Source organism: Hylobates moloch, unplaced genomic scaffold (assembly GCF_009828535.3).
Source record: "Hylobates moloch isolate HMO894 unplaced genomic scaffold, HMol_V3 SCAFFOLD_22, whole genome shotgun sequence".
NCBI classification, from domain to species: Eukaryota; Metazoa; Chordata; class Mammalia; order Primates; family Hylobatidae; genus Hylobates; species Hylobates moloch.
In genome coordinates, this window is record NW_026652297.1 from 12,426,659 (window position 1) to 12,570,536 (window position 143,878).

The 143,878-nt window shown below is 43.5% G+C and overlaps 3 protein-coding genes and 1 pseudogene across 4 annotated transcripts; 3 read left to right on the forward strand and 1 right to left on the reverse strand.

Moving 5' to 3' along the window:
• The first annotated feature begins 4,498 nt into the window (after window positions 1–4,498).
• A4GNT (alpha-1,4-N-acetylglucosaminyltransferase) lies at window positions 4,499–13,172 on the forward strand. The gene is made up of 3 exons (XM_032144051.2): window positions 4,499–4,677; window positions 5,601–6,034; window positions 12,007–13,172. The coding sequence occupies exons 2-3, from the start codon at window positions 5,627–5,629 to the stop codon at window positions 12,619–12,621; spliced, it is 1,023 nt and encodes a 340-aa protein (XP_031999942.1). The 5' UTR covers window positions 4,499–4,677; window positions 5,601–5,626; the 3' UTR covers window positions 12,622–13,172.
• An 8,122-nt stretch (window positions 13,173–21,294) lies between these two features.
• On the forward strand, window positions 21,295–76,620 carry DZIP1L (DAZ interacting zinc finger protein 1 like). The gene is made up of 16 exons (XM_032143882.2): window positions 21,295–21,575; window positions 32,929–33,510; window positions 39,170–39,254; window positions 42,075–42,196; window positions 46,892–47,053; window positions 50,934–51,062; window positions 52,409–52,471; window positions 53,708–53,845; window positions 56,191–56,221; window positions 57,316–57,369; window positions 60,625–60,758; window positions 66,455–66,647; window positions 69,919–70,135; window positions 70,585–70,754; window positions 73,524–73,663; window positions 75,310–76,620. The coding sequence occupies exons 2-16, from the start codon at window positions 33,010–33,012 to the stop codon at window positions 75,469–75,471; spliced, it is 2,301 nt and encodes a 766-aa protein (XP_031999773.1). The 5' UTR covers window positions 21,295–21,575; window positions 32,929–33,009; the 3' UTR covers window positions 75,472–76,620.
• LOC116461885 (keratin, type II cytoskeletal 8-like) lies at window positions 34,518–35,461 on the forward strand (annotated as a pseudogene).
• A 27,969-nt stretch (window positions 76,621–104,589) lies between the features above and the next one.
• Window positions 104,590–139,618, reverse strand: CLDN18 (claudin 18). Of its 2 annotated transcripts, none has more exons than XM_032143512.2 (5): window positions 139,346–139,618; window positions 114,514–114,678; window positions 113,611–113,728; window positions 108,331–108,441; window positions 104,590–107,267 (listed from the first exon to the last, which is right to left on the reverse strand). In XM_032143512.2, the coding sequence occupies exons 1-5, from the start codon at window positions 139,563–139,565 to the stop codon at window positions 107,096–107,098; spliced, it is 786 nt and encodes a 261-aa protein (XP_031999403.1). In that variant the 5' UTR covers window positions 139,566–139,618; the 3' UTR covers window positions 104,590–107,095. The 2 variants fall into 2 exon arrangements, with proteins under 2 accessions (XP_031999403.1, XP_031999402.1); XM_032143511.2 differs by lacking the exon at window positions 139,346–139,618 and adding an exon at window positions 127,988–128,268.
• Window positions 139,619–143,878: the final 4,260 nt, after the last annotated feature.

Consider the following 143,878-nt stretch of genomic DNA (forward strand, 5'->3'; position numbering starts at 1 on the left):
TGTTGCAGATGAAGTTACTCTTTCCCCACTAAAGCCTGGTCCCAATTCTGTAAATCTTAAGAGCAGCTCTCACTTCACTCATGGCTCAAAAACAGATTCTCATAAAAACATGTGTAAGGGGATTGGACAGAAGAAAGCTACCCTGGGTTTCTGTCTTAGCTTGGGCTGCTATAACAAAATACCACAGTTTGGGTGGCTTAAACAACAGACATTTATTGTAGCCACCTTCTGTCTATGTTGCTCACATAGCCTTTCCATGGTATATATGAAGAGAGAGAAAGAGAGATCTATCGTCCCCTTCTTCTCAGGGACCTATTCTAAACCTACTTACCTCCAAAGGCCCTGCCTCCAAACACCATCACATTGTGGGTTAGGGCTTCAACATAGAGAGGGGCACAAACATTCAATCCATAACAGTTTCTTTCAGCCATATTGGAAAGTGCTCATTCTCAGACTCTCAGGCTTTATAAAGTCCTGTGCCATGTGGACACTTAGCATAGATGACCCTAAGCTGATTTCAGTTCCTTACAGGAAAAAGGAACTAAACTCTTGCCTACAGAACTTAGCAAGGTCTCTTCAAATAGCCCCTCGCTGTCAGAAAGGTGCCACTCTTTTCTATAGGCTTCTTGCAGACCCTGTTCTTCAGTCTTTGAAAGTGGTGTCTGGGGCACAACTGGTTTATAGGGAATATTTATTAACTTTTTCCCCCTTATCTCCCTGAACTTATCCCCCACCTACTCTTTTATCTGCAAGTAAATTTAAAAAAGGGGGGGAAACTACATGTGTGAACACAATAATTTCCAGAACAAACCCGGAAATCAATTATTGATAGCTATGTAAAGTGTTGCAAACAGCGGCATGTTTGACTGCTGTGGCTGAGTGGAGAACAAAGAGCATTATCACCAGATACACAAGGCTAGATTCATTTCCTTGGAAATGCAGAACAGTTTAAAATATTGCTAAGGGACAAAGAGATTTTACTCTGGTGCTAACTCATTGATTTTTAGTGAGAAATACTTTTTAACAATTATTTTTTTCAGGATTTAATGTTGATAATGTCAGTCCTTAATGCAAGTCAATCATTTTATTATTCCTCTATGGGTTTCCTAGTGTTATGCTATGGATTGTTCTTAGTCTGCAGTGAAATGCCTCTGTCCAGCCATCTCCTCTCCATTCATATAAACCCAGCATTCCAGTCTTTGTTCCAACTTCAGAACAGTGGTGAAGGGAATTGGCATTGTTGATAAGATATCACTTTGTGTACTGGTTTTTCCCTGTTAATAACTGAATGCTTTAACAAGTTTATCAGCCCCGCTTGCTTAACAAATATGTTAAAACCGGAACTGTGGTTCCAAAGGCTCCAAAGTAAAGAGGACAAATAGGCTGGGTTGAAAGTTTCCTTCTTGCAATAAATCTGAGTTCAAAGAAGCTATAGAATTAAGCATTGTGCTTTTCATGTGAAATTCAATTCGACAAACATTTATTGTTAAAAAAACTTATTTTAACTTCCCCTTCTTAATACAGCGGATCCTGTAGAAGCAGGAAGTTTAGTGCCAAACACTGAACTATTTTCAGCTGAGTTTATCAGAGGTCATCCATAGGGCTGAAGAGTTGGGGAAATGTCTCCTTTTCTCCTCCAGTTCAGTGGTTTTTCTCCCTGGTCTGCCCTTTTTTTTTTTTAACGCTAGTTCCAAACATCCAAGTATAATAGAAAAACGCTGAATTCAGAGGTTTTGTCTTATCCTGTTAATTTATTTGGGGCCACATCAATTCACATTTCCTAAGTTCTCATCAGTCAGCAACAATTGCCCAGGCTCCGTAGTCTGTTGGATTGACCAAGTCCGGCTTACATTATAATGGAGGAAGCAAGAACTCTCTCTCACGACTCAGAGATTCCTGGGAAAGTAGACAACACCTGAATGCATATGTGATTGCCATCGGTGTATTCAGACACATCCATTGCTCAAAGACAAGTAGTTCTTTGTACATCTCTACTCAGATATCTACATTGGGGTTCCTAGGGGTTGCTTGGCTAGTTGGAGAAGACCTGAGATTGTGTAGTGAAGAAATCCAGAAGAACTTTGAGCAGAGTTAGTGTCAAGGAGGGTCAGGGAGCAGGGACTTTTCTTAGGGAAGGTGTATGTAGGAGAAGGTATGGACAAGTGACATCCTGGGTTAAGGTACTGATGTAAAATATGGCGCCAGGGTTCAGGGTCTCCTGAAGCCCATCCTTGGAGCTTCTAGGGATCTGTAAAGTCCAGGTTAAGAGCTGCTGCTGTGACACCTGCCTGAACAGACAGAAGTTAGTGTGGTATAGGCCAGGAAAGGCAGAAAGGGGCGCAGAAGGAAGGGAAAGTAGTTCTGTTTCTCAAACCAAAGGGAACGCTGAAGGATGGATGTGGGGGGCCCTGAGAAGTTCCAGGTGGAGTGGCTCAGATGACAGGAGGCCTTCTCAAAAGGACACAGGAAGGACTTTGGGCTATGAACCTACAGAGGCTCCAAGTACCAGTGACCTGGCTTCTGAACACATCTCATCAACTCTTATACAGGGTTGAAGATTTCCCTCTTAAAAGTTCACTGGGGACCAGGCGCGGTGGCTCATGCCTGTAATCCCAGCACTTTGGGAGGCCAAAGTGGGTGGATCACTTGAGGTCAGGAGTTCGAGACCAGCCTGGCCAATATGGTGAAACCCTGTCTCTACTAAAAATACAAAGATTATCCAGGAATGGTGGCACATGCCTGTAGTCCCAGCTACTTGGGAGGCCGAGGCAGGAGAATCACTTGAACCAGGGAGGCAGAGGTTGCAGTGAGCCAAGATCACGCCACTGCACTCCAGCCTGGGTGACAGAGGGAGACTCTGTCTCAAAAAAAAAAAAAGCAAAAAAAAAAAAACAAAAACAAGGTTAGAATAGGGAATAGATTTCACTCATCCGAACAAAACAAAACAACTTAATGTTTGTTATCAGGGAGTACAAACACCATTCATATTGATATAATTCTATTTTTCTCTTCTATTTTCCTTAGTAGAAAGTGACAATAACTTCTTTGGTTTAAAGAGACCTTTCATTCTCCCAGTGAGCCTGAGGTCAGTCATTTTCTGCACTTTTCAAGGGAGTTGAGGCTCTGGGCAGTTTAGGGGCTTGTCTATGCCTTCAGCCTGTGGTGGCTGGAGGCATAACTCCAAGCTCAGTGCTACTTCCATCACACTTTCTACTTGGTTCTTGGTCAGATAGGTCCTACTTTTGTGCTTGGGATTTCACTGCATTGCTGATGCTCACATCCATCCTCACCTGACAAAGGCCATTAACTACATTACTGATCTCTGTCTTGACCACTTGTTCAATAGTTTTAGCCACTGGGCTAGCAGTTGGGAGGCACTAAGATATGTGACCCACCTGAGGCCCAGGAATGCGTTATCACTCCCACAGATGGGGTCCTCTAGTTACCCCTGGGCAAGGAGCAGGAGCACTAATCTCCACTCCCCTTCATAGGAAAGAACAACCAATCTGTCCAATTACAGAGAACTTTGGAAAGATGCCAAGGCACTCTGAGCCCAGAATTGAAGAAGTCCAGAGAAGAAATTCAGCTCCAAAAGGAAGAGGTTTGTGGAGACCCACAAGCTGTTTCTGGGGTCCTTGGACACATAGAAAACCAGAAGCCATCAACGAATGGGGCAGCTTTAACTCCCTTCATGTAGGACCTGCTATGTTAGAATCCAAAGTCTGCTCAGGAGCAAGCCTACCTGCTCACACTAGAGCATCCAGGGGGAACTGTGGATATCTGCTCACGGCCAAGACAGGTGACTCTCAGCAGAGGATGGCTCCAAAGAAGATTGCTAAGAGCTCATTTCAGGGGCAGTGGGGAATAGGCCACAGGTGAGTGCTAACACCTTGGGAAATGTGGGGACTGCCACATCAGTGGAGGACAACAAAGCTGGCTTCTTGAGACTGGGAGGAGGCTCATACCCCATAAGGGGGACCTTGGGGAAAAAGGAGCCTTCCTGCAGCCACTGTGACTGACACTGAGGAATCACTTCTCATTCTAGATCACTGGGCCTTTGGACTGCAGGGCTTTGTTCATTGCTTATTTGTGGTGATGGGCTTTCTTTCCTTTTAATCAAACTTTGTGCTTGCAAAGGGGAGTTTGTACCACCTTATAGGGTCTCTGTCCATACTTTTGTTTCAAGCTAAACTGATCAAGTGCAGGATATGTTGGCTCCAAGGTTATGCCAGGATACAGTTTTCTCCAGGTGAAATAATCCCTTTATAACCCCCATAATAGATCCACAAACAGGCAGGATTAGTGTGTGGGTCACCTTAAAAATCTGGTAAACCCCTCTTGTTCCCAAGTGTCTGTGTTTGGGGGAACTTAGTAAAGGGAGGAGCTTCCTGGGAACTTTTTGTGTTTAGTCTCAATCTGCCAATGATTTACTTACTCCTGTGTTGTTGAATTGGAAGATTGGGTGGCAATTTATCAGAAAGTGTAGCAGGAAGAACTTGTCGTTTCTAAGACCTCAAATACTGGTTAACTGCATTTGCAGCTAGAAGGTAGGCTCTGATTCACTGTTTTGTATTTTCTAAAAGGGTTATATGTAATTTGAAAGATAGACCCGCCAAGACTTGAGATCTGTGTTCTCCTTGGTTAGAGCTAACATTTATGGTGAGAAAAGCACTGCAGGTAACAGTTCAGAGCCTGGACTTCGGTGGCAGGTGGATGCAAGTTACGGTCACGGCTCTGCTACTTGCTAATTGTGTGATCTTGGCAATTTATTTAACTCTTTAGCCTTCAATTTACTTCCTTTGTTAATTTTTTTCTTAGTTTTATTAGTTTTTCAATTATGTTTTCTGAACCTAGAGATACTTTTGCCTCTTTTAATATTCATAGTAGAAATTCCTTTCTCTTGTTTTATTGCATTGGTTACAATTATCAGATTGTAACCAATGATGTCAGTGACAATGACAATGGACATTCATATCATATTCCTGATCTTAATGGGATGTTTCAAATGTTTCATATTCAGTATGATAATCGCTATATGTTCTGGTAGACATTGTTTAAAATCAGCTTAAGAAAGTTTCCTTGTACTTTAAAAAAATTGTGAATGGATCTTAAAGTTAGTCACATTCTTGGCATCCCTTGAGCCAAAATGATTATATGGCTTTTCTTCTTTAGTCTGTTAAGATAATGCATTTTATCAATAGCTTTCCCTATTAACTAATTATTTTTAATGTCAAATCATTTTAAAATCAAGATAAATCCTGATTGGTTATGATGCATTTTTCTTTCTCACACATTTCTTGTCTTTTTCTTTTTCTTTTAAATTGTTGTGATGATTTTCACTATGCTGCCCAAGCTAGTCTTGAACTCTTGGACTCAGGGGATCCTCCTGCCTCAGCCTCCCTAGTAGTTGGGACTACAGGCATGTGCCACCATGCCTGGCTGCATTTTTCTTTTTAATATTGCTGGACTTGATTTCATCATATTTTATTTAGGATATTTAAAATTTAAGTTTTTAAATGATATTCATGTATCATTTTCTTGTGTGCTATCTGTATCAGGTTTTGCAGCTGTGATTTTTAATTAGTTGTGTTGATTTAAAGGAGCAGGCTGGCACAGAGAAGAGGACATGCGGAAGGAGCTCCAGCTCTCCCTGTCAGTCACCTTGCTGCTTGTCTGTGGCTTCCTCTACCAGTTCACCCTGAAGTCCAGCTGCCTCTTCTGCTTGCCTTCTTTCAAGTCCCACCAGGGGCTGGAAGCCCTCCTGAGCCACAGACGTGGCATTGTGTTTCTAGAGACCTCAGAGAGAATGGAGCCGCCCCACTTGGTCTCCTGTTCTGTAGAGTCTGCTGCCAAGATTTATCCTGAGTGGGCTGTGGTGTTCTTTATGAAGGGTCTTACCGATTCCACACCGATGCCTTCAAACTCCACATACCCAGCTTTTTCCTTCCTCTCAGCAATAGACAACGTTTTCCTCTTCCCTTTGGATATGAAAAGGCTGTTTGAAGACACACCATTGTTTTCATGGTACAATCAAGTAAGTGTTTAGGGAAACTTAAACTGTCAACGAATTGTATATATGGGTAAACTGAGGGTAAGGACTCAGGTCGGAGATGAGACTAGAACCCACATTTGGGTTGACTCTCATTTGGCCTTCTTTTTACTATGTTGAGAACTGATTCAAATAAACAGGGGAGACTTATGTTAGGTGCATCTTTATTCTGGTGTCTTTTGCTTCTAGCCTTGTTTCTTTTAGGATCTTGGTTACTCTGGAGACTATTCTTAACTGAATGAGTTTTTATATCTTTTCTAGGTGTATAGGACACTTATTTTTCACTACAGTTTTAAATCCACTTATGTTAAACTTTTTTATTTGCACTTAAAGTGGAAACCAGGCAATATTTAACATGAAAATGATGTAAATAGAAAATTCATGAAGGATCGGTGAAATGCTGAGATATGAGATTGGGTTGTATTAAGATATGATTGAGAAACTCCTGGAGCTCAGAGGAATTTTGTAATCCCCAAGTTTGTAGCAAACCATAATAAGGGAATAATATGCCAATCTAATATTTCTCTTATAGAGGAGCTGAAATCAGGTTGCTTAAAGAAATTTTAGTACAACCACTCAATGATTCCATTATGTAGGCTTTAACTATGATTTTTTAAAACTGACATCCTATGAAGACTATAACACAATATGGAATTAAAACCTTCTTATGTCATAATGTAATTATATATAATGTAATTATAATAGTTATAACGATTTAAGTTATGCAAAAACCCACACACATCTATTGAAAAAGAAAAGACCTGAAAGAACTATACAACACACAATAATAGTACGTGTTTTAGTATAATTGGATTAGGAGTGCATTTAGTGATGACAATGTGTTGATCTTACAAATGAAATTATTTTAGAAAACAAAAAGTAATTTAAAAATTGACATAAAAATAATACTATTCACATTGGGTGTGCTGGCATGCACCTGTAGTCTCAGCTACTCCAGAGGCCAAGGCAGGAGGATCGCTGGAGCCCAGGAGTTCAAAGGCCAGCCTGGGCAACATAGCGAGACTCTGTCTCAAACAAACACACAGGCAAAAATGATACTATTTGCTTGCCACATAAAGTTCTGTCTAAATTCTAATCATAGGCTGTAGCAAATATTAGCAAACTTTTTTTTCTGCATAGGGCCAGATAGTAAATATTTTCGGCCTTGTGGGCTAAGGTGGTAAAATTGAGGATATTATGAAGGTACTTGTGGTAGTTTCCTCCGTCTGCTATAACAAATTACCACCAACCTGGTGGCATAAAACGACAGAAATTCATTCTCTCACAGTTCTGGAGGCCAGAAGTCCCAGATTATTTTCACTGGGCCAATATCAAACTGCTGGCAGGGCTACATTTCCTCCTGAGTTCCTAGGGAAGGATGATCCCTTGCCTCTGACAAGCTTCTGTGGCTGCTGGCATTCCTTGGCCAATAGCCCCTCACTCCAGTCTCTGTCTCCATTTTCAAATCTCTTTTCCTCTGTTTGTGTAAAATCTCCCTCTGTCTCTCCCTTTAAATGACACCTGTGATTGCATTTAGGGCCCATCCGGGATACTCTCCCCATCTTAAGTTTCCTAATGACATCTGCAAAGATACTTTTCCCATATGAGGTAACATTAACAGGTTCCAGGAATTAGGACCTGAGGTCTTTGGGTAGCCATTATTTAGCCTACTCCCTGCCCCACCTCATTTGCCTGGGAAGTGGGTGGACTGTCCTGGGTGGAGGGCATGCTTGTACCTAGTTGCTGTCAGCTGGAGACATTTTTTGGACTAAGTGACAGACATGATGGGGAGGGATCTGGTGGGCCAGAAAGGTAGGGGCTGGGGCTGGGAATGGCTCCTGGGGTCAGTTTATTCTTGGCCCCAGTGACTTCTAGATCCCAAAGTGAGTATCTCTCCTTCTGAAGATCCTTGAAGTCCTCAAACTGGGACCCATCAGGAGGAGGTGGGGCAGTTCATGGATTGAGTTTCCACTGTGTTGGCAGCTGCCAACAGCAGAGCTCCCAACAAGCAGGTGGCACTGCCCTGCACAGTGGCAGGGCGGGCAGAGGGGTAGGGAGGCAGTTTCTGGGAGTGGAGGGGACACCCCAGCTTGGTCTTTGTGGCTTTCAGTGCTAACTTGTTAGAGGGTGCTCTGGGACTCTACAAGTTTCCTGATGCCTGGGCTAGACTAACACTACCTGATACAGTTTAAATATATGTCCTCACCGAATCTCATGTGGAATTGTAATTCTACTGTTGGAGGTGGGGCCTGGTAGGAGGTAATTGGGTCATGGGGGTGGATCACTCACGACTTGGTGCTGTCCTCAGGATAGTGAGTGGGTTCTTGTGAGATCTGGTTGTTTAAAAGTGTGTGGTACCTACCCCCCCACCCCCACTCTCTCTCTTGCTCCTGCTCTCGCCATGTGATGCGCCTACTCCTGCTTCACCTTCAGCTGTGAGTAAAAGCTCCCTGAGGCCTCCCCAGAAGCCAAGCAAATGCTGTTGCTTTGCTTCCTGTACAGCCTGCAGAACCGTGAGCCAATCAAACCTCTTTTCTTTATAAATTACCCAGTCTCAGGTATTTCCTTATAGGAATGCAACAACGGCCTAACACACTGTCTAAATTGTATTTTGCTCCTTGAAAAAAATCTGTAATTAAATGATTTTGGGAGAAGCTGCATACCACATCCTTTTCTTACAGATGAATCACACACATGAGGATATTAAAGCCTCTTTATCGTTCTGAACTAAAGAAATTTAACTGGATTCAACCCATCTCTTCCTAAACTTATTTGAGCATGGAACCCTCTTTCAGTGTGACACATAAATAATCTCTTGGCACTGATGTTCCATGGAACACAATTTAGATTGCTCTGAGCTGCAACTTAATTTTACTACATTGGATTTTAGGAGGAAGATGGACTCTGAGCTAGAGAGCTCCTAAGTGTTTGCTCTGTCTGAGCCTGCAGGATACTACAGTAGGCTGTAATCTACAGGGATCACACCACAATACCCTAGGGGTACTGAGCTGTGGCATGTGCTTCCCCAGTTAGGCCACCACAGGATAGCTGGGAACCACCTGTTAGGAAAGACCCAAGGTGCCATCACTTCCTTGTGACCACTGGGTTTTCTGCACTGATCTGGGCTATTGTAGCCCTTGATGATGCCCAGGAATGAGAACTATGGGCATAGGGTGGGGATAGGCAACTGTTCTCTGAGCAGCTAGAACCTTAAACCTCTTTCCGCTGGTCATCCTTATTGGAGTGCTTATGTTGTTTTTTGTTTTGTTGTTGTTGTTTTTTTTTTTTTGAGACAGTCTTGCTCTGTCACACAGGCTGCAGTGCAGTGGCGCGATCTCGGCTCACTATAACCTCCACTTCCCGGGTTTGGGTGATTCTCCTGCCTCAGCCTCCCAAGTAGCCGGGACTACAAGCATGCGCCACCATGCCCAGCTAATTTTTGTATTTTTAGTAGAGATGTGGTTTCACCACGTTGGCCAGGATGGTCTCGATCTCTTGACCTCGTGATCTGCCCACCTCAGTCTCCCAAAGTGCTGGGATTACAGGTGTAAGCCACCGTGCCCCGCCCCGGTCATAATTTTTAATTTAAAAAATAGGAGTGATCATAGTACCTATTTTTGAGGACTTGTGTAGATTAAAAAGAGCTTAGAACAATTATTGATAAATGTTAGCTGTTATTATTAGGTTTTTAGTAATTGTATACAATGTCACAATTTTTTTTTTTTTGAGATGGAATCTCTCTCGCCAGTGGTGCAATCTCAGCTCACTGCATCCTCTGCCTCCCAGGTTCAAGTGATTCTCCTGCCTCAGCCTCTGGAGTAGCTGGGATTACACCATGCCTGGCTATATATATATATTTTTTTTTTTTGTATTTTTAGTAGAGATAGGGTTTCACTATGTTGGCCAGGCTGGTCTCCAACTCCCGACCTCGTGATCTGCTCTCCTCGGCCTCCCAAAGTGCTGGGACTACAGGCATGAGCCACTCGTACCCAGCCTTTTTTTTTTTTTTTTTTGAGATGGAGTTTTACTCTTGTTGCCCAGCTGGAGTGCAATGGCACAATCTTGGCTCACTGCAACCTCCACCTCCCAGGTTCAAATGATTCTCCTGTCTCAGCCTCCCTAGTAGCTGGGATTACAGGCGCCTGTCACCACGCCTGGCTAATTTTTGTATTTTTAGTGGAGACGGGGCTTCACCACATTGGCCAGGCTGGTCTCGAGCTCCTGACTTCAGGTGATCCACCCACTTCAGCCTCCCAAAGTGCTGGGATTACAGGTGTGAGCCACCACGCCTAGCACAATGTGACAATTTTTAACAACTTGTGAAGATTTCGTCAAAGTTTTAGTTGACCTGCTTTCATTTGACTTGATAGCAGAATTTTAAAGACTGTTTATTTTGTCAAAAGCCAGGGGTGGTTGTTTAACCTTTTATTCAATGTATTTAAAATTAAAAAACAAACAAAACATTTTGCTTTCTATTTCTCCTCAAAATCTTAGCATTCCATTTGAGAACATTGACATTTATGCTGATTTATTTTTATTCTTTTTAAAGTCATTTTCTGTTTTACCCACATTTTAGCCTTTGCAGTCATCTGTGACTCCTCTCTCTCCCACCCACATCCAGCCCATCAGCAAATCCTGACCAGCTTCATCTTCATTATGTGCCCTTCCCTCACCCCCACTATTAGCACCATCATCTCTTGTCTGGATTATGTCAACCAACTCCTAATTTGCCTTTGCTTCTGCCCTTGCCATCTACCAACCCTACCCCAGATTGATTTCTACACAGCAGCCAGAGTGACCCTTTGAAGAGTAATTGAGATCACTTCCCTCCTTTCTTCTAAACTTTCCAAATAACTTCAGTCTTGGCCCCAGCCTACATGATCTGGCCTCGCTCCCCACCCCTCTCCAATTCTGATCTCATTGCCTACCCCACTCCTTTCTCAGCTCTGCTTTAGCCCACTGCCTCCTCCTTGTTCCCAGACATGGCACGTGTGCTTTTGCCTCAGGACCCTTGTATTCACTGGGATACAGACCTGAGCTTCAGTGACTTTTATGTCCTGCATTTGTGGAACTATATGAACCAGGAAGGGAGGTCTGTGGTTAGAGGGAGCAACACACTGGTGAACAATCTCTACTGCAAGAGAAGAGAGTTCTAGGAGTTCCCTCCTCCTGGAACTCTCTTTTCTCAGCTATGGGCATGGTTCACCCACCCACTTCATTCCAGTTTCTGGGGGAACTAATGTAATACAGCGCTCCACCCTGGCCCCTTCACAGTCCCTTCACCCAGCTTTTTTTCTTCATAGTTGTTGTCAACATCTGACACAGAATGTTTATTTATTATCTGTCTCCTCCCAGTAGGGATTTCTGTTTGTTTGTTCACTGCTGTATCCGTAGCAGTTTTAATAGAATTCAGCACATAGTAAATAAGCCCTCAATAAATTAATTCCTTTAATAATAAAGGAATTAATACATGAGCAAAGGTATGCATTTTAAGATTGTTTTTACCAATTTTTCAAATAGCAGACATACTGATTTTTTTCATTGTCAGTTGTTAGCATTTTAAGGGCTTTATTTGGTTCTTCCTCTACAGTTTCATATTTGTAGTTTATGTACACCCACATTGAAGAATGACTCATACAGTGCATTGTGAAATCTTTTCTGGATTTCTTCTTTATCTTTCCAATGCTTTAATGTTTTTAAAAAAACCACTTCATGAAATCTTTAAAAGCTGCTAAAACCTTCCCATTGATACTGATTGCTGCAAACTTTTTACTTAAATGAAAAACTTTAGAGTGAGGTAAGTTTGGTAAATTTGCAAAATTGGGCTTGTGGCAAACAGGATTTTGGGAAGCTGGCTTCTTTAACCCCTCCCCAGCCTCTCTGGGCCTGGCCTCCTGCTGTGATGCCCCTCCCTCTTCCCCTGGCTACTTGGGGCTGATTTGCACCTGCTCCTGCAGATCAACGCCAGCGCAGAGAGAAACTGGCTCCACGTCAGCTCGGATGCATCCCGCCTGGCCATCATCTGGAAATACGGTGGCATCTACATGGACACCGATGTCGTCTCCATCAGGCCCATCCCTGAGGAGAACTTTTTGGCTGCGCAGGCTTCTCGGTACTCTAGTAATGGAGTATTTGGGTTCCTCCCCCACCACCCTTTTTTGTGGGAATGCATGGAAAACTTTGTTGAACACTATAATTCAGACATTTGGGGCAACCAAGGCCCTGAGTTGATGACAAGGATGTTGAGGGTATGGTGTAAACTTGAAGACTTCCAGGAGGTGAGCGACCTCAGGTGTCTGAACATATCCTTCTTACACCCCCAAAGATTTTACCCCATCTCCTATCCAGAGTGGAGGCGCTACTATGAAGTGTGGGAAACAGACCCAAGCTTCAATGACTCTTATGCCCTGCATTTGTGGAACCACATGAACCAAGAGGGGCGGGCTGTGATTAGAGGAAGCAATACACTGGTGGAAAATCTCTATCGCAAGCACTGTCCTAGGACTTACAGGGACCTGATTCAAGGCCCAGAGGGGTCAGTGACTGGGGAGCTGGGTCCAGGTAACAAATAGAGCTAACACTTGTTTGCTGCTGCTGCAGTGTGGAAATGGACATTTCCTGGAGTGCCACATTTTCACTTGATCTCCACTGTCTCTTGGGGGGGTGGGCAGAGGGTTACCTCTCAAATGTCAGTTAGGATTAGCTTTCTCTGTCTATAATAGAACAATCCCAAATGATACTGGCTATAAAACACACACCCATGGTCCACGTGACTGCTTGACCTCCAACCCACCATGTTTGCATTTCAGGCAGTAGGATGAAGAAAAGAGGAAAGGTGCACTTGCTTTATTTTGTAAAGACTTCTTGCAAGTACTGTATAACACTTTCTCTTACATTGCACTGACTGACATGTAGCTGCAAGAGAGGCTGGCAAGTTTAAGGAGGAAGAAAAAATGGGTACTGGGATAGGCAGCTAACAGTTTTGCTACATGTTCTATTTAATACAGTAAGATTAATTCCAGGACCTATTAGAGCATTGACTGAGGTAAAACAGGACTTGATTTCTAGTCCTGATTTTGACATTCATTAATGCATTCAGTCAATAAATATTAACTGAGACTGGTCTATGTGCCAAGCATTGATTTAGATGCTGCAGATACAGCTGGATCAAGCAGATGAGGTCCTCAGCACTTATATCCTAATCCCTGGCCTCATGATCCTGTGACAGTCTCCTCCACTCCCCAGGGTGTCTGCTGTTCTCTACCCTACCTCTTTCCAATATACACATTAACCCTGTCATAATTGGCCCATAGAAGCAACTTACAAACTCAGACTATCTAAAACTGCTGCCCTTTTTAGATTCACATAAAAATTTACCTCCTGCATTTCAAAATGTCATGTTCAAAGCACCATAAATATATACAATTTTTATTTGTCAATTACAAATAAATAAATATATAATTTATGATTTCTTTTCAGGAGGTATGAGAATTAATATTTCTTCAGCAAACACTTATCAGCCAAGATTTTCTAGAACTTTCCTTTTGATAGTTTGCTTTATGGAAAAAGGTTTATATTTGCCCTCAAATATAAAATTATGATACCCTTTCAAACTATATCCATCTATCCCTCTTTTATTCTAATATTTCCCCCTTTAGGAATCACTGCTGGCCAGGCACAGTGGTTCACACCTGTAATCCTGGCACTTTGGGAGGCTGAGGCAGGTGGATTGCTTGAGCCCAGGAGTTCAAGACCAGCCTGGGCAAGATGGTGAGACCCTGTCTCTACAAAAAATACAAGAATTAGCCGGGTGTGGTGATGCGTGCCTGTAGTCCAAGCTAGCTGGGAGACTGAGTTGGGAGGATCACCTGAACGTGGGAGGTTGAGGGTACAGTGAGCCAAGATCGTGCCACTGCACTCAGTCTGGGTGACAAAGCCAGATTAAAAAAAAAAAAAAACAAAACACTGCTTTGACAATCTTATTAAAAAATATTTACAAGTCATGTCTCGTGCCCCAGCTTTATTTATTCACAGCTACTTGCTTTGGACTTGTAGATGTCTGATACCATCGTCAGGCTCTGAGGCCTGCTGCCATACTCCATGGCTGTCTTTTGGGTTGTGTCCTAGGAACCACTACTGGTTTTCAGCTCTCCTGACTGTCTCCACAGGTGAGGATTTCTAGGGCTAGCTGTCTTAGAGACAAGCAGGGACACATACATTGTTTCTCACTTCTACATCTGGAGAATGCATGACAAATGGTTCTTCAACTATTCCTGACCAACAGGGTTTTAAGGGGTTTGATTACAAATATTTTCGATATTTCAAAAATATGTGAATTGCCCATGCACATTGGCTCATGCCTATAATACCAGCACTTTGGGAGGCCACGGTGGGAGAACTGCTTGAGCCTAGGAGTTTGAGATCAGACTGGGCAACACAGCAAGACCCTGTCCCTACAAAAAACAAATAGCCAGGCAAGGTGGCTCACCTGTAGTGCTAGCTACTTGGGAGGCTAAGGAAGGAGGATCACTTGAGCCCATGGGTTCTAGGTTATGGTGAACTATGATCATACCACTGCACTCCAGCCTGGGCAAGACAGTGAGACCCTATCTCAAATAAATAAATAAGTAAATAAATGTACACACACACACACACACACACGCACACACATACACAAATTCATTTTGACATTAATGATAATTTGATGTTTATAGGGAGCTTTACCTGGCAGTAAATTACGTTTTTGATTAATAAAAAATGTAGCAAATAAAATAATAATGTATTACTTAATGAATCCAGTTTGCTTAGTGAAAAAGAACATTTCAAAACATGGTGGTGGTGATGATGGCAAGAGTAGTAAGTGGTAAGAAATGTGAGGTTCCTGGGACCCCAGATAACCCTGGATTCCTTCTGGCCTTTTGTGAATCTATGCCATGAATTTATATCAGGCTACATTTTGCAAATAGGCTCATGCTGGTGTTTTTCCCTGTATTAATTTTTTTTCAAATCCTACTCATTCTTAGAATTTCAAAGGGGGAGGGTTGTGTGGGGCAAAAAGTGAAAGTGCGTGTTGTGTACTACTGTCATGTTTGTAGGTACCTCTCACTCTTTCTCTGCATATATATTCATGCTTATTGGTAAGAAGTCTCTTCCAAGTACCCTGCACTGCCACCTTGTCTGCCCTTGCTTTTTCCCCAGGACTCCCACCCACAATTCAACAGGGCTGTCTCTTTCCTTCTCTAGGGTAAGGGCCAGCATCAGTGCTGATTGGTTGGTATCTGTGCCAGACTCGTTAAATATTTTGAATACCATTCCTGAGTTTCTCACATAAATAGTTAAAAAAAATACAAATGGAATCATAAGCTACATGTTATGGCCAGCCGTGGTGGCCTATGCCTATAATCCCAGCACTTTGGGAGGCTGAGTGGGGCAGATCACTTGAGGTCAGGAGTTCGAGACCACCAGCCTGGCCAACATGATGAAACTCCGTCTCTACTAAAAATACAAAAATTAGCCAGGCGTGAAGGCGGGTACCCATAATCCCAGCTACTTGGGAGGCTGAGGCAGGAGAATTGCTTCAACCTGGGAGGTGGAGGTTGCAGTGAGCTGAGACTGTACCACTGCACTCCAGCCTGGACAACAAGAGCCAAATTCTGTCTTTAAAAAAAAAAAAGATACATGTTATTTGTATGTTGTTTCTCACTTTAAAAATGTGTATGTCGTGGGTACCTTTTTTCATCAGCACACCAAGATATAATATACTTTTTTCTTTATAATGGTTGCATAGTGTTTCATTGTAGGATACATGATACATAATCTACTCAATCATTATTCAATTGGTGCATATTTAGGTTATTCTAATTTTAATAGCACATATAATACTATAGCAAAAAATCCTGATTACTGCATTTTTGAGGACTTTAAATTTTGATAATTATTTTTCAAGAAGGCTGTTTGAAACTGCCCATTTTCCCCCTTTTCACCAATTTAAAACATGTATTTAATTTTGGCCAGTATAGTAGTTTAAAACATGTAATTTTTATGTTCATTTTGGTAAGGTTGTTTACTTGTTTAACTGGCAATTGTTTTTATTCTATGAATCATCTCATCTTTTGTCCACTCTTCTTTTGAGTTGTTCTATTTCTTGTTGATTTGTAAGCACTCTTTACAAATTAATGCCACTAATACGTATCATTACATTGCATTTTTTTAGTTCTTTGTTTTTTAACCTCATTTAGGATGTTTTCACCATATATGTTTCAAGATTTTTACGTAATCCAACCTGTCCTTTTTTTGTTTTTTTTTTTTTTGGTTTCATGCCATGCTTCCCTACCCTTCTGTCACCCTGCTCCCCTTCAAGAAATAAAGGCAGAGCTCTCTCACCCAAGGAAATTGTCAGGACCCTGAATCTCAGATGTATCTTCTAAACTAAGTTACAAGGTTAATGCACTCTCCTTGATGGTATTGGGGCAGGGATTCTTAATTTAGGGGGCTGTGAAGAGATTTTGGGGGTCTGGGAACTTACTCTTTATTTTTACTAGCTGTTAATCAAAATGTATCATTTCTTTCAATTATGAGTGTAGGCCACAAACCACAGTAGTATTAGTAGAACCTGTGACTTTGTCATTAAATATTAGTTTTTTCCTATCACGTTAAAGTTATTACGGATATCTTGAAATAATTGTTTACACTCTTACTACTTTTAGGTCAGATGCTAGATCTTGCCATTTAATGCATTAATAAACAAAAATTCTATTATTTTACACATTTTCTTAGCTATATTTTGTAGCTATATTTTCAATATTGATGTCCTCTGTAATTCTATGTTTTGCTTGGTACATTTAAAACCATTCTTAGGCCGGGCGTGGTGGCTCACACCTGTAATCTCAGCACTTTGGGAGGCTGAGGCGGGCGGATCACAAGGTCAAGAGATTGATACCATCCTAACCAACATGGTGGAACTCCGTTTCTACTAAAAATACAAAAATTAGCTGGGCGTGGTGGCAGGCGCCTGTAGTCCCAGCTACTTGGGAGACTGAGGCAGGAGAATCGCTTGAACCCGGGAGGCGGAGGTTGCAGTGAGCCGAGATCATGCCACTGCACTCCAGCCTGGAGACAGAGAGAGACTCTGTCTCAAAAAATAAATAAATAAATAAAAAATAAAAATAAAAACCATTCTGAGGAAAGGGTATGGGCTTCTTCAAACTACCAAAGAGGAATCCCTCCTCCAAAAAGCAAAAGCTCAGGCAGGAGGCAGCTGGGGCAGCTCCTTCTAGATCCACCTGCCCATCACTGCCAGCCAGTGAGGGGCCATATCACAACCACGCCTTAGGCCAGGCTTATCCAGCTCTGCGTTTTCATTTTTGCAGAAGGGACGTTTTCCTGAGAAAGGAGGTCTTTTCGGTAAGTGCTCAGACTTCCTTCAAAGTGATCTTTTCAGGGATTGAGCTGGAATGTACGATATGCCTAAGAAAGAGTTTCCTCTCAGATTCTGCCAGTTCTGGACATGTGAGTGCAGGCCTTTCTTTTGTTGCTAGATTCTTAGATTTTTCGGGAACCAGCAAACTAGATTTTATGTAAAATCCCCCTCTGACTGTATGCCTGCCTATCTATACATCAACACAGAAAACCCAACAATACACGTTTGACTTAAAATCACCTCAGGGCTCATTAGTGGCCGGCATCCCAGCGCGGGGAGACCTGTCCCATACACCTCAGATACATTTCCCTTCAGGAGAGTGGGATCCAGAGCAGGTTTCTAAGGTGTGATGCCAGCATTTGGCAGCAGAGGGCACTCCTATTACAGGCTGCCTAGGCTGTGTCCTATTTCCTGAGGTGTAGGAGGGACACTGTCTGTGAAAGGGGCTGAGCTGGGTCAGAGGGCGGGTGCCTAGTACTGGGCTGAAGAGGGAGTGACGGGCCATTGGGGTATTCAAAATCCATCCTCCTGTCCTCCCACCCAGCAGTTATGGGCCAGCTGCTCGGGGTGACAGGAATGTCTCCTGGACTAGCCAGCTAGGGCCAGTCTCCCTTGGTCTATGCACCTGTCCCCACGGCTGATGCCAGAGCTTGTGTGTGCTGCAGTAGAGGTGGGCAGCAGAAATGACGGCTTTCCAGTGCCAAGTGATCTAGTCCTCTAGAGGCTGTTGGTATCCTTGGGACTAATCAAATAACTTAGCACATGATAGGCACTCAGTAACTCTTCCCTGTCTTGAGTGTTGAACTAAGGCCCAGTAAGGGAAGATTGTGAGGGTTCCATGCACGAGGTCTTAGTCAGCTCAAGATTCAGGATTTGGTTTTTGGCTAAGGTAGATCTGGGTGCATGTCAAGTCTACTTTCTTACACCAGCCCTGCAAAGGAGGGCACTCTATTTACACAAGGGGAAATTGAGGCTGGTGGAAATAACATGCACAAAGGTATCTTCAGAACTACTTTCTGCAAATTTCAGGGATACAGTGGGAAGAGAGTTGAAAAGCAAATGTCCTAGGCGATTTCACAGTGTCAAGTCAGGAGGGCACACCACTGACTTGTAGGCCCAGGGCAGAGCCTACATATAATTTAGCTAATTTGGTTCTAACAACTCTTCTAGGTAGAGTTTACTTTTCTCATTTTACGGAGGAGAAAAATGAAGGTCAGAGAGGCTACGTGACTTTCCCAGGGTTATGTAGCTTGGGAATGTGGAATGTAGATGTGTCTTTGACTCCCAAGGCCTGGACTTTTCTCTTTGCTTTTGTGGGTGGCAGAAAATCCTGGGGTGAAAAAAGTGCCCTGACTAGGAGAAGACGGCAGGAACAAGATTCCCCATCCGAATAGATGGTGCACAGATATCCCAACTTAGTCCTGGTCCCTGCTCCATCCTCTATTTTTTTTTAATGTTTAAAAAATTGTGATAAACTATACATAATGTAAAATTTGCCATTGTAACCATTTTCAAATGTACAATTCAGTGGCATTAAGTACATTCACATTATTGTGCAACCATCACTACCATTTATCTCTGGAACTTTTTCATCATTCCCAAACTGAGATTCTGTACTCATGAATCAATAACTACTCATGCCCCCTCCTCCAGCCACTGGTAACCACTATTCTACTTTCTGTCTCTGTGAATCGACTATTCTAGGTACAAGTGGAATCATACAATATTTCTAGGTATAAGTGGAATAATACAATATTTGTCCTTTTGTGTCCAGCTTATTTCATTTAGCATAATGTTTTTGCCTTGATCTGAATGTTTGTGTCCCTGCAAAATGGGGTTGAAATCCTGACCCCCAAGGTGATGCTATCAGGAGGTGGGGCCTTCAGGGGGTGGTTAGGTCATGAAAGTAGAGTCCTTATAATTGGGATTAGTGCCCTTATGAAAGAAACCCCAGAGAGTTAGCTAGCCCCCTTCTACTAAGTGAGGGTGCAGTGAGAAGATGACAGCCTATCAACCAGGAAACAGGCCCTCACCAGGCACCGAATCTGCCAATGTCTCGATTTTGGACTTCCCAGCCTCCAGAACTGTGAGAAACAAACTTCTATTGTTTATATGCTACCCACTCAACGGTATTTTGTTATAGCAGCCTGAATAGACTAAGACAGTTTTCAAGGTTCATTCATGTGTCAGAATTTCCTTCCCTTTTAAAGTTAATATTACATTGTATGGATATACCACATTTTGTTTATCCATTAATCTGTCGACAGACATTTGAATTGTTTCCACTTTTTGGCTATTGTGAATAATGCTATTATGAACATGAGTATACAAATATCTGTTTGAACCCCTGCTTTCAGTTCTTTGGGGTATATACCCAGAAATGGAATTGTTGGATCTTTTGGCAATTTGTGTTTAATTTGTTGAGGAACTACCATTCTGTATCCACAGTAATGGTACCATTTTATATTCCCACCAGCAATGCACAGGAGTTCCAGTTTCCCTGCAAGTCTTTGACAACGCTTGTTCCCATACACATTTGCTTTGGCTGCCTCAAAATGTAGAGCTTGGCAGATTGAGATTCTGGTGGGAAGAAAGCCTTTGAAATGGAAAAAAGAGAAAGAGAGTTGTGGGGTGGAGAGAGAGAGAGTGTGTGTGAAAAGGAGCTTTTTTTCCTACTCTTCCCTGACCCTCATGGGGGCTGCAGCAACTCCTAGAACCTTCGAGCAGCAAGACAGAGGTCCCCTCCACCAAGCGCAGAGCTCTCCTTACACCTGGCCTCCTATTCCCAGCAACTTTAAGGAGATATTTTTAAGTGGCCATGGTTTTATCAAATGCCTATTAAGTTTTTGCCACAAAAGGATTTTATTTAAAATAAAAATAGGGGTAGGTATTTGACTGATGTTCCTTGTGAGTGCTGTAGAGAAGAGGAATGAATACTGACATGTTCTATCTTCCCAGATGCAGAATTGTAAACAAACAAACATAATTGATTTTCACATGTAAAAGAAAACCGGCTTAGAACATACTAGCGTTTTCTTTGCCATAAAGGAGTTCACCTTCAGTGACTCAGCCAGAACTACTGGAGTTGCCAGACCTAGGGACAGGAGACATTTCGAGTGCTTAGCCAGGCTGGCCAGGACTGACCATCTCTGCAAGGAGTCCACAAGAAGCCTCAGGGCAGCCTTTCCCTGCTCCTATCAATTTGAGTTGAGCAACAAACATTTTGACCAAATATCAGCTCCATGGCACAACTCACAGTTACGGTGCCCACAAAACAGAGTCTCAGCAAAGCAACTACTGGCTATGGGAAGAGATCAGGGACGAACATCAGGAGAAAAAATAAGTTTTTCAGTCCTGGGTTTCCAAGTTGGCATGCCCAGGGCAAACCAGCAGGTTGGGAGGATAGGTGGTGGCGGGTGGGGGCTGCGGAGGGAAGGTGGCTGCCGTCTGTCTGATCGGACCTGGGGCACACCCAAAGAACTCTCCTAGCTTGGGATCCGGTCAGGAAGAAACCAGGACAGTCCCTTTAGGAGGGTGGGCAGGGCTATCTGCCCGGGGGGCTGCGGCCGCCCCTACACAGCAGGCCATCGATTGTACCAGAGACAGGGTGTGGGGAAACTGGGGCAAATCCAGCCTCTCAGCAAGGCCAGGAAGCCATTCGCTTGGATCCTGGATTTTACTAACGGATTAAACGTGGCATTCCCTCCTTCCCCCATCCGTTACAGACCTAAAAATAGCTCGTTCCAGAGGGGCCGGGAGAGGCTCCACCTCTTCTTTAGGTGGGGCGGGGCCGGCTGTAGTAGGAGCTGGAGGCACCAGAGACCCCAAGCCACGAGCTGACCGGTGCACCGAGGAGCTCTCTGTCCGCGGCCCCGCAGGTTGGCGCCACTGGAGTGGGCCGGGCAGGCTCTGCCTCCGCCGCAGAGAGCGCCCGGGCTGCGGGGGGCTGGGGAAGCATCCCGGGAACGGCGGGCGGTGAGCATTCCGGGAACCATCTCTGGGCTGTCTGGGGCGGTGGAGCAAGTCTGGAGGCGGGACGTGGGGCGAGTAGGGGAGCCGCCACCTCGAGACGTCTTCCCGCCGCCCCCAGCTCCAGGAGACCCCACGGTGAGCGGGCCGCGCGGGAAAACTATGCCAGGAATTCGTCCCGGGAGCGGGGCGGGTGGGTAGCTTGGCTGCAGTCCGAGGGATCAGCGATTCGGGAGGTTAAACATTAGCGGGGGCGAACTCCCTGCCGGAGTGCAGCGGGGGCGCGGGAGGAGCCGGCTGCGTGCGTCCGCGCTGCCCAGGGCGCGCCCTTCTGGCCCGGCGCCTCCCTGCACCCCGGCCCCCTCGGCCTGCTCCGAACCGCGGCGCCCCGGGAGGGAAGGACCCGCGCGCGGGGGCGAATGACGGGATGCCCCAAGACTCGGCTTCACTGGGAAGACGGCCTTGGGTTTTTACTTTTTGAAAAAAGAAAAGTGATTTGGGAGGGCTTGATGATCTGAGTGCCGTAGGTAAAGGAGGATTCTTTTAGTAACGAGGTGATTTAAAAACAATCGCATTGGCATCTTTCGTTCCCCTTCTTCCTTTCCTGGGCTGGACCTCAGCAGGAGGCAGGCGTGGTTATTTTCATCCTGAGGTGGCTGCGCATAAAGTCCACCGAAGACCTGCTCAGTGCAGGACAGGGATCAGGAGGCAGGGCAGAGGAGGGGGTCCGAGGCTGCCTGGGCAGGGCCTAGTTCACGGAGCACTTCCTAGGGGCCCGGGGCCTAGGCTGCCCCTGCCTGGTCTCCTGGAATTCGATTTCTAACAGGACTTTGGAGAGAGGCCTGGGAAGTATGGGGTGTTCTGACTTGGCTTCTCACACCCTCATCTGCAGATAGGGTGGGTGATCTCTCCCTTCTCAGTTGCAGCCCCTAGCACCTCTCCCACCCCTCCCGAACGTGAGGACTGGCCAGTGAGAACAATCCTGCTTAGGGAAGGCTGATCCTCCAGTCAAGGGGCTGATAAGGGGCCTTTTGTCTGTCTTGGTCAGACACCTCCCTCATCTGGAAATATTTTTTGATACTATCTAGCTTGATAAAATGCCTCATGAAGTTGTATGCTTCAGGTTGGGAACAGAAACCTGAATTCATGTGGGCACCATAACTGTGGGTTGTGCCATGGAGCTGATATTTGGTCAAAGGTTTTTTGCTCAATTCAAATTGATAGGGGCAGGGAAGGGCTGCCCTGAGGCTTCTTGTGGATTCCTCGCAGAGATGGTCAGTCCTGGTCAGCCTGGCTAAGCACTCGAAATGTCTCCTGTCCCTAGGTCTGGCAACTCCAGTAGTTCTGGCTTAGTCACTGAAGGTGAACTCCTTCATGGCAAAGAAAACGCTAGTATGTTCTAAGCCAGTTTTCTTTTACATGTGAAAATCAATTATGTTTGTTTGTTTTACAATTCTGCATCTGGGAAGATAGGACATGTCAGTATTCATTCCTCTTCTCTACAGCACTCACAAGGGATGTCAGTCAAATACCTACCCCTGTTTTTATTTTAAATAAAATCCTTTTGTGGCAAAAACTTAATAGGCATTTGATAAAACCATGGCCACTTAAAAATATCTCCTTAAAGTTGCTGGGAATAGGAGGCCAGGTGTAAGGAGAGCTCTGCGCCTGGTGGAGGGGACCTCTGTCTTGCTGCTCGAAGGTTCTAGGAGTTGCTGCAGCCCCCATGAGGGTCAGGGAAGAGTGGAAAAGGAGAACACAATGGAATCTGAGAATAAGGCTAAGCTCTGCAGTGGTAGTACTTCAGGAGGGCCCCCAGGTCCCTGTCATCTCTGTTGAGGTCTCTGGAGCTCCCTTGCATACTGTGTGTGCATAGCCTGTTTGCAAACTTTGTGAAGGTTTCCTTGGCAGCCACAACAATTAGCATTAATGACACGCCCGAGCTCCCCCAGTGGGCACCGCTGAAGTTAGCTTGGGAGCCAGGGCAGGTTTGTAAATGATTGCCTGGCAGCCACCTTGGAAACTTGGCTCCCTCAAGTTCTCCTCTTGACTGCATTCTTGAGGAAGCAGAAGAGACAATAAGGTGGTGATGTTGTTGTTGTCTAACTGTCAGTTTATGTTAAAAAAATAAGGTGTTTGGCCAATTTTGAGGAAGTTATTTTTGACAGATTATTGGTGGGCCCGTTTTAGAAGAACCATAAAGTCTCCAAGGATTTTTTCACAGTGGGATGGCAGCCTTGTGAGGTGGTGAACAACTTGTCACTGGGAGTGTGCAAAGCAAGGGTGGTAGATGGGTTTTCTATATTCTAGATGGGTGTGGGATTGTCCCAGGCAGAAACCAACTCTTAACAATGAAGCAAGTTTGAATGTCAGCGCAAATATTCTTTTGGGTCCCTTATTCATAATATTGGTCTAGGATTGGGAAGTTTCCCAAAACCCTGTCGATATATCTAAAGGTGATTAAACAGCTTCAGTTTTCCTAATGACAGTGAGTCATTTCTTCTCTCTCTTTTTTTTTTGAGACGAAGTCTCTCTGTCGCCCAGGTTGGAGTGCAATGGCGCGATCTTGGCTCACTGCAACCTCTGCCTCCCAGGTTGAAGTGATTCTCCTGCCTCAGCCCCCGAGTAGCTGGGACTACAGGCATGCGCCACCACACCCAGCTAATTTTTGTATTTTTATTAGAGACAGGGTTTCGCCATGTTGGCCAGGCTGATTTTGAACTCCTGACCTCAGGCGATCTGCCCGCCTTGGCCTCCCAAAGTGCTGGGATTACAGGCATGAGCCACTGCGCCTGGTTGACAGTGAGTCATTTCTTCCTTGTGTTTCTATTCCCAGATGTGGGAAAAGCAGTCTGCTCACCATTCAGTCTGGAGAAAGCACGATGTCCTTGCCCCTGGGGTGTATGGTTTCCAGGTAACATGCAACACTCTCATTCGGCTTTTTGTCTGCCTATCCTAATCAGGATGCAAGCTGTGGAGCTGAGTCGGGTTCAGACAAGCCCTGCTGAAATACAGGGAGAATTTAGAATCCCCAACACTAACCCTGTCTTGATTTGCTGTAAACTCTGTCAGTGCTTGCACTTTGGTCAAGAAAACTCAGGTATTGTAATTTCCATAATGGAAAATAATTTGTATGTCATCATTATAATTATCATAATTATTAAGAGTTTGGCATAATTCAAAAGCTCTGGAATCAGATAGAACTTAGTTTGAATCTTGGCTTCATTATTTAGTAGCTGAGTGAGCAGGGCCCTTAGCTTCTCTGAGCCTCAGTTTCTACATCTGTGAGATGAGACGAACCATAGCCATCTACAAGGCTATATGAGTTTAGAATTAGTACTTTTAAAGGCTGGCACAGTGCCTGACATATAGATGTTTGATAAATGTTACCTATTATACTATCATCTTATCTTCATAATCATCTTCAAGTTCCACAGCTCTGCTCCATCTTTTTTTTTTTTTTGAGACAGAATTTCATTCTTGTTGCCCACGCTGGAGTACAATGGCACAGTCTCTGTTTACGGCTCACTGCAACCTCCACCTCCCGGGTTCAAGCAATTCTCCTGCCTCAGCCTTCCAAGTAGCTGGGATTACAGGCGCCCACCACCATGCCCAGTTAATTTTTGTATTTTTAGTAGAGACGGGGTTTCACCATGTTGGCCAGGCTGGTCTTGAACTCCTGACCTCAGGTGATCCACCTGCCTCAGCCTCCCAAAGTGCTGGGATTACAGGTTTGAGCCACCACGCCTGACCCTGCTCCATCTTATAATGCCAGAGCTCTAGGACATCTAAGAATTGGACCCTTAGGCTTCTAGAAAAAGACATGAGTAATACTTTTGAGGTGCATTAAAACCTCATGAACTCGGACCCCTAATTCTGTGTAGCTGGGAGTGGGGCTGCCACCTTCTCTGTGTTTATACTCTGCTCAGAGTGTAAGTACGAAGGTTTCAGGGCTGCTCAGGAAGCAAGCTCCAACACTGAGGCGGTATCTTGACAGTCAGCGTGAGCACTGCGACTTCTCATTGATATGCCTGGTTCCACCTGCCAGGACTCCTGCACTCTCAGCTCTTCTTAGCCCATGGGATTAAGCTCTGGATGCAGATGGTCAACAAATCAAGCATTTACTAAGTCTGAATGGCATTTCCCTCCAAAGAGTCCGAATGAGGGATTCCTAACTCAGCTTTTACTCTTTATCCTAATTCTTGGCAGTCCATAGCCCCATTTCTTCAAGACCCTAAGAATAATAGAATTTTAAGTCAGATGTTCTGAGATTTCAACAATTTTGCTCCGTTCAGTAGCAATCTGGGTGCCAGGTGATGGGCTGGGGACTGGGATACAGCAGATACGAATAAGCCATGGTCTCATCCCCTGTAAAGTTCATAGCCAGGGGAGTGGGGGAGGAAGGAGACAGAAGTGTCCTGGTATGTCCCCTCCTTGGTGTTCCCAGAGAACACTTTCCCAGCTCCTGTCTTGGCACTTGCCACTCTGTGGGTTAATTTCTGTGTATTTTTCTGTCTCTCTGGGGAAGAAAACTTTGGAGCCAGACACTATCACTTACTAGTTGTGTGAGACACTATCACTTACTAGTTGTGTGACTGTGGGAAAGTCATTTCCCCTGTTTGTTTCCTCTCTTTGTTCACTCTCTGTTTCTTTATCTGCATAATAGGTTGTTGTGAGAATTAAGTAGGATAATACATGTAAAACCTTAGCACCGTGTATGGAAAATAATAGAATTCCAGAAATGTGAACTATTTTTATTAACAATGGCAGGGATAGTTGCCCAGGTCATCATTGATCCTGAGTGCCAGTCATGATGCCTGGCACTTAGTAGGGCCTCAGGAATCATTTGTTGTTGGGATGGAGATATGAATGTTGCAGAGACACCCTAACAGACGAAGTGTACGCCCTGCGCTGTGGAAGCCCGGGGGAGGGGCAGAGAACTTTGACTGTGAGCCTAGCAGGGATTTATGGTGATAATCATTTATTTATTTATTTATTTATTTATTTTATTGTGGGAAGTTTTTTTTATTGTTATACTTTAAGTTCTAGGGTATATGTGCACAACGTGCAGGTTTGTTACGTTATGTATACATGTGCCATGTTGGTTTGCTGCACCCATTAACTCGTCATTTACATTAGGTATTTCTCCTAATGCTATCCCTCCCCCAGCCCTCCATCCCCCAACAAGCCCCGGTGTGTGATGTTCCCCTTCCTGTGTCCAAGTGTTCTCATTGTTCATTTCCCACCTATGAGTGAGAACAGGCGGTGTTTGGTTTTCTGTCCTTGTGATAGTTTGCTCAGAATGATGGTTTCCAGCAAGGACTTCATGACTAAAATACCAAAAGCAATGGTAACAAAAGCCAAAATAGACAAATGGGATCTATTTATTTTATTTTTAATTCTACTTTTAAGTTCTGGGATACATGTGCAGAACGTGCAGGTTTGTTACATAGGTATACATGCATGGTGTTTTGCTGCACCTATGACCCCGTCATCTAGGTTTTAAGCCCTGAGAGCTGGGATATCAGGAAGCCCGGTGTGTGATGTTCCCCTCCCTGTGTCTGTCTGTTCTCATTGTTCAACTCCCACTTATGAGTGAGAACATGCCGTGTGTGGTTTTCTGTTCCTGTGTTAATTTGCTGAGCATGATGGTTTCCAGCTTCATCCATGTCTCGGCAAAGTACATGAACTCATTATTTTTTATGGCTGCAGAGTATTCCACGGTGTATATGTGCCACATTTTCCTTATCCAGTCTATCATTAATGGGCATTTGGGTTGGTTCCAAGTCTTGGCTATTGTAAATAGTGCTGCAGTAAATATATGTGTACATGTATCTTTATAGTAGAATGATTTATAATCCTTTGGGTGCATACACAGTAATGGGATTGCTGGGTCAATTTGTATTTCTGGTTCTAGATCCTTGAGGAATCGCCACACTGTCTTCCATAATGGTTGAACTAATTTACACTCCCATATGGTGGTAATCATTTATAAGCAGGGCCTTGAAACATGGGTCAACCTTTAGCTGGAACAAAAAAAGGTGGCAAAGGACCATCTATACCAAGAGGCAGCATAGAATAGAGGCTAGGAGCCCAGACTGAAGCCAGGCTGCCTGGGTGTGAATCTTGCCTCTGGATCTTGGGCAAGCTTCTTTATTTCTCTGTGGCTTAGATGATAATAGTACTTCCTCAAGGGCTTGTCCTGAGAAATATATGAGTGCTTCTTTGTAAAGCATTTAAAAACAGTGTCTATACATAAAATAAACAGCCCAGAGGTATGGAAGTGTGGAAGGCAAGTAATATGGTAAATGGGAGATGCAGCTAGAAAGGTACTTTTGGAAATAGTTCATCAAAGTCTTTGAATATCACTCAGTGTATTTGGAATTAGCCAGTAAGGAACACAAAATCCATTCCCCTGTGGCTCAATAGTGGTTTCCCACTTTAAACAGGGCCTGCACTCTCAGGTTTGCCACAATCCCTAATGTTTTCTAGCCCAGCACTCCACAGATTTAGTGGTTCTAAATCATTAAGTCTGGGGATCTGCATTTCTAACAAATTCCCAGGTGATGCTGATGCTGCTGGTCCAGAGATCACACTTTGAGAACCACTGCCTTATTGTATCTTGGACACTAAGGTGGAGAATGAGTTGCCATTTATCATCACACATGTACTGTGGTTTCTTTCATATCTGCTACATTTTGTGCATTTAATGTTACTTTTCTGGCCCTGGTGGAACTTGGTTTTGCAATTCCTGGCATAATCAGTATGGAATGGTTGGGTATAAGATCACAAGAGACCGAGGGGCTAGAGAGAGATTTGGAGGTGACTGAGGCTCAGCCTAGAGCAAGCCTATAGTAGCTGAAGCTGTGAGCTCATTCCTAGGGATAGCGTGCAGGGAGAAATGGGTTGCAGGTGGATAGCAGAATATCAAGGGGGTACTGGCACACCCTGTCATAAAAGAAAGGGGAAAGAATAGTCACTGTTTAAGGAAGAGCATTCAAAGAGGTAGGAGGAGAGATGAGAGAGAGAGTGGCTGATGGAGAGTTCTTGACTTTATTATTAGAGAGAGGACTGTTGGCAAACATCTGAGGCCAAAGCTTAAATAGTTAAACAGTACGGTTCTCAGGTGAGCTCACCTGAGAGCTGGGACATCAGGAAGCAGGTGTCTTGTTACCCTTGCCCACAGTATGCCTGGTAACCTGCTGTTGCTCCGAGGCACAGCTTGTTGTGAGCAGTCGTCTCTGAGGCTCTGGTGGCACAGTTGCAGCTTTGGAGCTAAGCATGGTGAGTATCATGTTACCCATCTCTACTCAAAATACAAAAAATTAGCCAGGCGCGGTGGCGGGCGCCTGTAGTCCCAGCTACTTGGGAGGCTGAGGCAGGAGAATGGCGTGAACCTGGGAGCCAGAGCTTGCAGTGAGCCGAGATCGCGCCACTGCACTCCCTCATAACATGGCAGAAATGTGCTAGTCTTCTCGTGACCATGGTGGGGGTGCTTATGTTTGGCTGGTTTTCTTTTTGGAGTACTTGTTGGGAAAGAGTATCTGAGAAAGGGAAGGAAGGAGCTGAAACTGAAAAGGTGGGCCAGTGGCATCCTGTAGGCAGTCTCAAGACCAGGCTAAGAGGTTTGCGTTTGGTACAGTGGGAATAGGGAGCCATGCTGAGCTCCAGAGTGGGGAGCAGCTGTGTGTTAACATGAATCCATAGCCCAGGACCTGAGCTTGGGCTGGGCCCACATAGGCATACTATAAATGAGGAGTGAGTAAGTGGATGAATTGGAGGTTTAAGGGATAAAGGATGATAATCTGATCAAAGCAAAATTTTAGGAGGAATAGCCCCAAGAATCAATGTTGAGTGGTTCAAAGTCCATAAGCTTTGGTGCCAGATGAACCTACAATTACACTTCAAATCTGGTCTCCTGTTTTCATCCATTTTGTACTGCTGCAACAGAATGACACAGACTGGGTAATTTATAAAGAAAAGAAATGTATTTCTCACAGTTCTGGAAGCTTGAAGTCCAATATCAAGTCCAGTATCAAGTCCAATATCAAGCTTGAAGTCCAATATTGGGCAAGGGCCTTCCTGCTGCATCATCTCTTGGTGGAGAGTGGAAGGTCAAGAATGCATAAGAGCAAGAGGGAAGGAGACTGAATTCCTCCTTTCATCAGGAACCTACTCCTGTGATAACTAACCCACTCCTACAATAATGACATTCATCCATTCATGAGGGCAGAGTCTTCGTGACTTAATCACCTCTTAAAGGTCCCATCTCTCAACACTGCTGCATTGGGGATTGAGTTTTCAACATATGACCTTTGGGGGATGCCACTGAACCGCTCCAGAAACCAGTTTCCTTATTTGTAAAATGAGAATAATAATACCTGTTTGTAGGTTTGTATTAGGAGTTTGTATCTAGCATAGAGGGTGGCACTCCCTGCAGAGTTGCCATTGTTATCACTGAGCACCTTCCCCTTGCATCTTCTCCAAGTCTCATAGCACCCTGTGAGGTAGGCAGGGCTGGCCTGTCACTGCCTTTCACAGAAGACAGAAGAAGACAGTGGCTCAGTGCGGTCAGGGGCTGTTCCTGGAGGCCCTTCTCTCTCTCTCTTTTTTTTTTTTGGCCAACCTAGTCCTACCACTTTTTTTTGAGACGGAGTCTCGCTCTGTCACCCAGGCTGGAGTGCAGTGGCGCGATCTCGGCTCACTGCAAGCTCCACCTCCCAGGTTCACACCATTCTCCTGCCTCAGCCTCCCGAGTAGCTGGGACTACAGGTGCACGCCACCACGCCTGGCTAATTTTTCTATTTTTAGTAGAGACAGGGTTTCACCATGTTGGCCAGGATGGTCTCAATCTCTTGACCTCGTGATCCACCCACCTCGGCCTCCCAAAGTGCTGGGATTACAGGCGAGGGCCACTGCGCCCAGCCTGGTCCTACCATTTTTTAAAGGCCTTCTTCCTTCTGAAGCTGATGACTTCTTTGACTTCCTATTGCACTTTTTTAAGTGCACTTTCTATTGCACTTTTTAAAGTCTGAATCATGGGCCGGGTGCGGTGGCTCATGCCTGTAGTCCCAGCTCTTTGGGAGGCTGAGGCGGGTGGATCACAAGGTCAGGAGTTTGAGACCAGTCTGGCCAACATAGTGAAACCCTATGTCTACTAAAAATACAAAAAATTAGCCAGGTGTGGTGGAGTGTGCCTGTAATCCCGGCTACTCTGGAGGCTGAGTCAGGACAATTGCCTGAATCCGGGAGGTAGAGGTTGCAGTAGGCCGAGATCGCGCCATTGTGTTTCAGCCCGGGCGACAGTGCGAGACATTGTCTCAAAAAAAAAAAAAAAAAAAAAAAACAGAAAGAAGACTGAATCATGTAATCTCGAAAGACTTGATTAAATAGGGTAAAATGTACCTCTTGTTGCCTTAGTCAGATTCTCACTTCTGCAAGAACTGAAATTCTATGTTTTCTTTTAAAAAATAATAAAAGTGATAGAAGATGATGATAAGAACTTTGAATAGTGCAGAGAGGTAGAAAGTGAAAAATAAAAGTCCTCTAATCTCCATTTTCACTTCCCAGAGGCAGCCATTGCTAATAGCTTCTTGTCTATCTTTCCAGAAACAGTCTATGCTTATGAAATAATATACATAAGTGAATCATATATATGAATTATAAATGAGCATATTTTATTCATTATAAAACTAATTATAACAAATATGAGTCTTTCATATGTATGTGTGTGTATGGATGTATATATATTTTGACTCTCCATATCTGTGGATTGTGCGTCCGCAGATTCAACAAATTGCGGATCAAAAATATTTGGAAAAAAAAGGATAGTTTCTTCTGTACTGAACATGTACAGACTTTTTTTCTTGTCATTTTTCCTAAATAATTAAGTATAACAGCTATTTTTATAGCATTTACATTGTATTAGGTATTATAAATAATCTAGAGATGATTTAAAGTGTGTGGGAGAATGTGTATAGGTTATATGCAAATACTACACCATTTTATATAAGCAATTTGACCATCTGTAGATTTTGGTGTCTGAGGAGGGTCCTGGAACCAATCTCTCATGGACGCTGACAGACGACTGAATATGTGTGTGTATGTATATATATGTGTGTGTGTGTGTGTGTGTATGTATATATGTATATATGTGTGTGTATATATATATATATATATATATAGATCATCATTGGTCTGTGAAGGCCTATTTATGTGTCTATCTGACAATCACCACCCACACACCATCCATCTATTCATTTATTTATCCCCATTCCACACTCCCATTTCCCTCCCTCCTCTCGTAAACAACCATTCTAATATGATATATACCTTTCACTTTGGTGAGTTATTAAATATGATTATATTAATATGTCATTAAAACAGAAATAGAGGTATATATGCCTATTTTGTGTGTGTTTACATATACATATATTGGAGATTATCATTTCATATCAGTACATGTAAGTCTGCTTTATACCAATCAATAGCTGCATAACATTCCATTGCATAGAGATACATCGTACTTTGCTTTCTTCTACTTTTTCTTTTACTTTGCTTTTATAGAAGATGCTACAATGACAATTTTTTCACAAGTACCTTTGTACATATGAGTTTGTAGCATAATTATAATTTTTAGTAGTGGAATGTTCAAAATTCCCATTGATATTGTCAAATTACTCTTCAGAGAGAACAGTTCATATGCTCACCAAGAGTTTAGAGAGTAGAATCTGAGTCTTGGCAAAGAAGCTGGAGATCTTTTTACTTAACTGTTAAGTTAAAAAAAAAGCCCATGATGGATTGAGCACCGTGTGGCAGAGACTCCGTGACTCTCTTAAGCCCCTCCTGACAGGGGTGGACATCATTTCACTCACATTCCAGGAGAGAGAACTTAGTCATATGATCACACGTTATTGCTGGAGAAGCTGGGAAAGGTAGTTCACTCGTGTTCCACTAGAATCCTGTAGTTATAGGAGAAAGAGAAGACAGGGTAGACATTAGGAACCTTGGTCATTCACAGCAAGTTGTTGGACTTTATCCTGAGATAAAAATAGGATTGCAGTAGGACCCATTTCTAAATTTGATAGCCACCTGCTGACAAAGGCCTTTGCCAGGCACTCCTGCAGTGGAGGTGGGATTTGCAGAGGGGGCTCACTGAGGACCTGCTGTGTGCCAGGCACTAGGCTGGGTGCTTCACTTGCCTCATTCCTCACCACAGGCCTGCACAGTGGGCCCCATGTTCCTCCTTAGACACAGGAGGCTTAAAGATGTGCAGGGACTTGCCCAAGGCAGAGCATTCGAACCCACATCTGTGTGATTGCAAAGCCCATGTTTTCTTTCCACAGCTCTGGCCATGTCAGCACACACCATGAATGCTACAGCTGCTGCACAGACACCTCACTTTGCCCTGCCTAGGCCCTTTCTGGCCAGATATACAGTAGGTGCAGCCACACACACCTTACCTAACTTGGACTCTCTTCTCTTTTTCCAGGCCTTCTCTCAGCTCCTTGGCCTACTGCCGTGGCCTTGGTGCCACCCTCCTCTGGTGGTCAGCTCAGGGCCTCCTCTGCCCATGCAGTCCCCAGCTGCCACTGCTGAGGGCCTCAGTGGCCCCCTCTTTGGGGCCTACACGTTCCCCACTTTCAAGTTTCAGCCTCGCCATGATAGCATGGACTGGAGACGCATTAGCACCCTGGATGTAGACCGCGTGGCCCGGGAGCTGGATGTGGCCACTCTGCAAGAGAACATTGCTGGCATCACCTTCTGCAACTTGGACCGGGAGGTGTGCAGCCGCTGTGGGCAGCCTGTGGACCCGGCACTGCTCAAGGTGCTGCGCCTGGCACAGCTCATCATTGAGTACCTGCTGCACTGCCAGGATTGCCTGAGTGCCAGCATTGCCCAGCTGGAGGCACGGCTGCAGACCAGCCTGGGCCAGCAGCAGCGTGGTCAGCAGGAGCTGGGCCGCCAGGCTGACGAGCTCAAGGGTGTGCGGGAGGAGAGCCGCCGGCGTCGCAAGATGATCAGCACCCTGCAGCAGCTGCTAATGCAGACAGGCACCCACAGCTACCACACGGTGAGGAATCTCCACCAGGCAGGGAGAGGCTGTGTGCCCCAGCCACTGGGGCAACTGTTGCTACTGGGCAGCACTGCTGGGGCCATAAGGCTGCTGGGGGGCTGTTTTCACTGGTTAGGAGCAGATTTCAGAGATGCTGCTGGTGGCCAGAGAGCCTGGGCTTGTCTCATTAGGTTCTACAGTGTGTGTGTAGATTGTACATGTGTGGGAGATGTGTGTGTTTATGGAGAGGGTGCATGTCTAGTGTATGTATATGCATGAATGTATGGAGAGTGTGTGTGTTTGTAAATGGTGTGAATATGTGTGTGTGTTTAATGTGTGTGTGTGTGTGAATACTTGAAGGGTACCTCTGTGTGTATGTAGGGTGTGTGGTGTGTAATGTGTGCTTGTACTATATTATAAAGGATACAACTCTGGAACATGTATAAAAAGGTGTATTAATAGTGTTTCTGACCAAGAAGCAGCTTCTCTGCTCCTTCTGGAATCTCCACCTGGTTCAGCTTCCACCATGTTCATCAGGGTGACCCAGAAGTCCTACAAGGTGCCCACCTCTGGCCCCCGGGCCTTCAGCAGCTGCTTCTACGTGAGTGGGCCCAGTGCCTGCATCAGCTCCTCAAGCTTCTCTTGAGTGGGCAGCAGCAGCTTCCGGGGTGACCTGGGCGGAGGCTATGGTGGGGCCAGTGGCGTGGGAGGCCTCACCGCCATCGCGGTCAACCAGATCCTGCTGAGCCCCCTTAACCTGGAGATGGACTGCAACATCCAGGCCATGTGCACCCAGGAGAAGGAGCAGATCAAGACCCTCAACAACAAGTTTGCCTCCTTCATAGACAAGGTATGGTTCTTGGAGCAGCAGAACAAGATGCGGGAGACCAACTGGAGCCTCCTGCAGCAGCAGAAGACGGCTCAGAGTTAACATGGACAACATGTTCAGGCTACATCAACACCCTTAGGCAGCAGCTGGAGACTCTGGGCCAGGAGAAGCTGAAGCTGAAGGCAGAGCTTGGCAACATGCAGGGGCTGGGTGGAGGACTTCGAGAACAAGTATGAGGATGAGATCAATAAGCATACAGAGATGGAGAATGAATTTGCCTTCATCAAGAAGGATGTGGATGAAGCTTACATGAATAAGGTAGAGCTGGAGTCTCGCCTGGAAGGGCTGACTGACGAGATCAACTTCCTCAGGCAGCTGTATGAAGAGGAGATCCGGGAGCTGCAGTCCCAGATCTCGGACACGCCTGTGGTGCTGTCCATGGACAACAGTCGCTCCGTGGACGTGGACAGCATCATCGCTGAGGTCAAGGCACAGTGTAAGGAGATCGCCAACCGCAGCTGGGCTGAGGCTGAGAGCATGTACCAGATCAAGTATGAGGAGCTGCAGATGCTGGCTGGGAAGCACGGAGATGACCTGCAGCATACAAAGACTGAGATCTCAGAGATGAACCAGAACATCAGCCGGCTCCAGGCTGAGACTGAGGGCCTCAAAGGCCAGAGGGCATCGCAGATGCCAAGCAACGTGGGGAGCTGGCCATTAAGGATGCCAACGCCAAGCTGTCTGAGCTGGAGGCCGCCCTGCAGCGGGCCAAGCAGGAAGGACATGGAGCGGCAGCTGCGTGAGTACCAGGAGCTGATGAATGTCAAGCTGGCCCTGGACATCAAGATCGCCACCTATAGAAAGCTGCTGGAGGGCGAGGAGACGTGGCTGGAGTCTGAGATGCAGAACACGAGTATCCATACAAAGACCACCAGAGGCTATGCAGGTGGTCTGAGCCCGGCCTATGGGGGCCTCACAAGCCCTGGCCTCAGCTACAGCCTGGGCTCCAGCTTTGGCTCTGGCGCAGGCTCCAGCTCCTTCAGCTGCACCAGCTCCACCAGGGCCACTGTGATTGTGAAGAAGATAGAGACGTGCGATGGGAAGCCAGTGTCCGAGTCCTCTAACGTCCTGCCCAAGTGAACAGCTGTGGCAGCCCCTCCCAGCCTGCCCCTCCTGCGGCTGCCCCAGAGCCCGGGGGAGGGGGGAGACTGCTCCGCAGGGTAGCACAGGGAACGGGAGACCCACTGAGGCTCAGCCCTAGCCCTCAACCCACCTGCAGGGGAGTTTACTGCCTAGGGACCCCCCCTTGCCCATGCCTCCAGCTACAAAACAATTCAATTGCTTTTTTTTTTTTGTCCAAAATAAAACCTCAGCTATCTCTGCCAAAAAAAAAAAAAATAGTGTTTGTGTGTGTGTGAATGAATGAAGGGTATATATGTGTGTAAGAGTGTGTGTTTGTACTTATGGAGAATGTGTGTAAGGATGTGTATGTCAAAGAAGGCTGTATATGTGTCTAAGGGTGTATTTATAGAGGGTGTGAGTGCGTGCATATTTATGTATGATGGAGAATTTGTATGTGTATGTAGAGGAGTGTGTTGTGTAAAGGTGTGTGTGAGGGGTATGTGTGTGTGTATGTGTTGAATCTACGTGTGACAAGGGATTGGTGGAGCCAGGCTTATTCTGGAATACTGACTCCATTATTCAACCAAGTGACAGTTCATTTCCCAAAGCAGCATGGAGCATTTGAATGTGTCTCCATGGAAGTATGGATTAGGGACATCTGCCCTTTAATAAAAATTGTCATGGTGGCTAGGCCCTGTGCCAGGCTCTGAGGATGTGGGCACAAGTCATGCTGGTTCAGGTTTTTAAGACATTCATAGTTTGTGGATGGATGGGTTACCTATTTCTGCTCATAACACTTCTGACACCAAATGTGTGTTTTTTTCCCTCACACCAACCAATTCTCCAGTGCCAACTGGGTGCCCTTCAATTCAATTCTGACACTATCTACCTGGAGTTAGCATCAGATGCCATGAGTTAAGAGATCGGTCCCACAAGACTGGCCCCACTTCAGATACCTGGGTCTCCTGTACTTCTGACTAACTGGCTACAAATTGAGGGTTCCCATAACTCCATCTTGAGGTTCAATAATTTGCTAGAATGGCTTACAGAACTCAGGAAGAAGACACTTTATTACTAGTTTATTATAAAGATAGAAGTCAGAATAGTCAAATGGAAGAGATGCATTTGAGGACAAGAGAGGACAAGGTATGGGAGAAGGGACTCGGAACTTCCCTGCCCTTTCTGGGTGTGCCATATCCTAGCACCTTAGTGTTTACCAATCTGGAAACTCTTTAAATCCCATCATTTAGGGGTTTTATGGAGATTCCACCAAGCATGCATAATTGATTAAATCATTGGCCATTGCTTAGTAGTCCAGCCCCTCTTCCCTCCCTGGAGGCTGGAGGGTGGGGCTGAAAGTTTCAACCCTCTACCCATGCCTTGGTCTTTCTGGTGACCAACCCCCATCCTGGGAGGATTACCTGAGCCCAGCATCTTTATCATAATGAGAGCTGATGAGCCAAAAAAAAAAAAAAAAAAGGATAGGAGTTGGTCACCAGAAAGTCATTTGCGGGGTGGGGCAGAAGGTGCCCAGCCACCAGTCCTTTCATTAGCATACAAAAAACACTGTCTTAGTAAGTTTAGTGTTGCAATAAAGGAATACCCGAAGCTGGATAATTTATAAAGAAAAGAGGTTATTTGACTCACAGTTCTGCTGGCTGGAAGGTTCAAGACTGGGCACCTGATGAGGGCCTCTGACTGCTTTCACTCCTGGTGGAAAGTGAAGGGAAGCTGGCCTGTCCAGAGCTCATGGCAAGAGAGGAAGTAAGGGGAGAGGGATGCCAGGCTCTTTCTAACAACCAGCTCTGTCAAACTAATCAGAATGAGAACTCCCTCACCCCCAAGGGAGGGCATTAATCTATATATGAGGGATCTGCTCCATGACCCAGATACCTCCCACTGGGCACCACCTCTCAACACTGCCACACTGGAGATTAAATTTCAACATGAGATTTGGAAGGGACAAACATTCAAACAATAGTAGATGCTCTTATTACTCTGGAGATTCCAAGGATCTCAGAATCTCTTGTGTCATGAACTGGGGACTAAGACCAAATATTATTACAAAAGATGCTTTACCGCCCTTATCACTCTGAAGATTGTAAGTCAGGGGTGTTCAATCTTTTGGCTTCCTTGGGCCACATTGGAAGAAGAAGAATTGTCTTGGGCCACACATTGGAAGAAGAAGAATTGTCTTGGGCCACACATAAAATACACTAACATTAATGATAGCTGATGAGCTAAAAAAAAAGTTCCTAAAAAAATCTCATAATGTTTTAAGAAAGTTTACAAATTTGTGTTGGGCCACTTTCAAAGCTGTTGTGGGCCACATGTGGCCTATGGGCTGCAGGTTGAACAAGCTTGTTGTAAGTGTTTTAGGACATCCCTGCCAGAAACTAGGAAGGAACAAAGACCAAATTTACATTTTTTTTTTTTTTTTTTTTTTGAGATAGGGTCTCACTCTGTCACCCAGGCTGCAGTCTGATCATGGCTCACCACAGCCTTAACCTCCCAGGCTCAGGTGATCCTCCCACCTCAGCCTCCTGAGTAGTTAGGACTACAGGCACCTACCACCATGTTTGGCTAATTTTTTTAGAGACAGGGTTTCTCCAGATTGCCCAGGCTGGTCTCGAACTCCTGGGCTCAAGTGATCCGCCCACCTCAGCCTCCCAAAGTTCTAGGATTTTAAGTGTGAGCCACTGTGCCCAGCCTACATTCTTATTGTATCACAATATCACAGTGAGACAGAAGGAATTGTTATGATATATTATTAATTGATAACAAATTGATATAATTGATATGTTTATGATTAAAAGGGTCAGAACCCTTTTAGTAGTAAGTCCTGTGTACACACCTGGTTGCTAGGAAGGTTGGGACACAGAGTGTTTATTCTCATTGGCCACAGACTTACTGTTACCAAGGAAGAAAGGGAAAATGGGTATTGGGGGACAACTGGCAATTCCTGTCACAATTGTCTGCAAAGATAGCAAATAATCTGCCTATCGATTAACTAACAATGGCAGCTTCCAAAGCTGTGTTGGGAAGAATTCTGAAATTTTACAGTGAGAAGATGATGTGATAGATTGCTTATGTCTGAAATGTCTTAGGAGAGGGATTTGGAATTACAGATGCTGTTTATTTGCTAACCTCTGCCTCTGGTGGTTCTCCACCCTGGGATGGGACCTAGACATTGGCATATTTTAAAAACTTTTTATTATGGAAAATTTCAAACATGTGCAATAATAGAGAGAATAATATAATGAACCTTTATCTACACACTAACAGTATCAACCCATGGGCAGTGTTGTTGCATCTCTTCCCCTGCCCGCTTTCCCCACTTCTGGATTATTTTGAAGCATATTAGTAATATGATTTTATTTGTAGTATTTCAATATCTCTATTTGTATCTCTAAAAGAGAAGACTCTGACTTTTAAACATAGACAAACACCATCATCACACTCTGAAAAAGCAACAGAAATTCATTAGTATCATCAAATATCCAGTCAGTGTTCACAGTTTCCCGGGACACTGGTAGTATTTTAAAGCTCCCCAGATGATCCTAGTGGGCAGCATGGGTTGACATCATTGCCTTGCTCAGTAAATTAAATTCTTTATTTCTGAAGCAGCCCAGGGGTCCCAAGGGGATGGGGGCTTTGATATAAGGAAAATTCCAGGCTGACTCGGTGACCTAATCTTGTACTCCCCATTGCATCCTCTCTGTATAGTGCCACCTGTGTGACAAGACATTCATGAATGCCACCTTTCTCCGGGGCCACATCCAGCGCAGGCATGCAGGCGTGGCAGAAGGTGGTGAGTCCAGACAGCAGCCTGGGCCCCTTCTGCGACTGTGGAAGGGGCTGGGGCTGGTATTCAGTGGGTGGCGACCACCTATACCACCCAAAACTGCTCTCAGAACCTCACTGTCCAATTGGGGATGGGATGATCCCACCATTCACCACCGGGGGAGCCCACTTGGGTTGGAAGGGTTTCTGACCCCATGTGTAAAGAAGGGCTGGGAGTCAGGTAGATTTCATTCTTAGCTCTGTCGCTATTTATGATGTAACCTCGGTCCATGCTTTCCCCGCTGTGTCTCAGTGGGCTTCACCGTGAATGGGGCAGTCATATGGAGTGACTTTGAAGGGCTCTTACCTTCCAGCCTTCTGCGAATCTGCAATTCCCTGATGCCAGCCACGAATAAGCCTAAAAAGGGTGAATGGGCAGTCAGACCAGTTCTTTGACTTTTCTACATACTTGAGCTTATCATGATCTAATCACTTTAATTTTACAATTTCAAATTCCAAAATGAGGAGCAAGGCTGTATGTTTTCCCCATAAAGAGATTTGCATATTTTACATTCACTTTTCTTTTCTTTTCCTTTTCTTTTCTTTGTCTTTTCCCTTTTCTTTTCTTTTCTTTTCTTTTTTTTGAGACAGGGTCTCACTCTGTCACCCAGGGTGGAGTGCAGTGGTTTGATCTTGGCTCCATTGCAGCCTCCATCTCCCGGGCTCAAGCAATCCCCGTACCTCAGCCTCCTAAGTAGCTGGGACTACAGGCATGCACCACCATACCTGGCTAATTTAAAAAAGTTTTTGTAGAGATGAGGTCTCACTGTGTTGGGCAGTCTGGTCTCGAATTCCTGGGCTCAAGTAATCTGCCTGCTTTGGCCTCCCGAAGTGCTGAGATGACAGGCGTGAGCCACTGCACTCAACCTATATTCACTTTTTGAGGTTCAACAAGAAATATTTGTTAAAACATAAAATATAGACGTAAAAATGCCATTAAGTAAAACTTTTTCTCCTATTTTCCATCATTCAAATTCCCTTTTCATAAAAAAAAGTACCACTTACCTAAAACTAGGTATTTAGTGCATATCTACTTCTTCTTAGTTCTGCATTGGAGGCTAAGGAAGAATAAATTTTCCATGCGTTAAATTTTTTTTGAATGAAAATATGTCTCTGGTATAGAAAATTTAAATATAGGAAAGTAGAAAAGAGAAAATAAAAACCACGAACAGTATCACCAGCAGTTAATATTTTGGTGTATTCTCTGTTATTTTTTTCTGTAGACATATATAATCATATAGTGTGTGCTTTGACTATTGCTTATTTTCATTTAAGAATATGTCTTATTTTCCAATGTCATTAAATTATCTTTGAAAATGTGATTTTTTAATGGCCGAATGGTATTTCATTAATGGCTGTCATAATTTATTTCACAATTTCCTCCTGTTGAATATATGGCTTACCCCAACATTTATTTATTATAAATCACATGATGATTGATATTCTTGCATGTAGATCTTTGTGCATATCTCTTATTTCCTTAATGTAAAGTGCTGTAAGGAGACAGAAATGTGTTCTTAAGATCACTTTTGCTATATTAATGGTCATGGCCTCTTTATTCGCAGGCTGCTGACTTCCTAGATGTCCAGCTCTCCTATTCCATGGTCGCCTCAAATCATGTTATTAAACCAAATTAATTTCTACTGCAACTAAAAATTGCTTGTTTGTAAAATGTCCAACCTGAGAAAAGCCACATCTCTTTTCAAAGAAAAGGCTTGGAATTTTAATAACAGTATGATTTATCTAGTAATCACTAAATATGCTTTAAAAAGTAACAAATGTTCAAGAATAATTGTATTCTTTTTTAACCCTTAACTCTTGCTTTATCATCAGTATGTGGTTTAGTTAGGATGTTTTTTATAATTCATTCTGAATCTTTTTGTTCACTTAAACAATTTAAAGTATACACTTAAAGGAGCTTTGGTTCTTTATAATACATGCTGCTTTTTTCCCATTTGAAATTTATTTATTTATTTATTTGTTTATTTATTTATCGAGACGGAGTCTCACTCTGTCTCCCAGGCTGGAGTGCGATCTCGGCTCACTGCAACCTCCGCCTCCCAGGTTCAAGCGATTCTTCTGCCTCAGCCTCCTGAGTAGCTGGGATTATAGGCACCTGCCACCACATCTGGCTAATTTTTTTTGTATTTTTAGTAGAGACAGGGTTTCACCATGTTGGTCAGGCTGGTCTCACACCCCTGACCTTGTGATCAGCCTGCCTCGGCCTCCCAAAGTGCTGGGATTACAGGCATGAGCCACTGCACCTGGCCTGAAATTTACAACTATACACTTATATTATTGAAAAAAGTGAACTTAAAACTACAATGATTTTTATTACTTTAAAATTCTCTGTGATTACTGTCAGGATACATGGATATGTTCTTTGTATTGATAATTGGTGTACATGCTGTTTGATATTCTGCTTCTGTTACTATAGTAGTTTTAAATTTCTATTTCCATTTGTCAGTACTGTCCAAATACTTATTTTAAGTGACAGTACAATAATAATTCACATTTTTTGAGTTGTCATGCCAGACACTATGTTAAGCACTTTGCATTCTCACATTTCATCCTCACAGCAGCCCTCTGAGTTAGGTGCTATTGTTATCTCTATTTTCCAGTTTGGGGAAACAGAGGGACAGGGAGATTATGTTCTTTGCCCAAGGTCAATGTACTAAGTAGCGAAGCTGGTTTGAGACTGAGGTGTGGCTGATTGACGAGGTGAGAAACTACACTGTCGTGATTTTTGGACTTAAACTGATCACCTGTCTTTGCATGGACCCCACAGGAAAACAGAAGAAACAGGAACAGCCAGTGGAAGAGGTGTTAGAAGAGCTACGGGCCAAGCTAAAGTGGACCCAAGGGGAGCTGGAAGCCCAGAGGGAGGCGGAGAGGCAGCGGCAGCTCCAGGTGGGCAGGGAGAGAAAACATCAGGGAGACTTGGGTCATGGACTACCCAGGAGACCCTTGATGCACATGAATCCCACAGGGCAAAAATTCCAGCTGGTTTCCCAGAGCTGGGAGTCAGAGCTGGGATAGTGCCTTCTTGGACATGGCAAATGATTTTAGGTAGCCTGGAAAGGAAAATTGAATTGTTTTTGCCAGACTTATGTGGACGAAAGTAGAGCAGAGAGATGCAGTTTCCTGCATTAGTCGGCACCCTCTGAGGACATTTGAACCTGAATTTTAGCTTCGTGCACAATGCAGTTAGTTAACTTTTTGAGGACAAAGACTGGGTTTGATTCTGAAAGCTCCAGAATCCAGCCCAGAGAAAATGCTCAGTAAATGTTTGTAGAATGAAAATACATGAAGTTGCCCTGCTTACCCCTTCATTATTCATCCCCTCAGCATGCATTTATTGAGCACCAGCTGCATAGTTGGTATTGTGGCAAATACAGGCATACTTCATTTTTTTTGTGTTTTGTATGTTTCACAGACATTGTATTGTTTGCACATTGAAGGTTTGTGCCAACCCTGTGTTGAGCAAGTTTATCAGCATCATTTTCCAACAGCATGTGCTTACTTCATGTCTATGCATCACATTTTGGTAATTCTCACAGTATTTCAAACTTTTTCATTATTACTCTATCTGTTATGGTGATCTGTGATCAATGATCGTTGATGTTACTATTGTAATTGTTTTGGGGTGCCACAAACTATCCATATAAGGTGGCAAACTTAAACATCTCTCACTTTAAATCAAAAGGTAGAAATGATTAAGTTTAGTGACGAAGGCATGTCGAAAGCTGAGATGGGCTGAGAGGCAGGCCTCTTGTGCCAAACAGCCAAGTTATGAATACAAAGGAAATTTGAAGGAAATTCAAAGCACTACTCCACTGACCACACAAATGATAAGAAAGTGAAACAGCCTTATTACTGAGATGGAGAAAGTTTTAGTGGTCTGGATAGAAGATCAAACCAGCCACAAAATTCCCTTAAGCCAAAGCCTAATCCAAAGCAAGGACCTACCTCTCTTCACTTCCATGAAGGCTGAGAGAAGTGAAGAAGCTGCAGAAGAAAAGTTGAAAGCTAAAAGAGGTTGGTTCATAGGTTTAAGGAAAGAAGCCATCTCCGTAACAATGGAAGTGCAATGTGAAGCAGCAAGTGCTAATGTAGAAGCTGCAGCAAGTTATCTTGAAGATCTAGCTAAGACAATTGATGAAGGTGACTGTACTAAACAGATTTTCAGTGTAGAAAAAACAACCTTCTGTAGGAATAAGCCATCTAGCACTTTTATAGCTAGAGATAAGTCAATGCCTGGCTTCACAGTTTCAAAGAACAGGATGATTCTCTTGTTAGGGTCTAATACAGCTGGTGACTGTAAGTTGAAGCCAGTGCTCATTTGCCACTGTGAAAAGTCTAGGGCCCTTAAGAATTATGCTAGCTCTACTCTACCTGTGCTCTAAAAATGGAACAAGAAAGTCCGGATGACAGCACAGCTGTTTACAGCATGGTTTACTGAATATTTTAAGCCCACTGTTGAGATCTACTGCTAAAAAAAAAGATTCTTCTCAAAATAATTACTGCTCATTGACAATGTTCCTGGTCACCTAAGAGCTCTGGTGGAGATATACAAGGAGATTTGTGTTGTTTTCAAGCCTGTTAACACAATATCCATTCTGCAGCCCATGAATCAAGGAGTAATTTTGACTTCCAAATTTTATGATTTAAGAAATACATTTTGTAAGGTTATAGCTGTCATAGATAGTGATTCCTCTGATGGATCTGAGCAAAGTAAATTGAAAACCTTTTGGAAAGGATTTGCCATTCTGGATGCCATTAAGAAAATGTGTGATTCTTTGGAGGAGGTCAAAATATTAACATTAACAGGAGTTTGGATGAAATTGATTCTAGCCATCATGGATGACTTTGAGGGATTCAAGACTTCAGTGGAGGAAGCCACTGCAGATGTGGTGGAAATAGCAAGAGAACTAGACTTAGAAGTGGAGCCTGAAGATGGGACTGAATTGCTGCAACCTCATGATGAAACTAGTGGTTGGGGAGTTGCTTCTTATGGATGAGCAAATAAAGTAGTTTCTTGAGATGGAATCTACTACTTCTGAAGATGCTGTGAACAGTGTTGAAATGATAAGAAAGGATTTAAAATATTACATAAACTTAGTTGAGAAAGCAACAGTAAAGTTTAAGAGAATTGACTCTGATTTTGAAAGAAATTCTACTTTGTGTCAAATGCTACCAAAGAGCATCTCATGCTACAGAGAGATCTTTCATGAAAGGAGGAGTCAATCGATGTCGCAAACTTCACTGGTGTTTTGTTTTGGTTTTTTTTTTTTTTTTTTTTTGACAGAGTCTTGCTCTGTCACCCAGGCTGGAGTGCAGTGGCATGATCTTGGCTCACTGCAACCTCTGTCTCCTAGGTCCAAGCGATTCTCCTGCCTCAGCCTCCCAAGTAACTGAGATTATAGGCATGTGCCGCCACACCTGGCTAATTTTTTGTATTTTTAGTAGAGACGGGGGTTTTGCCATGTTGGACAGGTTGGTCTTGAACTCCTGACCTTAAGTGATCTACCTGCCTCGGCCTCCTAAAGTGTTGGGATTACAGGCATGAGCCACTATGCCTGGCCTGTTGTCTTATTTTAAGAAATTGCCACAGCACCCAACCCTGATCAGTCAGCAGCCATCAACGTCAAGGCAAGACCCAGCGCCAGCAAAAAGATTATGACTCACTAAAGGATCAGATGATTGTTAGCATTTTTTAGCCATAAAGTATTTTAAAAATTTTATTATTATTTTTTATTTTCCCATAAGTTATTGGGGTACAGGTGGTATTTGGTTACATGAGTAAGTTCTTTAGTGGTGACTTGTGAGATTTTGGTGCACCCATCACCGAACAGTATACACTGCAAAACCATATTTGTTGTCTTTTACCCCTTCCCCCCTCCCACTCTTCCTCCCAAGTTCCCAAAGTCCATTGCATCATTCTTATGCCTTTGTGTCCTCGTAGCTTAGCTTCTACATATCTGAAAACATACATGTTTGGTTTTCCATTCCTGAGTTACTTCACTTAAAATAATAGTCTCCAGTCTGATCCAGGTCACTGCAAATGTTGTTAATTCGTTCCTTTTTATGGCTAAGTAGTATTCCATCATATATCTATATATCTATATATCTATATATATATATCTATATATCTATCTATATATATATATCTATATATATATATCACAGTTTCTTTATCTACTCGTTGATTGATGGGCATTTGGGTTGGTTCCACGATTTTGCAATTGTGAATTGTGGTGCCGTAAACATGCGTGTGCAAGTATCTTTTTTGAATAATGACTTCCTTTCCTCTGGGTAGATACCCAGTGGTGGGATTGCTGGATCAAATGGTAGTTCTACTTTTAATTCTTTTTTTTTTTTGAGACAGAGTCTCGCTCTGTCACCTAGGCTGGAGTGCAGTGGCGTGACCTCGGCCCACTGTAACCTCCACCTCCTGGGTTCAAGCGATTCTCCTGCCTCAGCTTCCCGAGTAGCTGGTTCTACAGGTGCACGCCACCACACCTGGCTCATTTTTTGTATTTTGAGTAGTGACAGGGTTTCACTGTCTTAGACAGGATGGTCTTGATCTCCTGACCTCGTGCTCTGCCTGCCTTGGCCTTCCAAAGTGCTAGGATTACAGGCGTGAGCCACTGCAGTCAGCCCTAGTTTTAGTTCTTTAAGGAATCTCCACACTGTTTTCCATAGTGGCTGTACTAGTTTACATTCCCACCAGCAGCGTAGAAGTGTTCCCTGATCACTGCATCCATGCCAACATCTACTGTTTTTTGATGATGGCCATTCTTGCAAGAGTAAGGTGGTATCGCATTGTGGTTTTGATTTGCATTTCCCTGATCATTAGGGATGTTGAGCATTTTTTCATATGTCTGTTGGCCATTTGTATCTCTTCTTTTGAGAATTGTCTATTCGTGTCCTTAGCCCACTTTTTGATGGGACTGTTTGTTTTTTTCTTACTGATTTGTTTGAGTTCATTGTAGATTCTGGATATTAGTCCTTTGTCAGATGCATAGATTATGAAGATTTTCTTCCACTCTGTGGGTTGTCTGTTTACCCTATTTACTGTTCCTTTTGGCATGCAACATCTCTTTAGTTTAATTAGGTCCTAGCTATTTATCTTTGTTTTTAAGCAATACAGTATTTTTTAAATAAAGTTATGTACTTTTTTTATACATAATCCTATGGAACACTTAATAGGTTACAGTCTAGCATAAACACAACTTTTTTATACACTGGGGAACAAAAATATTTATATGACACACTTGCTTTATTGCAATACTTGCTTTATTCCAATACTTGCTTTATTATGATATTCTCTTTATTGTGGTGGTCTGGAACTGAACCTGTAATATCTCAGAGGTAAGCCTGCATAGAGAAAAAGAAACAAGTTCCTATACTCAAGAGACTTTACAGTTCAGGTAAGATTGGCTTAGACTGGTCCTCCCAAGTCCAAACAACGGGAACTGTGGGATGAATGCTCTTTGGGTCTCCATAGTGACTTGCATAGACAAGGAGGCCTAAGTAGGTTCTTAGTAGATATTTGCTGTAATGTGGAATTAATCATTGTATTGTTCTTGCTCTTCTTTTTAGGAAGCAGAGCTCATTCATCAGAGGGAAATAGAAGCTAAGAAAGAATTTGATAAATGGAAAGAACAAGAGTGGACCAAACTTTATGGGGAAATAGATAAACTAAAAAAATTATTTTGGGATGAATTTAAAAATGTCGCCAAGCAGAACTCTACACTAGAAGAGGTACCCAACATAAAAGGCTTTTCAAAGTTCCTTTGTTGGAAATCTGCTTATTCTCAAAATTTATTTCTTAGTTTGTACTAGTTTTGTTTCATCTGCGGTTGGAAGCTGAAGCACTGTGAGGCCAGTTATCAGAAGCCAGTTATCAGAGGCCTGATATTAGAGGCCCGGATATCAGAGGCCTTGGGGTTGAATCACTGCTGTGTCACATTCTGGCTGTGAGACCTTGAATGAGTTAGTTAACCTCCTCATGCCTCAGTTTTCTTTCTGTAAGATAGGCTGCTGGGAGGGTTAAATTAGTACATATACAGTATGTAACATTATCCAGCATATAGTAATGTATCAGTAGTGTATCTGGTTTATAGTAATATCTCTAGGTATTATTCTTATTTTTGCAAAGGGCTTTCATCACTGGACAAGAAATGGGGCAAAATTTAAATGAATGCATTTTTCTCCCAACAAATATTCCCTGAATCCTGGTTACATGCCAGACACTCTGTTGGGGTCTTCAGAGGTCACACATAATACCTAACATTTATGACCATATTTACTATTTTCCAGCCCTTATGCAGTATACTTTATATATACTAACTTTTAATCTTCATAGCAATCAACCATAACATTCTCAAAATAGGTGCATCACTGGTTTAGTACTTTCTTTTTAAAGTTTTTTTTTTTTAAAAGCTACTTTCTTTCTTTCTCTCTCTCTCTCCCTCTCCTTCCTTCCTTCCTCCCTCCCTCTCTCCCTCCCTTCCTTCCTTTCTTCCTTCCTCCCTCCCTCCCTCCCCCCACCTACCTTCATTTCTTGCTCTCACTCTCTGGCTCTGTCACCTAGGCTGGAGTGCAGTGGTGTGGCGTTGGCTCACTGCATCCTCCATCTCCTGGGTTCAGGTGATTCTCATGCCTCAGCCTCCAGAGTAGCTGGGATTACAGGCGTGTGCCACCGTTCCTAGCTAATTTTTGTATTTTTCTTAGAGACCGGATTTCACCATGTTGATCAGGCTTGTCTCGAACTTCTGACCTCAAGTAATCCACCCACCTCGGCCTCCCAAAGTGCTGGGGTTACAGGCATGAGCCACTGCGCCCAGCCATCATTCTTTCTTTATAGGTGAAGAAATTGAGGCCATATAACTTGCCCAAGATCACTTAGCTAAGAAGAGTTGGAGCTGGGATTTGAACCCAGCTCTTTAATTTCCAAAGGTCCTATTCTTCTACTGGATATACTAACAAGTTTATGCAGGATAACCTTATTAAAGTTATCCCAGGGCTGGGCGCAGTGGCTCACACCTGTAATCCCAGCACTTTGGGAGGCCAAGGTGGGTGGTTCAGCATGGCCAACATGGTGAAACCCTGTCTGTACTAAAAATACAAAAATTAGCTAGGTGTGGTGGCGGATGCCTGTAATCCCAGCTGCTTGGGAGGCTGAGGTAGGAGAATCACTTGAACCCAGAAGGCGGAGGTTGCAGTGAACTGAGATTGCGCCACTGCACCCCAGCCTGGGTGACAGAGTGAGACCCCTTCTCAAAAAAAAAAAAAGTTATCCCTTGACCATATCTTCCCATATAAACCTGTATGACTAAAACTGTATCAAAGAAAAATATTTTTAAAATGTATTTATCTCTCATTGGTCCTCCTAGATCAAGGAGAATCTTGTTTTTGAAAATGAACTGTCTAAGTGCGTTTTTCACAAACATTCCACGTTTCACCTAAAGAAGCATCTAGGCAAATTTTTTTCAAAAGGAAATTGTCATATGCCCGGAGTCTTGGGTGCTCCATCATCCCTGTCTGAGATGGAAAGCCAAAGGTGGAAGGTGGAGGGGTTGAAACGAGAACTCTGTGTGCACTGGGGTGGGGATGGGGGCTCCCTAAAATGACAAAAGCCCTCCCATCCAAAATGCTTCCCAGCTGGGCCAGGGATAATCATGGAAGAGAAGATGCTGCTCCACTATGGACCTCATGCTCCTAGTATATGGCTCCACACCCATCCTTCCCAAGCTCATGCAAACATCTCCTGACCCCCACACTTCCCCGACACAGTGCTAGCTGACTAGACGTTTGATAGACAGGTATTGATAGGAATTTGAAGTTGTTCAGAAACCACCTCTTCAAGGGTCAAAGGGTTACTTTTGGTAAGAAAATTATGAGTTTTGGTGAATGAGGACATAATCCTTACCATCCATGATATCCTTTTTAACTTGGATCACGTTCTCCTAAACTGGAACATGCTATCTTTTTTTTTTTTTTTTTTTTTTTTAAGACAGGTTCTCACCCTGTTGCCCATGCTCAAGTGCAGTGGCACAATCACGGCTCCCTGCACCCTTGACCTCCCAGGCTCAGGTGATCCTCCTTCAGCCTCATGAGTAGCTGTGGCTACAGGCACGTGCCACCACACCCAGCTAATTTTTGTACTTTTTGTAGAGATGGGGTTTCGCCAAGTTACCCAGGCTGGCCTCCTGGGCTCAAGTGATCTGCCCACCCCAGCCTCCCAATGTGCTGGGATTACAGGCTTGAGTCACTGCGCTTGGCCCATTTACTCTTTTTTAAAAACCTTTCCCCTGTAGGATTACTTATATTGTGTTTGTATGTTTGTGTGTCTTACCCTGTCTCCTTTCAATATTTTATTGTTTTACTTTTATTAACATATAGGAATCAAACTGGATACCAAATTCTCAGTGTAGTTGGGTAGTCATTTTGTTAATTTATTTTTTTAAAATTTTAAGGGTAAAAACAAGCAAGATTCCATCTAGAATGATTGTAAAAAAAACACTGTAAGACGTCCATTTTCAAAATGCAAAAACTGGTTCTCCCTGATGTTAGGAAGGCCAATGAAAACTATATATATATATAGAAAATATTTTTTCCTCAGAACTTTTCCCCTGATACAGAAGTCTGAGAGCTTACTTTGGCTATGTTACCTGACTAAAGAGAGAACTTTAGATTAGACCTGGCGGAAATTGAGATGCCAAAGGAGTGTCTAGCTAAATGAAAATACCACGAAGGTTTGTAATGCCAAGAAAGTCAGCTCTGTAGTGCGTCATAAGCAGCATATGGAAACCAGGAGTGACACATCAGAACCCAGGAGTTGTGCATACATCTGATCAAGCATTTGACTCTTTGAAAATATTCAGGGAGTTTAGAAATTGTTAACCTTTGGAACCAGTATTGTTTAGCAATAGTTGAGAAGTGTTAGAAAGAATGATACCAAGTCAAACTTAGGCACTTGGAGTTACTTCCTGAAAGCCTTAATAGGGCTTATGAGTTTTATACAGTCATACAGATGGAAATATGTTGCTTTTGTTACTACGACAGTTATAAGAAATAATCAAAGGTGGGTGGAAAGGCATCCTCTCTTTGATCCAATTTTCTGTACCTTTTCCTTCAGGTCACACACACTGTTAGCCCAGGAATCACCAGGTATTGATGACTCTGCTCCAAGCTGTGCAAAGCCCTTTCTGGAGACAGCCAGGGTGTTTTGTAGGGAGAGAGGCAGGAGTCCTCAGGGAGTGGCCTGGGGTGAGACCCTCCAATAGGCTCTAAGAGTCTCATTCTCATCAGCGTATTCCAGACTGAGGAAGAAATGGGGCAGCAGTCAGGAGAGCTCGGGATTTTGAGTATAGCAGAATTTAAGTGAAATGGAAACTACACTCTTTAATTTGTTCTTCCATGGAATTGCTTTTTCTATGCCAGGGCTGAGCCCCCAGGAGAGCCCTCGTCAAGGGGAATGCTGATTTGTGTGAATATTTGTAGGCGTGTAGGTATCTAGTGAGGATGAGTTGGGAGGATGAGTTGGGTAAGGCGTGCCCCTCTGACACTGTTCTGGGTATAAAAGACAACATCATGATGAGATCTTCATCTGAATAAAACTATGCCCTGGCCTTTTCAGAAACTGCGGGCACTGCAGTCCCACAGTGTGATGGAGTCCAACCTGGGATCACTGCGAGATGAGGAGTCAGAGGAGTGGCTCCAGCAGGCACGGAAGCTTCAGGCCCTGAGAGAGAAGACAGAAATTCAGGTGAGCTCATGCTCCATGCCTTTCTTCCCAGAGGAAGCCAAGAGCCATCTTCTCTTCCAATATATTCTCTCATTTATGAATGTAGAGAAGTTGAAGGACATCAAAGTTCTATATTTTCAGACCTTCTGCCAGTACGTGAAAGCATAGAATAGCGTTCTCAGGTGAGGCTGGTGGTATGTGTGCAATGTCAGATTTGCCTAAGATCTTTTAAAAAGTACATACAACTCTGTCTCTTATTTGGCACCTTTGCCCATTCTGATTCTAAACCAGTTGGAAACAACTCTTAGAAAGTGTGACAGTCTCTTGGGTTTGAAGATATTTGGGATGCATCCATTGTTGTGATGGTAGTTGTTTAGCAACCAGCTCTCTGGAATTAAAAAAGCTTTAATTTGTAGCATTTGCCAATTTCCGTGGTGTAAATACTCCCACCATGGCCGATTTCCTGCTATCAATGTGAGGTCACTGAATGGAGCCAGGAAGACTTGTGCACAGTCTGCTCTCACCGGCTGGTAGGAGGTGGCTCTGGCCACCCCTGGATGAATTTTACTGCAGTCTGGTTATAAAATGGTCTGTATCACTGATAATTCCATGGCAAAGAAGGGTAGTTGGTACAGGTGTTAAATCATGTTGTGCTTCTCTTTCTGCTGTTCAAGATTCTTGAGAAAAAATGTAAAGTCTAGCTAACAATCAGCAGTAAGGTGTTTCTGCTGATTGATGTTTGACAGGTTTCACATTATAAAGAGGCCATTCTTTTCCTGAGAACTCTGTTCACATTCTTTGCCTACTTTTCTATTATTGACGTTTCCCCTATCAATTTGTGTTTGTATAATGTATGGAAATTAGCTCTTTGTTTTTCTAGTTGTGGTTTTTTCCCCAGTATTCTGTTGGTCCTTCAATTTTGTTTATTATGGTTTGGCCATACAACAATGAGTTAATGTTAATGTAGTCAAAATTATCCAATTATTCATATTTTCTTTATGGCCTTCCCCACTCTGAGATTTAAAAAGACAACATTCCTGTGTTTTCGTTTAGTACTTTTTGGCCTTATTTTTTGTGTTAAATCTTTGACCTACCTACAATTTATTTTGCTTTAAGATGTGTAATAAGAATCCAACTTCCTATTTTTTTTCAGGTAGCTAGCCATTTGTTCCAACACCGTTAGTCAATAATCCATCCCCCTCTCCTCATACTTAGTTTCTATGTATTTCCATCTTTGTCTGAATTTTCTATTCTATTCCACTACTCTGTCTGCCTACCCATAAGCCAGTACTTTTAACTTCCTGTAGCTTTATAACATGTTTTAATACCTGGAAGGGCCCATTTGATAAGCTTTTAATCTTTTTCAGAAAACGGAGTGGAAAAGAAAAGTGAAGGAACTGCATGAAGAGCACGTGGCTGAGAAAAGAGAGGTAGCTTTTGTTGGGTGATCTTGGGGAGCTTGGTTTCCTGTGACCTCCTCTCAGAATTCAGCATTCTCCACACCCCCTCACCCACCATCTCCCCTATCTCACCGGGAACTGGTTGGCAGATGCTGCAGATAGTGCTCCTGGCTACTGTCCCCATCAGTACACAGAAGGGGTGAGCTGTCCAGCCAGCAGCTTCCCGGTCCAGGAGCAGGGGCCTCCAGGCCTCCTCTGAATTGAACACATCCTTTGTTCTGTGGTCTTCTTTGCAGTGACCCCGTTAGGCCCTCCAGGGAGGGTTGTTCAATAAACCTCAGATGAATTGCCTGGTCGTTTCACGTTTGGGCTTTTCTTTGAAATTCTTCCACCCTAGGAGAGAACCAGGCGGCTGTGGGCCTCAGTGATAGTTCAGCGGGAGTCCAAAGGGAAGGACTTAGATACCGAGAACAGTGAACAGGGAGCAGCGGGCCTCAGGGCAGAGCAAACAGCTTCTGTAAAAATGTCTTGAGCAGGAGGCAAGTTGAGGAGGAAGCTGGTTCATAAGAGCCCCAGGTTCCGCCTGCAAAAAGCTCAGAAGATGAAAAGGCTTAGATCAGTCTAGTCCATGGTAGACGCTCCTCACTCTGGTGTAGGGAAGCACGATCACTCACATGTGATGGTTTTATTTTATCTGAAGCATTTTCAAATGGGAAATACATTCACATTTGTTCCCAAAACAGGAGGAATATATTAAGATACACTGAGTAGAGTTCTCACTCCCACCTGTCCCCAGCTACCTGTCTCCAACACCTACTGCTCGGGTGACTTTTATGGCTTTCTTTTGTATTCTTCTAAAGTTTCTTTATGCAAATAGTAATAAATATTTTCACTTTATTTCTGCTATCACATCAGAAGTAGCATGTTACCTCGTTTTCTTTACCTCTTGTTTTCACCTAAAAACATCCATTCGATGATTTTCAAATGGTTTTAATTTATCTGACTGTTCCTCAATGGGTGGCTACACCTGACAGACAGCCCTTTCCCTCCTGGTCTTAAAGGCATGCATTCCTTTCTTACTTGTTCTCAGGCACAGCACAAAAATGTCCCCAGACTGGAAGGTAGTCTTGTTAGAGAGCCTGTCCAGGTCTCAAAATCCTTTACTGTGCTTGCCCAGCACTTGCCTACAGGTGCTGAGCCTGCAGACACCGGGCACTCAGATGTCCCTGCAGATATTTGACTGACCAGCCGTCTTGTGCCCGCCAGCTACAGGAGGAGAACCAGAGGCTCCAGGCCTCCCTGTCTCAGGATCAGAAGGCAGCTGCCCAGTCCCAGTGCCAGATCAGCGCCCTCCGTGCCCAGCTGCAGGAACAAGCTAGGATCATTGCCTCCCAGGAGGAGACGGTAGGTCTGCCCTTCCTTTCAGCCAGGCCTTGGTGTCCCTGGGCCTCTTTCCTGTGAGCATCTCCTTGGATTCTTCTGGGCTCATCAGTGCTAATCTTACCACTCAGGCTCCTTAAGGAGAGAGAAGAGTCCTCTGGCATGAAGGGCACAAAATGATAAGGCTGTAGCTGCCTCCTTCCAGGCTGAAGATGTGCCATCTCCTTAGGGGCTGCTGGCAGATGGGGCCACTCTAACAGCAGAGACCATATAAAATGCTCAGCACCTCACTGATACTTTGCTTATTACCTCATTTAAGCTTCACTACTATCCTTCAAGATGGGCATCCCCTTCTTCCCATCTTCATTTGACAGATGGTGAAATACGCTGGAGAAGGGAAGTGCCTCGCTCAAGTCCTCATGGGGCACTCTGTAAGTGATGAGATTCAACCCTGGCCAGGCAGGAAGAACGCAAAGCTTGTGTTTTTTACACAGTATTCTTAGGCAGAATTCCTTAACCAGTACCTTTTTCATAAATGAACAGCCTCTGATGAGGTGAGAGATAAAGCAGTGTGATGAAAAGGCACTTAGCACCTTTGTCCTAAAGCTGGCCCCGGTGACTCTTTACCTGTTGCTGAAAATTCTCTGCCCAGTCCAGGCTGAGCTTGCCCTCCCGAGCCCCAGGTCTGTGGAAAATCTGTATCTTCCTCTGCTGCCACCCACCTCATGGACCAGGCTCCACACAGCTTCCCTGGGCTGAGCATCCACTGTTACTGTCTAGTCCCGGCCCCTTGTTCCTGCACCCCTTGCTATTTGTGCTTTCCCACACACCCAGCCACATTCACCCAGGTGACATAACTACCCCACTGTCTTGCTACTTTTCAGTTTCCCCCTAAAACACTCAGCTCTGCACTGAGCTCTAGTCTGGAGGTTTCCTAAGGAGGAAACCACAGCAGAGTTTCCACAATGTTCCCTGCTGGCTGTAATCTCCTGTGTGTTACTCAGAACTCTTGTTTGCAAATGATTCAGTGAGGAACCTATTGGCTAAAGATAACAGAACAGGCTAATAGGGGCTCTTATTTTTATTTTCACAGCAAGAGAGGTGACAGTTGCTGGGCTTGGTTAGCAGCAGTAGTATGCCATTGTGAATCCAGACTGTGTTTTTCTTTTTACCATCTTCAGTGTGATGATTTTTGTTTCCTGCTTCACTTTCATAGTTGCAAGCAGACTACTGTAGCCCCAACCATACAACCATATTTGGCAGAAGAAGTTGATGAAAAGGTCCCTTCCCAAGACTTGTGCTTATTTATATTATTGGTCAAAGCTGTGTCACATGGGAAACTACAGCTGCAAAGAAGGCTGGGAAAGTAAACAGCTAGTTTTGTAGTTTGGAGTAGAGGTAGGCAAAGGAGACAGCAGTGGGGAATGGACACTGGATGAGTCATATGTCAGCATGTGCCACTGCAGGTAATAAAAAGCAACCCAAGCTTAAGCAGAAGAGGGAGTTTGTCATAAGGGTAGACGGAGCATCTCACAGAGCTCACGGCAGGGAGCAGCTGAGTCTAGGAGTAAACTGAAACCAGAAACATGAATGCGGTCGTCAGTTTTCCTCTTCTGTGTGTCTCTGTTCCTTTCTCTATAACTGCTTTATTTTTTCCTTTTACCCTGAAGATCAGCTTCTGCAGCTTATCTGTTTCATGTGGTAAAACAAACAAATATACGAACCGAGAAAACCACAAACAGTTGACTGCCAGCAGCTCTTGACATCATTCATTACCAGTCCAGAGCTCTCTGCCTAAACTTGGATGTTGGGTCCGGCTGTGGTGTGAAGTCTCATTGTTCACCCGTGGCTGTCCTGCCTGCAGCCATGAAGGGGGAAGGAACAGGAATTTCTTGGAGCAGGGCGGTTGAGCAGACAGTTCAGTGAATGTCTGCATCTGGCCTCCTGTTCGGGAACGTGTCTGACTCCTTCCTCCCAGGGAGTGCTCTGCTCAGACGCCCACACTGTGGGAGGGAGCCTCTCCCTTGCCCTGGCTGTTTTCCATGAATTATACCAATAGGAACAACTGCGTGTCTGTCCCACTGTTTCTATGGGGCTCCTGCTTTCAAGCCATAATTCTTCTTTGAAGAGGGGACATTCTTGCCTCCCCACCTTGGAAAATGGAGCATGCTGCCATTCCCTTTCACACACGGACCCCAGAGATGTGTCAGGGGGCTGGGGTGGTGCATCTGAGCTCCTTCTAGTTCCCAGCCGGAGGCATGGAATCAGTAGCCATCCCTTCCTCACTGTGCTAGGCAGACACTGCTCAAAGCAGAGTTCTCACAACGTTCCCTGCTGGTTGTAACCCGCTCTATTCCACCTCTTTGCAGATCCAGTCCTTGTCTCTCAGGAAGGTGGAAGGTAAGTGTCTACACAGGGCAGTGTGTAGCAGTCTTGACTGTTGTCTCTGGCTTTTCTCCCTCCTTTTCCCTCTCCCCCAATCAATTCACGGGTGGTGGATTGGTGACAGCAGCCTGTGGACACGTAGTGTCAGGCTTCTGGGACACACAGGCTGCAGCTGCGTTTGTGCTGAAGGCTTTCCATGCAGCTGGCAGGGCTTCTTGCCTGGCTTGCTCCTGTCTGTAGAGGGATGGAGGCAGTGGGGAGGAGGGTGGTTATGGGTGGAGTGGGGGTTCATGAGAAGGCTTTTCTAATTCACCCTGCCTGCAGCGAATGAGGAAAATTAGGATTCAGGGTTGCCAGCAACCTTTACCTTGTTCCCAATGTTCAGTAAGTTGACCCCAACCCCATGTGAATGTGTCCTGTTTGGCATATACAGTCTCCTCTTCTTGGGTACTCTGGTGTGGGGATGCGTGTGTCTCTGTGTAATGGGGTGCAGGCACTGGCATCTAAAGGTAGATGGCAACCCACAGGGGACTGCTCCTATTTAGAGGACCTTGGATAGCCCTTTGTGAAGCTTGTCCCTTCATCCTCCACCCCTAGCTCCCCTGTCCTATGGCTTTAGCTACACTTCTGCCTTTTATTGCAAACTCACATTTCCTCCTATCCCTTGCCTGCCGCCCATCCCCTTCCCAGCCATGTAGCCAGTTCAGACAGGCCCGACCCCTGTGGCCCTGAACTTCTTGAGGGATGGAGCTAGAACAGAGCCATTAATAACAGACATGTGCCACACCCTTCCCCAGCCACTTCAGATTCATCATCTTGTTACATGGCTTACTATTGAATTATCCTCATTCTCTAGATGGGGAAACCAAAGCTTAGAGGGGTTCAAGGACTTGCCATTTCTTGCACAGATAGCGAGGGGCAGAGCTAGTGTGTGGACTCTGATCTTTCTGTCCCCAGTGTCTGCTCCATCCTGCCTCTCTCCAGTCAAGATGAACTGACTGGAGGGTTTTCTCTTTCTGGCTCATACTCAGCTGGGGTTCTGTACTTTTCTTCGAGTCAGGGATGGGGTCCAGGGCGCTGGCGCCACTAACTGTTCCTCCTCTCTTCAGGGATCCACGAGGTGCCAAAGGCTGCGGACACAGAGGAGGACTCTCCGGAGGAAGGTGGGACCTTACTTTCTTTTTTTTTTTTTTTCTAAGAAAAGGAGAGGGGACCCCGCTCTGTCGCCCAGGCTGGAGTGCAGTGGCGCAATCTCGGCTCACTGCAAGCTCTGTCTCCCGGGTTCACGCCATTCTCCTGCCTCAGCCTCTCCGAGTAGCTGGGACTACAGGCGCCCGCCACCACGCCCGGCTAATTTTTTTGTATTTTTAGTAGAGACGGGGTTTCACCGTGGTCTCGATCTCCTGACCTCGTGATCCACCCGCCTCGGCCTCCCAAAGTGCTGGGATTACAAGCGTGAGCCACCGCGCCCGGCCTGGGACCTTACTTTCTTTCCTGGGTGCCCAGTGCAGAAACAGATTTGCTGCCCTCCTCCTTGTTTAGTTTGTCTGTACTTAACTGTATCTGGGCATCCGAAGCTGGAGTGGAGGGAACTGAGGACATGAAAATAATATTTCTTAACACCTTCTGTGTGCCAGGCATGTGACATGCAGGTACTAACATACAATCTGCTGGTTTAGTGATAGGGAAGCCCAGGCTTAGAGAGGGTCATTAGCTTGTCCAGAGTCACAAAGCTAGCAGGTAGCTGAGTGAGGATTTGGAGGGACATCTGATTCACGGCCTGCGCCACTGACTCTCACCTGCGACTATGCAGAACAGTGGAAGAGAACTCGCTGAGTTGACTTAAAATGGCCTTTGCTGTTTTATTCTACATCGTGAGTGTGCTGCAGACAGGTCCCATGGGGCCTAACTAATGCATAGGAATCCACCTCGGCTCCCTTTTCGGAGCATCGCTCACCTGCTGTTTTTATTCACCCTATCCGGTGACTGACTGACCCACAGACCTCTCAACCAGATGTAGCCAAGGGATGCAAAAGAAAAATGAAAAAAAGAGAGATGCTCCCTGACTGCAAGGAGCTCTTAGGGATAGTCAGGGAGAGGAAGCTCCCAGGACGGATGAGTGAGTGCTGACTGGAAAAGCTACTGATCAGGGCCCGTTTGTTTGAGCAAGGCAATGACATGACAATTTCAGAGTTCCCCAATGGACACACCCAGGCAAGTTTTAATTGTGCCATCAAAGAGCTCATCATGGCGTATTTTATTTTTTAATGTAATGTTTTTCTTTATTTTTGAGATGGTAATCTGTGCACTTTGGAAAAAAAAAAGAAATGGTATAAAAGGGTATGCAGTGAGAAGCAGGCCTCCCTTCTGCTCAGCTATCCAGTTTCCTCTCCAGAAGTTTCACCGTTAATGGTTTCTCATGTATCGTTCCACGCTACATGGGAATATGTGCAAATATAAGCACATGTGTGTACCCATTCTTCTCCCTTTTCCCAAATGGGAACACACTGTGCACATTGTTCTGCAGTTAGTTATATGGTTAACAACTTACTTGGGAAATGGTTTCATATCCCTTTAAAGAGAACTGCTTCATTATTTTTTCAGGGCTTTGCAGTCTTCCCTTAGATGGATGAACTAAAATTTATTTAACCAGTTAGTCGTCTACTGCCTCCCCCTACCCTCCCAGTGCGTTTAACCTTGGGATATAGTTGTAAAAATTAGAATTGCATATCACTTTTGAGGAAGGTATCTGTTGAGTAACACAAGGTCCTCAGATAGGATGAATCACATCTTCGAACAGGAGATGCGGGGTTCTAGAGAGGAGGAGGCTGAGATTGAAGAGTCAGGGGATCCCATGGCCGTGCCCCTGCTGTTACAGTGGAGGTTTTACTTGCTTACTATATTGTTTGTCTACCTCGTCCTGTCCCAGACCAGCAGGCAACAGCATCACTTGGGAATTTTTTAGAAATGCAAAGTTGTAATTCTCAGGCCCCATCCCAGACAAAATGAAGCAGAAACTCTGGGGGCAGGACCCAGCAAGTCTGTTTTCACACACTCTCCAGGGCATTCTGATTCTTGCTCAAGTTTGAGAACCACTGTGAGACCAGTGGCTATCTACAACTGGCTAAACATTAAGAATCACCTAGGAAGCTTGAACCGTCTGGAAGACCACGCTACACCCCCACATTACCTAAAGCAGAACATAGAGTGTGTGGGTTCCAGGCATCAGGAGCATTTAAAGCTCCACAGGTGATTCCAATGTGCAGACGAGGTTGCGGCTCATGTCCTGGTGCAAACTTTATTGAGCAGAATCACGCAGGGTCAGAGGTGAATGGGTGGCAGGGGAGGAGTTATTATAACCCAGATTTTTGGGTCCCACCTGTAGAATTTTTTGGTTCAGTAGATTTGGAGTGGGAGCTGAGAATCTGCATCTCACAAGTTACCAGGTAATGCTGATGCTTTGGCTCACAGTTAAGGACCATTGTCCTAGAATCTTTGTTTCTCAGGCTTCGCTGTTTATTAGAATATCTAGAGAATTTAAAATATAAATATCAAGCATTGGGGTCCACCTTGAGAAATTCTGATGGAATCAGCCTGGGGTGATTCCAACTCACAGCCAGCAGTGAAATTCACCACCCTTGATTGTGAGTGAGGTCCTTGGGGGATAAGAGATGGGCTTCTGTGTCCTTAGCATCCAGCCCTAGCCTGATTACACTCATGCTACTTGTTCAGTTAATGTCTACTGAGTGAGTCAAAGGGCTTGGTCCTGGTCTTACCACAGAGGCTGCCAGATGGAACCTGAAGAACACTGTAGGAGGCCTTCCCTGACTCACCTTGGACTGCTCCTTTGTAGCAGTTACCACATTTAATTGTAATTGCTAATTTTGCTAGCCTCAGGTCAGTATTTCTTAAAGTATGGTCTGTGGCTTACCTCCATCAGAATCATCTCAGTATGTTAAAATGTAGATTCTAGGACCCTCCCCCAGACTTATGGAATCAGACTCTTTGGAGGGTGAGGTGAGGGACTATTAAGTTTTAGCTCATGCCCAGGTGATTCTGATATATGCTAAAGTTAGAGGGAGAATCCCTGGTCTAGACAGTAAACTTGAGGGAGCAATGATCTGTCTATCTTGTCCCCAGTTTATCACCTGGACCAGAATTGAGCCTAGCATGGAAATGAGATGAGAGTGTCAGGTGGGGCTAGGATTAGGCTGGAACCCACAGCAGTGGGGCCTGGAATCTGAGAGCAGAAGGGAGCCCAGAGAACAGGCTGCTTTAAGGGCTCAAGTGCAATCTCCAAGTCCTGAGTTAACCGACCAGGATCCCTGGCAGTGTGAGGGCTCGGCAGGTGCGGTAGGGCTCTGGGAATGGAGAACTCAGGTGTCCAGGCTGATCTGGGTGATTGTCTCATGCTACAGAGATGGAGGACTCCCAGGATGAACAGCACAAGGTGCTGGCAGCTCTGAGGCGTAACCCCACTTTGCTGAAGCACTTCAGACCAATCCTGGAGGACACCCTGGAAGAGAAGCTCGAAAGCATGGGGATAAGGAAGGTGAGTTTCAGGGCCATCGTTTTGAGGGCTGATACGTACGATTTAGACACTAAGTGTTCTCAGACAGACGAATGATCGATTGTTCTTTGCCTTGTGAGCTCATTCATCTCACTTGTGGCAGCCCGGGCTCCTCTGGCATCTGCATGCCTTTCTCACTTCACAGCGGCAGTGTGATATCTTTCCTCTATTTCTCCAGCAGCTTCTCAAGACTGGCCCTATTTGGCTGGTGATGCTACCCTGACTCTTGATTGCTCAGTGTTCTCCACTCATTGGTTACTTCCCTCTGTGTCTCTAAATTTTTTGCTAGAGGGAATTTAATTGGCTCAATCTGGCCTATGGATAGGTCCCCCCTTGGGTAAGTATCCATCTGCAAGCCCATCATCTGTGGTACATGTGGCTGTGTCCACTCAGCAGGTGGCTGTGTGTGGGCATCACTGAAAGCTATGTCTGACACCAATTATTTGGTTTTTTTTTTTTGAGAAATAATAACTTATATTTTCCTATAGTTTTTTAGCAGTTACATATATGTATGTATATTTTATTTGCAGATAAAAGATTTGAAATTTAATTATTTTTTTATTTCAGTGGGTTTTTGGGGAACAGGTGGTGTTTGGTTACATGAATAAGTTCTTTGGTGGTGATTTCTGAGATTTTGGTGCACCCATCACCTGAACAGTATACACTGTACCCAGTGTGTAGCCTTTTATCCCTCGCCACCCCCATGCCCTTTCCCCCAAATCCCCAAAGTCCAGTGTACCATTCTTATGCCTTTGTGTCCACAGAGCTTAGCTCCCACATAGGAGTGAGAACATACGATGTTTGGTTTTCCATTCCTGAGTTCACTTAGAATAATAGTTTCCAGTTCCATCCAGGTTGCAGCAGATGCCATCATTTTGTTCCTTTTTAGGGCTGAGTGGTATTCCATGGTATGTATATATATCACAGTTTCTTTATCCACTCATTGATTGATGGGCATTTAGGCTGGTTCCACATTTTTGCAATTGCAAATTGTGCTGCTATAAACATGCATGTGTAACTATCTTTTTCATGTAATGACTTCTTTTCCTTAGTGTAGATACGCAGGAGTGGGATTGCTGGATCAAATGGTAGATCTCCTTTGAGTTCTTTAAGGAATCTCCACACTGTTTCCCATAGTGGTTGTACTAGTTTACATTCCCACTAACAGTGTAAAAGTGTTCCCTTTTCACCACATCCATGTCAACATCTATTAATTTTTGATTTTTTGATTATGGCCATTCTTGTAGGAGTGAGGTGGTGTCACACTGTGGTTTTGATCTGCATTTTCCTGGTAATTAGTGATGCTGACCATCCCCACTCTGGGAAGCTCCCTCCTCATTTAAGGACAGTCTGCAGTCCTTAGGACCACCAGTGCTGCTCTCCAAGGCTTCTGGGCCCACTCCTCAGCCACTCGTCTTGATCCATTGTCTCCTTGGGTTTGGATTATTCTTGTTTCTCCAGTTCCATGAGGTGTGACCTTAGATTGTCTATTTAGCGCTCTTTCAGACTTTTTTTTTTTTTTTTTTTTTTGAGACGAGTCTCGCTCTGTCACCAGGCTGGAGTGCAGTGGTGCAATCTTGGCTCACTGCAACCTCTGACTCCCTGGTTCAAGGGATTTTCCTGCCTTAGCCTCCTGAGTAGCTGGGATTACAGGCACGTGCCACCCCACCCAGCTAAATTTTTTTGTATTTTTAGTAGAGATGGGGTTTCACCATGTTGGCCAGGATGGTCTTGAATTCCTGATCCGCCTACCTCGGCCTCCCAAAGTGCTGAGATTACAGGCGTGAGCCACCACGCCAGGCCGCAGACTTTTTGATGTAAGCATTTAATGCTATGAACTTTCCTCTTAGCACTGCTCTTGCTGTATCCCAGGGGTTTTGATAGGTTGTATCACTATTATCGTTCAGTCAAAGAACTTTTAAGTTTCCATCTTGATTTTGTTGTTGACCCAACGATTATTCAGGAACAGGTTATTTAATTTCCATGTATTTGCATGGTTTTGAGGGTTTATTTTGGAGTTGACTTCCAGTTTTATTACACTGGGATCTGAGAGAGTGCTTGATATAATTTCGATTTTCTTAAGTTTACTGAGACTTGTTTTGTGGCCTATCAATCATCTGGTCTATCTTGGAGAATGTTCCATGTGCTGATGAAAAGAATATATATTCTGCAGTTGTTGGGTAGAATGTTCTGTAAATATCTGTTAAGTCTATTTGTTCTAGGTTATAGTTTAAGTCTATTGTTTCTTCGTTGACTTTCTGTCTTGATGACCTGTCTAGTGCTGTCAGTGCAGTCTTGAAATCCCCCACTATTATTGTGTTGCTGTCTGTCTCATTTCTTAGGTCTAGTAGTAATTGTATTATAAATTTGGAAGCTCCAGTGTTAGGTGCATATGTATTTAGAATTGTGATACTTTCCTGTTGGACTAGTCCTTTTATCATTATATAATGTCCCTGTTTGTCTTTTTTAACTGCTGTTGCTTTAAAGTTTGTTTTGTCTGCTATAAGAATAGCTACTCCTGCTCGCTTTTGGTATCCATTTTCATGGAATGTTTTTTTTCCGCCCCTTTACCTTAAGTTTATGTGAGTCCTAATGTGAGTTTAGGTGAGTCTTCTGAAGACAGCAGAAACTTGGTTGGTGAATTCATATCCATTCTGCCATTCTGTATCTTTTAAGTGGAGTATTTAGGCCATTTACATTCAATGTTAGTATTGAGATGTGAGGTACTGTTCTATTCATTGTGCTGTTTGTTGCCTGAATACCTTGCCTTTTTTTTTTTCATGTGTTATTGTTGTATAGGTCCTATGAGATTTATGCTTTAAGGAGGTTCTGTTTTGGTGTATTTCATGGATTTGTTTCTGTATACATATGTAACAAACCTGCACGTTGTGCACATGTACCCTAAAACTTAAAGTATAATAAAAAATAAATTAGATAAAAAAGATTTAGAGATCCTTTTAGCAGTTCTTGTAGTGCTGGCTTGGTAGTGGCGGATTCTCTCAGCATTTGTTTGTCTGGAAAAGACTGTATCTTTCTTTCATTTATGAAGCTTAGTTTCACTGGATACAAAATTCTTGGCTGATAATTGTTTTGTTTAAGGAAGCTAAAGAATAGAACCCCAATCCCTTCTAGCTTGTAGGGTTTCTGCTGAGAAATCTGCTGTTAATCTGAGAGGTGTTCCTTTATAGGTTACCTGGTGCTTTTGCCTCACAGCTCTTAGGATTCTTTCCTTCATCTTGACTTTAGATAACCTGTTGACTATGTGCTTAGGTGATGATGTTTTTGCAATGAATTTCTCAGGTGTTCTTTGAGCTTCTTGTATTTGGATGCCTGGGTTTCTAGCAAGGCTGGGGAAGTTTTCCTCAATTATTCCCTCGAAGATGTTTTCAAGCTTTTAGATTTCTCTTCTTCCTTGGGAATAACAATTATTCTTAGGTTTGGATGTTTAACACAGTCCCAAACTTCTTGGAGTCTTTGCTCATTTTTTAAAAATTCTTTTCTGTCTTTGATGGATTGTGTTAATTCGAAAGCCTTGTCTTTGAGCTCTGAAGTTCTTTCTTCTGCTTGTTTGATTCTATTGGTGAGACTTTTCAGTGTATTTTGCATTTCTCTAAGTGTGTTTTTGATTTCCAGAAGTTGTGATAACTTTTTATTTATGCTATCTATTTCACTAAAAAGTTTTCCTTTCATATCTTGTATCACATTTTTTATTTCTTTAAGGTGGGCTTCACCTTTCTTTGGTCCCTCCTTGATTAGCTTAATAATCGACCTTCTGAATTCTTTTTCTGGCAATTCAGAGATTTGTCTTGGTTTGGATCCATTGCTGGTGAGCTTGTATGATTTTTGGGGGTGTTAAAGAACCTTGTCATATTACCAGAATTGTTTTTCTGGTTCCTTCTCATTTGGGTAGACTATGTTAGAGGGAAGATCTGGGATTTAAGGGCTGTTGTTCAGATTCTTTTGTCCCATGGGGTGCTCCCTTGATGTAGTGCTCTCCCCCTTCCCCTAGGAATGGGGCTTCCTGAGAGCTGAACTGTAGTGATTGTTTTTGATCTTCTGGGTCTAGCCACCCAGTAGAGTTACAGGCTGGTACTGGGGAGTGTCTGCAAAGAGTCCTGTGATGTGATCCATCTTCAGGTCTTGCAGCCGTGGATACTATTCCAGCACCTGCTCCGGTGAAGTTAGTAGGGGAGTGAAGTGGACTCTTGAGGGTCCTTGTTTTTGTTTGTTTGTTTGTTTAGTGCACTGGCTTAGTGTTAGTTGGCCTCCAGCTAGGAGGTGGTGCTTTCAAGCTGTGGTCCTATAGGGAGGATGCATACTTGCCCACTTGCCCTAGGGACACCTGGTTAAGTATTCAGGTTTCTCAGGCGGTGGGCAGGGCCATACAGCTCCTAAGAGATTATGACCTTTGTCTTCAGCTACCAGGGCGGGTGCAGGAAGACCACCAGGTGGGGCCAGGGATAGACATTTCTGAGCTCAGACTCTCTTTGGGTGGGGCTTGCTGCAGCTGCTGTGGGGGATGAGGGTGTGATTCCCAGTCCAATGGAGTTATATTCCCAGGGGGATCATGGCTGCCTCTGCTGAGTCATACAGGTCGCCAGGGAAGTGGGGGAAATCTGGCAGTCACAGGCCTCAGCCCGCCTCCACACAGCCTGCAGTCCTGAAGTCTGGTCTCACTCGCACTGTGCCCCACCAACAGGACCAAGTCTATTTCCAAGCAGCCGGTGACCAGGGCTGGGAACTTGCCCCAGACCACGAACCTCCCCATTGAGAAAGCAAGCAGACTCAGGTTTTCAGCATCTCAGGGAGTCTGCAGCAGTGATCCAGTTCCTTTAAAGGGTCTATGGATTCTCTCTCCAACTAGTATTTGAATGCCAGTGTGCGTAACTAGAACATGTATGTTATTGTTAGAAGCACCAATGAAATCTATTATTAAATAAAAACACACCTGTTACTAAATTAGCCAAGCATTACACTATTGGAGTACTATTTGTGTAGAGTAAGTTAGAAAAAAAAAAATAGACAACTAGGGTTATTTTAGGAAGAATGCTCACTACTTTGATTGTTTTCAACTACTGACTACTCTAACTTTGGCCCTATATTCAGACTTGATTAAGACGTTCCTTTCTAACCTTGCATGAATCCTCATCTTGGATTCAGATGCCTCCCTAGACCCTCCCATGGGCTCTGGGTGGATGTCAAAAGCTCGAGCAACTTCCAATAGGCCTTGAAAGGGTACTTGGATTGTGTTTACAGCAGTTTAGTTTTTTAAACGTTGTTAGTCATGGACAGTGTGTTTGGCATAATAATAGTAACTGGGGGTACAAAAATGAGCAAGCCATGGTCTGTTATCCTAGGATTCAGTTAGATGGTAGAAAAGCATGTTCCAACGAAGTCCCTCATGCTATGATGTGGTTAGAATTGTGACGCGGTCCTTTGGATTATCCTGCTGTGTACATTTTGGTGGGGCTCCCAAACCCTGAACTGCTGCACTTTCAGCAACTTTGAAGCTGCTGCTTACCCTTCTCTGATCCCCATTTCATGCCCCCCACTCCTGCAAGAAAAGCACCAGGCACTGATCACAGACTCCCAGGCCAGCAGCAGGAGGTGTGAGAGGCTTAGGGGAAAGAGAAGAAGGGTAGCCTCTTTCTGTAAAGGTGAACTCCTGTCTCCTCTAGGATGCAAAGGGAATCTCGATTCAGACTCTCAGACACCTGGAATCCCTGCTAAGAGTCCAGCGGGAGCAGAAGGCCCGGAAGTTTTCTGAATTTCTGAGTCTGAGGGGAAAGCTTGTCAAGGAAGTCACCAGCAGAGCGAAGGAGAGACAGGAGAATGGCGCTGTGGTGTCCCAGCCAGACGGGCAGCCTTCAGGTATACTGGGGAGAGGGCTTGCTCAGGGCTGTGACCTGTATAAGGGTCCCATTCTTGCCAAAACTTGTTTGCACATGAGGAGGGTATAGTCTCCGTTCCCCATTAGGGGCACTTCTCTGAAGGGCTGAGCTGGTAGGGTCCTCACAGGGGACTGAGTCCAGAAGTTCTCTGTTGAGGAAATAGGATCTGGGGTGGAGTGGGGGCATTTGTCCAGGGTCACTTGGGGAAGTTGGAGGAGAGCCGGAGCTGGAGCCTGTTGTCAGCCTGAACTGTCCCTGTGCAGACATGCTGCCTCCCTTAGCACCTTCATTCTGCTTGGCTTGCTGCGACCACAGTTGAGTGTCTCTTCAACACAGAGCAGCCTTTTCAGTTTCTGGCTCTACACACCAGGCATGCCAGCCTGGGGAGGCAGGCAGAGGCCTGGGAGCATTGAAGCTGCAGGTGGAGGCAAATACCAATCAAATGTAAACTTCTGCAGAGCTCAGATAGCCCCTGCTCTGGCCATGGGAGAGCATGAGAGGCTGGGCCAGTTCTGCACACAGATGAATTCTCAGAGCTCAGAGTTGGTTCCTTGGGCCAGGTCATAGCTGCTACTTTACCATTTGCCCATGCTCTGAGGGTCATGACAAGAGAAGGCCCTGTGGTTCTGGTGGAACACTAAATTCTGTGGACCAGGACCCCTGAGTCTGTTCTTACGGAGCAAGTGTATTTGTGTTCCCAGGTTTAAGAGCGCCCTGTTTCTAGAGGGTTCCCAGAGGCCCTGGGCTGCTGTGGTGGGAGGCTCTGGGGAGGGCTTCAGTGGGTCTGGTCTGCTCATGCAGGTGCTGTCCTGCTCCTTTTACTTCGTCTTCTCAGTCAGGGACACGTGCGGCCAGAGGGAGGCCAGTTCTGTGTCTCCTGTGTCCAGGAAGAACCGATCTGAGCTCTTCACGCAAAAAAGTTTTGCAGAGTGTGGCCCACTTATCTCTGAGGATGTGAGAGATGATTTTAGTTGCTACGTCAACCAATCATTTTATAATTTATTTTTATTTTTCCTCATGTGAATTAGAAGAAAATAACACTAACATAGTAATCCTGTGAGCTCATGGACATTATTACTTGGACAAGTATCAAGCAGGTATTTTGTGTTTAAAAGCATTGTCATTTTGGCATGAAAATATGGTGAAAAATGTGTTGATGACCTGGGAAACTATAATATTTAGTTTAAACTTCTGGTCTTAAAATCTCTAAGGAAAGGACGGTTTTTAGTCTTGCATAGAAATCTCAGACAGAACGATATTTATCCTGGTTGCCAATCTGCCTTTTATGCTCCAATTTAAATGTATATCCTTTTGCTCATTCACTCAAATGTTCATTCATTCATTCGCCCAGTCATTCATTTAGTACAGTACTTGCTGAGGCTGACTCTGTGCCAGGGCCTTCCACCTCACCTGGGAAACCAGCCAGGACCAGGTGATGTGATGGAGCCAAGCATGGGGGTGGTGAGAGCTCAGAGGAGGGAGGGGACAGGGACTTGGGAAGGATGAATGGAAAAACCCTCGGAATGCTGGCTTCCAAGAGAAAGCAAAGGTATCTTGCTCCTTCTAGGTGCTACGCCCCACCCACTCCCACACACCTTTGTTCCTATAGTGAAAAAGCCAGGAGGGAAAGCCCCCTTCGCAGCCTCTCCCTTTCCCTGGCCCTGGGGTTCTGCCTTCTCTGGAGATGTTACTGAGTTGTGAGATGAGCGCTGTGTTTTTGTGGCATTTTGTAGACCTTTCCTTCCAGCTCTGCACCTTTATTCTTTTCCTGGGTCCCACAAGTGCTGTCTTAATGCTCACCTCCCATTTCTGCTTGGACCCTGCCTCCTCTGTGGCCGGGGCAAGGCTGTGGGAAGTAGCGGTGAGGGCCCAAGATTGGGGCAGACAGACAACCTGGGTTTGTATTCACCACGCTCTTCCGTGGAGCTGAGGGCAAGCCTCCGTAGGGAAAATGATAGCCTCTGAAGATGCTCGGGGGCCAAGTGGTTGTATGTAAAGTGCTTTTCTTGGTATCTGGTGAACAGTCATGGGAAGCTATTGTTATTTTCCCCCAGCAGGCTTGTCTTTGTCTTCCCCTTCTCTTCAGTTTACTCTTTCCTGGAAGCTCCACTTCTGAGTAGACACATTCACTGAGAGCAGCACACAGCTGGCCCTTGAACAATGCAGGGGTCAGTGGCGCCAACCCCCCATGCAGTTGAAAATTTGCGTGTAATTTTTGACTGCCCCAAAACTTAACTACTCATGGCCTACCGTTGACCAGAAGTCTTACTGACAACATGGACTATTAACACATATTTTGTATGTTAGAATTATAAGCTGTATTATTACAATAAAGAAAGCTCGAGAAAAGAACATGTTATTAAGAAAATTACAAGGAAGAGCAAATACGTTTACTATTCATTAAGGGGAAGTGGATCATCATAAAGGACTTCATCCTTGTCATCTTCGTGTTGAGTAGGCTGAAGAGGAGGAGTAAGAGGAGGGGTTGCTCTTGCTGTCTCACGGGTGGCAGAGTCGGAAGAAAATCCATGTATAAGTGGACCCGTGGCTGTTCAACCCCGCGTTGTTTAAGGGTCAACTCTATTTCAAACATTTTCTGATCTTGAATTACTGTAAGAAACTCATTTTACATTGTGACCCAATCCACACGTCTGACTCCCTGTGATGCACTCTCTCTCTTCTCTTCCCATAAAAACTTGCTGATCTGGGACCGCTCTTCTCGGCTATAGGTCTTGATGCTATTTGGAAAACAGAGGGGCTGTGTCCAATTGCCTGCCTTGGTACTGCCTTGCCCCAGGCTGCATTTGGGAGGAGGTTTGAGTGGATCTTGATGGTTCATGCAGTCCTGCGGCGACCTCTGGTGGCAGCGGGGTCTTCCTGCAGGACTGCCTGCAGTGCAGCGGCTGTAGCGTGGGTGGGGGAGAGGGTAGCGGCCTTGGTGAAGTCCGTCTAGGACTGCTGAGCCCCGCTTCAGGCCCGCGGACTCCTGCTGGTCTTCTGTAATCACACCATGACCCTGGAGCACCCAGCTGCTCTCCTGGTCTCTGATGAAACTGTGGAACTGTGGTCCTAGCCTCGAATCTGGCCAGCAGAACACCTGACTTGGCAGCAGTCATGAAATCTGCTGTGGTTGTTACAGCACGGAGGAGTGATTGTTCATTTCCAGGGTGTTGGAGCCGCTTTCTCCCTCCTCTTAGGCTTGAGACCCAGCATGGGTGTACTCCAAAAATCATTCCTTTCTGTGTTTCCAGTCAAAAGCCAGCAGAGCACACTGGTCACCAGAGAGGCCCAGCCAAAGACCAGAACCCTGCAGGTGGCCTTGCCATCCACACCGGCAGAGCCACCCCCCCCAACTCGTCAGAACCATGGCAGCCATGGCTCCAGCCTGACCCAGGTGTCCGCCCCCGCTCCACGCCCCAGAGTGCGTGGACCCTCCAGCACCCCTCCTTCCTCGGGGCCTGGGATGAGGTGAGCCCCAGACTCTGCCCTCTCACCCCACCTGCAGTGGTGGCTCCTGGATTCAGGCAGCCCTGTTCTGGGCTCCCTCCAGCCTTCTGCAGATAGGAGGGGGGCAGACACATGTGACTAGAAGGTGCCTCAGGTGGGGTCCAGTCTGAGCTCTGGACTTGAGAACCTGTGCTCCCAGCCAAGACAAACCCACCCTCCCCTTACCCATCTCCCCGCCAAGCCCGTTCCCCCTCCAGAGGGGCTGGATCCTCAGATGGGCAGGGCTCTACTAAGGGAGATACTGGTGTGGCTGCTGCACTCCAGGGGTTTCCTGGCTATCTTCTGGGCAGGAGGGAGGGAGCAGGGCTGGCCCTGAGCAAACCAAACCAGCTTGAAGCATGGTGAAGTTTGGCTTTTGAAGTTTTCTTTCTGGCCCATGCATCCCTCATTTCTTCTCCTCCTCGTGGCAGCACGCCCCCGTTCAGTTCTGAAGAGGACTCAGAGGGAGACCGTGTGCAGCGTGTGTCTCTACAGCCCCCGAAAGTTCCTTCCAGGATGGTACCCCGGCCCGAGGATGACTGGGACTGGTCTGACACAGAGACCTCGGAGGAGAATGCACAGCCCCCTGGCCAGGGCTCAGGTGAGGTGGCACCTTCGGGTGAGTGGGCTGGGACCACTGGTATAGCCCTTCTCCAGCCCAGACTTCTCAAGGCTCCAGAAACATCCTTTAGCTTCCTTTAGGCTTTCTTATTTGACATCTCTTTCTCTATTTGGCTTGGAAACGGTGGTCCCCCTTCGCCTCAGGTATTTTTTTGTGGGATAGCAGAGATATCAGGAGAAAGCTAGAGTTTGAGCAAGGTTTAATTTTACCCCTTGTTTTGTCATTAAATTGTTAACCGTGGGAGGTTGAAGGGAGCCACTCACCCCTTTTCTCCTCCATGTTCTTTCCAGTAGAGAGTAAACACTGTGGCCAGCTACGGGTGATCAAAGCCTTGCTCCAGTAGTGGTGACAGGGCCCAGGAATGCCTGAGGCATAGGCTTCCTGTTAGGGCTGGATTAGAGGAACAACCTTCACTTGAGGCCAAAGTGGGGGCCCCTCCGGCCTTCCCAAATCCAGATCCCAATCTTATTTGTATGCAGGGCTGGGTTTGCAAAGCAGACCCTGAGTGTGCAGGCCCTTAAACAGGCAGCCGTAGGGTGCACTCCAGCCAGGCTCCAAACCCAGCCACAGGGGCAGGGAGGGTCTGAGAGAAAGAGCTGGCACTGTCTTCTGGATCAGCGGCCCTCCTTCAGGTGCGCCGTGGCCCAGAGTGTGTTGCAGGCCCACCCCTCTGCTTGGCTTCTTCTTTGAGGAGATGGTAGTATGTGGGGAAGAAACTGGGAGGGTGTTTCTCCTATCCTTGTCCATCTCGGCGAGTAGAGCAGAAGTTCCTCCTTCTGTGGAAGCTCGAGGCGTGTGAGAGAAGGCTCTCCCCTCTATGTTGGTGTTTCTGGGTGCTCACCGTGTGCTCAGCCCTGTGTGCATCTCTTCGCACGAGTCTCCTCATTTACTCCTCACAGCACTGACGAGGGAAGGCTGAGCCACACACATTGTGACAGAAGTTGAAACTAAGCCTCATAGACATTATGACTGGCCCAGGACCACAGAACGATGTCATGGCAAGTTGAGATTCTGTATGATGTTTTTGAAGTTAATGTGTTAGAGTCACTCTTTATTTATTTACTTGTAAACCATTTTTTCCCCCAGAAAGAGCTGCCTTTAGCTGTGTTCCCAATGTTAAGAATATCCCCATAGTCTTTTATGCTGTTTGAGTTCGTTAGCACCAGATCAAGAGTTGGTGGTCATAGAATTAAATATCACAGTGGTCAAAGTAGCCTCCAGGGCAAACCTCAGTTATAGCTTGAAGGGAAAACGGTTTCCTACCATGAACATTTTGACAAATATAGTTTTCGATAACACATAGAGTGTAGCAAACATAACTTTTTGCAACAACTCAGTTGTGGAAAATGTGGCTTCCCAGCAAAGCTTGAGACAGAGGAGGCAGCCACAGACAGTCAACCTTTATAGCAGGCTGCCTTTGGGCCATGCAGCCTGTTTCATCATACAGGAAAGCTCTTTGCTGTTTTCAGCCGAGAGACTTAGAAATTCAACTTGTTGGTGGAAAGGGCGTTGTAGAGACCTGAGCTAACTGTCATGGTAACTGGAATGAAAATGTTCATTAAACGTATTATTTTCTGTCTAACAGGTTGCAATGACTAGTTGAGCATCCTTCTTTTCAAAACAACTGTCTACTCCCATTCTTTCAAGATTTTCCTATAAAACTGCCAACTGAGGCCTGTAGCTTCTGGCTTCAGTTGTATTTTCTAGCCAAGGCTGAGTTAAAGAATATGGAATTTAGAGTTTTGTCTTTCCAAGGTCAGTAAGTAGAAACCCTGGGATGTCAGGCTAGGCTTGCAGTCTGCAAAGTTCTTGCTCTTAATAGACTCTGCAGTACTTGGCCATGTTTACAGCATAAGCCAAGCCTGCCAGTCCATCAGAATTCACCAGAAACAGATCTTTGGAGAAGTATTGATGCCCTGCCAGGCAAGGGCAGTAGGGCGGCAAGGTCTTGGGACTGGAAGTTAGGAATCTTCAGAGAAGGTCCTGGCTCTGCCACGTACTACCTGCTTGTCCTTGGGCAGGTGATTTCTGCTCCTTTGTTATAAAATGAGGTATTTGGACAAGGTGATTAATGAGAGGGCAAGGAAACAGTGCCTGCTACGTCATAGGCCCTTAACAAACATTTCTTGAATGAATCAATGAGCCAAGGGCTGTTGTAGCTCCAAAAGTCTGCTCAGACCTTGATTTCATTTGAATCGTAGAAGGCTGTAGTTAGCTTCCTGCTTCTTGGTCATTCCTGAGGTTCATACATCACCTTGGCGTGCCAGGCATCAGGGATCTATCTGATGATCTCTGCCACTGCTTAGCTCCTGCTTCCTGCATGGACTTCACAAAAAGTCATTCTTGCCTGCGGTCCTCCTGTGCTAATCTTTATGATATTTCTTCTTGTCTCTGTATGAAGATGTTGAGGAACTAACTGCGTGTTAGTGATACAGTTCATTCCCCACACTGAGCAGAGGTCCTGCCTCAGCCTCTCATGAGAAGGAAGCACAGCTTCCTAAGCCTCTGTCACTAGCCATGTCATTAAGTTTCCACAGTCACATTTTCAGAATATGCCAAGCCTCTGTTCACTGGGCACCCGTTGGCCTGGCCTTCCCTGTCTCCTTTTTTGTGGTTGCCCAGCCTTCTTCCTCCTGGCCCTTCTGCTCATTCCCTCTATCTGCACTGGAGCCTGGACATGACCCACAAAACTGAAATGTTCATTTTCTAGGCTTCTCCCACTGACACAGCCACTTTTTCCCCTTCCAGGAACACTGGTGCAGTCGATGGTCAAAAACCTGGAGAAGCAACTAGAAGCTCCAGCAAAGAAGCCTGCTGGAGGGGTCAGTCTGTTTTTTATGCCCAATACTGGGCCACAGAGGGCTGCCACACCAGGAAGGAAGCCTCAGGTAGGGTGTAGGATGCTTAGAGTTCACTCTGGAATTCCCTGCAGAACCAGCTCTGAGTTTGGGGGGCCTGGGGTGAAGGTTGGGGAGGGTCCAGCAAATGTCATCCTTTGCCCTAGTGGGACATTGCAGGTGACCTCCCTCTGCCCCGTGCATGTGGAGAGATGGCCAGTTTGGAATACTTGTATCCAAGTTAACATTAAAAAGCCTTTTGGTTCATTATACAAGCAATGCTCGGTAAGTTTGGATTGTCCCATCTCCTGCCTCTCAGAGAGCCTCGGGGCTGACTCTGTCTGGCATCCTGCAGCAGCTGCTCTTCCAGCCCGGTCTCATCGCACAGTGGGCTCCTCCCCAGTCCCTCACTCTGCCACGGACCCTAACAGAATATGTGTGCGGAGCGGACTCCCCCAGGGGTGGGACTGGAGTGGCCTCACGTAGCACATCAGAGTCAGTAACAGCACAAGACGGGAATATTTAGATACATCTGTTTTAGAAACCTGAGCCTTGCCTCAGACTGTAGCCAACTATCCCATTTTCAGACTTAGAGCTCAGATATTGAGCTTCCCCGGCATCATCAGACCCTCCTCACTGCCCCTCTCTCCTCCATCAGGGAACAACTTGCACACTGCTGTTGTTTTTCAAGCAGAAAACTTTAGATCTCCCTTTACTTCACACTCCTTTCTCACCTTTCTCAATCAAAAATGTGCATTCTGGGATAATCAGTGCTATTGCTTTAAAATTTGGAAGTGGTGGGCAACCGTTCTTTGGTTTTTGATAGCACTCCCCGCTCTTTACCACGGTGTGTTTGGTTTATCACACAGCTCATGTATGTGTGTGAGTAATGCATCCAAATGATTGAAAAGAAAAAACTTGTTCCTTTTTACAAATTGTGAAAGAGCACCGACAGCCCCAAACAGACTGAGGCGCTGCTCAGAGCATGCTTGCTGCCCTGCACCCTGCATGGGTTCTGATTGGTTGGCCTTACATTCCTGGAGAAGATGCATAGGATGGCTTGTATCAAAGCCCAGGTGGCCAGCAGGGGCACTGAGGACTCCAGAGGGGAAGGCCTGGGCTGCCATGCAGGTGGCTGTGGTCAGGGGGTGGCCTGGTCCCTTGGCCGACTCTGAGCTGTCGTGCTGGCTGCAGTGCAGACCCTTCCAGGCTGAAGGACTCCTGTTGCTCCCAAGCTCCTCTCATGCTTCATCAGTCAGGATGTTTACCAGACCTGAGGGAACCCGTCTGAGAGGAGGTGGGTCATTAGCCCACAGTGCATTCAGCTCGAGAACTTGGAACGGTCGAGTTTCTGGGCTTCTGGCTCTGTCAAAGAGGGAGTTAAAAATCTGCACAAAGTTGAAGTGAAAATGAGAGCAACCTGATCTGCACATGGGCCTTTCCAAGGCACTTGCCTGGGTTTGGTTAGTAGAATTTCAGGGGTATTTGAAATCACCCTGATCCCAGGTCACTAAAGCAGGTTCTCAAAGGCAGGAAGACTTGAGAAGGCAGGAGGAGTAGCGTCTCCCTATTGCTTTCTTCCCAGTCTGCATTTGTCCCCATTTCCATTCTGCATTCCCATCCTGCAATGTGCTTAGCTCTCAGCCACCCTCCTCCCTTATCAAAATGCGTTTTCTTCTCCCCTTTACCTCCTGCAGCTTTCTGAAGATGAGAGTGACTTGGAGATCTCCTCCTTGGAAGATCTTCCTCTGGACCTGGACCAGAGAGAGAAGCCCAAGCCCTTGTCTCGCTCAAAGCTCCCAGAGAAGTTTGGCACTGGTCCACAGAGCTCTGGCCAACCCAGGGTCCCTGCCTGGTGATTCACCCCAGAGGCCGGCTGGCTAGAGGGTTAGCCTGGCTGGGGCCAGCTCAGGTCCACTCCAGCAGAAGAGGCTGCTGGGCCTCTTGTCTTCACAAACAACCAAGAGATCATCCTCTTGGAGAGAAGCAGTACAGGGAATAGATATGATGTCATCCCTCCTGACCTGTGAGGGGCCCTGCTGTAGAGGGCCACAGGTGCCTGACTAGGAGCCCCTGGGTCCCCAGGCTTGAGAAAGGGTTAAAATAGAACCTCCAGGTAGTTTTCTTCCTCTACCTCCACATCCCCCCCGAGGCTGAAAAGAGTCACTAGCTCTCTTTTCCCAAGCCTTTTATAAAACTGCAGGAACACTGTGGAGATGGGTCCTATCTGGGGTCCTTTTGGGGACATATGCCTCAGTCAGACATTCAGTGATTGATCCAGAATTATTTACTGAGTGCCTGCCTACTCTGCGCCAGGCTCTCTAGCCTCTCACTACTGAGTTAGGGTGCAGGCAGAGGCTGGGGCAGAATGTCTACAGCCAGTGCCAGCACAAGGTAGTAATCTAGTGACAGAGAACAGGGTGTTACGGGAGCATATGAGAGGCCATCCATCCCAGCCTGGGTGATCCTGGAGGGTTTCCCAGGGTTGTGATATGTGGCAGGCCTACTCATGGGTGGGAAGGGAGGAGGGCCACTTGGCTGGACCTTGTATCCCCAAAGGACCACACGTGTAATTTTTGATATTATTTCCAAAATCAGGTTTTATACATAGCCATTGTATACTTTTAGTGTGAAAAACATTAATATATTATATGCAAACATTTAAATATAGTACAATGTTTTTAACTCTGGTATGTATTTCATTAGTTTTGGAGCTTTCAGGGGATTGGGAGGGAAGGAAGCAACTGCATCTCAATTATGTCAGTTTAGGTCTTTTGGGACACGGTTGACAAGATGGAATTATTGAGGAGCTGCACTTGGGAAAGAAAAAGAGGTGGAGGCAGGATCCAGTGGGGAAAGGCCGCAGACTGCAGTGCACACCTGACCACTGTGAACAGAAAGAGAGAAGGAAGCCGGAGGAGCCAGGAGAACTCAGGGCATTGATTGGGGTTGACAAGGTCTCCACTGACCCAGTGGGGAGCGCCTGAGCAAGAACTGCCCACTTGGGAGTCCCCATTGTGCAGAAATGGCCAGGCTCTCGTGCCTGCACTGCACTTGGCCATTGGCTGGGATGGCCCAGACTGAATGAGACCTTGACTTGAAAGCTGGAGTGAACCTTGGTGTGAACCTGTCAGTCAATTTCATTTCTCCTGGTTGAATGGCATTTTTTTTTTTTCCTGATAGGGAGACCCAGCAAAGAACCTCCATCCCTGACACAGCAAAGATCTATTTTTAACTTTTTACTATGGAAAGTTTCAAACACATATATGAGTAAAGGGAATAGTGTGATGAACCCATGAGCTCCACGCTGGGCTTCAAATATTATTGACTCAACTCAACATCAATCTTGTTTGATCTATTACCACCTCCACCTCACCCAGACTTCGTTTGACCTTTGGGTGGTCCTGACACCTGGCGAAGCCTTGAAGTTGTCATAGGAAGAAGGTGGAGGAAACACACTGCAGGGAGCAAAAGGGGTCTGTCTGGTGGTGAGGTAGGGCAGCTGGGGGAGGGGGCTTGCTGGGGGTGTTGTCGTACAAAGGAAGCTGCTCAGTGAGGAAGCTCGGGAGAGCTGGAGAGCTGATGCTACCAGATCAGCCCACAATCTTAGTGGGATGGGAGTTGATGAGTAATTGTTCCAGGCTTCCTGCGCTTCTGTGGGGCACCTCTGAGTTTTAGTCTGCACGGTTTCTCAGAATCCCTCCTGGGATTGAGTGCTAGTTCTCACTGATACGCAGTTACTATTATTAATGCATAGTTCATTGGCCTTCCTCTTTTCTGTTTCATTTTTCTCACTCCCTCACTTCTTTCTCTTATGAGCACCTCTGAGATAAATTAATCCGTACCCAAGTCCTTGTTTCTAACTCCACTTTCGGGGGAATGCAAATGCAAACAGTAAATGTGTTTGTACGTGTGTGCACACACTGGTGATGATTATCAATGAGAATCTCTCTGTTCTTGAATGTTCATCATTGTGTTATATGTTTCCAAATGGGTTTTTCTATCTACTTTGGAGGGTTTGACTAACATTACTTTGGTGTTTCTATGCTGTGTTCACCCCTCCCCATTTTCAAATATATTTTAAAATTCTTTAGTAAGTTGTATTAGGTCTCAATAGAAACAGAACCAGTAGGATATACAGATAGATAGATACTTATGGGTATTTATTAGCCAGTTTCCCTAATAAATGACAGGGGATTTATTAAGGGAATTAGCTCATGCAATTATGGAGGCTGAGAAGTCACGGCATAGGCTGTCTGCAAACTGGAGAACGAGGGAAGCTGGTAGAGTGGCTCAGTCTAAATCCGAAAGCCAGAGAACCTGAGACTGTTGGTGCAGGTCCTGGGGTGCAAAGGCCAGAGAACCTGGAGTTCTGACATCCAAGGACAGAAGCTGGGTGTCCCGACTCCAGAGAGAGAGATTTTCTATCTAGGCCTGCAGCAGATTGGATGGTGCCCCCTACAATGGGTGAGGGCAGATTTTCCTCACTCAGTTTACTGATTCAAATGCTAATCTCTTCTGGAAGCACCTTCTCAGACCTACTCAGAAATAATGCTTTACAGCTGTCCAGGTATCTCTTGATCTCATCAAATTCAACCTAAAATTAACCAGCACAAGATTTGCCAGAACTATGGAATATATGTAACAGATCATTGAAAAATTATACAAATGATAAGATTGATACAGAAAAATTAGAAAATACAGATAATCAAAAAGAATATAACCTACCGATTCAGTCAATTATTGTTAATATCTAGATGTACATGCACTGGTGAAAAAATAACTCCTTCCTAGGGTTCAACTATATTCTTCTCTAGATTGATTTTCCTCCTGGAAAACAGATTACAAATGTCTTTATATCAGTACACATGTACATGTCAGTATGTGTAAATATAAGACAGTTATATTTAATGGCCACCTAGTATTCCAGGCAAAGATTACAAAAATTTTTTTAACCGGATATTTCTACTTTTTGCATTTTATAAATCATGAAGTGATTAAAAAATGTGTATATATGTCTTTGTGCGCTTGATTAAGATTTCCTTAAAATAAATTCTTAGAAGTGAGGTTGCTGGGCCAACATAATAATGAAAGCCAGCACCATATGCCAGGCACTGGTCCAAGTTTGGTACAAATATTATGATTTAGCCTCACAGCAGCCCTTGAGGTGGATGCCACTATTATAGTACACACATTTTATGGACTGGGAATTGAGGTACACAGCAGCTAAGAAACTTGCTTTGGGTCCTGCCACCCATAAGTGGTGTGACTGCAATCTGACTTTGGCAGCCTGGCCCTGGAACTCTAGCTCCTTTCTCCATGTACTTTTGTTACATACTGCCAAATGCTTTCCAGAAAACTGGAGCCCATTTAGTCTACTAGTGTTTGGAGCACCCAAGAAAGATAGTTTTTGCATTCCCTTGCTACCACGGATGTCATTAATCTTTCAATGTTTTGGCCACGTGATACGTGAAAAATGAAACCCTTTTAAGAAATTTGCATTTTTAAGATTTCTTCTAAAGTAAAATTCTTTTTTGTTTCTTTTTCATATTGGTTGTTGCTATTTCTTCTTTTATGAGTTGCCCGTAGTTCACTTTTCTTGTTGCTGTTTTCTTTATCTTTTTATTATGAAAAATTTCAAGCATATATAAAAATAGAACTGTGTAATGACTTTGGTGTTCCTGTTACTCAGTTTTAACAATTATCAACACATAGAGAATCTTGTTTCCTGTATCTCTTTCACCAAATAATATTGTATATTTTAATATCATACTGCATATTATTCCAAGTAATATACATGTAATACTACATATTATTCCAAATAATATCATTATATCTACAAACATTTCTGTATGTGTCTCTAAAAGATACTTCCTTTTCAAAAATAACCATTGTACCACCATCACACTACAAAAAAAATGAGTACTTTTTTCTAAATATCATCAAATATCGATTCTCTATCCACGATTCCTCTATTTTACTACACATATTTGTCTTTTTTAATCTATAGATTCCTCTTCCATTTTCCCCTCTTTCCTGTCTTCCCTTCTTCCCTCCTTTCCTCTCTTCCTTTCCCTTTTCCTTCCCCATGATTTTTATTATTTTTACTGTTGCTGAATAAATCAGATTGTTCGTCTTGTGGAATTCCCCACAGTCTGGGTTTTGCTGATTGATTACTGTGGTGGTATTTAATGTATTCCTCCTTCTTCTGAACTATCTGTAAATTTGTAGTTAGAGGTAAATACTTGATCAGGTTCAGCTTTGACTATTCTTTTGTGTTTTGGCAGGACTGTTCATCGGTGGTTTTGTGCATCTCCATCAGGAGACACAGAATATCTTTTTCTCCTTTCTTGTGGTGTTGATGATGGCATTGATGATAGACATTGATGACCATTGCCTAAATCCATCTTTTTTTTTTTTTTTTTTGAGACAGAGTCTTCCACTTTCACCCGGGCTGGAGTGCAGTGGTGCGATCTTGGCTCACTGCAACCGCTGCCTCCCGAGTTCAAGTGATTCTCCTGCCTCAGCCTCCCCAGTAGCTGGGATTACAGGTGCCCACCACTATGCCCAGCTAATTTTTTGTATTTTTAGTAGAGACGGGGTTTCACCATATTGGCCAGGCTGGTCTTGAACTTCTGACCTTGTAATTCACCCTCCTTGGCCCCTCAAAGTGCTGGGATTACAGGTGTGAGCCACTGCACCCAGGCCCATCTATTAGAGATCTCTAAAAGTTTAATAGTCTAAGTTTGTTATTCCTTTGACATTTACTAGCTGGAAAACTTCTGTAAAGAGGAATTCTCCACATCAAACTGTCTGGTTGCTCTGAGGTACAGCTCATACAGGTAAAGCAGCTAAAGGCTTAAGTCTTTCTTTTTTCAGAATAATGAATGAGCTTCCTAGTATCTTCAATAGGTGCCATACAACCTTATAGATTTAAATATATTTGATTTGTTTAAATCCTTTGTGATATTATCCTTATTAACACTGAGATTGTCCTGTCTTTGGGTGCCTCTTTAATTTGGTTCTTGAATGATTTTGATATGACCTTAGTAGTCTGATAGCTTCCTTCCAGGCTCATTGCATACCTTTCTTGTCTCAGACCTAAAATTAGTAATTTATCTGGGGGAATCCTGGTTTCTTTTAGAAAGAAATTATATTTATAGACATCTGGGTGCTAGGAGTGCCTATCACTACTGCGCTTATTGTTTCTAAGATCTTTCAGTGCACAGAGATAGGAAATACAATAAAAATATTGTGAGTTTATGTTGATATTCCCTATTCAAACTCCTGACTACAGAATTTTTACTTTATCTCGTTGACCTAACATGTATATCACTTTTCTTCCATACCAAAAATCCTGGCTGTTAACGTCACAATCATAGTCTTAGACATAACAATGCCCACCCTATTGCTTATTGTATGAATATTGAAAACAATTTAAAGTTTATTATTAATTTTTTTGGAGTTGTTTTTGTCCTTAAGCTAGATCCTACTTGGGATGTCCAGTTAAATTACTGTGTTTTAAAGTCACTTGTAGTTCTTTTCTGTGGTTATGCTACTGAATGCCTTGTTTTACTTTTGATTTTTAGAGATTGCATTTTTATTATGTAATTTGTGTCTTACTGCTCTTGAGTTTTTAATATATTGAAAATATTAATCCTTTGTTATATATGTTACTTTTTCTCCTTTCTAGTCAATCATTTGTCTTTTAATTATGTTCATGGAGTTCTTTGCTATAAAGAGATTTTAAATTGTAGCTGTCTTATTAATCAGTGTTTTACTTTGCAATTTCTGCTTTTGGTGTCATAATTAGTAAGGTCTTCTCCATTCTAAGACTTCTACGTGCTCATCTATATTTTCTTTTACTAGTTTAAAAAATTTTAGAATTTTGAATATTTAATATATCCGGACTTTTTGAGGGGTGTTAGCAATAAGTTAGGGATCTATTTTATTTTTACAATTAGCCAGTCGTCTCAGCAGCATTACTTGACAATTCATCCTTTCTTCACTTAAAAAATACCTGCTTCATCAAATGTAAATTATTGTATGTGGTTAGTCTATTCCTGGACTTTCTGTATATTCCATTAATCTGACTATTCTGTTACTATTCTGGTATTGCACAGTTTTGTTTTTAAAAATTCATTTTTAATTGTGGTAAAATAACACATAAGATCTACCATCTTAACTACCTCTAACTGTATTGTTCGGTGGTGTTGAGTATATCAACACTCTTGTGCAACCAATTTCCAGAACTTTTTCGTCTTCCCCAACAGAAACTTTATACCCATTAAACAAATCCCTATCTCCCCCCACCCGGTTGCAGGCAACCACCATTCTACTTTCTATTTCTATGATTTTGACTACTGTAAGTACCATATATGGTAGTATCATACAGTATTTGTCTTTTTGTGACTATCTTATTTCACTTAGCATAATGTCATCAAGGTTTATCCATGTTGTAGCGTGTGTCACAATTTCCTTCCTTTTTAAGATTAAATAATATTCCATCGTATGAATATATATCATTAAAAAAATCCATTTGTCTGTTGACACTTGGTTGCTTCCGCATCTTGACTATTGTGAATAGTGCTGCTATAAACACAGCTGTGAAAATATTTCTCAAGGATCCTATTTTTAACTTTTTTGGATATGTACCCAGAGTGGAATTACTGGGTCATATAGTAATCATATAGTCTATTTTTTGTTTTTCAGGAACCTGTATACTGTTTTCCATTTTATATTCCCAATATAAATTTGACAATGCACAAATGTTCCTATTTCTCCCCATCTTTGCTGACACTTGTTATTTTCTACTTTTTAAAAAATATCAGCTATCCTGATGGATGCGAAATAATATCTCATTGCAGTTTTGATTCGCATTTCCCTAATGATTCATGATGTTGAGCATCTTTTTGTATGCTTGTTGGCCATTTGTATATCTTCTTTGGAGATGTTTATCCAAGTCCTTTGCTTATTTTAAAATTGGGTTATTTGGGTTTTTTGTTGTTGAGTTACAGGAGCTTTATATATTGTGGGGTTAAATATGATTTGCAAATGGTTTTCTCCCATTTTATAGGTTGCCTTTTACTCTGTTCATTGTGTGTTTTGATTCAGAATTTTCAATTTTTATGTAGTCACGTTTATCTATTTTTACTTTTATTGCCTGTGTTTTGGTGTCATTTCCAAGAAATCCTTGCCAAATCCAATGTTGTGAATATTTCCCCCTATCTTTTCTTCCAAGAGTTTTGTAGCTTTAGGTCTTACATTTAGGTCTTTGATCCAGTTTGAGTTAAATTTTGTATATGTTGTAAGGTGGGGAGGTGGGAGGTCAAATTTCACTATTCCGGACATGGATATCAAGTGTTCCTAACACCATGTGTTGAAGAGACTGTCCTTTTCCCACTGAATGGTCTTAACACCCTTGTTGAAAATCCTGTGACCATACATGCAGGTGTTTATTTCTGGAGTCTCTATTCTACTCCATGGGTCTACATGTCTGTCTTTATACTAGTACTACACTATTTTGATTATTATAGCTTTGTCATAAATTTTGAAATCAGGAAGCATGAGACCTTCAATTTTGTTTTTCTTTTTCAAGATTGTTTTGGCTATTCAGGGTCCCTTAAGATTCCATATGAATTTTAGGATAGATTTTGCTATTCCTGCAAAAAATATTGGGATTTTGATAGAGATTGCATCACATTTGTAGATTATTTTGGGTAGTATTTACATCTTAACAATACTAAGTCTTTCAATCCATGATCACACGATGTGTTTCCATTTATTGGTGTCTTCTTTAATATTTTTCAGCAATGTTTTGAAGTTTTTAGTGTACACATCTTTTGTTTGCTTGGTTTGGTGTATTATTATCTTATTCTTTTTGATGTTATTATAAGTGGGATTGTTTTCTTAATTTCCTTTTCAGATTGCTTATTATTAATGTATAGAAATGCAACTGATTTTTGTGCGTTGATTTTGTGTCCTTTAACTTTGCTGAATCCATTGATTAGTTCTAACCGTGAGCTGTTTTTAGTCATGGAAATTTTATCGTATATTTTACCATCTTGCAAGACACAGATACTCTGATTATTTTTCTCTTTTAGAATTTTGTATTGGCGTTTTTTCAAATTTGAAATTACATCACATTGTTGTGAGGCCATCCCAATCTCCACATATGGATGAACGCATGGAATGCTTTGACGGGTAGGTGCCTTCATGAATTCTAATTAGAAGTCTTTTTTGAAGTTGAGTCTTGAACCTTAGTTGTGGGCATCTTCTGAATACTTCTAAGCAGAAAGTCTCATTTCTTGCAATTCTTCCTGTTCTGGATTCTCATCAGGCTAGTTCTCTGTAATGCAGGAGTATAGTCCCTGGTAGTGTGAGGTAGCATTGTGCTATAGGCTGTTAACAAAAAGTTTTGCAGTTGACCCAAGGTTGCTAACATTTATTTTGCCAAGTCAGCACATAAAATAAAGTATGCAACAATCACCATCATTTCATAAAGGACACTTTAATACCAGAAGAGTGAGAAGATAAGACTCTCCAAGAATGGACAATTGGCCCCATATTTTGTCTTAGACAAACGAAAATTTAGCAATGGACCAGCTCTGGCCCACAGCCCAGCACTTGGGAGCTGCTGCACTGGTTTGTGTCTTTGGACCATACCAGCTCTTCCCTTCCATGACTGCATGGTTCTATATTTTCTGAGGTAAACTGAAGAATGTCCTGAACTTACACATATAGGGATGACATTGATTGGAAATGTGTAATAGGTTTATAGTTACAACCTGAAAAAGGTTTTTATCACCTGAAAACCTGAGCCCACAGTTTAGGAAGTAGAAGATGCTTTGATCTTGTGACTGGAACCTAGTAGTGGTGTGTAACTGAGATAAAGATTAAGACCATTTTCAGCTTTAGAAAATCCAAAGTGAATTACATATTTATAATAAGCTGACTCACATGCTATAACCAAATTCTAGGCTTTTAGGGAATCTAAGTAAAGTAACCTCTAAAATCAACAGAGCATGAAGTGTGAGTCTGCACTTTCTTCTCTTCCCCTTGTCTCTCATTGCCAGTTTCTTCTTTCTTTCTTTTCTTTCTTTTTTTTTTTTGAGATGGAGTCTCGCTCTGTTGCACAGGCTGGAGTGCAGTGGCCTGATCTCGGCTGATTGCAACCTCTGCCTCTTGTGTTCAAGTGATTCTCCTGCCTCAGCCTCCTGAGTAGCTAGGATTACAGGCATGCGCCACCATGCCCAGTTAATTTTTGTATTTTTAGTAGAGACGGGGTTTCACCATGCTGGCCAGGCTGGTCTCGAACTCCTGACTTCAGGTGATCCACCTGCCTCGGCCTCCCAAAGTGCTGGGATTACAGGTGTGAGCCGCCATGCTTGGCCTCACTGCCAGTTTCTGAGGGGAGCTGCGAAGGTCCGCTAAGTCCTCTCCAGGCTTAGGTGGAAAGGATGTGGAAGGAATTGTCCTGCACCTGTATGGCCTTCTCTACATCTGTGTTCATGCTTGTGTCTGTTACAAAAGGTTGCAAGCCTGTCTCCCTGCTGGATGTAAAGATGCAGGCTCAATGTTTAGCATAGTCGACAGAAAACAGAGCTGCCAGTGGAGACACTAACATGTGTTAAGTTCTTTAGGAAGGAGGTGTCTCTGATGCTTATATCACTTGCATTTGCCCATAGCAGACACTCATCATCTGATAAGCTGAACTGGGCCAATTCCAAGGCAGTAATTGTGCCAGGAGTGTCTTCATGCATTATTCCACCTAATGACAAGACAAGTGAGAAGAGCTAACCTAAGCAGGGAGCCAGAACGAAAAATGTTTCAAAGGGTTGGAGAGGACTTTAAGTAAAGTGCAGAGGGTGGGGAATATAAGGACCTGATCCAGAAAAGACACGATGAGCTGAATTGTTCTTCCATTGGCAATAGGTGACTATTGTTAGGCTTTTGTGGAAGAGGAAGCTGCATTTTGTACCCAATAAACTATCAGTGCAATGGATCAAATGGTATGAAAGAATAGAGAAGTGCCCATTGATTCTGTGATTCTGACCTCAATCAGGGATCTTAGAGAGGAGATCAGTGAGAACTTAGACCACATAGCTCATCACTAAGGGTTAATTGAACCCACAGATCCAATGGCCTTTTCTTTGGTAAATTGAGCATAATAGTCACATGGAGGGAGTGCTTTGGGTTCCCTGAGTGAAGGTGATGGGTTGGTTTAAAAGCTGCCACTGCTTCGGTTTTATTTTGTGCATGTCCAGCCAACAGGTGCCTTCCACACAGTGGCACTGTGGGCCACAAAGTGAATGGCTACACAGGCACTTTTTAATGACAGGCTAACTTCACTGTAAGAAATAAGTGGGGCTCCTCTAGCCTGCACCACCACTCATAGTTTGGCAGGACTTGATGAATTGTCTTATTCAGCCAGGCAACTGTCCCGTGATTAAAAAACAAAACAAAACACAAAACCCCCAACATTTAAAGATAGAAAATGGAGCAGGACAGGGTGTGGCCTCTCTTGCTTTCCTGCATACCCTTGTGTTGCCAAGGCCCAGCTGAGGTCCTTGCACAGAAAAGGCAATCAACAAATATTGATGGGTTTCACAACCTGTACCTGCACTCAAGGAGCCTCACTATTGGGAGCTTTTCCTCAGCCTGGAAATGTCCAGCATGCATGGCAATCCCACACTGAAAGATCCTTATGACCCTGTTGCTTCCTCAGCTGCTGTACCATTTCTGTCATTTTGTTTATAGATACATCTAATTGATTTGTCTATACTGGCTGAATCCTTTTCCTCATTCTGCCAGTTTCTTTTTTTTTTTTTTTTTTTTTGAGACAGAGTCTCGCTCTGTCACCCAGGCTGGAGTGCAGTGGCGTGATCTCGGCTCACTGCAAGCTCCGCCTCCCGGGTTCACGCCATTCTCCTGCCTCAGCCTCTCCGAGTAGCTGGGACTACAGGTGCCCGCCACCACGCCCGGCTCACTTTTTGTATTTTTAGTAGAGACGGGGTTTCACCGTGGTCTCGATCTCCTGACCTCGTGATCCGCCCGCCTCGGCCTCCCAAAGTGCTGGGATTACAAGCGTGAGCCACCGCGCCCAGCCTCTGCCAGTTTCTTATATGTATATTCACTCTTAACTGAATCTGAGCTTTGGCTGACATGCCCTTGAACTGCCCTTGAACTATTCCTCACTCCCCAACTTCCCGGCACATATGCATACCACCACTATTTATTTTCTTTCTTTCTTTTCTTTTCTTTCCTTTTTTTTTTTTGAAACAGGGTCTTGCTCTGTTACCCAGGCTAGAGTGCAGTAGTGCAATCACAGCTCACTGCAGCCTCAACCTCCCGGGATCAAGAGGTCCTCCTGCCCCAGCCTCCTGAGTAGCAGGGACCACAGATCCAGATAATTTTTTATTTTTTATAGAGATGGGGGTCTCCCTATGTTGCCCAGGCTGGTCTTGAACTCCTGGGCTCAAGTAATCCTCCCATCTGAGCTTCCCAAGGTGCTAGGATTATAGGTGTGCACCACTGTGCCTAGCCCCACCACAATTTTCATTATCTCTGCCATCATCACGACCACCTCCATCTCCACCACCATCATCACCACCACTACCTCCACCTCCACATCTACCACCATCACTACCATCACTCCACTACCACCATCGCCACCTCTACCACCACCTCCACCACCTCTACCACTACCACCTCCACCTCCACCACCACCATCACTACCATCACTCCATTACCACGATCACCACCTCCACCACCATCACCTCCACTATCACATCACCTCCACCACCATCACTACCATCATTTCACTACCACCACCACCACCACAACCACCACCTCCACCACTACCACTAACACCTCCACATCTACCACCATCACTACCATCACTCCATTACCACCATCACTACCTCTACCCCCACCACAACCACCACCTCCACCACAACCACTTCCACCTCCACCACCATAGCTATTACCACCTCCTCTACTACCCCTATTAGCATTATTACCACCCTCTTACCACCACCACCATCACTACCACCACCTCCACAAACACCAACACCATCTCCATATATTTATGCAAGTAATCTGAACATTGTTGCCTATTTGTGAAAGTAGCTTCCATTGTAGAATGGGTGAAAGAAACTGAAGACGGAGGACAGGAGCTCCAATTAAAATCCTAGCAGCCACACACTTGTTTTATGACCTTGGGAAAGTCATGGAACCTTTTGTTTTCTCATCTGTGAAGTGAGGAGGCTGGCAGAGTCAGTCCCCTCGACTTACAGTATATATAATTCCATGAATGCTGCAGGCTTTAGAAATTCACTTTTACCTTTAAAAAGATTAGTCAATTTACTAATTATAACCTGAAAGTCTTTTTGATATTTAAAAAATCCTCTTGCTTTTTCTTTGTTCTTTGAAAATTTAGAGCTGCCTCATTTCATAATGCCTGAAGCCTATATTTATAATCAGCATCTATTTCATGGTTCTGAGCCGTTTTTCACATAATTGTCTTTTTTATTTTTTTTGCTTTAGAATTAGTTCTTTTGTGACTAATGTATAGCAGAAACAAAATGACTTTTGAAAAAGCCCTTCAGGAATTACGGGGTTCAGTGCTATATCATTAGGGGCCCACGCAGCTCTGCGACAGAACTGGGTCTCAGAAGGGGCAGGCAGCCCTGTTCTGGGAGACAGAGGCAGGGGGTGTGTGCAGATCTGCAGTGGGCGTAGATGGTGGTTGGAGGGTGGCCTGGAAGAAGCCAGAAAATGGTAGTCTGGACTTCAGAGAGGAGAGGGATGAGGTGTGTCCAGGGAGGTCTTCAGGGGGCAGTAGATCACCGAGCACAGGGAGGATGAGCGCGGAGGGTGCAGGTGACAGCTCTGTTGCTATGTGGGGCACTCTGGGCCCTCCGGCAGGGAATGTCACCTTACCTAGAACCCACAGATTCGTAGATCTAGGTGCATTCGGGCTTCACATGTCATGCTGGTGACATCATTGCTTACTTGCCATGCTAAGTCACATGTCAGCCTCCTGGATGTTGGCTTCCAACGACTCCCTCTAATCTTGTTGCTGTGCTTTGTTGTTGAGACCAAATATAAATCCTACCCAGAGTATGCAGAGAATCTGAATGATAATGTTCTGGTCTTGTTAAATTTGCCATTTGAAGTTTCATAATGTAAATGTAGCATGACACATCTACCAATCATATCTTCTCTTTGACTTTTTAGGCCTTAACCCCCACATTCCTAGAATATGATTTCTTTCAGTGTTGACATACCCCTGCCTTCCGCACACAGCCATCTGCAGGCCGGCTAGGCAAAAGGCCTGTGGATGGAGTGAGAAGAGCAAGGTATGTCCACTGTGCAAGGCATGCCCAAACATTTTCCACCGTGGCTTTAAACTGAAGCTGGAGAGCATGATGTCACCATGTCAGCTGGAGGCAAGAAAGGACATTGGTTGGAAGGGACCACTGGTGTTGCAGAGCAATGGTCTCGAAGGCTCTCGGAGGCTATGGCTGAGACCACCCGCAGAGGCCTGCTTCATATGTGGCATGAAGCCCGTGAGGGGTGGGGAGACTGCCCTGGGAGTCAGAGTTGGGCATACACAAGGTGAACGATGCCTGCTGCCATCGTATGTCATAGACCTGAGGCAGCACTGTGAACAGAACATGGAAGGGTGAGAGTGGATGCATGGGTCCACACATGTGACAACAGGCTTTTGATAGCCCAGAGTTCTGAACTTATTCTGTGAAAAATGTGAGTGAGAGTCACCCTAAGTCAGAACTTCAGCACCATTTTAGGCGCCCATACCCTAGGATGCACATCCTGGGATTCGTACTCTGGGATCTACACCTTGGGATCTCACCCTGGTAAGCCTACCTCCCCTTTGTGTTTCTCAAGCCACAAGTGAGTGGTGCTGCCACAGGGTTCTCCATCTAAGGCACGTCTACCTGGGGTATCAATTTTATTTGAATATCTGAGGGGATAAAAGTTAAGCATTTTAACTGGTAAATAACTTTAACCTTAAACGATTACAACAGATATAGATATATTTTGGAGCAGAATGCAACATGCACAATACTTCATACTTAGAGCTGTCCGCTTGAGTCCTGGCTCTGCTGGCCTTGCAAGGACGTTGGATATTTCCTCTATGTGTTTTTAAAAAATGTATTATCATTATTAACATATAATTCATATAACATAACTTCAGCACGTTAAGGTATACAATTCAGTAGTTTTCAGTATATTCATAACGCTGTGCAACTATCCCCACTGTTCCCCTGTGTTTAAGGGGTCCTTTCATGGAAAGGTTCAAGAAGTGCTGCCTGCCGATGCCACTCTGCCTCCAGAGTAGAATTGGCAGCATCAGTGACAGGAGATAGGGAAAAACCTTTATTAGAGGAGGACTGGTGTCATGGGGCTGCATTTTCAGCTCCTATCAAGTCCTTCCATTTAGGCAACTCTCCGTCTTTCTATTTGGGAGGCAGACCATTGCTTCATGTGAGAGCTTGAGTATTCATGCTGTGTTGTGTGGATTATCACCCGAAGAAACAAGGATGGAGGTTTCCTGCCATCGACATCACTGACTCACAAAGGACAGCTTAGAAACTGTGAAGACTCCTGAGAGACTAGAAGGGGATGGACTTGCTTTTAATCAGGTTTCAATGCAGAGACGGGTGTCCTGTCAATTCCCTTATTCAGAGACACATTTCTTGTGGCATTAATAAACAAAGTCAGCCTTCCCTGGAGACCAACAAAAGCCTGATCCAATGTGAGTTTGTGCCTTTCTGTAAAGATTTGTGGTGGGATTCCAGGCAGTATAAGTAATAGTCTTCTACTCACTGCAGATACCTTGACTATTCCTGGGGGCCAGATCCTTGGTTATGTTTTTGTTTTAAATCACATTTTATGCAAATTCACAGGCAGGCTCAAACAATGGTGAGTCCTCTTGTCATTCCTGGCCAGTAGCTCAGCTGAATGAAGATTCAGGAGTAGGAAAGCAAGTCTCTGAACTTGCCTCTGCTTTGAGATTTTTTTATCTTGCAGACTCTCCTGAGATTTTTGCGACAACCATATACCTTCTCAAAGCCATATGGCAAAGTCTTGCTAGCTTAGATCCTAAATTTCATAATACACACCCATTGCAAGTTCCAAGAATTCACTGTATCAGAAAATAGCTCCTGCCTCTTTGAGAAATGGTAATTTTTTTACGTAGCTCTGAATAACATAGCTATTCTTCATAGACCACCTACTGTGTGCTGGATGCTTTACGCATTATCTTGAATCCTCACAACAACCTTGCAAGGTAGATATTAGCCTCTGTCGACTGGGCTGCTGAGGCTAAGACAGGTTAGTAACTGGCCTGCTTTTACATACTGGGCTAGGAAGTGCTCTGCCTCAAAATTTCCCAAGACGCCCTCCCCAGCTTGTGAACCATACTTCTCAATTGGTCTCATGTCAGGAGAATTGAAACATGGGCTTTGAGTCAGACAGACATGATTCAGATCCTAGCACCAGTGACTACTAGGTGAATGACTGGGCAAGTCATGTAACCTCCCCAAGCCTCAGTTTCCTCAGCTGTAACTGTCATAAAGGTGCTTTGGGAGGTAGTTATGGGAATGGAATGAGATGAACGCTTCCAAGTCCCCAAAATGGCATTAGCACATTGCATAGCAGACCAGAATCTCGACGAATGATCCTTCTCTTTTCTTCCTTATTCATCTTTATACCTGTTGTGGCACCTGGCACAAAATAGGTACTCAAAGAAATATCTGTGGAAGTAAATTCAAAGGATTCTCCATGACCTTGTTTCATACGCACATCATGAAGTGGGACCCTCTCCAAAAGCTCCCTGGAAGAACAAAAGAAGTTTTGAAGCATGTCAAAGCTACTCATGGTTACAATCTTTAGGATGAGGCAGACAGACAAAAAATAATGCTAAAAATAACAATAGTACTAACATTCTGAAGTAAAATTTACTAGGTGGAGTGCTGTTGCTCTTCAAGGAACAGCAGTCGTTGAGGATTGTCAAGTACCCTGAAGCACAAGGGACAATAAATGTGACAAGAACAGCTCCTGGGTTTGGGGGATTATTCAACAACGATTAGATTGGTTAGAGACAGTGCACTTTTGTATGTATATCCTTGCTTAAGAGTAGAGAAAATGTAAGATTTTTGAATATGTAACATGGGGTGTTAGAGTGAATGCATCTTCACTGATGCAGGGAGTGTTTGGCCAAGGTACATCTCAGAAAGGAATTCAAGAGGGCAAACATGTGGCATGTGTACTGCTGGTTCCCAGTCAGTCCTATGACAGGCATTGCCAATTGATCATGATAATCTTCCATTCCTGAGTCCTTCTCAGCATAGTCAGTTGGAATTGGCCTGAGTTGGCATTTAAGATCAAACAATTTGTTGTCCCTGGCTCCAAAAAAACACTTGTGTGTGCATTTAATACCTGATATTCAAAGACTCCCTCCTCAGGAAGCTTCCTTTGGTCTCCTGACACGGCCAGGTCATGGCACCAAAGCTACTAGTACCTTTCACTACGCCACAGAGATTTTAGTGAAATAGCCATATATATATATATATATATATATGTATAAATTTTTTTTAAACTACTTTTTGCAATGTGTATGCCCTGGAACTCAGACATGAGTCTATGCACACTAGCTTAGAGGACAATAGAAGTATCCCTCATCCCTACTCAAACTTGTTCTTTTTCACTTTTCTTCTTACGAGTTGGGACTTCCAGGACGTTGTTCATTCCTTATGTTTTCCAAGTCCACAAAACCCACATGACACAGTGGATATTTCTGTGGGAGTTGGACCTACACATGATCTTTAATGGAGGCCTGGCCTGGGTGTCCATGTTTTGATTCAGATGCATTGGCTTTAAGTAATAGTAAATCCCAACTGAAGTTGACTTAAGTAATAAAGAAACTTACCACACATAAGGCCGGGAGCGGTGGCTCACGCCTGTAATCCCAGCACTTTGGGAGGCCGAGGTGAGTGGATCACCTGAGGTCAGGAGTTCAAGAGCAGCCTGGCCAACATGGTGAAACCCCGTCTCTACTAAAAATACAAAAATTAGCTGGGCGTGGTGGCATGTGCCTGTATTCCCAGCTGCTTGGGAAGCTGAGGCAGGAGAATGGCTTGAACCCAGAAGGTGGAGGTTGTAGTGAGCCGAGATCACGCCACTGCACTCCGGCCTGGGTGGCAGAGTGAGACTCTGACTCAAAAAAAAAAAAAAAAAGAAACTTACCATACATTATAAAAACTTCAGAGGTGGGGTGTTGTCAGGTGAGGAACATAAAGTAGAGCTCTGGCTGCATTTCCCCAGGCTTCTTTTGTTCTGCCTTCATCCATGTTGGTTCATCTTTGGGCTGCAGTATTCCAGTGTATCACATGTAGTTATGAGAATGCTTAGATGGAGGAAGAAGGTATGCACGTGTGTGTGTGTGTGTGTGTGTGTGCATGTTTCTAAGGATGGAGCTGCCTCTTTTGTTGTCTCTTCATTAAGAGTGAATAAGTTTTCCCTTCAATGAAGAAATGCTGGAATCTTTCCTTTTTGAACCACTAATCAAAACTGGGTCATGTGCTCTTACAAAATTCACCATAATCTTGCCATATGATGTAGCCATCATGCTCCTTGGTATTTACACAAAGGAATTGAAAACTTACCTCCACACAAAATCCCACACACAGATGTTTATAGCAGATTTGTTCTTAGCTGCCAAAACTTGGAAGCAACCAAGATGTCCTTCAGTAGGTGAATGGATAAATAACTGTAGTACACCCAGACAATGGAATGCTATTCAGTACTAAAGAGAAATGAGTTATCAAGCCATGGAAAGACATGAAGAAGTCGTAAATGCATATTACGAACTGGAAGTAGCTAGTCTGAAAAGACTACATACGGTATGATCCCACCTATATGACATTCTGGAAAAGGCAAAACTACGGAGACAGTAAAAAGATCAGTGGTTGCCAGGGGTTGGGGGAAAGGCAGAGCATAGAAGATTTTTATGGCAATGAAGCCACTCTGTATGATACTACAATGGTGGAAATGTGTCATCACACATTTGTTAAAACCCATAGAATGTACAGCAACAAGAGTGAATCCTGTCAACTCTGGGTGATAATGATGTGTCAATGTAGGTTCATCAGTTGTAACAAAGGTACCACTATGTGGGGGATGTTGAAAATGGGGGAGTCTATGCACCTGTGTGTATGTGAGGAATCTCTGTACCTTCCTTTCAATTTTGCTGTAAGCTTTAACTGCTTTAAAAAACAAAGATTTAAAAAACAAAAAGAAACTGGGTCATGTGCTCCATCCCCTAAACCACTCACTGGTATGGGGAATGGGACACCATGACTTAGGCAAATCAGAATATACCCCTTGAGCTGAGGATAGTGCCATAGGAGGGAGGGGTTGATTTACAATATTAATAAGAAAAAAGTGATAGTGATGGTGGAATGGATGTTGAGTAGGCAAGCCAACAGTTCTTGCTCCACAGGGAAAGAGCTGATTGGATCAGAGGTGGACTCTTGAGAGAGGGGATCTCTCTTCAGAGAGGGGTGGTAGACATTTCATTGGCTAGCGGTCAATCAGATTTTCTCTCTTGAGAGAATTTAAGAGAAACATAGACTCTGCTTAGGCAGTAGTAGAAGCTTGAATTAGAAGTTCACACAGAATTGGATCTGGGTGGGGCAACCGTTGTTAGTTGATGAGTAAGCATTTGGCAGGGACAGCCAGAATCTTGGAGTGGGTTTTCTGTTCCTTGCATATGAAAATACTTGACCAGGGTATTCATAGATATATGTATCTTAGGGTGAGCACAGCTTACATTTAATCTGGGCCGTCTTCTCACCCAGTGTATGTATCTTTGCAGTTCTCAAACTAATGAAGCCATTTCAGATGGGTAAATAACACTAAAACTAAGATGATGACTGCTATTCAAGGCCCACCTGCTTTTTAGTGTCTGGATAGAATCCTCAGTGACATTTGTATGGGATTCCCCACCTAATAAGGTCAACAGGATCTCCAGTTCCTTAGGTCTGACCCCTTTTTGCTAGGAGAATCCTGAGTGGCTTACACATTCGGAGCATGATGACAGCTGGAATTTCCAGTGTCTTCTATGCTGGTCCCATGAAGGCTTTGATCACAGTTGCTGTTGCTACTCTTTATCTTGCCCTTACTTTGGAATGATGATTTAGCTGGGTGTAAAATTCTAGCTTGACAGTTGTCTTCCTTCTGATCTTCAAAGAAATGATTACAAAGTCTTCTGTCATTTTTTTGGTACTGATGTCAGTCTCATTGCCATGGATATGTAATACATATTTTTTTTCTTATTTTAAGATGTTCTTTTTATTGTTGATATTCTCCATTTTCACTAGAGTGTAGCTAAGCATGGTTTAATACTTATCAGGAGACAGAGTGTTTTCAATACCAGAACATATGTCTTCAAGTCTAGAGACATTTCCTCTCCTTATTCTGACTATTCTCCTTTCTTGGAACCTGAATTAAATGCATGTTGTGAAGTTCCCCATCCTGTGTGTCGTGTCTCCAAAGCCTTTTCAGTCATCGTATCTCTTTCCTTCTCGTATTGGGTCATTTCTTTGGCTTGTTCTCCTCAGTCACTATTGCTGTGTCTAGTCCACTATTTAACTTATCTGTGTTTCTTGTATGAGTGACTATATTTTAGATTTCCAGCATTTTTATTTGGTTTATTTTAAAATCCCACATGTTCCTCCATCACCCCACCACACCATTCTTCATTTTTTTGGACATTTTACATACGCTTATTTTACAGTCTCTTTTAGATTTTTCTATTAGCTATAGATATTGAGATGGGATTTCTCTTGGTTATTACACTGAGTGGCTTTCTCATCATGATTTTTTTCCACATGCTCTCTAATTCTTGATAGTGAGCTTATCTTTAGTGAGAGGTGTTTTTGTATGGGGAGCTCGTGCATGTCCTGGGGTGTGGATGCATCCATAAGGAGTGCCTACTATGGGACTCAACAGTTTCACCTACTGCAGGCTAGTTTTTTTCCTTTATTTCTTTAATTTTTAAAAAATCTGCTACATGGTTCATAGATGTTATATTTTAATAGCAAAGTTTCTTCATGTTTTTGTAAAATAGATATTTAATACATATTTGTTGACTAAGTGAATGCAACTGAATCTTGAAAATATATTAAATGTGTGAAACCCAATTTGGAGAACAATAACTGAAGTGCCAGTTCTACTGTTCACAGAAAGAAGGGCTAGCTTCTGTGAAGAAAAAAAGAATGTTAAGGGGTTGCACGTAAGTGGAGGTGACTCATGTTCAGCCTGTTTTTGGAGCTTCCATTCCATTGAAACATGAATCAGGGCAGAGCAGAAGAACTGAAGGGCAGTCAGCTACAGGATCTCACAATAGTGTCTTTATACTCATTGTCTATCCCATTCTACTCTGCAAACCGTACCCTCACTAGCTGCTCTGGGATTAAATTGTCCACTGCAGAGGCTGTAATAATTTCCTTGGGAGAATCTGGCCTAAAGACAGCTGCTTTGGAAAATATTTTTCTTTCACATCCTGGAGGAAAATATGCCTGAAGGGAGACTAGAGTTGAACTATTTGCCATCAATGATGATGACTAATTGATAACTCTGTAATGCTTTTTAAAAAATAGGTTTTAGGTGATTAAATGCAAACAGAGTAGTCTTAGTTTCGTTTCTTTAAAAATCTTATCTCTGTACAACTTTCATATATACACACAGTTTCCCTGTTACCATCCTAGTGTAAAAAAGTTATTTTAGCAGATGTTTTAAATCAATCTCTCGATGTACTGGGCATAAAATTACATTTTTTGCTGTTATTCTTCCAGGAGTCTAGAAGTCTCTCATTTTTTAGCCATTCTGATTGAGAACCAAGGATTATGAAATTTCCTTTATCCTTACCAATACTCAATTCATCCATAAACACACAACAAAGAGACACACATATCACACAAAATATTCAATGTTAGCACACATCAAAAGAGAGATCAAAACATAAAAACAATTGTCTAACAAACTGATAGGTTGGTGAGAAATATGAAGTGAAAGTCATCTTTTTTTTTTTTTTAGATGTTATGACCTCCTAGTATAAGGCAAGACATTCAGAGAATGACCATTGATGAATTCTTTGTCATTGGTACTGGCTTTGCTTATTATCTGGAGACCCACTGAGAGATGCCTTTGAGATATGGCGATTGTGAGGGAATTCTCATCCTGAAACTTTTCACCTCTACATTATATATGTACAAAGTAACATTTCCAAAAGTATTTTTTCAATTCAGTTTACAAAGTTAAGATTTTCCTGCTTTTGTATTGGGTTTAGAGACTGCCAAGACTTACCTATTGCTGTTACCTACTTAATTCTACTGTCTTTCCTCTTTGTACGTACGGCAATATGTGCTTCTGTAGGTGGATTCATACTCCCAGTTATGTGAGGCAGTAGGATCGCTGACAGCTGCCCAGAACCGCTGTGATGGTGGAAGGTGAGGTGCAGTGCCTGAGGGCCTCAAGTTCTCAGGCTTTGAGTCTTGCCTTGCATCTAGTGATATCCAGTGTCCTATTCAACAAGGTCTGTTTCTGATGCTCTTTATGTCTTCCTGAAGATCCTAGTTTTCATCTAGTATCATTTTTCCTCAGATTGAAGAACTCTTTTAGCATTTTTTTTATAGTGAAGATTTTCTGGCAATGAATCTTCATGGTTTCCTTTTATCTGCAAACTATATTTTGCTTTCATTCTTGAAGTGTATTTGTACATTATTTTTCTGTCAGCCCCTAAAAAATAACACTGTCTTCCGGCCTCAATTGTTTCTCTTTAGATATTATCCTACAAGTCCCTGAGGTTCTGTTTTTGCTAAAACTTTTTTCTCTATTTTTGGATAAATTCTAATGATCTATCTTCAAGTTAACTCATGATTTCCTCTGTTATCTCCACTTCGCTAAGTTCATACATTTTTAAATTTCAGATTTTGTATTTTTTAGTTTCAGAAGTTCTGTTTTCAAGAATAGTTTCTATTTCTCTGTGAGATTTCTTGTCTTTTTAGACACTATTAGCATATTTTCTTTTATGTATTTGAGCATAGTTACAATAGTTGCTTTACAAATCGTCATCTGCTAATTCCAATATCTGGGTTATCTCGGGGTCAGGTCTCCACTGATCACCTTTTCTCTTAAAAATAGGTCATGTCACGCAAATGTCAGATAGTTTTGGATTGCGTCCTGGATATTGTGAATATTATGTTTCAGAGACTCTAGATGCTATTATAGTCTTCCAAAGAGTATTGATTTTTTTTGTTTGCTGGAGAAGACAATTAATTTGCTTCTACTCATACAGCAAACTTTGTGTCTTGGAGACATCTCAAGTCTCCATTCAGCTTTGGATCCTAAGTCAGCTGTTTGTAGTCAGCCCTATACTTGCATGGCTTAGGGTTTAACTAGAGACTCGGGGAGGGGTTTTTATAGAAAACTTGGATCTTCTCCCTCTGAGTCTCTTTTTTCTAAGATTCTTTGCTCACCTTACAGTGGCTATAGTTGCCCTGAACTCTGTCTCATGGTTCTTCAGGCCAGAAAAACTGCAGATTTTCTAACAGATTTTAGGTACTTCATGCCACCTGACTTTGGCTTGTCCTTGGGCCAGAAGCCTCAAAAACAGAAATTTGCTTTATACCTTTCCTCTCTTTTAAATGTCAACTACCCTTCAGAATATGTCTGTCTTTGTTCATCCTCTAGTGGCTTCAAGTAGTTACTTTTTGTATTTTGTACAGAGTTTATATTTGTTATCTGCAGGAGGGTTAGCCTGGTGGGAGCTTACTAAGCCATACTGGAAGCTGAGTTCCTCCTGCCTAGTTTTTGTGTTAATTTCTGTGGAGCTTTGGTGTGTTACCAAAGAGGCCATGAAGGTCATTTGATGCCAACCCTCCAATGAATTCCTCATTGGGTTCTCTCTGCTCCATTGGCCGTACCTTTCTGCAGATGGATGGGGTGTGGCCTGTCTGCACAAAAGCTACTGGTGGGCGGGTTCTGCCAGCTGTCGTAAGAAAACATAGTCACATTCATTCACTGCTGACTTTTAAAATATCTCTATCTACATTCTGACTCCTCCACCCCTCTACTTTTTTTTTTTTGCAGCTGGACATTTTTGTTTTTTTTCCTTTCTCTTAATTATGACTTGATTCTTAAGACTTGGGCAAACACTTCCAGTATCATAAAGGGCTTGCTGCCTGGCGGGGCAGCCTGTGCCCCACTGTGATACTTTATTCACCCTTGAGCCAGACTTCATCCTCCTTACCAGAGGCATTGCCGTGGCAACCTACCTCCTCTGGGCAATAAGTATGGGTGGCAAAGTCCTACATGCTTAATATGTTTGATATTTTACCTTTCAAAACATTCTTTGGGGAAATTCAAGTTGGCCTGTCGAACAAAATAAATAAGCTTTTTATTGTCAACAAGGGCTAAGGGCGGCAGCTTTGATAACAGGGAAAGCTTGGACTGGTCAAAAACTCGAAACCAGAGTGAGCAGGTCACATCTAGTTCCACTTGAGATGAGAAAGGAATGGGTAACCTCTCAGTGCTGATGGAAACTGACTCAGATCCCAGATGCTGCTGGGGAAGCTCTAGCCTAAGGTGCCTGCTGGGATGAAGTGAGCCCTGGTCCAAACCCCACCTTGTAATGTTTGTGTAGCTGCCACCACTGGAGGGAACAGGCATTTCTCCTACAGACAGTCCACCTTGGGAGTGCTGGGGCTTTCCTTTCCCTTCTGGGTGGCATCACACCAGAGTCCTCTTTAGCCCGGAAGCCCTTAAGAGTGCACATACATCACAGAACCCACTGAGAGCTTTGCAGAGGCTGAGGGACCGGGTAGCCCAATGTCCTCCCCCATCTCTGCCATCTGTCTATGCACTAGTTACAGAGACAGGCTCGTATTGGGCATTATTTGAAATTTGAGTGTTAAAAATTAAAAATTTACAATAAATTAAGTATTACGCTTCTTGGCTTCATTGGCAAATATTTTTTTCTTTAGATTTATATGAGTTTCTCCCTATCTTTATTTTTCTCATTTGTGTTTTTCTTCTTCCTTTTCTCTGTCTCTCTCCCTCCCTTTTTTTCTTCCTTCCATTTAAAAAAATGTAGTTATGAATTTATTTTGCCCATTTAATGGGATTTTCTCTGGCATATTGGAAACAAAGTGAGGTGTGGAGTCAGACAAACCTGGTTGGAATTATTAGCTATGTAGACCTTGCATAGCTGTCCCGGTTTGTTCAGGCTGAGAGGTTTTCTGGAACACAGGACTTTCAGCGCTGAACCTGGGACAGTCCTGGACAAACTGGGATGGTTGGTCACCTTACTTGGACAAAATACTTAGCCTCCCTGAGGCTTGGTTTCTTCACCTGTGAGCTGGGGATAATAATACCTGTCTCATGGGGGCTGTTTTGAGGGTTGGAAATAGTGTAAGAAAAGGGCCTGAAACTATGTCTGTGACACTGTAGACTCTCAATAATGATAATGATAATGACAACAATATTAACATTAATAATCATCTTATTTTTTAAATGGTCAGAGAGATTTTTTTCTGCTATCAATGCTTTTCTCTTTTTTCCTAATGTCTTTTCAAGGAGAAAAAGTTTATTTTGTTTTCTTCATTTTTACGTAAGCCTGGGTATTATGGTTTGAATGTTTGTCCCCTCCAAAACTCATGTTGAAACCTAATTCCCAAAGTGGAAATAATGAGGAGTGGGGCCTTTAAGAGGTGATTGGGTCATGAGAACTTCACTCACATGAATGGATTAATCCATTCATAGATTAAGAGATCAGTGAGTTAATGGATTAGTGGGTTATCACAGGAGTGGTACTGGTAGCTTTATAAGAAGAAGAAGAGAGACTTGAGCTAGCACACTTAGCTCCCTCACCACATGATGCTCTGAACTCCTTTGGGACTCTGCAGAGATCCCCATCAGCAAGAAGGGCCTCACCAGATGCAGCCCCGTGACCCGGTAATTCCCAGCCTTCAGAATTGTAAAAAATATATTTCATTTCTTTATAAATTACCCAGTTTCAGGTATTCTGTGATAAGAAACAGAAAATGACTAAGAAACTGGGTTTCTGAAGCTTTGCTATGTCCAGCTAAAAAACAGTAGCTGCTGAATTTTCCCTGATGTCTAACATCTCTGAGTAGAATCCAGTGATAACACACGGTTGAGATTATCTTTTAGAAAACTTGAAAAATTCATCAAGGACCCAAAAGTCTTCTTTAGAGATAGGCTGCTCTGTGCATAGCTCATACAGAGCCCCTTCCTTATCAGATGCAGGTCTGATGAGTTCCAGGTGTTAAATATTTGGGGACTCAGGGTCTGTTCTGGACATTTCCCCACACAGGTGGATCTGGTTGGCTCAGACCACCTGCCAACATTAGGCCACCCATCCTGAAGCAAGCCCATCCTGCTCTTTCTGGATGGCCCTGCTAGTCAGGAAAAGGAGTTGGAAACTGAGAAGGCCAGTGGCTGGGAGGAGATGAGGTCTGTGTGTTCTTGTGGAGCAAGCAAGAGGCTAACCTGGCATGGACTCTAGTCTTTGTTCTGGCTCCCCTGATATGCCTGTGCAAAGGCCTTGAGCATGTCATTTCTCCTTTCTGGTCCTCATTCACAACAGAGGTATGGGCCTCGGCTTTCCCATCTTCAAAGGTGAGTAGAGGTGAGTAAATGGGGAAATGATTGCCAATTGCCAAAGAGTCTCTAAAGGGGAAGGAAAGCTAAAGCAAAATAGTGTGAGATCAGTTTCTGGGCTCATGACCATTTTAATTTATTGGTTCAGAGTGAGCAGAGAACTCTACTCAGCCATGACTTAATAACTCCCTCCTTCCAAGCTGTCATGTCTCCAGGTAATGAGCTATATCTGCTCCTGTGGACTTCATGTCTGAGTTGTTTTCTATTTTTTAATTCTTCAGTTTTTAGTTTTCTTTTCTCTAGATATAAAATAAAGCTATTCTCATTGAAGAAAATTTGCAAAGTACTGTAAAGTACAAATAAAAAAAGTAACATAATTGTATCTCCAATCAGAAGCAACTACTTAAAATATTTTGGAATGTATTTCTTTCCAGGGTGTTTTTCAATGCACCATTTAATAGACTTAATGTTAGAAAAATATTATAATAATTTTAATGACTATATAATAGTTTACTTATATATAAATACTATTAGAAATCTTTCTCTCATTAGGTTTTTAGGTTGATCCAGTTACATTATTTTAAACAATTGATATATACCTTTGAGCATAAATATTTATGATTATTTCCTTAAGAGAAATTTAAAGAAGGAGCATTGCTGGATTAAAGAAGAAATATTTCCAGCTTTCTTCCATATTACATATAATTCTACCTTTATGTTACCCTAAAATCTAAGTTAAAAGATAGGACAAAATATAATGTTTTCTATGTAAGGAATTTGTATGATCCTTGGTCTGCAAGTAGGACCCACGCACTCCTTGAAGTTTCTCTGAAGAAGAAGAAGTCTATGCTTTCTTTTAGCTACCCACTGTGGCAGGGGTGACTGAGATTTCATCTTATTTGATTATTAGGGAGTAGCTGCATTTAGTATTGAATATTGTAGTGGTGTGGATACTAAAAGCCATCACTGATAGACGATTTTGTGGTATCTAAATTAAATACCCTTACTCCAGAACAGAATTTGGACATATTTAAAGCATTTTAGTGACATTTTATCTCTACAATATATTATACTATCTTACATATTGAATATTAATGTATTATAGTATCTTACGTAGTGAATATTAAACCACAAGAAACTTGTTGCTTATCGTCATCTCTTAAGGGCCTCACATGCTCATTTCACATTATTTGGGCTATTATGAAGAGAATACCCCCTTCCCTTTCTAGCTGTGGGTTGGGAAGTATGAAAAATCCACCTGACTTTAGCTGAAGGAATGGAATTGTTCAAAAGCCGTTCTGAGGCATATGCAAATACTTAAGAGTAGAAAAATCAAAGAAGTGACGGTCCCTGATGAGGCTCTGAAAATTGAACCGACTGTGTGGTAAATGTGTGTATGTATGAGTGTGAGTGTGTGTGTGATCCTTGAGTGTTTAAAGTGTTGGGCCACTAGTGGGGTGAGATCAGCGTTGTCGGAGGGTTAAAGTATATAAAGCACTAGGCACAGTACTGATTATTATGAGGACTCAGTACAGAAGTTAGATAATGAAAATATGTTAGTGAATCACTGTAATCAATCCTGAAGGTCACATAATTGGTTGGCAATGCAGTCAGAACCAGAAATCCAGGTTTTTTATTCCAAGCCCAGTGCTCTCTCCAGTGGAACACGTCAACTCAGAGATATCAGGCATTTTGGCAAAAACTGTGGCTGTTGCAGTAGTCAACCCTGGATAATGTCCTGTGGAGGCAGGAGGGGGCTGAGTGCTACCTAAGTAAAAGGTAAGAGAACTGGGGACTCCCAGGGATTTTTATGAGTAACAGTGCTGAGTCATATTTTGAGCCTGTATTCCATGGCTTGGTTCGTCCATTTCTGTCTTTGTATAAGGAGACTTCAAAATGCCCCTAAATTTTAGAAAATTTAAATTTGAATAGCTCAAAATTACATAACCAAGGACAGCTTTCTACTGATGACTTTTGTAATCTCACTTGTTTAAAACTGAATGTAAAGTGTTTCGTTTTTGTCTTTTTTTTTTTTTTAATTTTTAGGTTTTAATTACCAGCTTTCTTTGAGAACCAGAGTAATCTCTCAGATCCTTCCTTTCTGTACCATATACTGTTTGGTAACTAGTCAGAGAAGCTCAGAAGTTATATCTCTGAAGCTTTCTCTGGAGTTCAGTTCGAACCAAAAGAAGAAAAAAATGAGGCAAAGCAATGAGTTTGCCTGATTTCTAAGGACCCTGGGTCCTTAGAATACAAGTTTTCATGGCATATGACAAATCTCCATGTTTTGACTGGGGGACCCAGGCTTCACCAACTAGATACCACTGCTCTGGCTATAGGAAGAGGTTTAGGGATGGGTACATTACTCAAATAATCTAATGTATTTTGTTAGGGTTTTTCTCCTATGGATAGAAGGAAAGAGATGCCTCCCTTTGGCTAGGTTTCCCATAGCTGAAACATGGCTTTATGGCTAGAAATATAAGCAGCCAACACAACAACTTACAATCTTCTTGAGAAGCAAACCAACGGAGAAGAAAGCAGAACTGAGATATGGGCAGAGAAAAATAGAGTCTTAATCATAACCCTTGATTCAGCTGTGTCTGAAGCCAACCCTGGCCTCAGATACCCCAGTTACATAAGCATTGCCCTCTTTGTCTTAAAGTTGTGCAGCTTGGTTTTCTGTCACTTAAGTGGGTCCTTTACTTATATTATTCCATTATCCTTATCATCCCTATTTTACAGATAAGGAAATGGAGACTCAGAAAGTTTAAGGGCTTTGCTCAAGCTAACATAGCCGGGAAGTAGTATGACCTGGATTTGAGGTTGGGCTGTTCTGACTATATAGCTTATGCTGCTTTTGTAGCTTGGATACAGCCTCAGTTTATTGAGCTGGTCAACCCAACCCTTGGCAGCATCAAGAGGGCAGGCACTGGCTCTCTTGTTTTACTGGCCCACAAACAGGACAATGACATTAGACACGTCAGCCTGGTGCGCTTAGGGTCAGACAGGCTAAACTGGATCCTTGGACCCCATGCTGCATGCCTGGTTGCTCTGGGAACTCCTTTTCATTAAGGCTTCCCAACTTGCAGAAACCACAAACTGGTCTGGACCGACACCTAGCTCTAGGTAGCTAGGCTGCTGCTGAGCAGAAATGGATTCTGAAAGCAGAAAAACTCCCATGAAGACGCATCCAGCGTTGAGGTGCTGGGACTTCCCACCTCCACTTCCCAAAACATATGAAAAAAGAGCAGAAGCTATTCAACTGTAGGATAACAGTGTTTTTAATATTTAAGTAACAAAACATTCAGGTTAATACTCAATGCATATACAATAAGATAGAGCAACAACAGCAAAATTACAAAGCACAATCTAACTATATGGAGGCTTTCAAACAATTAAGTGTTGGATAGAGAATGCGCTAATTAAAAACCCAGCTGAGCCACACCGCACTACCTGAGACCTGACCAGGGACTTTCTGGTGGTAGGAGGGAGAGCTCATTGTGCCCTGTGGCCTTCAACTCAAATGGATGCTCTTCAACTCAGATCCAGAGAGCACTTAACAATCTCCATGCTCTAGATTGCCCAACCCTCCTCCTTACTTTTCTTTTTTCTTTAGTTGACTTGTCTGCTCATCCTTTACCCAAACGGAGGCAGTGAGTTCCACAGATACTTCCTCTGGTTTGGTTTAAATGTTGCTGTCTCAGTGAGAAGGGCCTCTGAGCTCACTGCTCTGACTCTTGAACACAACTTGTTATTATTTAATGGGGCATAATCCATTCTCTCCCCAGACATAGTCTGTTCAGCCTGAAGATCCTTATGAGTATTCACCAATCCCCTTGGAGATCGCTTTCATATGTACTATTGATGTGAGGACTTTACTCTCAAATAATAACCTAATGGCCAAGTTCCCCTGCAACAATGCTGCTGTGAGTAGTTTTTAGAGACTGCTTTTACCTCGGTTTCCTAGGGGGCCTATCTGGCTTTGGTACTGGGATGGAATTCTACTGTCCCGGAAGGAATTTAGACTTTCTGCTCCAAAGGGCAGTGATGTAAGCTCAGGGAAGGTGTGTGGTTGCAAAGAGCTTTCAGTTTTGCCCAAACATCTGATGGTCCAACCACTCTAGGTGAATTCAGAGAAGGGAACAGCTCTCAGAGTAACAAAACTGACCACCAGCCAGTTGTGATGGCGCACACCTGTAGTCCCAGCTACTTGGGAGGCCAGGATAGGAGAATTGCTTGAGTGCAGGAGTTTGAGGCCAGCCTGGAAAGTGAGACCCCGTCTCTAAACAAAGCAAAACAAAACAAAACCGACCACAGTGCCAGGAAAGTGCTACTGCCAACTGGCAGTGGCTTGTAACCATGCAAATGTGGATATGTGTCACTTGGAAACATTACATTTAATTCAGGCTCAACTTTTTTTTTTTTTTTAAAGAATTGGTTTTAAGCTACTTCCTAGGACTTGCTGTGTTCCATTATTTATTTTTTATTTTTTAGACAGGATCTCACTATGTCACCTGGCTGGAGTGCAGTGGTGTGACCATGGCTCACTGCAGCCCCAACCTCCCTAGGCTCAAGTCATCCTCCCACCTCAGCCTCCCGGAATGCTGGGACTACAGGTGTATGCCACCATGACTGGCTGATTTTTTCTCTGTATTTTGTAGAGACAGGGTTTCTCCATGTTGCCCAGGCTGGTCTCGAACTTCTGGGCTCAAGTGATCCTTCCTCAGCCTCCCAAAGTGCTAGGATTACAGGCGTGAGCCACTGTGCCTAGACATTATTTTTTACATGGCTTACACTTATTATCATGTATAATCAGAGCCACAGAGACCTCAAAGGGAAAGAATTAGGATCAGTGAGCCTTTCATGGAATTTGTACCTAAGCATGACTTTACAAAGTACCATATAGACAATGTCGAAGCAATTATTTTTTCATTTCCTTCTATCCACATGTAGGGGTGAGGCTAATTGACAGAGATAGTGTATCATTTTACTAAAACATTATTTATTTTTACTATATTTAGGACTTAAATTAAAAAAAAATAATTTTCTCATTCATCTAGGGACAATTTCTGACCCGCGACAGAAAGAGGACTGCAGTGGAGAGCTCAGGAAACTCCTAGAATCGTCTTGCTGGAATAAGAAGATGCCAACAGCAGTAGAAAGGTTTGGTTGCCTCGAACTGAAAATCACTTTGGTTTGGTAACTTTTAAGATCACAGTGTAAGAAAACCAAGATAATGGGCTGGAGAGATTACAAATATCTTTCTCTTATTGCTTCTTCTTCAGTAAGTGTTTATTACTAGCCAAGTTGGGAGTAGGGAGACAAAAGTCAAATAGCAGAAAATAATGTCTTTGGATCTACTCTTTTTCCTTTCAAAAGTTTTCTTGGGGATAAGCTGGGAAATAGATCATCAATGGGTTTATTGACTAGGAGGAAGAGGGGGAGTCTGTCTAAATCATCAAAATGTGAGAGAGAGATTAAAACCACCTTCTCTCATCAGAGTAGAAAGTTATATTTAAAAAAAGAAATAGAGGTTTGAAAACATGAGCTATAGCCTCTAATTCATAAATAACGCAGATGTTTTATGATGGAATATTTAGAGACAGAGACATGAGGCTAAGACCATTTGGCCTCTCCAAAGATGAAATCAAGGCTTTTCTAACTTCCAGCTGTGAGTCAAAAGCAATAAGAAATCAAGATGGAATCTCCTTGTTTTTTGGGTGAGCTCTCTGGGAGTTTCTTCTGCCCGTTCTGAGAGGTCTTAGAGTATTACACATAGTCGTGCTTGGAAGGATAAGATTGTACCTCGTCCTCTGTGCGGGCACCCCCATCGTATATCTTCTTGTTTTTGGTGTTGGACCCAAAGCCAGTGCTGGCCTTGAAGCCTCCAGGCTTGTAGGCAACACTGTGGCCCGAGGCATGATAAGAAACGGCTTTGTAGCTGAAAGAAAAAAAAACATTTCATGATTGTAGATGTCTTTCTTAGGAGGACCAACCTCCTATTTACCCTAAACTATCTGGGTCTTGGCACTGAAAGTCCAGTGTCCCTGGAAACCTGTCAGTCTGGGGCAAACCAGGATAGTTAGTAACCCTAGTTTTTGGTACACTGGTTTTTCTGCCTCTCCAGTGGAACAGAGGTTCTTGCACTGTTTTAGAGCTTTGCTGAGCCGAGAACAAAATCTCCTGAGAATAAAATAATTGTGATTCCAAGTGGACATTTTTGGATGGTGGAGAGAGGTATCCCCAAATCCTCAGTAACTAATGAGTTCCCTCTGTTAATCAATAAAAATAAAGCTGAACCAGAAACAATGTCCGGGGGAACATTGTTACGTCAAAGGATCATAGAATTTGTGAGCTGGAGGGTACCTATGTTCAGCCCATTGCCTCAAGCTGCTCATTTCATGGATGAGGTGATAGAGGCACAGAGAGAGCAAATAACCTGCTGGAGGTCACAGGGCTGGTCAGCAGCAGAACCACACTGGAATCCAGCTCTCCCCACAGCAGTTCAATTTAGGGAGTTACAGCAGAGTTTCTCAGCAGCAGCACTGTTGACACTTTGGAACAGATGCTTCTTTGTTGTGGGACAGTTCTGTGCACTGTAGGGTGTTTAGCAGCATCCCTGGCCTCTACCCGCCAGAGGCCAGTATCACTTTCTCCACCCTCCCAAAATTGTAACAATTAAAAATGTCTTCAGATGTTGCCAAATATCCCCTGGGGGGGCAAATTGCTCCTAGTTGAGAACTACGGAGTTACAAAACAATCTCAGAAGGAACCAAGAAGGATGGATTTTTCTTTCAAATAGGATCACATTTAAATCAGTCTAGGCTGAAATATTCTCATTCTGTTCTTTAGGTTCCCCCTAAAAGAGAAGCTTCGATAATCTTTAAGTCAAATAAAGTTCATCCATATACCTAGACTAATTTTTTTTTTTGGCTGCAAGTTATACATTAAAATAGACCCTGAACAAGTAAAACGTCTGGTTGCAGCGGAACAGGGAAACTCACTTGGTTTCTTCTGGTGCCAGGCCCCGGCAGGCGATGCACATCATCACACCCCCAATTAGTGTGAGGCCTCCAGCGACCCAGCCCACGAACAGAGCCGCACCAAATGTGTACCTGGGTGGGGAGATGGTGGCTGTCAATATGGTTGAATCAACTCTCCAGGCTCCGCCCACTGCACCTGGCTGTGCCTGTTCTTTCTGTCCCCACTTTTGGATTCTACATCCATCCCTGCCCATGCCCCTGAACACACATTCCTGTGGGTCACAGCCAACTGATCGGGTACCCTGGAGAGTAGAATTGGGACTAAAGCTAGGGGGCAAAACAGCAGGGGGATTCTAGCATCACTCAACCATAAAATTATAAATCTCATCTCTGTGACACATCTCAAGAAATCTCCCTCCCCTCTCTACTGGCAAAAGAAAGTGTCTTGAAGATTTGGCAAGAGAAATTTGAGAGATATAAAATCAATCTCCACTGGGTGCGGTGGTTCACGCCTGTAATCCTAGCACTTTGGGAGGCCAAGTTTCAACTGAAGTCGGGAGTTCAAGAGCAGCCTGGCCAGCATGGTGAAACCCTGTCTCTACTGAAAATACAAAAATTAGCTGGGTGTGGTGGTGCACGCCTGTAATCCCAGCTACTCAGGAGGCTAAGGCATGAGAATTGCTTGAACCTGAAAGGTGGAGGTTGCAGTGAGCTGAGATTGTGCCATTGCACTCTAGCCTGGGCAAAAGAGCGAGACTCTGACAAAAAAAAAAAAAAAATCAATCTGAAGTTATTATTTCTGAAGGAATTTTAGTTCCTTGAGTTCTCAGTATGGGCCAACAAGCAGTCATCTTAACTTATCTCAAATAATCCTTACAACTATCCATGCAGGTAGAGCTATTACCTTCAGAAGGAACTAAGTTGAAGTGACTATTCATTCTTTTATTGATGTCTTTACTTATTTGTTCAACAAGTCTTTATTGAGCTCCTACTATGTGCAGAGCCCTGCCCTGGTACTGGGACACAGGGCGAACAAGATAGACAGAGACCCTGTGCTCATGTGCTTCATGGTGCTTCTGTTCCAGCTCACAAGAGAATTCTAACTTGGGGTGGTCTGACTCCAAAGCTGGTGCCTTTCGCCTAGGGGGGCTGCCTCCAATAGGACTCAATTACATCAGATCAGGATTGAGAACAAAATCTCCTGAGAATAAAATAATTGTGATCCCAAATGGACATTTTTGGATGGTGGAGAGCAGTATCCTTCTTCAAGTGACCAAAAACTGTTAGGATGTCAGTGTGTATTTTAATGCCAGCTGATAACTTGATTTCCAGCTCCATGAGCTCTGCAGAAAAGGAGAGCTCGGCATGGAAAAGGAGTGCCTCCCCTTGGAAGTTTCCCTTTGTGTTCCTCAAAGAGCATGGGGACTGTTTGTAGAACTCTATGAATTACTAGTATGTTTAAAGTCTACGACACAAGCTAAGAATGTTATACCAACAATAGGAAGACAAGTAATATGTGTGCAAACCTCTGCAACCTAAGAAAATACAATACTTTAGATGTGCTTTAAAAGCACACACATTGGCTGGGTGTGGTGGCTCACGCCTGTAATCCCAGCACTTTGGGAGGCCGAGGCAGGCAGATTGCCTGAGGTAGGGAGTTTGAGACCAGCCTGGCCAGCATGGTGAAACCCCATCTCTACTAAAAATACAAAAATTAGCCAGGTGTGGTGGCAGTGGCAGGTGCCTGTAATCCCAGCTACTTGGGAAGTTGAGGCAGGAGAATTGCTTGAACCCGGGAGGCGGAGGTTGCAGTGAGCCGAGACCGTGCCATTGCCCTCCAGCCTGGGCAACAGAGTGAGACTTCATCTCAAAAAAAAAAAAAAAAAAAGTACACACACTTTAGCAGGATTAAAGTAAACGATGTAAGCTTCATGACCAAGTATAGTTGACTGAGCTCAGTCCTTGAAAAAGTTCTGGGAGAAAATTTACCTGTAGGCTATTTTTATTTCCTTGCACTGGGAAAAAGACAGAAATTTGGTTTAAGGGCTTCTGCCTTGGCATGAAGAGCCCTGCCTCCTCATCCTACCCGGTGTGGCTGGGGGCTGAACAGCAGATCTTTTCCTGGGGCTCCTCCTAGGGGGTCCCTAGGTGATTTCCTGGTGACAACCCTGGTCTGTGAGCCCTGACACAGACAGAGCCCCTGTCTTTGATACCCCTATGGATGATTGAGTGATTGCTTAATGCTAATGATGATAACAACAATTGCTACCATTTATTAAGCCCTTACTGATATTGTGATAAGCACTTTTTACCACTATCTTGTTTAATTCTCCCAATAGCCACTGTGATAATATTTGTCACTTGCATTTTACAGATGAAGAGATTGAGGCTCAGCAAGGTTAACACACTTCTCCAATGACCCAGGAAGGACACGATATCATCAGGATTCAAACTCAGGTCACTTTGCCTTCAAAACTCTCATTGTTAATGCATCTTCTAAGCATGAGGGACAAAGGCCTTTTCCTCAACTTAGACACTCTGGGTCAAGGTTAGCAAACCTAAATACTTACCTGGGACAGGCAAGAAACTTAAATGAGTGAAGTGAGCTAGATAGAAGAACATATTTCATTTTCTCAACTGTAATATATGGGAAAAATCCCTATAAGCATGAGTTGGGCTATTTGGGCATAGTGGGGATTGTGGTAAACTGGACAGAGTGAGTCCTAGCCAAAAGGGTAGCTGCCTCTCAGCTGCAGAGATGGAGGTCATATGAGAACGAGGGCCCAGTGTAATGCTGCCAGATCTTCTGATTTTTTACACAAAGCTGGAAAAACAGAGTATGTGTATATGTGTGGGGGGTGAAGTCTCCTTGTAGTAGGCACTAGTGGTGCTCTACCCTTTAACCATTTCTGTGGGTCTCTTCTCCAGCTTGTGTATTCCTTTGCCTTTACCTGCTGGCCCCTGTGGCTGCCTCTGGAATTCTGGCTTTGGTTTAGCCACTGAAGCCACTCTGCCCACAGGGACTGACTGGCACCAAGGTATGAAAGCTCAGCTCTTTAGTTTGGAGTCGAGACATCTCTGGTGTATAATTCACACTGCACAGCTCTCCTCAGGACCAGGCTGAGTCCAGGGCTTCACCTGAAATCACGCCCATGCTTGGCTTCCCTTCCTTCCCATCCCTGCTTCCCTTCCTTCCCATCCCTGCTTCCCTTCCTTCCCATCCCTGCTTCCCTTCCTTCCCATCCCTGCTTCCCTCACCCACTAACCATCTCCCTTTTCTTAATGAACTCTGGCACTGGGATCCTCTTCTCAGGATCTGTTTCTGAGAAACCCAGCCCTTAACCCTTCTAATTTTTTTTTGTTTGTTTTTTTGAGATGGAGTCTCACTCTGTCACCCAGGCTGGAGTGCAGTGGCGTGATCTCGGCTCACTGCAACCTCTGCCTCCCAGGTTCAAGTGATTCTCCTGCCTCAGTCTCCCAAGTAGCTGGGACTACAGGTGCCTGCCACCACGCCCAGCTAATTTTATATTTTCAGTAGAGACGGGGGTTTCACCATATTGACCAGGCTGGTCTTGAACTCCTGACCTTGTGATCCGCCCACCTCGGCCTCCCAAAGTGCTGGGATTACAGGCGTGAGCCACCGCGCCCAGCCTAACCCTTCTAATTTTTAAAAGTTGGTAATTGGTTCAGATTATAAAATGAAATGTTTTATACAAAACACCTTGCAGACTGTGTACAGTGTGAGGGCAGGCAGTTTGCAGCTCTAGTCTGGGGCTTAGGCTCTGCCACTGTTACATACGACACGGCAATAACGGAGTTGGGGAACAGGAGAAGGAGGGGGGTCCCAGGACCAAGTGGGGCACTGGAACCAAAGCTCTATCAAGGTTACTGCCAAGGTCTTTTTTGGAAGCTGGGCTGTCTTGTAAGACTTCCGGGTGGAGAAAATGAGAAGACAAAAGAAAGGGAAAGACAGCTGCCCATCCATGGAGGGAGACGTTCAGGAGGCCTTTCAGAATTCTATAGTCTTAATTCCAGGACTGAAGCTGCCTGCCCGTGGGACAGGGGCTGGTGCTAGGGAGATGGTGTGAGAGAGTGATGGCAGGCATTAGTTCTAAGTGCAAAGTGGCTGGTAGATGGTTCCTCTGAGCAAGGGCAATGACCTCAGGCACCCAAATACTCTGGGAAAGGTGGGCTTTTCTAAGTAGGGTGAGCAATCATTCTGGTTTGCCCATGATAGAGGAGTTTCCCAGAATGTGGAACTTGCAGTGCTAAAATTGGGAAAGTCCCAGGCAGATTGGAATGAGTTGGTCACCCTACTTCCAAATTTCACCTGTAACTAAGAGACCATGAGAGGAACATAGAGTAGGATCAGGGGAGTTTTGAGGGATCACTTCCTTTACATTCTTGAAATAAAGCAGAAAAATGAGTGGGGATTGGAGTTCCAGGGAGCCAGAGGGTAATGGATTTATCACACCCTCAGTCTCCATCTGTACCCCATGTCGGTGTGGCTGGAAAAATGCCAAGTGCATGCATCCAGAGATGGCAGGTCACTGAGGTCTAATATTTATATTTCTTCTCAAGAACAAGATCTTTAAAGGAATTTGCTCCAGCTTCTTGCTATGAGATATATCCCTTTAAGGTGACTAAATGAATACGGGCGTTGGTATTGCTTTTCCATCTTTAAAAGTTCTACTCTCCTTCAGACACCAAATCATAGTGGGGTTTCATCTCCCTCTACCAGACTGCACCCCCTGTGAGAGTGGGGACTTTGTATCTCCAGCACTCTGAACATGTCTTGGCTTACGGCAGGTGATCAATACATTTGTAGAACAAATGAATTAATGAATGAGAGAAAGAGGCAGCTATACCAGGAAGGAACATCACTTTTCTCACCCATACTGCACCTTGCTAATTTCTATTCAAACACTTCCCTGTTCCTAGCCAGGTTCCAGTTACGGACTGTAGATGTAAGTTGATGTTCATTCACTTGCCTGGGTTAACAGTGCCTGTTTCATTGCCACCACAATGGGGCTTGTGTAAGAGTGTTAGATAAATACTATGAACTGTCACTGTATTTCAATGCAAATGTCAGATCAGCCTCAAGTCATATCACCAAGGATATTTCACTGAAATGAAGTTTATGAATTTACAGGTGATTGTTGATTTATGATATGGCATGGTTGTCTCTGATAAATTTTTGCTATTTCAGGCACTGACAGTCACATTAGGCACATGTGTTTAATCAGATTCTTGTAACAATATTCATCATGGTGAATGCCGAGACCTAGATTAGGAGGTTACCTGGTCTGAACAGTTTGCACCATCCCACCCATGCCGGTGTACATGTTAGCTGTGGACATCCAGAAGTTAGTCACCAGCATGTTGGCAAACACAGACACTCCAGCAATTGCACAAAGACCTGTGGGAAAGAGAAAGAAAACTCCACAGTTAGTTTCAAGGGATTACAATGTTTCTGAGGCAGTTTATGCCTAGATGAGTTTAGATGAGTAGGCTGCAGAATATTGTATCCCTATAACCAAGCATTGATTATTGAATTCTTGCTATGTGCTAAATATTGTGATAGATGCTGAGAATGTTTTATATCGCTAATTGTGGAAGGATATGTGTGTGTACAGAAATAAATTTTTTGTGCATCTTGGGACCAAGGCTCAATAGTCCAAATATTTTCAGTCTGGTTCTTTGGTAATGTCAAAGTATCTTCCCTTAAAATCACTTTCTAAAGCCTTGCCAAGGAAATGCCTTTTAGGGATCAAGTCACATGACTCTTTTAGGGTTGAGAACCTCTATTTTTTTCAGCTAAAGTTAAGATTCAAAAGCTTACTAAGTGTTTTTTCTTTTAAATAAAAAAAATTCTTTTAATCGACATAGGGGGTCACAATGCTGCCTAGGCTGGTCTTGAACCCCTGGACTCAAGTGATCCTCCTGTCTTCGCCTCTCAAAGTGCCGACATTATACATGTGAACCACTGCACCCAGCTAAGAACCTCTTACATTGGGGTTGGGGTGGCGGCTAAGAAGGACCTTAGCACTCATGATACACAACTGGGCCTCCACGCTGAGATCATGAATCCCAGTATGAAAAGTTCTGAACCACATTCAGCAGTAGGGAGGAGTCATGTTTTCTCTACCAGAATGATTTTGCTTTGACATTCGCAGAAGTGGGAACTCCAGGCTTTGTGTTTACCTGAGACAATGAACATGATCCCAGAGGTCAGCGTCATGTTGGCTTTGGCAGAGTCCTCCATGCTGCCAATGCGGATGCATTTCAGGGCAAAGATGGATACCAGGAGGCCAATAGCACCCAGGACGATGCCTACGATCATCAGGGCTCGCACCGCCTGCAGCATGGCTGTGGGGCAAGGGGCAAGACACAAGCAGACAAATAAGACCAGCTCAGCACACTTGATTAGGCTCTGGTTTAACAAAACAGAGCAACCACAACTAACCTGCACCAAACCTCTGAGAGAAGCAAAGTCCATAAACTGTGAAACTTGTCATTGTCAAAGGATGTGGAATTGTGGGAAATACAAAATACATCGCTTACAATTCTCTGACTGATGAAGGACATGCACTCAGATGTCTTCAGAATCAGAGAATTACGGATGGTTGGAACTGGGGGGGCCCTTGGATTGTATCTATTTCAGCTTCCTCATTTTTAAAGCTTGACAATCTGGGGCTCGGAAAGGGGAAAATAGTTTGTCTAAGGTAAGAGTTCAAATTACTGATAGAGCTTATAGCTGTGACTTCTAACCCAAATATTTTTCTTCTCTTGTGCTTCCATATGTGCTGAAAGTTTCACATAGTTGTGTCCACTTTAGGAAACCCAGAATTCATTTATAGCATATGATGAAGCCAAGGTTGCTAAGTGATATACCAAGGATACTCAATTTTGTCCCTTTCCAAAAGGAACTACTAAGATTATGGTGAGCTGTAGGTTTCAGATGTATATAAAACAATATAACAATATTAGGCCTTTCAACTAGACTACAGTTTATCAGCAGTTTCCTTTCCAGGAATCAGTCATAGCTATAGGCCCTACAGGGACTCTTCTGCAGTGCCCTCACCTCCAGATATAGCCAAAGTTGCTTCTAGTGCATCCTTAAATTGCAGTGACTCATAGCAACAACTGTTTACTGAGTCCTCCTGACTGGCCATGGGATGACAGTAGTTAACAATAGGTCAGACACGGTCTCTGTTGTCATGGAGCTTATGCCAAAGTGGGGAACGACAGTCACTAAGCATGTCTATTACAAGTATAATTAATTTAACAAGGAAGACAAATTAGTCCTTCGTGTGTTCCAGAAGACAAGGCCCCTAGTGTGGTTGGTCTGGTGGAGCCGAACTGCAAAACTGTGTGGAGATGCTTATGTGCTAGATGCCAATTGTTTTATCCCTCCAGTATATCCCCTTTTTTCCTCTTAAGTCCATGATTTCTGAAGGAGTTGCTGTGTCTCACATCAGTGCTTTTCAAACTACTTAAAAATTTAAATTTCCAATCTGTCACAAATTGACATCCTGGCAAAATACAAAATCACCTGCTTGAGTGTCACAGGCATGTCAAATTGTTATAAATGTTTAGAAATATTTATTCTCGATTTCGGTACCAGAACTGTTCAGGTGGGTAACACATAGTTTGTGGGCCAGCTTGGTACACAGGCCCTACTTTGAGTAGTAATATTGACCTTGATCTTTCAGGCCCCGACTTTATACCTGGTGCCTTGACCATGGCAAATTAATTCAGCATGGGCGTCTGAGTCAAACTGGGCAGATGAGACCCTTATACAGAATGTTTGTGCTGGACACAGAGGGCATCAGGCCAGTCTCTCTCCAGGGGCTGAAAGTATAAGTTGCTGTCGTGGGAGTCCGTGGTCTCCTTCAGGTGGTGAGCTGCTGTACAACGGCAAGCAGACCAAACCCAACAGTGAGGCAGAGAGCCCTGACAGTGTTTGAGCTCCTGACTCCAGCTTTTCCTATGGTCCACATACATTCCTTCCTTAGGTTTCAGATGCTATCCCAGCACCATTATTATTATTATTATTGTTTTTAAATCCCTACCTGTTTGAACTAATTCAGGTTGGGGTTCTGTTACTTGAAATCAAGTGGTTCTAACTTATGGAAGATGGTTTCATCAGTGTCTACACATGCTAACCTTTAAAGTCTTATTGTTTTTGGAGAGTTTCCACCCCTCCAGGTTCGAGGTCATGACCAGAGTGCTGCTGAAGCCCCTTGCAGATGTGAGGGGACCTCTCATGCCGAGTCTTATGGCTGCAAAGACATCGCATTCCACAGTGTGGTGTCAGAGAAGAGGTAAAGGGCATCATTTTTCTTTTTTGGGAAATTGCTGATATTTTTCTTAGTTATATAAGCAATAACTGCTCAACATAAAAATTTCAGGATGTATAGAAAACTATAAACAGGAAATAAAAAACAATAACCTGTTATTCCAACTCTTGGAGATAGTCACCTTTAGCATCCTGGTGTGTAGTTTTCCAGGAGGGGATTTTTTAAAAAGGAGAAGCAAAACCCTACTGAGGCTCTCCCTGTCACCTAGACCCAAGGGAGCAAGTCAGGAGCCAGCTGGAAATGCAGATGGAGACCTTGCTGAGTTTTAACTAGAAGGGGCTTGTGGGGTACACTCAAAGGAGGTGTCATTCCTACCCTCAGTGAGACCGGTTAATAATACCCAGGCAAAATTAAAATTTGGGAATGGAGAAGAAACAGGAGAAATGCTTAACACTTTTTTTTCTCTTTGAAGGAGATACTGAGGGAATCTGCCTGTAGGGCTGTAGGCAAAAGGCTCAGAGGAAACTGTAAACAAAACAGAGAGTCCTGTCCAGCCCTAGTTTTCATAGGCAGTTGCTACTTTTAAGTGAAAGCTAGTAAGGAATTTTCAGACATTCAAAAATGTAATCCATGGGAAAAAACCCCTACAATGTAAGTAATAAAATTATCACCCATTTTATGGTTGAAGAAATGGAGACTCGGGTGAGGTGACTTGCCCAAGGACACACACCAAGGGAAAGGAGGCAGAGCTGGGAGTCAAATCCAAAATTGCCTCAAAATCATTACTTTTCTATCACAGCACATTGTTTTGAGGCACCTTATTCTGGAGAAACAGGTAAGAGTCCTGGCTTCCATCAAGGTACAAGGATCTGTAAACTCTTACAGAATGTATCCTCCAAATTTGGAGACTCAACCATAAACTATCATCCTCTGAAATGGATGCTGAGAATGTGGAAGAAAACATTCTCCAAATCGTCTTAGGGAATAACCTGGCCTGGTAGATTATTTATAAATGTGACTCTCAAGATGACAGCATTCCCATCTCCTCCAGCAGTCCTCGGAGATAACTCTCTCCAGTCACCTTGGGAAGATTTCCTTCTCCTACAACAGCTAACATCAGTGGAGCTGCCAGCATATTCACTCTAAGGTGTGTATGTATCATAAAGCAATTTTTCATGCCAGAAGAATCAGCAATCAATGAGAAATTTTGACAAAGGAGAGTTAGATATTGTAAACTTGTTAAAAGTGCCTCCTGCAATGTCTGAGGAACAGAGGCCCTAGCAGCCTTCTGGCCAGAAATGTCTGAAGTATGAATGACAGTGTCCACCTATTCTAGTTCTATCCCATTGATCTCCGTATACTTGATTCTGATTCTCTTCTCCTAAAGAAACTTCTGATTTTAACTTTGCTTCTTTGCTGGGAAGAGAATTCTACAAACAATGATCATCAGTCTTGGTCCCACTGGCAACTGTCATGGGAGCAAGTGCCAGTAAGTGGGAGGAAATTGGCTCCACTGCTCACTGCCAGAAACCCCCTATGTCTAGTAATGACCATGGAGATTCATGATGATAAACTCACCTTCCCCTGCACCTGCATGGTCCTACCCTCTGGGATCCTAAACTTCTCTATAGATAAGTAAACAGAGAAAACTGCCACAAAGCAGGTAGCAGGTAGGTTTCTCTTTTAGCCATTCTGTCTCTTGCTTGATATTCTGATCAAGAGGCTTATCAGCTGATAACAGGTGAGTCAACAGGCTCTAAAGCCTGATTCCCTGCACCAAAGGTGTGACCACAGCATTCTTCCCAATGAACAATGAAGTGTTATCAGACCTGAAGGGTGGGCAGGATTCTGGGCTGAAAGAAGCAAACAGAAAAATGGGAACTCAGTGTTCCCTCCCTGTTGCAAAATACCTTAATTCCCCAAGTAGCTGTGAACTGACAGGTGGAGTGCCCTCGGGTGTGGTTTTTTTCAACACAGGCTGCACCTGAGCATCTTCTGGGGGAGGCTTTAAAGAAATCCTAATGTTCGTTCTCACTCCCAGAGATTTTCATTTAATTATTCAAAGCAAAATTTCAAGGAATAATGTGAGACAACAGCTTTCAAGAAGGGCTCAGCAGAGGTACTCAGAGTGGAGAGTTGGGCCGAAAGAGGGTTCTCAGGGGCTGGCATCACTAAGTGGAAGTGGGAGTGAGGATGATGGGACAGCAGTTCACCAGCAGCCAAAGGCCTGGACTGGGGCCCTGGTGGAGTAGGGGGATGGGAGGAGCCATACCTTCAGGCGTAGCTTGGTCCTAGACTGGAGATAAGAGGGCTAATGGAGGAGCCCAAAGTCGGGGAGCTCAGAAGATGGTAGTCTGAGGCCAGACCCCAGAGGAAATGCTCTTGAAAATAAGATGGGAGAGGCTAGATTCTCTGGAGATGCCAGGGAATCGACACTAGAGGTCCTTCGTACCTTGTAAAATTCTACAGAACAATGCGATACCAGGTGAGTGTTATTAGGTAAGTCATTTAAGCTCAACGAAAACAAGTCCTCAGTTCTGGAGGGAGTCAAAGATATCTCTTGCATAGATCTGTGAGGATCAGATGCTACTTGGCATAAACCTAAGCCAGGCTCAATAAATATCAGTTTCCTCTCCTTCCCTAAAAACGACGTATCCCTTGGCAACTCTACAAAGCTTTGACTTGTACTAACTGTATACAAACGTGAATCCTCTCACATGATGATAAAATATGGTTGAGGATTTGAAACAGCCATGTGTGTGAATTGCTATGGGCAAGAGGGGAAGAAAATTTGAAAAGAGGAAGAAAAGAAAGGTCTGGACCTAGCAGCACCTAAGTAGTGGGGAAGATCAGGAAAAATGGACTCAAGACCCTCAATGAGCAGGGAGCTAGCTGATGGCAGAGGCAGCATAGGTGGGTTTCTATCCTCATTGACCTTCTTCTTCACCTCTGCTATGATTTGAATGTGTGTTTCCCTCCAAAATCTATATGTTGAAACATAATCCCCAATGCAATACTACTACGAGGTGAGGTCTGTAGGAGGTACCCTCAGGAATGACATTAGTGCCCTTATAAAAGGCCTTGAGGGAGCCTGTTTGTCTCTTTTGCCCTTCTGTTCCTTCTGCCATATGAGGACACAGCAAAAGGCACTATCTTTGAAGAGCATGAACCCTTACCAGATGGAATCTGCTGACACCTTGATCTTGGACTTCCCAGCCTCCAGAACTGTGAGAATAAATTTCTGTTGTTTATACATTACCCAGTCTAAGATAATCTTCTTATAGCAGCAGGAACCGTCTAAGACATCCTATAAGGTGAGATCCAACTACAACTCTGATGATGTGTCTCCCCACCAAGAAATGATGCTGCACCACTGACTAGGCCATCCTAGGGCATGATGCTTTGTGGTAGCTGCCTCTGCCATCTAAATGGGGACCACCACAGCCACAAGCTGAGCAGGCATTCTGGTTCCTAGCTTTTCTCATTGAGAAATCAGGGCAAGCAGCCTCATCTACCTAAGTTGCAGGTTCTCTTGAGCTGTGTAGGCCCATTCTCAGCTCCCTGTGGTGTACATTCTTCATATGTACAATAACATGTAAACATTTAGACGTTTGTCCACATATTTTAACAGGCATGCTGATGCTGAAATATTTTTCTCTTTTGAAGAGAGGGAAAGCAGCTTGATTGAAAACCAATAGACTCCCTAATGTTATAACTAACTTACAATCACTTCACCTTCTAGGGCTGGTTTCTTCTGCCAGAAAATGGGGAGAGACAAACTGGTTTCACAACCAGTAAAACCATTCAGCCAATAGCAAGAAATAAACAGACAAGATCCTTTAAAAAGGATACTTATGAGAAGTCTCATTTTTTTCCCGTATGGATTTTTGATTTAGATTTTGTGAAGGTTTTGTGAAACTGTTCTCTGGATTAAATGTGGTTTGGTTTAAAACTTCATTCCTGTGTCTGTAAATATGATTTATAGGTTGATAGGAAACTGTAACTCTCCAGTGGCTGTTGTTTTTACACTGAAGCAGAAAGGGGAAAATGTAGATAGTCATATAAAAAAATGAAGACCCTCAGTGCCTGCAAAGGGGCTGAGATATAGTGAGGTGCTCAGAACACGGGTAGGATGGGGATGGGAAGGGAGAACACAGAACCTTAAGTGATCTTTACTTTGGATATTTGAATTCATAAAATGTTTTTGAGTTTGGAGGAAAAAAAAGGCTAGAAGAACAAATATCCTAACTGTTTGAGAGCCCTGAGTGATGTAGACACAGCAGCGATGATTTAGTGGTGCCAAGAGCTAGATCTTGTAAATGGGTCACAGGGCACTTTCTTTCTTTGTTTTTTTTGTTTTTTTTGTTTTTTTTTTTTTTTTGAGACAGAGTCTCACTCTGTCACCCAGGTTGGAGTGCAGTGGCGCGATCTCAGCTCACTGCAACCTCTGCCTCCTGGGTTCAAGCAATTCTCCTGTCTCAGCTTCCCGAGTAGCTGGGACTACAGGCACTCACCACCATGCCCGACTAATTTGTTCACATTTTTAGTAGAGACAGGGTTTTACCATATTGGTCAGGCTGGTCTCGAAATCCTGACCTTAGGTGATCCACCTGCCTTGGCCTCCCAAAGTGCTGGGATTACAGGAGTGAGCCACCAAGCCTGGCCCAGCACTTTCATATAGATGTCTTACTGTGAGGCATTTCACAAATGGGGAAAGTGAGGTCCAGAGCTGTAGGTGGCCAAACTGTGCCCTTGATTCCAGCTCACTCCCCTCTAACTGTAAGGCTTACCACTTTACCAAATTTAGCCCAAATGTTTGCAAACACTTTAGAAAAAGCATTACTTGACTGTGATGTCAAGCCAGGGACACGATGGAGCCAGGGACATGAGTTTGCCATATCTTTGCCCCCTCTCCACTCTGCTTATTGTTGGCCCTTTGCTCGTCCCTTCCGCTGTTTCCAGGGAAGGCATGTGTGAATAGGATGCAAGTCATCCATGCTTTAAACTTACTTCATACTCCTAATTTCACATCATTGATTATATTGTTACAAATGGGTCAACCCCCATATACCCTCTGTGCTTATTGTGCTCAAGCCTAGACCAAGCTCTTCAATTCTAAAGGCAGCCCATTCCTGCCTTTAGAAACAGGGTCTGGGCAGGGGAAAAGGACGCAGACTTGGAAGTCTTTGCCTTGTGTTCACATCCTGTTTCTGCCGTCTTCTATCCACGAGGCCTTGGGCATGTCCTTCCCTCACCCCCAGCCTCAGTTTCCAACTTTTTAAACCTAAAGCTAATACATATTTTCCTGATTTTTGTAAAGATTAAGCTGAAGAGTCAATATGCAGCTCAATAAATAGTAGTTATTTTTATTTCTGGCACTGTCCTCAGAGTACTGCATGCTGTATTGACTGTGTGGAATACAATGAGATTGAATCTTGAGCTATCAGTTATACAGAGCTGGTAATATACAAGTGTACAGTCCTGCTACCACCACCGTTTACCTCATTAATCTATCTGTAGTTTACACAATACAACTTGTTGCATTGAATTACATTCTTCTATAGCTGTAAGTTCCAAAGAGACATGATACATTTTTATCAGACGAATGAAAAGTTAAGTGAGATTTTGCAAGAACAGAGATTGTACTTAGGAAGAATTTCTTAACTGGTAATGATTATTATAATTATTTATTTATATATTTTTTTGAGGTGAGATCTTGCTCTGTTGCCCATGCTGGAGTGCAGCATGATCACTGTGGCTTTGAATTTCTGGGTTCAAGTGATGATCCTTCTGTCTCAGCCTCCTGCATTGCTAGGATTACAGGTGCAAGCCACTGTACCCAGTGATAATTATGATTATTAACTAAAGTATTATAGGTATCTGCCTTTTGCCTTTCTGTAAACACTTTAAGGCTTACTTCTCTGCTAAAGAGTGATACTTTTCTGGGTTCCAGGTCAAAATTAAACTCTCTGGGAGAATCATTGCAAACTTACATTTCTCCCTCCAGGCATTTCATCCAGCTCCTCTGCTTCAGGTCCCTCTTCCCCAGTTTCCTCATCAAGCTCAAGAAAATACTTTACACAGCTGTTTCTGATGAGAAGTTAGGCATTAGGTCCTGGCTCGTTGTTGGGAGTCATTTCTTCCAGCTTCCCTAAAATCCTCAGAGAGCCAAGGACCTCTCCTTTTGTGGGTCTGAAACATCTCGGGGTTCCATGAGTGGCAACTGGCTTCCTTCCAGCTCCTTTAGGAGCCCCACAAGTGTCCTCTTGGGCTGTTTTATCTCCTTGCGTTGTTGCTTTAGCTTTTGAGTTTCTTTTGAGCCTTTTCCTCCTGGTAATCTTCCTGCCCATTCTTACACTCTTTAAATATTTTTAAAAAAAATATTTTATTTTGGCTGGGTGTGGTGGCTCACGCCTGTAATCCCAGCACTTTGGGAGGCCGGGGCTGGTGGATCACGATGTCAGGAGATCGAGACCATACTGGGTAACACGGTGAAACCCCGTCTCTACTAAAAAATACAAAAAATTAGCCGGGCGTGGTAGCTGGCGCCTGTAGTCTCAGCTACTCGGGAGGCTGAGGCAGGAGAATGGCGTGAACCCAGGAGGCGGAGCTTGCAGTGAGCCAAGATTGCGCCACTGCACTCCAGCCTGGGCAACAGAGTGAGGCTCTGTCTCAAAAAAAAAAAAAAAAATTATTTTTAGAGATGGATGGAGTTTCACTTTGTTGCCCAAGATGGAGTGCAGTGGCATGATCACAGTTCACTGCAGCTTCTAACTCCAGCTCCAGTGATTTTCCTGCCACAGCCTCCCGAGTAGCTGGGATTACTGGCATATATCACTGTGTCCAGCTAGTTTTAAAAAATTTTAAAGTTACTATAGAGATGGGTAGACTTGTTGCCCAGGCTAGACTTGAACTCCTGGCCTCAAGCAATCCTCCCAGCTCAGCCTCCTAAAGTGCTAGGATTACAGGTGTAAGTCACCACTCCCAGCTCCTGCCCATTCCTTATCTAAGTCATCAAATAGATATTTGTATTTTGGGGTACCAATTTGTAGCGTAGCCACTCCTGCTGCATGAGGACTGTCTGCTTTTAAGTCCACAGTCTTCTTGAAGGCCACAGATTTTCAGTGATTTAAAGTACCTCCTTTTCTGCAAACTCAATCCCAACAAGTGTTTTTTTCTGGCTTTTGGTGAAATCCTCTTCCCTCAACTCAGGCAGAACTGCGGTACGCTTCTGTGGTGGCTGCTGAGAACTGTCCCCCAGTTCCCGTGGTGGTTCAGCCCAGCTTGGCTTTTCACAGCACAACTGGGAGATAGGACACAGAGCAGCACCCACTTCCCCCTCCCCCAGCCCCCTATGCTTGTTGTGCGCCATGCTGGGTTTTGTGGGAGATGCAAGACGGGCACATCAGAGTCCTCTGGCCACAATCTTACCACCGACAGAGCTTACCAATAGATGGTCTTGTGACCAACAGTTTCCAAGAGCCCTCAGTGCGTGGCTACTGGCCCTGACATTCACATTTGCTGTTCTCTAGATGGGATTTGAGGAAGTCATTTCTTCCAGCTTCCCTAAAATCCTTCTCAGAGAGCCAAGGACCTCTCCTTTTGTGGGTCTGAAACATCTCAGGGTTCCATGAGTGGCAACTGGCTTCCCTCTCTAAGAGCTCTTTGTCTGGCCTGACATGGAATAAAAGTACCTAGCATCACCAGTTCTCCCACCTTTCTTCCTCCCTCTCTCCCTCTCTACTTTCTTCCTTCTCGCCTTCCCTCTCTGTCTCCCTCACCCACTGTTCCTTTCTTACTCCTTACTTTTTGAAAAAAATGTGCTTTCCGCTCCCACCCCCATGGCCATATTTACATTCCTCTGTTATTAAATGCTAGGGAATTTTTACATTGCAGAAATTTACCTCAAACCCCTCCTCTTTCCTGATTCCAGGCCATCCCCACCAAAATGTCTAGCTCTGAAATTACACACTATATATTATCTTGTATCAGATGATAGTTTACACGTATAATTCAATCATATTTGTTTGAATATAAATTAATGGTATATCTTCTTTTGCAATCTCATTGGTTTTGACTATTTGATGTTCAGGGAATTATCTGTCTGGCAGAACTGAAATTAGTGTGGTTGATGTGTTACAGCCCAGGCAGTTACTATTTAAATGCTCCCTGTGGTAGAGACAGTAGGTGCTCACCAAATAGCTATGTGCTCCTACGTCTCCCAGCTCCTGCGGCCATATGGCTAGTTCTGGCCAATGCACTGTGAGTGACATGTGTTACTTTCAGATTGAAGCAGTTAAGAACTGTTGTGCCTCCTTCAAGCCTTTCTTCTCTTGCCCCAGCAACTTTGAATAGTGTAGCTACAAGGAGGCTGCTCTTCCTACAGTGGACTTTATGTGGGCAGGAAGTAAACTTTTGTTGCGTCAAGCCATTGAGATGTTTAGGTTTGTTTGTTGCAGCAGCAGACATTAACTACTCTGACTAATAGAGTTCCTGAACTCTAGTCTCTGCAACACAGTAGGCATGCAAGAGATATTTGTTAAATACATGATTGGATGAACAAATGAATCTGTTCCAGGCAGGAGGAGGACCAGGTCCTTTTCTATACATGGAGCCATAATAACAAAAAATTTGTAGTACAAAAATGATTTACTGTCCTTTTTGGGGAAGACCTTAACCTGTTTTTAGTTCAATGGCTTGCATAAACACTTAAAATGAACTATTCGTACTATTCAACTTAGTTTATCAATCCTTTGCTAAATACTCACTCTACCAGGCCCTTTTCTGGGAAATGGGGAAATAATTCTTATCTAGCTGAAGGGAACCACCCCATAGAAGCTGAATGAGACAAATGTACCAATAACCAAGTTAGTAAGCTAAAGTTCAGACTCAAACAGAACTCCCTTAGCGAAACTGTCCTGATTTCCTCCCCTCCTGACTCTTCCTACTGAATAACCACTTTCTTCCTGTTGCTCCAAACACCTGTGTCAAAGCCCCATGCCATGTGTTGCCTTTGCTTTGATATTCACGCACATGCCTGTCCCCTCTGCTGGAATTTACGGTTCCGACAAGGCCGGTTTTGTGTTGTGTACTCTGTAGGTATGCGATAAATGCTTCTCAGATTTGAGAGCAGTGTCACGAGGGGCGAATATGCTCAATGCTATGAGAATGCTCTGGGTTTGCTACAGAGACTTGTGGAATCTTTATTCAATTTGGGGGCTTGAGGAGGTTTGGGGGATTTGTGAGAGGACAGTTGGGGTGGTGGAGGGGGGAATTCAGGGGAGCAGGAGCAATGGATGTCCAGGACCAAGTCTAGGGTATACTGAAAGGACAGTAGAAACAGGATGGGGGAGTAAGAGACCACCAAGGAAGGTAGGTGAGGGGTTAGGAAGGCTTGGTGTCAGGCTGTTATGTGTGCCCCTACTTAAGCTGGGAGTGGTGAACCATGGAAGTTGGTTGGGTTTTGAAATGTCTAAGGAGATGAGAACTGATAACTAGGAGCTGGTGACTGAAATACTCCCCTTCATCCTCTGCTATGGTCAAAAAAGCAGACATTCTATAGAGAGGAAGGATAGAAACCAGACTGAGAAAGGTTAAGGTTGAGAGGTAGTGGAAAAATTTAGTCTTTTAATTTGGTTTGTCCGTGACCCAGGAGAGAGACAGAACTTGACAATGATCAGGATCAATAGATTTCCCCAGAAAGGGGGCCATATGCGTAAGTGAGGAGAAGAGATGAAAGAGGCAAGGAGGAGAGGGGCTGACCAACAGGGCATGATCCCAGACAGGTGGCATGAGGCCTTCAGAGCCCTGCTGGGGAGGTTGACCTTAGCAGGAAAGCAGGAAGGATAATCTTGTTCTGTCAAGGGGGAGAGGTGGAGCTATTCTGAGATGGTGTCATGGAGATAAGATCTGTTGACAGAATAGGAGTGACAAGTCACAGTGGACGCAATGGGGTCTGCTCATTTAGGAGAGTGGGAATATTCAGGAGCCCCATGTATGGAGACTGTGATACACAGTGAGCAAGAGATTGATAATATGTAGTGGGGCCCTGGGGAGAGGTTATTGAACATGAAGTCATAAGATATCATGCCTTAGTTTTGAATATGAGGACAATATTTTTTCTTTATATGATAGTTAAAATTAGACATAACTAGCAACTCAGCACTCCGCGTGGCATTTGGTGCATCTCACCTCTCCCCTCCCACTACAGCATAATCCCTCCTCAGTCTGGTTCTCTTTCTTTTGGTCAGGTTCTACCTTCCTTGCTCCCCTAAGCAGGTCTTTCCACGGAGTCAGTGATCCTGTTGGTCCTGCAATAAGTGGCTGCCAAAAAATGGAATACATAATCCAATTCTTCTACTCTGACACCCATCTTCTATTTCTTTCTGAAAATGAACTTGGATTAGTTGAATTGCTTTTCACAATTCAATTCAGTTTCAAGGGCTCTACAGCCTCTTCACAATTTCTTGCAAATTTATTTCCATCTACTTGTTTATAAAAGGTATTGTTTCAGAGAGGCAAAACCTAACATTGTTCTCCTTTCTCCATCACACTCACATCTTGGCCACCCCTTAGAGCCACTAATTAGCTAGAACTATTATTTTCTTCTTTGCATTTAAAAAATACAAATAGAGCTCCCATATTATTCAGAATGCAAAGCTGCTATGATGCATATTTGAAGTAATTATCTGTATTAAAAGCAGGGATTTAATTTATTTCATCTTTAGGGGTGAAAGGATGTCACATTTGTAATTATATTCATGTTTTGACATTATAATATAATTATAATTCTGTAATTATATTTTGATATACATTGATTTTTAGGACAGTATATAAGATATTCTTAATACAAATGCAGAAAAAAGATATTTATAATTTAATGGCAATATTCTTTTTGGCACCCACAGAGATTCCAACTTTGAAAAATTTCATTGAAATGGAAAGAAAATTAAATTGGCTCTCAATAAACTTTTCCAGATATAACAAAATACTCAGCATCCTGCTTCCCTGCTCCCATGTATGTGCAGGCAGGAGCAAGCCACATGCCCGGAATGCACACAATTTATTTTCTCCTTGAGAAACACGAGTTTATTCCAGGTATCAGGAACATACGCTTACAACAGACCCATTCTTCTTGAGGCCTGCGATTCCTTACTAGCGATTCCTTCGCCTCGAGTATTAATCCTCCCATTTTCTCCTGTATGGCTGTTGCCCTATTTGACACGAGCCAGCTTCTCCTTTTATTCATACCTTTCATTCTGAGCTAGAGCTGCCAGGATCCTCACCCAGAGGCGGGAGTGGGGCTTAGCGCAAACGCCCCCTTCCCTGCGCTCACCTGGCCCACCTGGCCCTGCCCCGGGGTGCACGGTGCCTACCTGGAAGGCCCAGGATGGTGAAATAGGGCCTGCATTCGGTGAACCCCGAGCTCTGCCTCACGCAGCTCCTCCAGAGCCCTTCGTACTGGAACACGGAGGTGACGGGGTTGTCGTACAGGTCCTGGGTGCTCCACATGTCCATCCCGGTGGCCGCGATGCAGCCCGCCAGCCCCAGGATGGACAGGAGGAACGCCACCACTTGGCACGTGGTGGTGGACATGATCCCGGCCGCCCGCCCTGCCGCCTGCGAGAAGCTGCCTCCCTCCTGCTGCCGAAGGTGTGCAGCTACCGCGCTCCTGAGGGGAGCTCCTCTAATCAGATGGTTTCCCTAGGCTCTCAGTGTTTGCTCACTGTGTTTTCCTTAGATAGCTCAGTTTCACTCCTGGTTCAAGGGCATTATTTTTACATTTGTTAGAGAAGCGGGCCCAAGAGGCACTTGTCTGCGCTCTGCAGGCCGGGTGGGTTCAGCGCAGAGCCGTGCCAGGGAGCAGAAGGACTCCCCGCTCCGGGCCAGACCGGCCTCCCTCCAACTCTGGCTCCTCCGGAGAGCGCCGCCATCTGGAGAAAAGGCTGACGTGTCCCCACCACTGGGAACGTGACTGCAGACCACTTTGGCTGACCTCGCTTAAGATGGCCCTGGGAAGCACCCACCGTGCTCTGTCTTAAACCAGACTTTTCACATTTTCTCCTCACAACTCATAAACGACTTTTCACTTACATCTTTCCATTTTGATCTTACAGAAATGGGTAGGGCAGGCACTATTATCCCCATTTTTTGGGGGTGAGTCAAGAAAAGTACAGATAAGTTAAGGGACTTCTCCCAGTGCCTGGAACCACAGATACTCTAAAAACGGCAGGGGTGGGGCTCCCACCTCAGCTTCCAGTCCAGCGCTCTTTCTCTATTTCCATATGGAGCAGCAGGGGCAGGCAAAATTGTCCCCACTTTTGAGAACACGAAGCCAAATCCTAGAGCTATGCTCTTGGTCCACAAGCATTGGAACTGGGATGAGAGGAAGCCAGGGACCCCGTTGATTTCCATCTCATGCTTTCACTCGTGCCACAAGAACCACATGAGGACTCTGTGGCTGACACAGAAGGTCCCACAAAGGCCAGAGGAGGGACCAGGGTCAGCTGGGCTGAAGTCCTTGGCCTGGTCACTGGGAGGCTTAGGATCTGCCCCTGACTCTGCCCCTAACTTGCCGTGTGCTGGGCAGGTTGGGGGCAAACTCCTAAGCCCTTGTAGGTCACAGCTTCTTCATCCACAACATGTGAGATCTAAACTAGAACACTCCAGAGCCTTTTCAGATCTCATACACTATCTTCTACATTTTGCAGAGAAGTTTTCACCGGAATTGGTCAAAATATTAGGAATTGTATAATCACAGTAGAAAGACTTGGCTGAAGACATCAGGTGCTGTGTTTTGTGTTTTGTCTATACAACTAAATTTTGCTAGAGAATTGGTTGACGGATGTGGGGGCCAGGTATGTCTGGCATCTGAATCCAGAGACTTTAAAAAAATTTTTTGAGATGGAGTCTCGCTCTGTTGCCCAGACTGGAGTGCAGTGTTGTCATCAGGGTCACTACAACTTCTGCCTCCTGGGTTCAAGCAATTCTCATGCCTCAGCCTCCAGAGTATTTGGAACTACACACGCATACTACCACACCTGGCTAATTTTTGTATTTGTAGTAGAGACAGGGTTTCACCATGTTGCCCATGCTGGGCTCGAATTCCTGAGCTCAAGTGATCTGCTTATCTTGGCTTCCCAAAGTGCTGGGATTACAGGCGTGACTCACCGTGCCCGGCCTCCAGATATATTTTGTTTTTATTTATTTTTTTTTTTGAGAGGGAGTCTCACTCTGTCACCTAGGCTGGAGTGCAGTGGTACGATCTTGGCTCACTGCAATCTCCACCTCCTGGGTTCAAGCGATTCTCCTGCCTCAGCCTCCTGACTAGCTGAGATTACAGGTGCCTGCCACCACACCCAGCTAATTTTTGTATTTTAGTAGAGATGGGGTTTCACCATGTTGGTCAGGCTGGTCTCGAACTCCTGACCTCAAATGATCTGCCTGCCTTGGCCTCCCAAAGTGCCAGGATTGCAGGCGTGAGCCACTGCGCCCAGCCCTCCGGAGACATTTTAATGAGACTCTCCAAAATCTGGACCTCAAGGCTCTGAAACACACACACACACACACACACACACACACACACACACACACCCCCCACATACATACTCCAATCTTTAACCTTTATAGGTCTTTACAGGTTCTCCAGGAAATGAGCCTCTGTGTCTGGACATTTCGTTATCTTGGGTGCACCCAGCCACCGCTCCCGCTGCATTATTCCCAGCAAACATAGAAAGCAAATAGGGAAAAACTACCCCTAATTTGAATGGAGGCAACACTCCCCTTCACTGCACACCTTACTTTAGGTTCTGTGTTCAGTGTTTCTAGAGAGTGAAGCATGAGTCAGAAAGCCTAAAATAAGAGGGTAAGCAACAGTTACATGATTTACAGTGAAGGAATGTTGATGGCTGTGTATCCCTTGAGTTGTTACAAGGCCAATTCTAAAAGGAGGGAAGGGGACAGTTAGAAGTGACACTGATTTCTGCTGGTGGGCATAGATTGACCAATTAGGTTGAAAACTGTTGTTGGAATAATTCAGGAATGATTCTACCACTGTTTCCATAGACAGAGTCTATCTTTTATTTCAACCAACAGGCAGGCTTTTTAATCCTCATTTTAAAAATTTATTTCATTTTTAAAAAAATTTATTTTAACTTCTAGGATACATGTGCAGAACGTGCAGGTTTGTTACATAGGTATACATGTGCCATGATGGTTTGCTGCACCTATTGACCCATCATTTACGTTCCCTCCCCTCACCCCCCCAACCCCCGACAGGCCCCAGTGTATGTTGTTCCCCTCCCTGTGTCCGTATGTTCTCATTGTTCAGCTCCCACTTATGAGTGAGAACGTGGTGTATAGTTTTCTGTTCCTGTGTTAGTTTGCTGAGGATGATGGCTTCTAGCTTCATCCATGTTCCTGCAAAGGACATGATCTCATTCCTTTTTATGGCTGCATAGTATTCTATGGTATATATGTACCACATTTTCTTTATCCAGTCTATCATTGATGGGCATTTGGGTTGGTTCCACATCTCTGCTATTATAAATAGTGCTGCAATAAACATACGTGTGCATGTGCTTTTATAGTAGAATGGTTTATATTCCTTTGGGTATATACCCAGTAATGGGATTGCTAGGTCAAATTGTACCTTTTTATTCTTAAAAAGCTCTATCGGTTTGATTTTCAGATGTTCAATTTATGACATTTGTCTAACCCTCCCCTGACAATACATATACATGTGTTAGAATACCACCAAAAACATAGATTGAAGATGGAAAAATAAAAAAACTGTTGATTAAAGTTATGTATTTTTCATCTATGGCAATTCCTCCCCCAGTTTCTCTATGCAAATGTTTTCATGCAGAGTTTCAAAATAGGGAAAAATGTTACTCAGATAATAAGGAAAGAAGTTTTCTTTCTTGGCTGAAATGGTGACATGACACTTTTTTGAAAATAGAAAAAGTTAATTTTAAAGGGTAAACTAAGACTATCTCTACCTAGGCAGAATACTGAATGAGAGGAGGGAAATTGTAAATCTACACACTTCTTCTGTGTGAAATAAATACTGACGTGTTTTGAAATACCTGGAAGATAGGATTTTTCACTTCCTGGTAAGTTTTCTGGGCTCTGAGCAGACTACTATTTTAGCCGTATCTGCCAAAAAATGAATGGGGGTCTGCAGAGGAAAATGTGACTTTCTCATTTATCGCAATAGGCTTTATTGAAACATATCAATGTATCTCTACCAGATAAGTCCGGGTCTGATTCTGTTTAACAATAATGGGGTTGGTAAACTTTGTTTAATCACCTTTAAAATGGAGCTAAATTTTTGCTGACTTCCTAGGGGAAATCATCTCTGCATTCAGGTTTAAATACGGCCTGGCAGTGTCATTTCAGGTTGTAAGTTTCCAGGAGCTTATATTATTTTACTGACATTGGAGAAAACATTTCCACTACTTTTTATAACACGGTCTATGGTAATTAGGCAACAATGGTGGCATAAATAACAATAGAAAATATTATAGCTAGGAATTAGGAAGAAATAAAATGAATATACTAGTGAGAAAAATAATTGACACATCTATTAATTTTTTCTTCAAAAATATTACCACATTATATATCCCTAATTTTTAATTTCACCTTTTGGTGTTCATAATAGAAAATTTGGAGAGAATTTGAACAAATCGCTCACAATTTTAAACCCTAGACAAAATATTTGGCATACTTCCTTCTTATCAATTCTCTATATGTATTTTTTTACATAATTAAAGGATAATATAGTTTGATGTTTTGCTCTTTTCACTTAATTGTATTAGTTTCACCAAAGCTCTTGTAAACATCATTTAATATGAGTGTGTTAGTCTTTCATTATATAGAAGGGCTATTATTAACCTATTTTTATATAGTTAGATTGTACCTTCCCCCATTTTTTTGAATAAAAGGCAATGTTATGATGAGCATCTTACATATAACTCTTTGTCAGCATTTCTGATGACTCTTTTAGGAGAGATTCCTAGGAGTGAAATTAAGTTGTCAAAAACTGTGAAGTTTCAAAAAATGTTTTTTTATACACAACCATATTGCTTTCTATGAATCTTATCCTAACAGCAGTGTTTCAAAGTTCTTGTTTCTACATCCTAGTCTACATTGTGAATTTGGCAAGTTACATATGTATATGATTACTTGTTTTAACTTGCAGCTCTTTAATTACTGGGTTTGAGCCTTTTTGAAAAAAATGAATATGAGTTCATGTCCTTTGCAGGGACATGGATGAAGCTAGAAACAACCATTCTCAGCAAACTAACACAGGAGCAGAAAACCGAACACCGCATGTTCTCACTCATAAGTGGTACTTGAACAATGAGAACATATGGGCACAGGGAGGGGAAGATCACACACCAGGGCCTGTTGGGGGGGTGGGTGGCAAGGGGAGGGATAGCATTAGAAGAAATACCTAATGTAGATGGTGGGTTAATGGGTGCAGCAAACCACCATGGCACATGTATACCTATATAACAAACCTGCACGTTCTGCACATGTATCCCAGAAATTAAAGTATAATAATAATAGAACAAAATCTCATCATCAAAAATAGAAAAGAAAAAAAAAAAACAAAAAAACCCAACAAGTTTGTATGAAGCATTTGATTTTTATTCTTTTCTTGAATTGTCAGTTTGTATTCCTTCCTCATTGATTTACTAGAATGTTAACACTTTTTCTATCAGTTTATCTGAGCTATGTATTTGTTAAGGATTTTAATACATAGCTGTAATTACTAAAAACATCTTTTCCCATTGATTATTTGCTTTTAAATTCCATTCATGATTTAGAAGAAAACATATAATGTATTTTATTTTATGTGCTTCCTGGTGCCTGGTACGTAAAGTATGCGCAATAAATGTTTGTTGAATGATGTAGTCAAATAAATTTACTTTTTCTTTGTGTTTCCCTCCACTATTTCTATGCTTAGAGAATAGTTTCCATTTAGGAGATAGTTATTCTAGAATTATTTTGTAATTTTAAAATATTTAAAATTATTTTATATTTTTAAATATTTAATCTAGGATTTATTTTGATATATTTATTAGTTATACTGTAATTACTTTTTCCTTCCAAAAAAGCTAGTCAATAACTTCTGCAGCATTAACTAAATAAACTTCCTTTTTCTTCATTGCTTTGTAAAACCTCCTCTATCTTGTATTCAACTCACATATATGTCTTTCTGATTTTAGATTTTGTTCCATTAATCTGTTTGTCCATCCTTATGCCAAAGCATACTTTTAACTTTCAAAGCTTTAACATTTGGTTGAATATCTGGCAGCGTTAGCCCATCACTTTATTATTCTTAAAAAAAAAAACTTTTGTTTTTTTGTCTGCTTCTTCTTACACCTAGACACTTTGTCAAGTTCCCATGGGGAAACTCTTACCGGTATTTTGATAAGAATTCTTGTAAAGGAGAAGAGCTGAGGCTCTGAAGAATGCCTGTATGGTCTGAATCTTCATCCTGCCATTTACTACCATAGTGCCATTAGGCAAATATTTTAACCTCTTTGTGCCTGTTTTCTCACCTATAAAATGGAGATACTACTACTACTTACTTCATAGGGTAGTTGCAAAGATTAAAATATGTACAGGTAATTCATCTAAAATTTTTTTTTTTGAGACAGAGTCTAACTCTGTTGCAGTGGTGCAATCTCGGCCCACTGCAACCTCCACCTCCTGGGTTCAAGTGATTCTCTTGCCTCAGCCTCCTGAGTAGCTGGGACTACAGGCGGGCACCACCACGCCTGGCTAATTTTTTTGTATTTTTAGTAGAGACAGGGTTTCACCATGTTGGTCAGGCTGGTCTCGAACTCCTGACCTCAAATGATCCCCCTGCCTTGGCCTCCCAAAGTGCTGGGATTATAGGTGTGAGTCACTGCGCCTGGCCTAAATTTTTATAATTATATAAGTTATGTATATTAATATAGGCATACATTAATTTATTAAAAAATTTTTTTATTATTCCTGTCTCTCTAGCTAAATCAGAACAGGCATATGTTAATTTCTTAAAACAATGCCTGGCACATAGCAAGGTCTTAATACATTCTATTATTATTATCATTACACATTAATTAGGGACAAATTTCCATTTTAATAATAGTCCCATCTAGAAACCTGTATTATATATTTCCACGAAATCTTTAAAGAATTTCTTAGTAAAACTTTTTTCATTTTGATTTTGCCAAATATTTAAGCATATTATTCTTAAGTGTTTAACGTATCTCATTGTACTGTGCACTCCACCTGCCCCAGCCCATATCACACATAAGCAGAACTAAGTCCTTTTAATTTTCTTAACATAGTACACTCTCTCATGCCACTGTGATTTTCCAAGATGATGGTCTCTCTTTCTGGAAAACTCTTTGCCTCTTTATCTTCTTGGGTAATTCATATCTGTTGTTATTAACTCAGTGCAGCTGTCATTCCTTTTGGAAGCCTTTCCTTTCTGCACGGTCTGCACCCTGTACCAGACATGACACTTACTACAATTTATTGCTGTGGTTCTTAACCAGGGATGATTTGCCCCTTAGAGGACATTTGGCAATGTAAGGAGCCATTTTTGGTTGCCATAACTGGTGTGGGTGGGTATTGATGCTACTCTTATCTGGTAGGTAGAGGCCAGAGATGCCTTTAAATGTTCTACAGTATGCAGGAGAGGCTCCTACAGAAAAGAATTATATGGCCCACAATGTCGATAGTGCTGAGGTTGAGACTGTTTACTGTATGTCTGTCTTCCTAGATTCATGAGCCCTTTGACACCTATATTCCCTATGTGCAGACAGCCTGGGACATAGTAGGTGTTCAATAAACGTTTGTTGAATGAATAAATATTTCTTCTAATGCCACAATTTCTATGTTGTTGTTTATTTCCTTATTATTTCCATGTGTGTGAAAGGACCAAAGACCTTTGCTTTTTGTTCCTTGATCTCTCCAAGAAAGGACTTTGTCTAAACCCAGTCAGCCCAGAAAAGTTTGACTACTGGTTATGGGCCTAGTGAAATGACTTTGCCCAGGAAGGTGACCACCAGTTCTATGCCTAGGGTTTCTCTGGAAGATTTGATTGTGTTTGTCTTCTTCCCTCTGAGCCTAAGGGTCTGTGTTTCCATCCTCGGGGTATGTTAGCTTCTCAATGGAAATTTAAAAATTCCATACTTTCATTTCAATGGAAATGAGAAACAAATTAAAACAAGAATGTTCCAGATCCTTTGGCTGGCTACTTACAGATTATGTTTATGTTGGTGTTTATGATCGTATTTGCACCAGAGGACAGCCAAATGACATCCTCAACTGCTAATGAACAGAGTCGTGTAGATTAAACAGAAAACAGAATTGGGGGAACTCCAAACTCAAATGCCTGCACGCTGGTGGTCAGTACCTTAGCATCACCTGCAAGCATTTCACAGGCCTGTCTTTGGTCAGACCTGATTGCAACAATTATTGGCAGTAAATACACACCAAACAACTTTTTTTTTTTGTCTAATTCTAGAAATAAGTGGGTTAAGATAGCCATTCAAACTGGATTTCAGGAGCACCACAATACAATCTTTCCTTAAACAAGCAAGACCATTGCAGAGAACAATCAAGTCATAGACACCTCACTACCCCAGACACCTTCGCTGAGAGGGTGGTGGCTAAGTGTGAGGCATGATTACCTTAAAGTTAATATTATTTTGTAAAACAGTTCTATGTGAATAGAGAATCTATGTCATTAATATCAAGGTTGAACACTAAAACAGGTGAAATTAAAAAAAAATCCACTTGTTTGAGGTTGTATCTTTATCCTGTTTCACCCCAAATGAAAATGAACACTATCTCTCACACTCAGTTACATTTGAAATTTGGGCTTATTAGTTTTTCAGTTTTATGTATCTTATATTTGCAAATGTGGTTTTTGTACTTGTATAGGACATATGCATAAGGAATTTAAGTCTATTGTTATACTTGTATATATTAAAATAACATTAAAGTAAGTATACTTTAGATCAACCTTGATGGTATGCAAGAATTTTTTCTTTTAAAAGGGATTCTATAATCTGTATTCTCTTTGAAAAATACTTCTATAAACTATCTATTAAATAGTTGGGTTTTATTTTACACACACACACACACACACACACACACACACACACGTTTTAAGAGAAGGCATAACAGGCAGATTCAATCTGGTTCGTTTTTAGATCTTTGAGCCTGGGCAAATGACCTTGCTCCTCTGAGCCTCCATCTCCCTATCTCTCCAGCATAAGAATGGGGGAATGTTGCCGGGTGCAGTGGCTCATGCCTGTAATCCCAGCACTTTGGGAGGCCAAGGCAGGAGGATCATGAGGTCAGGAGATCGAGACCATCCTGGCTAACACAGTGAAACCCCGTATCTACTAAAAATACAAAAAAAAAAAAGAATGGGGGTAGGTTGACAGCTGTTGTTAGTCCAGGACCCCATTCAAGGAGAATTCTGTATGGGCCTGCAGCATCAGACTTAGGCAAGAGATGAGGACAGGAAGGTGCTTCTGCACCGGGAATTTCTACTTGGGTCAGGAGAGATTTCGGCTTTGTGTCTTAGGGCTCCCTATTAGGGCTGTAAGCCAGGGCTTAGGTGCAGACAGGACAGGGTTTTAGCTCTGGCTACATCCGCAAATGTCCTTGGGCAAGTTACTCAGAATCAGTTTTCTTGTCTCAAAAAGTGATAATTGTAGTACCAAACTAACAAGGTGGCTGTAGTGATTATACAAAATATCGTAAGGCAGTTGCCTACTCAAGTGCTAGTGCATGATTTGTCATTGTTATTTTCCCTTTGTGAAGCAGAATGAAGCCCTCAGATGTCACTGCAGGTGCTGCTTGTGGCATGAGGTCAGCCATAGGCTGATTCTCCCCACTATGGCCTGTAACTGCATGGACCCAGGTCCTAGCCACTGGGCAGGTTTTGGGCACTTCGTATCTGCAGTGAGGGAGAATCTCAGTGGCAAGTGGTTAGACCAAGAGCTAAGGAGGGGTCAGCAGGACATAGGAACATGGAAGTGGTTCACCTTCCTTCTGGTCCCTAGTGGAGAGAGACCTCACTGACCAGCTGCCGGTTACCCACCCATCTGGCTCACATTCTGCTGTTTATACCCAGTCACTCCTTCTCACTTTGGTTCTACTGCCTTTGCCTTTGGCTGTCCTACTGATTCAATCTCTTTAGCATCTTCTTGCCAGATTAATATCCTTGAAATACCACAATCCCAAACCAACCAACCAACCAACCAACCAACCAACCAACCAACCAACCTCTCAATGGCTTCCAAACACCTTTGCCTGGCATCCATTGCTCTCCATAATCGTCCCCACATAAACCTTCTTCTCCAGCCAAGGTCATTCTCTCATTGCCCCTAAGACTTGGGCAGTGGCACCCTCTTGGCTTTGCCCATGCTGTCTTTCCTTTCTGTATTGCTGCCATCTCCAAATCTTAACTCCTTTTCACAAGATACTTGTGGTTTTTCCACCTTGATGGAGTCTTGCAGTTTCACCCTCCTTTCCTGCCGCACTGGCCCTCTGTCCCCCTCACTTGGCATATTGTTATACTCAGCCTGGTGCACTCTTTTATATTTTTGGGAATGGTAGGCCCACAGATTCCTGAGGTTATAGGAAGCTCTCCATAAATAAGTGTTGAATGTATCAAAGAATAAATCACCGCATGATTCAAGTCTTCTCTTGTTACCTTTTTTGTGTGTCTAAGTCTTGACCCTGCAGTCAAATGGCAAATTCCTGGAGGAGAAAGCCCAATATTTTCCATTTCTGATCCTGTTCACATTGCCCACCTTAGATCAATGCCCCTCTCAAGACTTCAATATGTATTTATGAAAGAAACAAGCAAAAATAAGAACGACAAGTTTATTCATTGTCTTACTCTCTTATCGGAGTGAAAGACATTTTTAACATTCTCTACTCTTGTGACTTGAATTTTTCTTCCAGTTAAAATGACCAATCTACTAAGCAAATAAACACAATCCTTGTGTATTGAATATGCCAATCCCTGGAAGGGAGCACGGCAGCCTGCAATACCTTTCCCTGCATGGCAGCGCCCATTCGCCACAGCAGAAGCCCCTGTGCAGAGAGCGCTCTGAGTCTGGTTCCTTGTCGCCAATGTTTTCTGGAGGTCGGGAGCCTGGAGCCCCAGAGCAGGGGCCCATCTGACATCCCAGGGAAACACAACCACCTAGTTCTTTTTCTCTGCCTTTTTCCTCTGCCCCATTTCTATTGCTGTTGTTTACTTAGGTGTCCCTGGAAGCTGAGGTCAGGCACAAGGAGGCCTGAAGATGGAACTCTGTTCCGGAGATAGTCTCCAACTCAGTGAGGGGGAATCCTGGGGCCGAAGAAAGTAAGTGGCCGAAGTCTGGGCCTCCTGAGACCTGTTCCTATGGGTGATTGAGACTATGCCATTGCTGACATAGGAGTTATTGAAAAAATAAGTTCCTTTGGGAGAATTGGGCACCATCCAGTTAGGGGAACAGGAGCTCAGACAGCTCCAGAAACTTCCTCTCCCTAAGGTTCCCGTCCTCCTATTCCACCCTGGTGCTAGTGGCTGTTGCCCCTGTCAAACATGAATCGCAGTTCCTCCCTCCCCAGCAGTCCCTGTCGTGGTGCCCAGGCAGAGGCTGCAGTTTCCTCTCCACCTCCAATCTCTGCCTCCAGCCAGCCAGGCACCTGGCCCTTACCTGGTAGCCCCAGCAGGGTGAAGTAGCCCCGGCACTCGGTGAAGCCAGAGCTCTCTCGGACACAGGAGCGCCACAGCCCCTGGTAGTTGAAAACAGCTGTTACGGGGTTGTTGTACAAGTCTTGGGTGCTCCACTGGTCCATGCAGGTGGCAGCAATGATGCCCGCAATCCCAATCAGTGAAACCACGAACCCCAAGCCCTGACAGGCAGTCACGGCCATGGTGGCGCACAGTGTCGACACAGAGCCACACGACAAGTGGACGGCGCAATTCTGAGACTGCCGAGTGTAGGGATGGAGTTTTCTCTGAGAGGCTGGTGTACACGTCAGGAACGGACCATGTAACGGAGGCGGTTACTCACCAGTGCCACCTGGGCTTGCCCTACTCCTTTATCTATTGAAGTGAGATAATTCCCACAACATGGTACCAAGAGTCATTTGTTTTCCGCCATATGTACACTCTACTCACTGTTTACCTTTTGAGGGAGTTTCTTTCCTGATTAACCAGGCTCCCCTCTGTAGAGGGTAAAGCAAGTGCAGAGGTGGTTGCCCGGAAGGCACTGCAGATTGGTCAGGCAGGGCTTCCAGTAGCTGAGCCACAAAATACTTGGAGATACAAGGGCTTCATCCATGTGGCCCTGGGGACTGAGATACATGCTGCCACTTTAGTTAAAAAACTTAGGCAAGGCCCGTTATGAGGCATAATAAAGTACAGTTTATTCTTGTTAATCACGGTAGTTACATTCTATAAAGTCACAAAGAACACCGAATTAGTGAATACTGAATCATTGCCCATAGGGGAAGTACAGGGTCAGGCTCCTGCAAGTCTCTGGTCACAACATTTTCATCATCAATAGATACGCTTACTGTATGTGTATTTCTGTTTAAAAACAGCTTATTTAATATAAATTGTTGGTTCATTAGCATTGGACTCACAGCCAACAGCAGTGAAATTCATGCCTGAATGAAGCTTATCTAACACACATATTTTCTCCATAAGGCACAGCACAGCCTGCCTGTGCTTCTAAACAGTAATCAGTGCTTCTGTACTATGCTTGGGGGCCATTTTAAACAGTGAAATCAACAAAAAGCACAAAAATGTGAAAAACGTGGCGGTACACATACTTCAAAAAGGACACTTGTTTACCGTATGAGAGCTGAAAAAAGAAGGCAGAGTTTCACCTTACTGGGCCTCAGCTGGGAACATGCAACTTGGGCAATGCAAATTTTCCATCCTCGGCACATGTTGTTATGACTGCAGCAGTGCCATGACTATTGATTTTGGAGTTAAAATAAGTTTTAGCAAGTAGGCAAATTTGAAAATATGGTACACGGGGTTAATGAGAATCAGCTGTAGTAGTTATTTGACGGAATTGACTAGTTAATGTGGTTAAACTGTTTGCAGCTTCCGTGGCACTGACTGCCTTAATCAATGGAGAAACCATGGAGGAAGGAAGATAGCAGAGGTAAGACGCAAGAAGGCCTTTGGGCTCTGGAGCTATACAGCTTGGGTTCAAACCCCACTCCATTGCTTACTAGCTGTGGAGGGGGAACAGCTAAATACTGACCCTCTTTGAGCCACATTATCTTCATATGTAAAATGAGGTAATAATAGTGCTTATCTCTCTGGATTGTTTTGTACTTTAAATGTGAAAATACATGTGAAATGTTGAACATTGCATGTGGAGCACTGTACTCAGAAAATACTAGCAAATATTACTAGGGCAGACTGATAATATAATTGAAAGCTGTGGCAATTGATGATCACTCTCACACTGTGTTTCTTCACATTGATCAGAAATTAAACCACAGCCTACTCACACAAAGTGTCTCTAGTTACGAAAAGGCCTAAAGGTTTTTTTTGTCCAAATATTATTCCTACTTATTTTGAACCTGGACTCAAGTCTCAGCTTTTTTCACCAACTCACAGAGCTATATTATACGTTGTTGGCTAACATCTCTGTGTTCTAGTCTCTCCATTTCTAAAGTTAAGATTTTGGAATGTTAGATAGTTCATAAGTGTAAAAAAGAGGTACCCTTTTCTTTGACTATGATATTTTCAGGAAGACAAATATATTGTTTAGATGAAAATGTGTGTGTGTGCATGTATATGCTTGTGTGGCAGTGGGAGGGCAGGAGGAAGGGCATGCTACTCTGATTTATGGGATGAAGAAACTTTTGCTCCATAAAGTAGCCTCTAAGATCATTTATTAGAATCCCACAGGGATCCAGGGAACATAATTTGAAAACCATTGGCTTAGATTACCTCAATAATCTATTACAAAATTCATACAGTGAAGAAACGAACTAGAAAAATCAGCTCACTGGCCCAGAGAGAAAACAAGGAAGCTCGTTAGGCTTTGCCTGAGCTGGTCCATGTGTGAAAAAAATTGAAAAGAATCTTCTGAGACTATATTAGCAAAAGCCTCTTTCTGTAATGTGACTGGGGTTTGAATTTGTACCCTGAACATCATGGCCCTGGAGCTCCTACAATAAGAAAGTAGCTTTAAAAAGTGATTCTAGGCTGATAACACATCTAGAATGATTTGCAGAGGCAACTGCAAAACCCTCAATGCAGGCTGCATAAGATTTCAACATTTAAAGTCCTGTCAAACTTGAGCTCAAAACCCAAAATTCAAAATCTGCTATAAACAGTGGTGTACTACTAAACCCAGTGGTATACTAGTAAACCAACTCTAAAAAGAAAAAAGAATTACTCTGATTTGTGGCCTTTGCCAATTCTCATAGTATAAATCCTCCTACCATGGCTGATTTCAAGCTAGTAATGTGAATGTAAAGTCAGTAAATGCAAAGTTGGGAAGAGATGCATGTAATCAACTCTTGCAAGCTGACTCTGGCACATTACTTGTGAATACTATCATAAGACTTAACAAATGCTTACAAGAAACCCCTTCTCGAATCAGATAATGCAGTTAAAGACATAAAAGAAGGAACTAAAACCATAAGTAAATAAAAGTCACCATAAAAAAAGAACAGGAAGATCTGACAACTTCCCTACTAGAATTTCTAGAAATTAAGGGTATAGATAATGAAACAAAGCTTCAATGGATGGTGTGGTAGGCATAATTTTGCCCTCTTCCCCGGTGATCTCTGGCCTTTGTATTACTCCCATGGCTATAATATATTACATGGCAAAAAGGATTTTACAGATGTAAAGTTACTAACCAGCTGACCTTAATATAAAGAGATTATTTTAGATTACCCAGGAAAGCCCAATGTAATCATATAAACCCTAAAAAGCAGCAGAAAAAGGTAGAACATGGAGTGAGAGAGATGTAGCAGAAAGTTAAGTTAGAGAGATCTCAAGAATGAGAAGGATTTGATGCACAATTACTAGCTTGAAGATGAAAGGAGATCACATGACAGGGAAGCAGGAACTTCAGCCCTGCAACTGCAAATAACTGAATTCTTCCAACCAACAGTGAGTTTGGAAGAAGCCTCCAAGTCCCGTATGAGAACAACAGGCATGACAAATACCTTAATTGAAGCTCAGCAATTCCTTAAACAGAATATCCTAAAACTAATTGGGCCCTTATCTTACATCATACACAAAAATCAATATCATGCTAGACATCTGATTTATAGAAACTGCAAGATAATAAATGGGTGTTGTTTGAAGCTGCTAAGTTTCTAGAAATTCGTTATGACAGCAGTAGAAAACTAAAAACATAATTAGCAGATTAAACACAGCTGAAGGTAGCACTCAAAGTAAAAAAATAGAACTGAAAAAATTAAGCAAAATGTAGACAGAGAAATAAAGAGTTGGAAAACATGAAACAGTAGTAAGAGAATGGAAAAATGAATGAGAAATTCTAACACACATCTAATAGGAGTATAAGAAGAAGACATAAATAGAATGAAAAACAATATTTGATGAGTTATTGGCTAAGGATTTTCAAGAATGAATGAAAAGCATAAATTCCATGTTAATGTTGTTAAATGAGTACCAAGAATGGTAAATAAAAACAAATCCACACCTGGATGTATTGTAGTATTGAAAAATACCAAAGTCAAAGAGAAAAACCTTTCAAACCTTTAATGTCCACCAATTAGTAACTTTAATTACATCTGCAAAATCCTGAAAGAAAGGAATTACAGCTATTATATCAATTGCAGCAACTGAAGCCAGAAGGATAGAATTATATCTTTAAAGACTGATAATAAAAATAATTACTAACTCAAAACATTGAGAAGACAAGCCACAGACTGAGAGAAAATATTTGCAAAAGACATCTGTTACAAGATTCTTATCTAAAATATACTAAGAACTCTTAAAAATCAACAATAATAAACAAACAACTTGATTTTAAAATGGAAGAATTAGCATGAGCAATCAGACAAGGAAAAGAAGCAAAATACATCCAATTTGGAAAGAAAGAGGTAAAATGATCTGTTTTCAGAGGATAGGATCCCATATATAAAAACTCCTTAAGACTCCACAAAAAGCCTGTTAAAACTAACAGATGAATTCAGTAATGTTGCAGGATACAAAAGAAACACAAAAATTAGTTGTG

Excerpts from the sequence above, each read along its gene's own strand:
- A4GNT (XM_032144051.2), top strand. The coding sequence starts at position 5,627 with ATGCGGAAGGAGCTCCAGCTCTCCCTGTCAGTCACCTTGCTGCTTGTC. Across the intron at positions 6,035-12,006 it reads TGTTTTCATGGTACAATCAA|ATCAACGCCAGCGCAGAGAG; the intron begins GTAAGTGTTTAG and ends CTGCTCCTGCAG.
- DZIP1L (XM_032143882.2), top strand. The coding sequence starts at position 33,010 with ATGCAGTCCCCAGCTGCCACTGCTGAGGGCCTCAGTGGCCCCCTCTTT. Across the intron at positions 57,370-60,624 it reads GGAGGACTCTCCGGAGGAAG|AGATGGAGGACTCCCAGGAT; the intron begins GTGGGACCTTAC and ends CTCATGCTACAG. Across the intron at positions 66,648-69,918 it reads GCCAGACGGGCAGCCTTCAG|TCAAAAGCCAGCAGAGCACA; the intron begins GTATACTGGGGA and ends CTGTGTTTCCAG.
- CLDN18 (XM_032143512.2), bottom strand. The coding sequence starts at position 139,565 with ATGGCCGTGACTGCCTGTCAGGGCTTGGGGTTCGTGGTTTCACTGATT. Across the intron at positions 108,442-113,610 it reads GTGCAAACTGTTCAGACCAG|GTACACATTTGGTGCGGCTC; the intron begins GTAACCTCCTAA and ends CTCCCCACCCAG. Across the intron at positions 107,268-108,330 it reads CTGGCACCAGAAGAAACCAA|CTACAAAGCCGTTTCTTATC; the intron begins GTGAGTTTCCCT and ends TTTTTCTTTCAG.